The 137,890-nt window shown below is 55.5% G+C and overlaps 6 protein-coding genes across 10 annotated transcripts in view; 2 read left to right on the top strand and 4 right to left on the bottom strand.

Annotated features, from left to right (window-relative positions):
• CIMIP4 (ciliary microtubule inner protein 4) overlaps positions 1-11,980 on the bottom strand; it is a 15,013-nt gene extending 3,033 nt beyond the window's left edge. The window contains exons 1-3 of the mRNA XM_065888135.1: positions 11,959-11,980; positions 7,030-7,478; positions 5,060-5,204 (exon numbers count right to left, since the gene is read on the bottom strand). Coding sequence (XP_065744207.1) covers positions 5,060-5,204; positions 7,030-7,478; positions 11,959-11,980 — 616 coding nt within the window. The remainder of the gene's footprint in view (positions 1-5,059; positions 5,205-7,029; positions 7,479-11,958) is intronic.
• An 8,533-nt stretch (positions 11,981-20,513) lies between these two features.
• TST (thiosulfate sulfurtransferase) lies at positions 20,514-28,889 on the bottom strand. Of its 3 annotated transcripts, none has more exons than XM_065887809.1 (3): positions 28,560-28,889; positions 26,788-27,403; positions 20,514-20,983 (listed from the first exon to the last, which is right to left on the bottom strand). In XM_065887809.1, the coding sequence occupies exons 2-3, from the start codon at positions 27,380-27,382 to the stop codon at positions 20,685-20,687; spliced, it is 894 nt and encodes a 297-aa protein (XP_065743881.1). In that variant the 5' UTR covers positions 27,383-27,403; positions 28,560-28,889; the 3' UTR covers positions 20,514-20,684. The 3 variants fall into 3 exon arrangements, with proteins under 3 accessions (XP_065743881.1, XP_065743879.1, XP_065743880.1); XM_065887807.1 differs by lacking the exon at positions 28,560-28,889 and adding an exon at positions 28,059-28,416; XM_065887808.1 differs by lacking the exon at positions 28,560-28,889 and having other exon boundaries at positions 26,788-28,082.
• Positions 28,357-35,741, top strand: MPST (mercaptopyruvate sulfurtransferase). Of its 2 annotated transcripts, none has more exons than XM_065887806.1 (3): positions 28,357-28,438; positions 32,319-32,940; positions 35,163-35,741. In XM_065887806.1, the coding sequence occupies exons 2-3, from the start codon at positions 32,346-32,348 to the stop codon at positions 35,459-35,461; spliced, it is 894 nt and encodes a 297-aa protein (XP_065743878.1). In that variant the 5' UTR covers positions 28,357-28,438; positions 32,319-32,345; the 3' UTR covers positions 35,462-35,741. The 2 variants fall into 2 exon arrangements, with proteins under 2 accessions (XP_065743878.1, XP_065743877.1); XM_065887805.1 differs by lacking the exon at positions 28,357-28,438 and adding an exon at positions 28,441-28,534.
• Positions 35,742-49,490: 13,749 nt separating this feature from the next.
• KCTD17 (potassium channel tetramerization domain containing 17) lies at positions 49,491-60,250 on the top strand. Of its 2 annotated transcripts, none has more exons than XM_065887216.1 (6): positions 49,491-49,667; positions 50,858-50,966; positions 53,286-53,377; positions 54,324-54,419; positions 56,175-56,300; positions 59,384-60,250. In XM_065887216.1, the coding sequence occupies exons 1-6, from the start codon at positions 49,494-49,496 to the stop codon at positions 59,411-59,413; spliced, it is 627 nt and encodes a 208-aa protein (XP_065743288.1). In that variant the 5' UTR covers positions 49,491-49,493; the 3' UTR covers positions 59,414-60,250. The 2 variants fall into 2 exon arrangements, with proteins under 2 accessions (XP_065743288.1, XP_065743287.1); XM_065887215.1 differs by lacking the exon at positions 59,384-60,250 and adding an exon at positions 58,364-58,408 and having other exon boundaries at positions 49,494-49,667.
• Positions 60,251-63,531: 3,281 nt separating this feature from the next.
• Positions 63,532-94,591, bottom strand: TMPRSS6 (transmembrane serine protease 6). The gene is made up of 17 exons (XM_065887253.1): positions 94,396-94,591; positions 89,182-89,315; positions 87,905-87,972; positions 87,159-87,343; positions 86,871-86,912; positions 83,810-84,014; positions 80,880-81,016; positions 79,434-79,546; positions 79,048-79,157; positions 70,634-70,779; positions 70,176-70,274; positions 69,102-69,215; positions 68,083-68,199; positions 67,620-67,788; positions 66,002-66,273; positions 64,184-64,320; positions 63,532-63,690 (listed from the first exon to the last, which is right to left on the bottom strand). The coding sequence occupies exons 1-17, from the start codon at positions 94,589-94,591 to the stop codon at positions 63,532-63,534; spliced, it is 2,403 nt and encodes an 800-aa protein (XP_065743325.1).
• Positions 94,592-115,307: 20,716 nt separating this feature from the next.
• IL2RB (interleukin 2 receptor subunit beta) lies at positions 115,308-128,599 on the bottom strand. Its single transcript, XM_065888318.1, has 9 exons — positions 128,515-128,599; positions 127,961-128,075; positions 127,031-127,109; positions 124,312-124,417; positions 122,710-122,858; positions 121,173-121,338; positions 120,485-120,605; positions 118,995-119,079; positions 115,308-116,066 (listed from the first exon to the last, which is right to left on the bottom strand). Exons 1-9 carry the CDS (start codon positions 128,597-128,599, stop codon positions 115,308-115,310), a joined length of 1,665 nt encoding a protein of 554 aa, XP_065744390.1.
• Positions 128,600-137,890: the final 9,291 nt, after the last annotated feature.

Raw genomic sequence — 137,890 nt, 5'->3', positions numbered from 1 at the left:
AGGAAAAGTAAGGACAAAAATTGGATTGGGGAAAAAGGGAAGCTCACTCAAATCCAAAACAAGGGAAGGAGAAAGAAAGCAGCATAGAAAAAATAGGACAAATGGAAGATACAAAATAAGATCATAAAAATAAATCCGAATATATCGGTAATTAAAATAAATATAAATGGAGTAGGCCAACTGATTAAAAAACAGATGCTCAGGCCACAGAAAATATTTTCCAGATATATATTAGTTAAAGCATATTTAAAGCAAAAGGACACAAAGAGGATAAACATGGAAATACAGAAAAAGATTAATACCACAAAAATACAAATCAAAGCAATCTGGTCATACTATACTAATATTGGACAAAATAGACTGTAAAGCAAAAGCACTATAAGAAATAAAAGCAGGGCTTCCCTGGTGGCGCAGTGGTTGAGAGTCCGCCTGCCGATGCAGGGGACGCGGGTTCGTGCCCCGGTCCGGGACGATCCCACATGCCGCGGAGCGGCTGGACCCGTGAGCCATGGCCGCTGAGCCTGCGCGTCCGGAGCCTGTGCTCCGCAACGGGAGAGGCCACAACAGTGAGAGGCCCGCGTACCGCAGAGAAAAAAAAAAAAAAAGGTGGGGAAAAGCCTCCTGGTGGGCTTCCCTGGTGGGGCAGTGGTTAAGAACCCGCCTGACAATGCAGGGGACACGGGTTCGATCCCTGGTCCGGAAAGATCCCACATGCCACGGAGTAACTAAGCCCGTGCGCCACAACTACTGAGCTTGGGCTCTAGAGCCCACGAGCCACAGCTACTGAAGCCACCGGCCTACAGCCTGTGCTCTGCAACAAAGACCCAACACACACCAAAATAAATAAAAGTATTTTTTAAAAAAACGCCTCCTGGTAATAATGTGAACTCTGGCCCCAGGCTGCCAGAGTTCAAATCCCAATCCCAACCCTGACTATCCCTAGCTGTGTGCCCTTAAGCAAGTTACTTAACCTTTCCATGCCTCATTTTTTCTTTCTTTAAAAAAAAAGGGGGGGGGGGAATTATAGCACTATAGCATTCACTGTATAAGATTCTTGTGAGAATTAAAATGTACATGAAGTACTTAGAGCAGGGCTTGGTGAATGTTACACGCGACCCATAAATGTAGCCATTATTATTATTTAAAAATAGTTCCAAAGAATCTACAAACAAATTATCGGAAGTAATAGGTGAGCTGAGTCAGGCTTCTGGATATAAGACTAAAGAACAAAACTTAAAATTGCCTCCATGTATACGAGCAGCAAAGTTAGAAAATGTGATTTTTAAAAAGTTACTAGGGGGAAGGGTAAGCTGCGACAAAGTGAGAGAGTGGCATGGACATATATCCACTACCAAACGGAAAATCGATAGCTAGTGGGAAGCAGCCGCATAGCACAGGGAGATCAGCTCCAGGTGCTTTGTGACCACCTGGAGGGGTGGGATAGGGAGGGTGGGAGGGAGGGAGACGCAAGAGGGAAGAGATATGGGAACATATGTATATGTATAACTGATTCACTTTGCTATAAAGCAGAAACTAACACACCATTGTAAAGCAATTATACCCCAATAAAGATGTTAAAAAAAAGATACTATTTGCAATAAGCAGCAAAAAAATAGATAAATAAGAGATTCTTCAAAACAGGTCTAACAAAAAGCTGCGTAATCTTTGTAAAAAAAATGACAAAATGTTATTGACGGATATTGAAGGAAGATTGAAATTAACGGAGTTGTAGACCATACTCATGGATTGGAAAATTCATTATCATAAAGCTGACAACTGTCCCTAAATTGAGCTGCAGGTTCAATGTTCTTCCGATCAAAATACCAACAGGGTTTTTCATGGAAATTGACAAGCTGATTCTAGAATTTATATGGAAGAGTGAAGAACCTAGCATAGCTAAGACATTAGCTGCTTCTGCTGCTGGTGATGGAGTGGGGACAGCCCAACCAGATATCAGACTACTTATAATACCTTGATAATTAAAAGTGTAATATTAAACCAGTGGGCAGAACAGAGAGCCTGGAAACTGATCCATGCACACAGGGAAACTTGATGGATACCAGCGGTACCACTGCAGGTCACTGGGGTGGGGGGAAAGATGAGATTATTCAATAGAAGGTACTGAGACAATTGCTAATCCACATAAAGGAGGAATTAACAGTGAATCTCTGCTTCACACTGAGAAGAGAAATCAACTCCAGATGGATTAAAGACTTAAATGTGAAAAGCAAAACTAAATATTTTAGAAGACGATGTAAAAGATTATCTTTATGACTCAGCATGGCATAGGAGTTCTTCAACCCACTCCTCCTGGAACCTTCTCTATCTCAGTAAATAACAATTTCATCTTTTCAGTTGTTCAGGTCAAAAACCTTGACATCTGGGCTTCCCTGGTGGCACAGTGGTTAAGAATTCGCCCACCAACGCAGGGGACACAGGCTCGAGCCCTGGTCTGGGAAGATCCCACGTGCCGCGGAGCAACTAAGCCTGTGCGCCACAACTACTGAGCCTGCGCTCTAGAGCCCACGAGCCACAACTACTGAGCCCGCGTGCGGCAACTACTGAAGCCCGCGTGCCTAGAGCTTATGCTCCACAACGAGAAGCCCACGCACCACAACGAAGAGTAGCCCCCGATCGCCGCAACTAGAGAAAGCCTGTGCGCAGCAACGAAGACCCAACGCAGCCAAAAAAATAAATAATTTAATTTATGAAAAACAAAAGAAAAACCTTGACATCAACCTTGATTCCTCTCTCACACACCCCAAATCCATTGACTAGCACATTCTGTTTGCTCTGCCTTACACACATAGCCAGACTCCTCCTGCATCAGGTCACCTTCACCATTATCTCCCTGTGCCGCCATACTGGGAGTATCCACTAGAGTCATGCAATGCACCAGCCCTGCTCTCGAGACCAAGCCTCCATCATTAACCCCACCTGGATTTTTGCAGTCACCTCCTCACTGGTTTCCCTGTTTCTGCCCAGCTCCCTTACTTTTCTTCTCAGCATAGCAAAAGTAGTGATCCTTCAACCTAAGTCAAACAGTGCCCTTCCCGTGGCCTTCCGCACCTAGCCCGTTTCCTCTCTGATTTCTTCTCCCTCGTCTAGCCACTGCTGTACCTCCCCAACCTGGAGCAGCAAATGCCAAGATCTGGGCGGCTGGAAACAGAGGGGGACACATGGGTGAGGCACACTGACAGTTGGCTGCAGAGAGCAACGCCCTAATTTGTAGCACTTGCCAATTTGTGGAGTGTCAATGCAGTTGACCCTTGAACAACATGGGTTTGAACTGCTCGGGTCCACCTATGTGTGTATTTTTTTTCAATAAATATAGTACCTGTATGTTCCTTTTATAGATCTTTAAAAATTAACTAGGCATGGGGAAAGTTTGTGTTTGGTAGGAAGTCACAATACATGGGATCAAAAGAACTAGGGTTTGAGTCCTGATTCTATCCAAACTATCTCAGCTTCCTGGCCTTGGGTGAGTCATTTATCAGTTCTTTTGTTTTGGGGTCAGAGATAGCAGTACTTGGATTTTTGACTGTGGGGTGGTATAGGCGGGGATAGTTGGCACCCCTGACTCCCCCGTTGTTCAAAGGTCAATTGCACGACCACGGCTAATTTTAAGATCGCTCGTGATGCCAACAGTTCAGTAAAATTTAACAATCGACTCTTAGAAGCTGGAGCAAGCTGGTTTGCACTGGTTCCAAGGGTTTGCCCCCTTGACACAGTTGTGTTTCTCAGGCTGGGTGAGGGGTACACAGACGCTTTTTATATCATTCTTTTAAGTGTATGTAAACATCACCGTATAAGGGCCTACGTAAGAACTACTGAGTGATCATTGTTAAAGACAAGTGGAAGGCCGATTCCTGAGGCCCAGAACAGGACAATCTGAGCTGTATTCTCTCTCCTCTCCCCAAGCACCACCCCTTCTTCAAGCTCAAAGAAAAACCCAGAAAGGCTTCCAGTGGCTGTCTGGTTCCTCGGGTGATGGGGATCTGAGCCAGGTAGGAGGTTTACCAGGCCCTGGGGACACTGGAGAAGGCATGGCGTAAGGATGGAGGAAAGAAGGGGGCCAGAAAGACTTGACCTTTTGCAGTGAGGTCAAACTAGAACGTGGGGCCGGAGAGAAGCCACCACTTGCCGACCAAGGACCGGCATCCGAGCAATCGGTTAAACGCTTGGGAGCGGGGTCCTAGCTCCGGAGGTGACCCAGTGCCGGAAGAAGACTCTGGGACTCAGGAGGCAGAAGAAAAACCTGGATTTGAGTTTCACATCCACCTCCTACTACTCCGGGCAAATTGTTTCCCATCTGCCTGTGACATGGAGCTAGGAGCACTCCCCGGACAAACAGGACCGAGGGGGACCCAGAGGACACATTGCGGATGTCCGGGCCTCCGACCCACACTTTGGCCCAGAGGTGCCACCAGTGGGATCCGAGAAAGAAAAGCGCTGGCCTGTCAGCTAGTAATCACTCACTGTGGGAATTCCCGGGCGATCCAGTGGAATTCCATTGCAGGGGCCACAGGTTTGATTCCAAGCCTCAAGGCTCAGCCAAAAAATGAAAAAAAAGAGGACTCACTGGGGGCTGCAGGCCAAGCTCCTCCATAGAATCCTGCCATGTTATTAGCCCCATTGTACCAAGAAGATTGGCTGAGGCTCAGAGGTTAAGGATCCTGCCCGAGGCCACACCCATCGGCTGAGCTGACCTTTGAACACAGGAAGCCTGGTACTGTCCCTGTAACCAAAGGTGGCCAGACCAGGGGTGCCCCGGCCTCCTCTTGGCAGATTAAGACACCAGAGGTACAGGGAGAGTAAGGGCTGACTGCCAACTGGGAGGGACCATCTGTACAGTGAGGACAGACTCGCCAGGGTACTGGGCATTCCCAGCACTCGGCATAGAGCCTGGCACAGAGGAGGCCCGTGGTGGCCGTGAAATGAGTGTCCCTGGAGATGTATCCTGGGGTCTTAGATTCCTTTGGGGGTCCAAGTCCTCCCTTGCCCAGTGCCTTGGGGACTATGGGTGTTCACAGCCCCCACCCTTGCCCTTCAGCCTGACCTTGAAACAAGTTTGACCGCATGTTGTAGCCCAGATCATAGTAGCCTGAAAAGGCGGTGGTGATTTCAGTGGGACTCTGGATCCTGCTGGGCCGTGAGCTTGCCCTTTTCTGGCCCTCCAAGGCTTCACCAATGGCCCTTTGAGCCTGAGTAGGGAGGGAGGGAGGGAGGGAGGAGAGACAAGGGGTAGAGAAGCAGCGTCAAGTCCCCTATCTCCCCTCTAACTTCTCCTGCCTCTGACCCTGCCTCCACCACCCTCACCCCACCCTTAGCCTGCAGCCTTCAACCCACTCCCAGGCCTGGGAGCTGGCATAGCTGAAGTCCCTCCACACTCCCACACCACCCCACCTCCCACATGGGCCTCGGGCATCAAGCATGAGAATGATCATGAAAGCTTCTCCCTACATTGGGTACCTACTATAGAACATCACCAGGGGACATCTTTATAAATTAGGAAAACTGTGCCTCAGGGCAGGGACTTGCCCATCACATAGCTGGTGAACGAAGCCCTGGCTTGCCTACTACAAAGGAAGCACCACACAAGTCAACTCTAGGTGGCTCCTTATATTTCACCAGGGGCAGCTCCTTCCTTGTACCAATGGGGAAACTAAGGCCCGGAGTGGTTGAGCTCAGGCCTAAGAGTCATTAAACCTGGGTTTGGGTCCCAACTCTGCTATATACCAGCTGCTGATTTGGGCAAGTCTTTGCTCCCCTCTGGGCCTCAGTTCCCCTCCTCATAAAATGAGGGTGGGGGCAGAACTGGGTGGCCTTTGAAGTAGCTTCCAGTTCTGATATTTGCTGGCCTGATGACACTTGTGATCTGGGTCACAGCTGGATTAAAAAAAACAAAACAGGTCTCTTGATTTAAGCCCAGGACCACGATGGCCAAAGAGAGAAATGTTACCTTCCCAAAGCCAGGAGGTGCAGTGAGAGATCGTGACCATACAGCCAACCTCAAGTTGGGACAAGATCCTCCAAGTGGGGCAGGGAATTTAGGATTGTGACCTCCCAGACTAGCAGGTTGTGGGGTGTGGGGCGGTACCCCCACCTTAAGATGACAAATTGAAAAGGGGCCCCGCCCATAGCCTTTGTGACCCTGGCTCTCCTGCTTGCTCTGTGTGACCCTGGGCAGATCGTATCACCCCTCTGAGCCTCAGATTCACCATCTGTTAAAAAAGGAAGCAATGACTCCTGCCTGGCCTGCTGCTCAATAGTCACCATGAGGGTTGAGACGGTGGCTTTGAAAATACAACTTGAAATGCCAGAGCAGGTGACCATTTGACCAGAAATGGCAGATAAGTTTCATCTCAACTTTCAGTGGATCAGCATTGAGTTCCTAGAATGATGTACCAAGTAGGAAAAAGTGCCAGAATCGATTAGTGATGTCTGCCATGAATGCGGGCTAGGAGAGTTATGGAATGCATGCTGTGTATTTGCCAGCCTGATCTAGTCTAACTGCCTCACTTTACAGATGTAGAGACTAGAGCTCAGAGAGGAGAAGTAACTTATCCAAAGTCTTTCAGTGTTCTGGGGCAGAGCCAGGATTCAAACCCAAGTCTTCTGATTTCCAATCAATCCTGTCCCCTTTAGGAGACTTGAGCTAAAAGCATCTATTTCAAACACAAGACTTCTAACTGCAAAGTCATATGGGCCAAGGCTCCAGAATCTGCTAGCCAGTTTGGATCCTGTTTAAGTTTGGTTAATTTACTTAAGCCTGTTAAGCCTTGGGCTTCTAATCCATAAAATGAGGATAATTATAGCACCTCCCTCACTGGGAAGATTGAACGGTTAGATGCGAAGACTAAACAGTGCACAGGATCTGGCACAGGGCACGTGCTCAGTAAACACTACTTTCTGATGATATTATTACAGGGACTCAGTACTCAAGAGCAGCTTCCTTAGGGGTCCTCATTGTCAGTCTCCATGCATGACCCTCCTGCCGCCCTTAGCCTCCTGTGCCCATTCTGACACCTGCTCTTCGGAGATCAGCTGGTCCACCACGTTGCTCCCAAACTTGTGACGAATGTTGTTGGGAATACTGCTGCTACTCTGGCCCTGTGCCCCCAAGTTGGGGTCTTCCAGCCCCTGGCACGGCTGAGCCCCCTCTCGGAAGGAGGCCCTCCTCTCCTTCAAGGAGGGTCTGTAGCTCTCCTTCTTCAGGGACCCCGGCTGTGAGTCCCTCTGGGGAGAGTCCTGGCTGACAGCCTTCAGGGGTGGAGGCCGGATCTCCTCCAGGGAGGCCTGCCCGAGGGAGCTGCCTCGGGGGCTGTGTCCTTGGTGCATGGATGGCTGTGGGGAGACTGGGAGCTGGTACTCGCCCTTGGAGGTATCCAGTGGGCTACGGGCAGTTCTCCAGGGGTCCGTGTCCTGCTGGCCTTTCTTGCTGTTGTTCAGATGGGCCCTGGTCAAAGTGGTTGTACCTAAAAAGGGAAGAGAGAGGGAAGGAAGGAGAGGAGACAGACAGATGTAGAGAGTGGAGGGCAGGAAGGAAGACGGTGATGGGGGTGGGGGTGGGGGGAACAGACAGACACGGAGCCGCAGAGATCCAGAGCAGGAAAAAAGACAGGGACGGAAAGAAGTCATGGGAGCCAGAAGCATGGGTGAGAAATCAGGAGAGAGACCAAGGGAGAGGGTAGTTCAGCCTGCCAAGCCTCCCGCTGGACAGGGCAGCCCTCATTGTTTCTGACAATAGGGACTGCAGCCCAAGCCTGACCAGCCTTGAGGCTAGCTGTGTGACCTTCAGCAAGGGCTGTGACCTCTCTGTGCTTTAGTGAACCTGGCTCCATTTGGGTAGTTCCCTTCCCCACCTTGAACCCCTCCAGCAATCCAGTCAGGAAAACCAGCAGCTGTGGAAGCTGGCAGAGGGCATCCCTCAGCTTGATCAAGTCACACGGCTGGAAAAGTACTAGAGCTGGATTGAGCCAGCCTTTGCTCCCCATTTAGAGCTGCTCCCCAGCCCCACTTCCCTCCTCTGTTCTCCAGCTAATGGAGCGGTGTTGTCCCAGCTGCTTCCGGGCTCTCCCATCTCAACAGCTCCCCTCCCCTCCCCCCACCCCACTCCTGCCTTGACTCCCAGTTCCGAGGATCTCCCGTTCCCAGCTTACAGGTCTTCTCCTCATTCTCTTCCCCCATCCCTGGCTCCAGCCAAACAGACCACCACTTCTTCCCCACCACACCCTGTGACGTCCAACCTCCCAGCGTCTGCTCAGGCTAGTTCGCTGCCCGGAAGGCCAGACCCTCATTTTCCCTAAGTCAAAATCCTACTGCTTGGGCTTCCCTGGTGGCGCAGTGGTTGAGAGTCCGCCTGCCGATGCAGGGGACGCGGGTTCGTGCCCCGGTCCGGGAAGATCCCACATGCCGCGGAGCGGCTGGTCCTGTGAGCCATGGCCGCTGAGCCTGCGCGTCCAGAGCCTGTGCTCCGCAACAGGAGAGGCCACAGCAGTGAGAGGCCCGCGTACCGCAAAAAAAAAAAAAAAAAAAAAAAATCCTACTGCTTCCTTCCAATGCAGCCCCACCAGGAAGTCCTCCCTGACACCCACCCCAAGCTGCCAGGGCCATCGCCTCCTCTCAGCGCCACAACTCTGTCCCCAGCACGCTCTACAGGTCTGTCTGGATTTTCCCCTTCTCCAACCTTGTGAGCTACAAACCCTCTCATTTCTCTCCTCCATGCGGGAGGGGAGTCACTGAGGCAGGTCCACAGGTGAGTCAGTCCTGAGCCTCCCTCAGCATCCCCCAGAGCCCTGTGTACCAGAGATGTTGGTGACACCCATCAGTGAGCGAGTGAGTGAATAGATGGCTGCGGGGGTGTCAGACCCAGGGTCACCCTGCACCCCATCAGTTCTAAAATGTCCTTCCCTCTCATGTTAGCATCGCTGACATCAGGCTGTGTCTGGCAACCAATGGGCCCTGGTCTAACCAGCGATGTTTTCTTTCTTAGTGACAGGTAAGTAACAGTGCGTCTTACAACCCACTGGATGGAGACTTAAAATACACGTTTTGAATAATGTTTTACACATTATAATACCCAAGTAATATGTAAACTCTTTCTTACTGGGCAAAATCTAGAAAACGAGTCAGTCCCCACCCTCTCCCCACTTCCAGCTATGCCCACAATCCTCAATCCCAGGTTATAGCTGTAAGCTTCTTTGAAGAGCTTCCCTCCCAGACGTTCTAGGTGGGTCCTAGCGCTTTTGAAAGATGCATAGTTTGGCTTCACTTTGGTTTATAAATGCGATCAGATTCCATGTATTGCTTTGTAACTTGCTGTTTAAAAATTTAACACTGTGCCTTGGGGATCTCTTCTTGGCCACAAACACACACCTAACTTTCCTTTCAGACCGTGCAGGCTTTAGCGGCTGCCCTGCCGGTGGATGTCCAGGTTTCTTTTTCAGAGAAAGCTGCTGGAAATGGCAGGTTTTGCCGGCCACAGAGGTTTTTATTTCAAGCCCCCCTTGCCCACCCGTGGGGGCTGCAGACCCTTCCCCAGGGCAGTAGAGACAGAGAAAGCTGAGGTCCAGGCCTGCCCGCTTCCTCCTCGCCCTTCTCCTCCCCACCATCCTCACCCCACGGAGCTGAAGTGGGAGGATCCTCTTCTTGACCTTTAGTCATCGACACAAAAGAGGAAAAACCTGTTCCCCAGAAACCAGACTGCCTACCCTCCCTCCCGTCCTGGGTTCTGCCCCAACAAGCAGATAGCCGAGCAAAGGGGCGCTTCTGGGGACAACTAAGGCTTCCAGGACGGGGACAGCGACCCTTCTCAAAAGAATGGAGGCAGAGAGCATTAAGAGCACTCAGCTCCAGCCTGATCAACCACGGCCCTCCCTGTGCTCGTGGGGAGACTGAAGCCCAGCGCAAGGCTGGGCTCCTGAGCCCATAGGTCTCAGGGCTCAGGACTCCAGGATCCGTGCTCCCATTTCTCCCAGGCTGTGCTCCTGCCCGCCTCTAGACACAGTGTATATAAATTGTCTGCTCACCCTCCACCTGCCCTTTGGGCTTATGAGCGCTCTAATGGCCAGGACCTTGTCTCGTGTCCCCTGGCTCAGAGAGCCAATACCTTCACCAATTCAGCCATCAGGCGAGCGCCTACCGTGTGTCAGTGCTGTGCTAGGCACTGGGGCCCCAACAGTGAGCTAACTGGGTCAACCCCCCCCCCTTGGGCTTAAATGTTTGTGGAATGAATGAATGAATGTCTGTAGCTGGCATTCCAGGAATCTCAGTGCAATCCCACGCTTCCTCCACTCCCTCCCCCTGTACAATGGTCAGAGTTCATCCTACTTTACTTGCTGTTGTGAGGATCAAGCGATCAGTCATCAGAGTTCTCCAAGCTGCGTCATTTATCAGAATCCCCTTCAGGCACTCTTTAGAAATACAGATTCCTGGGCCCCTCGTAGAGCTGCTTCATCAGAATCTTCTTGGGAGAGGCTGGGATCTGAGTGTTTAACTAGGCCTCCAGGTCATTCAGGTCTTTGGAGAGAGCTTCCAGCAGGAGCCTTGCCCCAGCGTCCCTGGATGCGCCTCTCTCCACATCCCACCCGCCAGCCCCAGCCGCCAGCCCCTCACCCGTGGGGACCTTTCTCAGAGCTGACCTGACCCAGTCATTCCTACATGGAAACCCTTCCCCTCATCCTCAGGGCAGAGGCCCTGCCCTTGGGATTGGTCCCAGGACCCCAGCCCAGCCTCCTTGCCCACCTCCCTTCTCCAGCCTTCAAGCCATATTGAATTTCATTCAGCTTCACCAAGTCACCAGCCCACTCTAACTTCCAGACCTTTGCCTGCACTATTCCCCAGGCCTGGGACACGCTTTTCTCCCCTCCTTGGGCCACACCACTCCCTGCTTTTGGCTCACTCAGGACCTACATGGACCTTCCACTCACAGAGACCAGGCCCCTGCTGTGTTCTCCCATATCCTGCCTTTCTGGTGCACAAAGGGTTGCTGCTTTGCCCCTGAGCCTTGAGAGTGAAGCCAAGCAGGACCCTGTAGGGCCCTCCTGGGCACAAAAGCCTTTCCGGGTTCCCCATTTCTTATTTGCAAGTTAAAGGCTTCAGCCTCCCTAGACCTTCCCTGAGTTCCGAGGGGAGATTCAAACAGCTGCTACTCAGGGAGAGGAAGGGATTCGGAAACAAAGGAGGAACCATCAAGAAACAGTAGTGCAGGGGATTCCCTGGCGGTCCAGTGGTTAGGACTCTGCACCCTTGCACGGGTTCAATCCCTGGTCTGGGAAATAAGATCTCACAAGCCACGTGGTGCGGCCAAAAAAAAGAAAAGAGCAATAGTGCAGTGATTAAAGCAGGGTCCTGGTTCCTCCTCAAGGGATGTACATAACAATATCTTCCGGTTCTTCTTCAGGAACTAAGGTGCCCACGCAGGTGGAGGATGGTAACTTCAGGCCAAGCACAAGACTCCTGGAGCACCGCCCTGCTACCTCACCACCAGCCAATCAGAAAGAAGGCACACACCCTGCAGCCCTCACCCTAAATGTTGCCTATAAAAACTTCTCCCTGAAAACCATCAATGAATTTGGGGGTTTTGAACATGAGCCACCCATTCTCCTTGCCTGGCCCTGCAATAAAACTTTCTCTGCTCCAAACTCCGATGTTTCGGTTTGTATGGCCTCACTGTGCCTCGGGCACATGAACTTGTGTTCGGTTACAAGAGGGGACACTGCGGTGGGGTAATAATCCCCAGGCCTGGCAGATGGGAGAGGCTCAGCAATACTCCGTGCCCTCCCTTTTCCTTCTCTCTTCGAACAGAAGCCCTGAGGAAGTTAGGGCCACATAGTGGGTCCGGAGGCCAAAGCAAGACTGAGGGAGAGAGGGAGGGGGTTAGTCTCTGCTGCCCCCAGGGGGTCCCTCCGGAAGTCCTGCATGTGCATTCAGCATGTCCCTGGTCCCCCGTCCTACCTGCTTGGTGGTCCAGCTCCATCAGCTCTTGCTCTGTGACAGGTAATGCCAAGCTTAGTTCTGCAGACAAAGAAATACACACAGTCATCTCAGATGACAGAGAGGGCTGAACGGGACGGTCTGTGACCGTCTGCCCAGCCCCTGACCAGAGGTCCCTCCGTGCTGCTTCCAGTACTCTCAGTCACCCAGGAGCCCCCACCCCATCCATCCACCACCCCTGGCAATGGGCCTGCTTCCTTGACCCTTGCAGGCTGTGCTGTCTGTGGAAAGCCCTGGTCACCCCCATCACATGTGCCTTAAAGGCCCTTCTCAAACAGACTGGGGGCCTGGGACTCCCCTTCTTCCTTTGCAATCTTTTTCTTCTATAATATTTTCTTCCCCATCTGTACCACCCAACACTCCCCTAGGAGCCCCCAGCAGACCCCTTGCTGGGAGGGGCATTGCCCCAAGTCCACCATCCTGGTGACTGTTTGCCTCTCTGCAAATAGGATTTTGCCCGTTCTTTTACCAGCTGGTCATTCAAGGAAAGGAACCAGCTTGGCCAAGGTGGAGGAGAGCCAAGAGCAGGAACGGACTCTGGGATGATCTCAGCCTTTCCTCCAAAGAACAGGCCTTTGGGTCAAATTAGAGTGTTAGCATCTTCAGAAGCCTCTGGAGCTTTCAAGTTTGGGTTCCTTTTTCCTAGGTCATCTTTTTCTTATTCATATTCTCTTATTTCATTGCATGTGTTTTTTTAAAGGCTTCTGTGAATTTTGTAATTCAACTAGGGTAAGACAATTTATTGTATAATTGGATAAGGAAAGCATAGAAGCAGCAAGTCAGAGCTGGAAGGGATCTTTGAGATTAGCTGATCCAGTCCCTTCGTTTTATTTATTGATTTTTATAAATTTATTTATCTATTTTATTTTTGGCTGCGTTGGGTCTTTGTTGCTGTGCAAGGGCTTTCTCTAGTTGCGGCGAGCGGGGGCTGCTCTTCATTGCAGTGTGTGGGCTTCTCATTGCAGTGGCTTCTCTTGTCGCAGAGCAAGGGCTCTAGGCACACGGGCTTCAGTAGTTGTGGTGTGGGGTCTCAGTAGTTGTGGCGCGGGGTCTCAGTAGTTGTGGCGCATGGGCTTAGTTGCTCCGCAGCATGTGTGATCTTCCTGGACCAGGGCTCGAACCCGTGTCCCCTGCATTGGCAGGAGGATCCTTAACCACTGCGCCACCAGGGAAGCCCCAGTCCCTTCATTTTACAGGTAAAGAAACTGAGGTCCCAGGGAGAAGGAGTGACTTGTCTGAGGTCACCCAGCAAGTTGGTCTGCTGGTAAATTCAGAGCAGGTTAAGAATCAGATGAATTTTGTAAAATCACCAGGCAAAACACCCTATTAATTCTGACTTGTTTGGTGGTTGTGCCGCTTCTGATATGACTTTTCACGATCCTTATCCTCCTGGTATTCATACACTATGTTCCCCGCCTAACAATTGAGTGTGGGCCGGACCTAGTGACTTGCTTCTGATCAAAAGAATATGACAAAAGTGAGAGGATGTCACATCCAGGATTAGGTTAGTGACTTCTGTCTTGTTCACACTCTTCCTCTGGTCTCCTTGCCTTGTTCGCTCTGATGGAAACAGTACCATGTTTTGAGCTGCCCTACAAAGAGACTCATGTGGAAAGAACTGAGGGTGGCCTTTGGCCAAAGCTAGTAAGGAACAGAGACCCTTATTCCAATAGTCCTCAAAGAACTGAATGAGGGACTTCCCTGGTGGCGCAGTGGTTAAGAATCTGCCTGCCAATGCAGGGGACACGGGTTCGAGCCCTGGTCCGGGAAGATCCCACATCCCATGGAGCAACTAAGCCCCTGCGCCACAACGGCTGAGCCTGAACTCTGCAGCCCGCGAGCCACAACTACCGAAGCCCAGGCACCTAGAGCCCGTGCTCCGCAACAAGAGAAGCCACCGCAATGAGAAGCCTGCACACTGTAACAAAGAGTAACCCCTGCTGGATGCAACTAGAGAAAACCCGCACGCAGCAACGGAGACCCAATGCAGCCAATAAATAAATAAATAAAAATTAAAAAAAAAAGAACTGAATGAATCCTACCACCTGAATGGTTCCTCCCCAGTTGAACCTTGATGTGAGAATACAGCCCACCTGACACATTAATTGTAGCCTATGGTAGACCCTGAGCCAGAGGACCTAGTCAAGCCACACCCAGGATTCTGATCCATAGAAACCGCAAGATAATAAATTTGTATTTTTTTAAGCATTTAAGCCACTTAAATGGTGGCATTTAAGCCACCATTTTAAGCCACTAAGCTTCGTGGTGATTTTTTAAATGCAGCAATAGATAATACGTATTTTGGTGCCAAGAGTGGGATGCTGCTGTAACAAACACCTAAAAATGTGGGAGTGGCTTTGGAACCAAGCAGTCAGTGGAGCCTGGAAGGATTTTGAGCAACATGATAGAAAGATCCCAAGTTGCCTTAAACAGAGGATGCTGCCAGTACAGGCACAAAAGGAAGTGAGGAAGATGTTCTTAGATCCTGGAGGAGGACTGGTCCCTGTTACGTAGTGGCAGAAACATGGTGACTCTGTCATCAGCAGTTATGTGGAAAGCAGAATAAGTGACTAATGAACTGGGTGATCCAGTGAAGATTTCCAAGCAAAGTATTGAAGGTGCCTCCTGGTTTCTTCTTGATGCTTGTAGTGAAATGTGAGAAGAGAGAGAGAAATTTGAAGGAAGGACTGTTAAATAAAAATGAGGCAGGACTTAGTCATTCTGGAAATTCTCATCCTCTCCAGATGTCAAAAGATGCTAAAATTAAGAAATAGCTTCAGAGGACTGTTGGTAAAATGTAGCCAAGGCTGTGACTGTTTGTTATATCCTTAGAAAGATGAAAGATCAGAGTATTATTCAGTCCCACAAAAGGCCCTTTAAAGAGATAAGGACGTTTCTCACAAATCCTCTTAATGGAATAGGGCCTCTCAGAAGTTTAAGGATGCTCTCCGTCAACAGAAGCCCCAGTGGAAAAGAATGTGACTTTTGGCTAATGGAGAGAATCCCTATAAGTTTCACAGCTTTTGAGAAAAGTATATTGGTGAAAATACTGACAGCACGGAGTGAAAGGGACAGAGAGAGTACAAAAGGAAAAGAGATCAGTGAACTCCCACATTCTACTGGCAGAAAACAGTCTGAGAAAACTACTCAGCCGCAAACATGTGCTCCCTTAAAAAAAAAAAAAAAGAAAGAAAAAAAAAAGATATTGTATCAAGTAAAAGCAAGAGTCCATACATATGGCAGAGCAGAGAGCCATGGACAATTATCTCCAAACCTTGAAACCAAATCAAGGAAAGTCCAACATTTGCCTGACTGGATTTCAGAATTGCTATGGACCAGTGGATACCTCATGTCTGAATTTTCCTCGTTTTTGAACAGGAATATCTATAGCTCTTATCCTATATCTGCCACACCATTGTACGTTGGGTGCGTTCAGGCAGATAGCTTAGTTTCACAGATCTACTGATAGAGAAGAATGACACGCAAGGAGCCTCATCCACACCTGGACCCGATTTCTAGGGCCAGATTCTAAAATTGAAGCTGTTGCTGTAATCGGATGAGACTTTTGGAGCTCTTGGGAGGGGATGAATGTATTTTGCATGTGGAAGGGATATTTAGCATCAGAGGCTAGAGGGTGGACTGAGGTGGGCAGTAACATGGCTCCCAGTGACCCTTAATTCCTCAGTATTTACACACTTGTGTAATTCCATCACTTTGAGTATGGGCTGAACCTACTGTCTTGCTTCTAACCAGTAGAATATGGTGAAAATGATGGGAGGCCACTTCCAAGATGAGGTTATAAGATTGTGACTTCTGTCTTGTTCGCACTCTCTCTGGCTCTTCTCGGCTCTTCTTGCACTGATGGAAGCAGTTTCTTAGTTGTGAGCCGCCTTCTGGAGAGGCCCACGTGGCAAGGAATTGAGGGCCTCTTGCCACCAACTCGAGAGGAACTGAGACCCTCAGTTCAACAATCTGAGGAAGTAATCCTGGCCATGGAGAGGGCCCTTCTCTAGTTGAGCTTTGAGATGAGACCGAAGCCCTGGCCAATATTTTGATCACAGGCTGTGAGAGACCCTGAGACAGATGGCCCATCGAAGCTAGACCTGTATTCCTGACCCACAGAAACTATGAGATAATGAATGTTTTCTTAAGTCACTAAGTTTGGGGTGACTTGTTATACAGCAGGAGATGACAAATACAGCTCATGTATTAAGTATTCTCACATCTAGTAGATTAGTCTCTCTTCACAAGGACTCAGTGAGGTGTTTGGAGAAAGTATTAACTCACCCTCTTTCGCAGTTGGAGAAAATGAGGCTCAGAAGAGAAACAGGACCTCACCCAGGTGGTGCTGAAACCAAGCCCCACTTCTATCTCCTTCAAGTTCTCTTTCTGCTCCTGTCCCCATTCCCCATCCCCAGCCACCCACCTGATGTGTCCACAGGAGCTGCCCATCTGCCCCAATAGCACCCTCAGTCCAGAGTGGCCCGGACTGGCTTGAACAGAAGTGTAGACTCACGTCAGTTTCTGATTTGGAGAGAAAATCCCAAGAGACGTCGGGTCAAGGAGGGAGGGAAAGTAGATCCTGTTACGGTCTGAGCATTCCACTCACAAGCAACTCTGAATAGAGAGAAGGAAGATGAAGCCCCATGTCCTGGCAGACCCCTGGCCCACCTCGAGGTCCCTGCCTCACCTCTCCACTCTCTCTCGTAATGTCAGAAAACGGTGAACCACCCTGGTGTGTGCGGAAGCCCAGGAGTGCAGATCTGCACAGCACAACTGCTGCTGGAGACCAGTGGATGGATGCTGGGGGGCAGCCCCCCACGTGCACTGGAGTTGCCACGGCAATCACTGTACACAGGGCTCTGTTACCTCAGCGGAATGATAGGCCCACCCTGGGGAACAGAGGCCAGGGAGAGCCAGTACTAAGAGGGCAGTACTAAGAGCCAGTACTAAGAGGGCAGCCAGTACACAGGGGGCTTCAGGTGTTGTTTACTCTCTCATGCCCTAAAAATGTCCCCTGAGTATGCACCACAGGCCGGGTTCCGTGCCTGGCAGAGAGGGCTCAGATGCCATCAAGTGTGAAGGATGTTCTTGGGATTACAAAGCATTAAGTAGAGGGATTGATTAGTCATTTCTGTGAAACGCCCAGCACACTCCCTGGCACAGGGTGAGGTGTCACCTGTAATTCTCAGCCAACCCCATAAGTGATTCAACAGCAAGTCCTGCAAAATACACCAAACTCAGACCCCTTTACCCACCTCCACATCCCCCCGGCCCCTGGTAGAAGCCAGCACCACCCCTTGCCTGGGTTACCAGATTTGCCTCCTCCCTGGTCTCCTTCTTTTGCTCCTGTGCCCTGCATTGATTATCTACTGCTCCATAACAGCATTACCACAGGCTCAACAGCCTAACATACTTTATCACAGTTTCTGTGAGTCAGGGTCTGGGCATGGCTTAACTGGATTCTCTGCTTTGGAGCCTCAGAAGGCTGCAGTCAAGGTGTTGGCTGGGGCTGTGCTCTCCTCTGAGGCTCGACTGGGGAAGGATCTGCTTCCAAGACCATGAGGTTGTTGGCAGGACACAGTTACTCATGGTTTGTTGGGCCGAGGGGCTCAGCCAGAGGTCATCCTCGGTTCCTTGCTATGTGGGTCTCCAACACGTCACTCACTTCATCCAAGCCAGCAAAGGAAAATGCCCAGCACAAGATGGGCATTATAATCTCACGTACTGTAATCACAGAAGTTCAACTCTTATAGACTAAACGTTTGTGTCCCCGCTAAATTCATATGCTGCAGCCCTAACTCCCAATGTGATGGTATTTGGACGTAGGGTCTTTGGGAAGTAATTAGGTTTGGATGAGGTCATGAGGGGTCCCCACGATGGAATTGCTGTCCTTAGAAGAAGTGCAAGAGGGACCAGAGCACTGCTCTCCCCCTCTTCCCCTCTCTCTCTCCAACATGTGAGGACACAATCAATGAGAAGCCAGGAAGAGAGTTTTCACCAGGAACCAAATCCACTGGCACCTTGATTTTGGACTTCTAGCCTCCAGAACTGTGAGAAATAAACCTCTGTGGTTTAAGCCAGCCAGTCCTGTTATAGCAGCTCAAGATAAGACAGCATCCCACACCATTGCTATATTTTGTTGGTTAAAAGCAAGTTGCGGTTTCCACCCACACTCAAGGGAGGGGATTGCACAGGGGGTGGATGTCAGGAGGCAGAGATTATGAGGACAACCCTAGAGTCTATCCACCAAGTCTCTTTCCCACCTCAGCAGCCAAGTGATCTTGTTAGAACTTATTTGGATCACGTCACCCCTCTAATCAAAACCTTCCAGTAGCTTCCCACCTCAACCAGAGGAAAACCTGTCGTCCTTCCATTGATTTGCAAGGCCCTACCATAGATGTCCACCCCTTTCTCTGACCTCATCTCCTCCACCTTTCCTGATCACTCCCTTGGCCCCAGCCATGCTGGTCTCCTCTGTTTCTTGAACACACCAAGCCCAGTCCTGCCTCAGGGTCTTTGCACTGGCCATTCGCTTTGCTTCAACTTTCTTTCCCTAGATATCTATGTGGCTTACTTTTCCAACCTCCTTTGGGACTCTGCTCACCTTCCCAGACCACCCTTTTAAAAAAAAAAATCGTAACCCACCCCACACTCCCCATTCCCTTTATTACTCTTTTTTCCCACAGCACTTGTGTCACCATCTCATACCATATATATATATATATATATATATATATATATATATATGTACATTTGTTCTTTCCCCCAGGTAGGATGTGAAGCACACATGAGGAGGGAGATTGTGTTCACTGCCATGTCACCAGCACCTGGACCAGTGCCCACCTCACAGTAGGTGCTCAGTAAACATGTTGATGGAATGAGCTCTGGGACTGGAGAAGGAGGAAGGGGTGGGGGGAGAGTCTTCATCCCCTGAGATTGGCTCTTTGGCCCCCAAAGGCTCCAATAACGGACCTAAAGCTGGTAGGAGAAGGATGGCATGGAGGCAAGAGGGTTCCAGACTGCCCTAGCCCTCTTCCACTGCAGACCCCATGGGCCCTCAGCCCCCTGCCACTAACCCAACACCCGCAGCAGTAACAGAGCACTTGATTGCCCCAACGCTGGGTTAGGGGCTGGGGTCCATCACTGACAACCTCGGTCCCTGGCCCTACTCCTCTTGTCCAAACTTAACCCAGGAAGACTGGACAGCTGAGATCAGAGAATCCCCATTAGGTGGGGCCTGGAATCATCTTGAAGCCCCAAAGGAGGGTTTAGACAGTCTGTTTCCGGGAAACTCCAAATGCAGTCACATAGGTCCCAGTCTACCAGGTTACTTGCTTCTCCTGTAGCTTCCTGATTCCCACTGCCAGAGCTCAAAGACCTTCTCCCAGGGGCTGATGCCGCTTCTCCAGCCCCTCCCCCCATCGCTCCCCGAAGGGTCTTATTCTGATCCAGGAAGGGCACCCAAGGTGGAGACCACCTTCCTTTGGCCTACTTCTTTTTTTTTTTTTTTTTTAATTTTATTGGCATAAGTTGATTTACAATGTTGTGTCTTTTTTTTTAATTGAATTTTTATTTTATTTTGGGGTATAGTTGATTTCCAATGTGTTAGTTTCAGGGGTACAGCAAAGTGATTCAGTTATACATATACATATATCCATTCTTTTTCAGATTCTTTTCCCATATAGGTTATTACAGAATGTTGAGTGGAGTTCCCTGTGCTGTACAGTAGGTCCTTGTCGATTATCTATTTTATATATAGTAGTGTGTATATGTTAATCCCAAACTCCTAAATTATCCCCCCGCCACCTTCCCCCTCTGGTAACCATAAATTTGTTTTCGAAGACTGTGAGTCTGTATCTGTTTTGTAAATAAGTTCATTTGTATCGTATTTTAGATCCCACATATAAGTGATATATGATATTTGTCTCTGTCTGACTTACTTCACTTAGTATGATAAACTCCAGGTCATCTATGTTGCTGCAAATGGCATTATTTCATGCTTTCTTATGGCTGAGTCAGATTCCATTGTATATATGTGCCACATCTTCTTTATCCATTCCTCTGTTGATGGACATTTAGGCTGCTTCCGTGTCCTGGCTCTTGTAAATAGTGCTGCAGTGAACACTGAGCTGCTTCTGAGCATCACCTCTTCTGAAAGGCCCCAGGGCCTGTGGGACACCTCTTTGAACACTCATTTCAGGTGAAGACCAGCTGTCTCCCCTCCCACCCCCTCCTCCTAGAGGGCTGGACCCACAGCAGGAAGGGATGGTGCACCGGCTAACCTAGGTTTCACTCTGTCTGGCTTCCTGGTACCCCTTCCAGGAAAGGTCCCAGCGTGATCCATCTGACAGGCGGCAACAGGCGGCTTCCTTTGCCAAAACTAAGTAATAAAGCAGTGTCCCCAGCGTGTGGGTGTGTGTGGAGGTTCCCTTCCTCGGTGGATTCTAAGGAATCTGAAGGAGAAGGAAACATGGGGTAAGGACGGAACCAAGGGAGAAACGGGCTCACACAGCTACTCGGAAAAGGCCAGTTTTATTCCAGTGTTGTTGGGAAAAGAAGCGCTCTACCCATTAACTCTAAAAACTTGTTCGTCTCCTTAGCCGATGAGGCATGGACCAGCTGCGGGCCATGCTGGGGTCACTCCACTGGCAGGAGTTGTGGGCGAGGGTAGGAGAGGCCACTGCTCACGCCTTCCCGCCTTTCCCCTGGGACACCCGGGTCTCCGGGGGGGCCCGGTGGAACCACTCGAACCAGGAGCCGTCATAGATGGCCACATCGGGCTTGCCGCAGAGGTAGGCGGCCAGGGCGATGTGGCAGGCAGTGACACCCTTTCGGCATGTGGCGATGATGGGCTTTGCGAGGTCCACCTTCTTGGCCTCGAACATGGCACGGAGCTCCTCCGGGCTCTTCTCGAAGCCATCCTCCATCAGGAAGTCCATGAAGGGCATGTTGACTGAGCCTTGGATGTGGCCTGAGTCCAGTCCTGGGCAGGGGCAGAGGACAAAGGGAAGGACAGGGTTAGGAGCGACACAGTGGATGGGGGTAAGTGGGGCCTGGAGGTCACAATCAACCGTGGCTATAAGGAGCGGGAGCTTTGCAAATAAAAATAACATCTTTGCCCTTCTCAGAGCTCAATTTATTCCAGCCCTACCTACATCCACTGCTCATGACACCACCCCCCCCACACCAAAATCTGCCTTGAAGCAGGAATGTCCTACCTGCTTGAGAGGACAGGGAGGAGTCCTGGCTCTACCATCTACTAACCTTTACCTTGGGCAAATTGCTTCACTTCTCTGAACCTCAGTTTTCTCATCTGTAAAATGGGCTCAGTGGTACGTACCTATCTCATAGGGTTGTGGAGAACAGCAAATGGGATGATGACTGCAAATGCTATGGGCTATTGCTGAGAACACGGTGGTGAAGGGGAGACACAGCCCAGGCTCTCAGGGAGGTTAGTCTAGCAAGGAAGATAGAGGTTAAACACATAACCACATAATTCACTAAATATAATGTCACGCCATTTTACAGATGAGTACACCGAGGCTTGGCAAAGTGAAAAGGCTAGCCTGAGGCCACACAGAGAGGTAAAGGCAGATCCAGGATTACACCGAGGCCCGTGGTTTTCCTGTCAAGCACACAGTGTGGAAAGAGCCTGTGACTTGGTTTTAGACGTAAGTTCAAATCCCAGCTCTGCCACTTACTGGCAAGGTGACCTCAAGCAAGTCACATAACCTCTCTGGGCCTCAGTATCCCCGTGGGTAAAGTGGGAATGAGTGTTTGCATGTGTAAGGGCTGTTGTATAGGGTAAAGCACTGACTTACTACAGCTGGCCGAGCCACCCTGATGCTGCTGCTTCTCTACCACTTCCCCACCTACGATGGGGTACAGGTGAGAATGGGGGCAGTGTGGTCCCTTCAGGACCTTCCTAGCAGCCCTGAGAGGCTTTGACGGAAGCAGAATGGGGGCGAGGATAGCTCCAGGGTCCATTCCAGAACCTTCTCTGCACCCAGGAAGGCCCCCTGCCAAATCTGCCTTCAGAATAGCCAGCATGTGGGGCAAATGGGGCCGGGCCATGGCCAGAGCTGGTGCCACGTGCAGACCCGAGGCCTAGGTCACTCCTTGTCCCCAAGCGCCCTACACCCTGGCAGACTGGGCACTGGGAGGGGGGCCCGAGGAAGGTTGGGGTGTCTCTTTGGGCTCCCCTTCCTCCAAAATTCCCCACTTAACCCAGACTGTGGGGCAGGGCAGGACCAGACTGGGCAGCAGTGGGAGGGAAAGGACCTGACCGGGGGTAATCAGGACACCAGCATGCAGCCAGGCATGTCCTGCACATCTGAGCCTCAGTTCCCCACCTTTGAAACGGGGAGATAACTCCACCTTCCTCACAGGCTTGTTGGGAAGTCAGCTTCTGCAGATGAAAACCCCTAATGACCGTGGGCACCCAGGAGGTGAGCAATCATGCCAGCAAAGTCCCATTCTCCTCACCCCGAGGCCAAAGGATTCAAAATTTGCTGGCACGAATCAAGCGCTCCTTTGATTGACTAGATGTCCTGACTTATAAATTCTTTTTTTAAAAGGATTTCCCTTTTTTTTTTTTTTTTAACTTTTTCCTTTTTTTTGCCTGCATTGGGTCTTTGTTGCTGTGCACGGGCTTTCTCTAGTTGCGGCAAGCGGGGCTGCTCTTCGTTGCGGTGCGCGGGCTTCTCATTGCAGTGGCTTCCCTTTGTTGCAGAGTATGGGCTCTAGGCGTGCGGGCTTCAGCATTTGTGGCACGCAGGCTCAGTAGTTGTGGCTCGCAGGCTCTAGAGCGCAGGCTCAGTAGTTGTGGCGCACGGGCTTAGTTGCTCCGCAGCATGTGGGATCTTCCTGGACCAGGGCTCGAACCCATGTCCCCTGCATTGGCAGGCGGATTCTTAACCACTGCGCCACCAGGGAAGTCCCCTGACTTATAAAATTATAGTGGTTTCTTCCTGTTGTGATTTCACTTTTTGCCTAGAAACTTTGATCTGAGATCAGATGTGTACTGACCCTACCAATGAAGGGCAATTGGTCTGTTGGCTTCAAAGGTGTTCTTTTCCAAGAAACCCAACTTTAAAATATTTCAAGGAGTTCCCTGGTGGCCTAGTGATTAGGATTCCATGCTTTCACTGCTGGGGCCCAGGTCAGCCCTTGGTTGGGGAACTGAAATCCCACCACAAAAAGAAAAAGTTTCAGTACCCAGGCCGTGGGCTGGATTTAAGTGCATTGAAGAGCACAAGTGCTTGTTGAGTCCTGAACGCTGTTTTGTTTCTTTCCACCCATCCCTGATGAAACAGCTTTATTGTTTTCTTCTAATTAATAAAAGGCACCACTCTGAGTAAAGAAGTTGGGGGCAGGGCGTTCTACAGACTCCAGCCCCTACACTGGGCCAGCATCAGGAGGTGGGAGCCTTCCCTTTCTGCCAGGGAAGGCTCAGGACCTGTCTGAGGAATTTAAATGAGCAGGAACTGGCCGCCTTCATGGGGGGAGGGCTGAGATGAACTTGGCCAGAGAACCTCGGAGAACAGCCAACGAGAGGAAGGGCGCTTGGCGCCCAGGGACAAGGGCTCCTGCTGCTGTTCCAAGTCCAGCTTCAGCTGCAGGCTGGTGGCTCTCCCTGGCCCCAGCAGGCGTGCCGCCAAGCTCAAAACCTCTGGCACCAGACAATGGGCTATCTCAAGAACTTTATCTTCCTCAATCCTCACTGAGCTGGGGAGAGAGATGAGCCTCCTGGCACGAATAGGGGGCCCAGGCCCAGAGAGGTGAGGTAACTTGCCCCATGACACACAGCACAGGTGTGATGTGCAGTCAGGTGTGCCCAACCCCAAAGCCTGAGCCTTCCTGGAAAGAGTGGCTGAAGCAGGGGAATGGCTGAGATGACCTCTCCTGATGCCTGCTCAGAGGTCTGGGACTTGATGTTCCAGCTTTGGGCAAGGAGATGCTAGTCTAGTTGGTGAATTAGCATCCCTCGGGTCACTGATAGGTATGGGTTTTCAAGGCCAGGAAAACCTGTGTAGCTCTTTCTTGCTTTCGTCCTAAAGACACTAAGGAACCCAGTGCAGGCAGCCCCAGTGGGCGGCCCCCAACCCTGGCGGCTGGGAGGCTGCTCAGCACTCCCCCTGACCCCCACCCCAGTCCCCATCCCCGGGAGGAGACACAGGCAGGAGCCATACAACCCCATGATGCAATGTGAAGCAACACCTGGAAGCTATGACCTTTCCCCGCCACCCTCCAACCCTATCCCCATGTTTGCTTACACAGCAGTGGCCTTGGGAAATAACACCACTTTGATCCTGCGACTGGGGTCAAGTCTTGGCCTCTGTGTCTGGATAGAGAAGTTTCTGCTCCCTTTCCCCACCTGCAAAGTGGGACCACTTTGAACCCCCGCCTGCCTCCCCTGTCAGGCTGCTGTAGGTACCCGGGGGCAGAATGTATATAAAGTGTCCTGCAAATAATAGTATGCATTAGGGGGTCAATACCCTTCCTCTTCACCCTCATGGACCCCCCCACCTGGGGTGGGCGGTGGGGAGGAAAAGAGAATAAGGTTTATAAAGACACTGAGCTGGATCAACTCCCACCTCTGTTCCCTCCCTTTCCCCAAGGCTCCTACAAGGTAAGTGGTGTCCCTTTCATTAGGAGGAGGGCTCAGAGGTGGAGGGAACTGCCCGAGGCCACACCAGGATGTAAACTCAGGTCTGTCTGACTCTCACCTTTTGCCCCTTACAAACAGGACTAAAGGCACTGGGGGCACAAAACTGAGGCCAGAGGGGAAATTACTCGCCTGAAAGCGGCAGGAAGTGGCTGTTGGGTTTCTAAGGCCCTGTTTCCAGCTCCTCTTGGGGGTCTTTCCTTCCAGGGACACCCACACTTCCCTGGATGTTACATCTGGACAGTTGAGCCCACGGGGTGCCTCTGTGATCCCACCACAAGCGGGGGACTGTGAACTCAGCAGAGCCTCACGTGCCGATATTCCCCAAATGTCTTGTACGGGAGGCTTTCCAAGCAGCCCGGCCTTTGCACAGGTCCTCATCCTTCTCAAAATACCTTTCCAGCCACTGCTGCATTTAATAAATACACAGCCAGGTGGGTAGGGCTGGCATTACTCTTTTCATTTTATAAGGGAACCCAAAGAGGCCAGCAGTTAACTGATTGAGGTCCCAGCACAAAGGAGGAGCAGGGCTTAAACTGGGGTCCATGCTCCCTGGTCTCCAGATGGGAACTGGAGGAGGGGGGAAGCGGGCCACGGAGAAGGGGAGGGACTTTAGAATTCAGGGCTTTCAGGAGGTCTTACCTGCAGCCGCAGGCTTTTCCCCTCTGAGCCTCAGTTTCCTCATCTCTAAAATGGGAGTAAGGAGATGGGATCTGGCGTCTCTAACCTCTCCCTTTACTTATTCTGTCTGCTTCAGAGCAAGATGGGGAGCAGCTAGAGAAACAATTCCACCTCTCCTCCCTCCAGCGGCAGCTTAAGTCCCAAGGAGTGAAGGTTCCTTGAACCAAGGCCAGGAGGAGGCTGCAGGAGCTCCGTGCCAGGAGTCTCTGGAAGGTGCTAAACAAACTTGAATCTTCAACTCCAGAACTTCAGAGAGCAAGCTGGGCAGGAAGAACACGGGGCTCGGAGAAAGCCACGATGGGGAGGGCAGAGCCCTGCTCTTTCCACTAACTACCCAAGTGGGCTTGACCTACTCCTTCCTTTGTGCACCACAGCCTCTCTTCTGACTGAAGCGGTGACCTTTCAGGCCCTCCAGCTCTAAGAGTGTTGGAAGCAGCTTTCACGGCGCTCTCTCCTCAGAGGCGCAGAAAGGAAGGGATTTTTCAACAAGTTAGTCCAAACGTTGCACAGCAGTTGGATTCCACAGAGGCGCCCTGACTGAGGACAGAGCCGCAGCCCCCTCCAGCCATCCTGAGGGCTCAGCCAGCCTGGGCCCCGAGAGGCCCTGAGAGCAGTGAGGTCCTGGCCACCAGAGGTGTCCAGGCAGGGGCTGGAGGGCGCCCAGAAGGGCTGATGGCAAGATTTCTGTGGTCCTCTCTGTTAGGAGTTTCTAGCTAGAACTCAGCATTTCCTCTCCTGAGACTCCCCCCACCTCCAGCAGTGTAGAACCCTCCCCACCCCCCCACACACCCTTTGTCCAAAGGAGAGAACTCATGAGCCATCTCCCTAAAGATGCCTAGCGGAAGGGCTCCCTGCTGGCCCTGGGAGGTGCGGAGTGGGCAGAATGATGGTGCATCCTGGTTTAGAGCACTGGTTTGAAACTAGGCAGCACTGGGTTCAAATCCTAACTCTGCCACTTAACTGAGCAAGTAACTTAAGGAAGGTCAGGGGGTCCAGGAGAGCTGGAGGGAGGGATGGGATGCTGGGGAAGAGCATTGTTCATGTCTCTAAGAATTTCTGAAGAACTAGAGAGGTCCTGAGGAAGCTTCTGTTCAGCGACGCATGCGTGGCTCACGGACACTTTTGGGCATGTGGTGGAGCTAGCGCCTGGGCGTGGATGTGGGTGGATATGTCATCAGTCACCTCTGCTGATGCCACTCCATACAGATGCTAGGTCGCGCCTTAGCATGTGGCTATGGGAACACATGCGTACGTCCTCATGCATCAGAGCTTGAAAAGCCTTTAGGTTGGGCTCTACCCTCTCATTTTACAGATGGAAAGACTGAGGCCCGCATGGGGGTACTGAGGGCAAAACCTGGAGAGGGTCTCAGACATCCTACTTCCCATCTCTCCATTGGGCATTGCTCCCCTGGGACCATCCCCACCACGGGGACACCTACCTACTGCATCTGGCTCCGGCTGCGTGCCCAGGTACCGCCCTTGGGCCCGTGAATCCACCAGCTGGAACCTCTTCGATTCGAGGTTCTCCAGCACCTGCTCGTAGGTCTTGAGCAGGGAGCGGTCCAGTGTGGCTTTGAAGACAGCTGGCTCTGGGCGTGAGGGCTCAGATGTCACCGGGTGGCCCTCCTTCAGCCAGTTCCGGAAGCCACCATTGAGCACGGATACGGTGCGGTGGCCAAACACGCGGAACATCCACCAGACCCGCGGCGCATAGAAGCTGCCCAAGTTGTCACCATCGTACACCACCACGTGCGTGTCGTTGCTGATGCCCAGGCTGCCCACGTAGTCGGCGAAGCCCGCCTTGCTGGGCAGCATCATCTCGTAGGGCGACGCTCTGTCCCGGCACTCCTCTATGTCAAAGAAGGAGGCGCCGGGCACATGGCGCTCTAGGTATTCCTTGCGGGCCTCGCGGGTGCCCGGCGAGTACCAGGAGGCGTCCAGCACTCGAAGGCCAGGGCCCAGCCTGCCAGCCCGGACGGACTCCGCCAGCCACTTGGTGGAGACCAGCGCCCGGTACAGCACCTGCTGAACCATGGTTTCAGCTCTCCGTATCACCTGGCGCGGGTGGGAACCAGGAAAGAGACCGGCAATGAGGACTGTGGGTTCAGTGGGGTGGGGCCTGGGAGGAGGAGCTTTTTGCCCACTGCACTCCCCCACGGGTGTCGTGTTTACAGCAATCAGGCAGTGGGGTTAGGTTTGCAGATTCCCGAAGGAAAGCCTGCTTCCGCCGCTCTCTGCTACCCCCTCCCGCGCAGAAGGGGCTGGGGCAAGCGGGCTCCAGATGGACGAGTTGGCGGGGAGGGTGTCTGGCCCCAGAAGCTACAATACTCGCCCTCAGGATCCTGCCAGAGAGTGCGGCGAAAAGATGTCCAAGATGGGGGAAGAAGGCATCTTGGGCTCAGAGCCCCCTTTCCTGGTAGGGTAGGGGAGTGGGCGCATGGGGAAGGGTTCGCACACGCCCTCGCCCTCGCCCCCGCCTCTCGTCTAGCAAACCTTCCTGCGGCCTCTCAGCAACCTGGGCTCGCCCGCCTCCTGAATGCCTGAATCCGGCCCGGTCCAGTGCCCTCTGCCCCAGTTGGGTCCAGGGTTCCCGGGGCACCCCGCCCCGCTCTCGCCACCGGGACCCTCCCCTGGATGGCAGGTGGTCCGGTCGGCGGCCCAATCCCGAGCGGCCCGGGCGCCTGCCTCCGCCCCACGCCGCCGCACTCACTCGCCCTTGCCGCCGCCCCGGCGCTCACCCCTGCGGGCTGGAGAAGTTGGCAGGTTCAAACCCTGAGCCCGCAACTCCCCGGCCGGCCCACACCATCGCGCCGCCGCCTGGGGGTGGATCGCGCGCCGCCCTCCCTGCCCCGCGCCCCCGACGCCGCGCCGCGCCCGCCCCCGGCCACCCCCCGGGCTCGTGCCGCCTCTCGGACCCCCGAGGATGCGCCGGGGGCGCCGGGCGGCGCGGGGGCGGTGCGGAGCGGGGCTGGGCGGCGCGGGCACCCCCCCCCCGCCACGGCCTGGCCAGTGGAAGGCGCCGGCAGCTGAGGGTTCCGAGTGGCCTCGGGGTGGGCTGTGCCGGAGTCTCCTCCCTTTGGCCGGCCGCAGGTTGGTGGCGGGAGCGGGGGACAGCTGAGAGCGCGGGGAGGGGGCGCTCTGCGCTGGGCCATGGCCGAACCCGGAAGCCGGGAGCCCGAGACTGGGGTAACTGCTGCGGCGCTGCGCTTGCCTTTCTTTAGGGGGAGGTCGATCGTCCGGGTGCGCGGCTCAGGGCTCCCCCGCGGGGCCTGAGCGGAGCAGGGGGCCGCAGTCTCGGAGGGAAGGCACGCCCCTGGCTTCACTCTAACGATGGCTGTCCGCGGCAGCTGGGGGCGGCCCGCAGGGTGGGGTCGGGGTGAGTGGCAGGGGGAGGGGGACGGGGGGGGGGGCGGGATCCCCTGGTGCTAGCGGAGAGGGTAGGAGGGAGGAGGACTAATAAAGCCTGACGGAGAAGCCAGGGAGGCCATCTGACCCAGAGGCTCCAGGAGGACAAACTGGCAAAGAACTTGCTAGAGTGAAATGGAGCTAACATTTGTCAGGGCCTGCTTGGTGAGGCACTTTACTGGGTACTCCCACGGGTGTCACTTACTTCCCACAACAACCCTGCGGAGTAGGCCAGAAACTTATTTAAAGACCAGAGAGAGAGGCCCAGCGAGTTGCCTAGCGGCCTGCGGTGGCAGTGAGGCCAGGCTGTTTGTTAAGCCCGATGGGAAACCCACCTGGCAGGGGCTACTTTTGTTTACCTTGCTCATCCCTGAAGCCACATACTTTTATTTTTTTATTTTTTATTTTTTTTAACATCTTTATTGGGGTATAATTGCTTTACAATGGTGTGTTAGTTTCTGCTTTATAACAAAGTGAATCAGCTATACATATACATATGTTCCCATATGTCTTCCCTCTTCCACATACTTTTAAAACACTGCTTTTGTCCTTAATTTAACCTATTTCATTGTGAATGTATATAATTTAATTTTTAACGGTGGCTGTGTTTAACAACCAGTTGGCCTAATTCCTGCAAATCTAACAACTGGTTCTTGGGAGCTGGCGGGGACACCACTGCCCCTACTCAGCTTTTACATATGCTGTTATACATGCCTGGAATGCTCTTCTCATCCCCCTTTAAAAAATTCTTTTTATTCTGAAACAATTATATTCTCACCGAAAGTTGCAAAAATTCATACTTTGATAAGCATTTACCCAGGGAGTCCTCTGAGCTTTGTGCTTTGCAGTCAAGGGAGAGAGGGTGCCAGGAAGGGCGAGACTGGGGAAGGCCTTGCAGAATGCCCAGTCTGACTGGAGCCCTCTTATTCCAGGGCCCACCCCAGATGGCAGCCTGGGACTCACCCTTCCCCTAGCACAGTTGTGTACACTCTGGAGACGGGCCTGGGGCTGTCCTGTTTGTCTTGGGGTCCTTGACTCCCGGAGAGGGCCAGGGGACCTGGTCCACACCCTTCAGTGACACACACAGCCTGCTCTTCCGGAACCTCCTCTACCTCCCACGGTCCTTTCTGAGAACTGCCAATCCAGCATAGGGGGCAGCGTGTGTGTGTGTGTGTGTGTGTGTGTGTGTGTGTGTGTGTGTGCGCGGCAGGATGAGCCACCTATGAAGTAACTTTGAAGAAATAATGGGATTTTTTTTTGCGGTACGCGGGCCTCTCACTGTTGTGGCCTCTCCCATTGCGGAGCACGGGCTCGGGACGTGCAGGCTTAGCGGCCATGGCTCACGGGCCCAGCTGCTCCACGGCATGTGGGATCTTCCCGGACCGGGGCACGAACCCGTGTCCCCTGCATCGGCAGGTGGACTCTCAACCACTGCGCCACCAGGGAAGCCCGAAGCTGTTTTTAATGATGATTAAAACCAGCCATGTGCAGGGCATTATGGTGGCGCCTCAACGTTCATTATTTAACCTCACTGTAAGAGGTGAAGGTTGGAAGCTCCACTCTAAGAAATGGAAATGGCGCAAGGACCCTCACATGCCCGCTTTCACACTCCTAGTTAAGCAGGGGAGTGGGTTTGCACTGATTTGGAGGGGCTCTGGCTCCAAAATCAGGGTTCTTTCCACTCTAAATGGATCCTTGGGGAAAACACCAAGGAGCCCCAAGAATGGGGAGGGGGCAGGGGCCGCTGTGGTTCACAATGGGGTCTTCAAGTAGGGGCCCGCTGTATCCCCCAAAATTATCTAGCTGCGGCGGAATCCACAGGCACTGCACTGGGATCGCTCCTTAGCCAAAGCCTCTTTGGCAGCCTCACCCTGAAGGTCAAACTGTGGTTTCCAGTTTGAGCACAGCAAATCAGTTTGGACTTCCCCTCCTCCCACCTTCCCCAGCCTTCCCACCCCAGGCTGAGCTAGCGGCCCCCCTGTGCTCCCACTGAATTCCAGAAATTCTGCAATTACGTTGTCTCTTGAGCAGGCCTGTGGCTGCCTTAACTCCCAGGGCCGGACAAAGTCAGGAGTTTCTTAGTGTCCAGCATAGGGCCTGGCCACGTGGAAAACATGGTTCCCAAAAGCCAGGCTGCAGCGAGACTGCAGGAGGGCGCTGGGCACCAGGTAATCCGCCGTGGACTCCTTAGGCCCTGGTCGTCATTGACCTGGGGCTGGGGAATAAGTCTAGCCTGAGAAGTTGCAACCTGGCTGCAAATCCTGAGGCTGCCCCTGACCAGCTCTGTGACCGAGGGCAAGGCATATCTCTAGCCACCAGTGGTCTTATTCAGAAACAGGCAACCCCACAGTCACTACTGAAGGCTGTGGTGCTCATTAGTATATGGCCCACAGGGGCACTCCACAACACGTTCCGTTCTCTACCCACCCCCTTCCCCTTGGCGCCAGGGCTGCCTGGTACGAATGCAAGGTTGCGCCCTGCACAGGGGGTGCATGGCTGGGGGGTGAGTGGAGCTGACCTGCAGCTCACACTCCACTCACCCAGCCCCACGCCCTGGTGAGGCTCTGCCTCTGCCTGGCTGAAGGGGCACCTTTCTCTACCCTGCCCAAAGGCACCTACTGGACAGGGCGGACGGTGGGCGGGGTGGGGGGGTGGGGGGAGGTGCTTGCCTAGGCGCTTTGCCCGTTTGGAGCATCTCTGGAGCATCTCTGCCCTGGAAGGCCGTGAGTTGACTTGTCATGGTGCGCTGGTGAACTGCTGTACACTGAGCTACTGGCCCGCAAGGGAGAGGAGGGGCCGGGAGGGAGTGAGGCCCTAAGTCACTATTTCCAGAGAGGAAACTCCAGGGGCAAAATCTGACCTTGCTGGACTGCCTGGTGTGAAGCCTGGCACCACCACTACTTCTTAGCTGTTGACCTTGGTCAAGTTAGTGCACTTCTGTGAACTTCAGTGTCCCCTCTGTGAAACAGTGAGGAGAAAAGCAACCTTCTTGAGGCTACCCATGCAGCAAATAATTGAGAGCCTCCCCTGTGTCCCGCAGTGGTGTAAGGTGTGAGAATTAAAGGGCACATAGGGAGGACTCAGTCAATTCCAGCTGCTATTCCTCTGAGGCCGCTTATATAAATGATTGATGAATGAGTGAATTCCACCAGGGAACTTGGTTGATTGCAAGCAAAGCTGAGCTACGTCTTAGGGAGGGACTTTGCCCCTACTTGCCTTAAAGTGCCAGTGGGGCCTTCCCCTGCTTGGGCCCTCTCCCTACCCACCCCGCAGCAAGCACCGGCGAGGGCCCCCGCCAAGGGGTCACGGTCATTCGGTCACTGCTCTGTGTATATATCCAAGGCTTGGCAGGAAAGCAGAGGGAAGGTCCCGGTGACCGACGTCTGCCTCTGGGTTCACCATCGCGGGTTTTCCGCATTCCCTGGACTCTGACCTCCCTGGGCTCCACCGCCCCTTCCGGCCCTGGCCGCAGCCCCGCCCCAGTCCCAACGACACAGGCGTTTCCCACCCCCGGCCCGGCCGGCCTCTTCCTCGATTCCCTCCTGACATCCTCCTTGTCGGCCAGGCCTGCAGCCCCAGTGTCGCCGCCGCCATGGCCTCGCAGCAGCTCTTCCGCGCGCTCGTGTCGGCGCAGTGGGTGGCCGAAGCGCTCCGGGCCCCGCGGGCCGGGCAGCCCCTGCAGCTGCTCGACGCCTCCTGGTACCTGCCCAAGCTGGGCCGCGACGCGCACCGCGAGTTCGAGGAGCGCCACATCCCGGGCTCCGCCTTCTTTGACATCGACCGGTGCAGCGACCGCACGTCGCCCTACGACCACATGCTGCCCGGGGCTGCGCACTTTGCCGAGTACGCGGGCCGCCTGGGCGTGAGCGCCTCTACCCACGTCGTGGTCTACGACGCCAGCGATCAGGGCCTCTACTCGGCGCCGCGTGTCTGGTGGATGTTCCGCGCCTTCGGCCACCGCACCGTGTCGGTTCTCGACGGCGGCCTCCGCAACTGGTTGCGCCAGGGCCTCCCGCTGAGCGCGGGCAAGAGCCGCCCGGAGCCCTCAGAGTTCCACGCGGTGCTGGACCCCGCCTACGTCAAGACGTACGAGGACATCAAGGAGAACCTCGAATCCCGGCGCTTCCAGGTGGTGGACGCCCGCGCCGCAGGCCGCTTCCGGGGCACCGAGCCCGAGCCCCGAGAAGGTAACCCCGATGTGCGAGGGGCCCGGGAGGTCCCTGGGGTGCGGGGTCAGGCGCACCTTGAGCACTGCCCTCGCCTCGCCCTTGCCTTTAAAGGCCACCGCGTGGGGCGGGGGCCGAGAATTGCTTTCTGGTCGCCTCACTGGCGTTATTCTAAAGTAAGGGCGATAATACTTGTCCCACCTCCACCCCAAACTAGTTGGGAACCCAGGGGGCCCGGTATAAGTGTGAGAACCCAAACAGCCCCACCCCAGTACTATGGATGTAGGGGTCACTGCCAACTAGGAGGGGTGGGCAGGCCCAGTTGAGGAAGAGCCCCAAAGAGAGGGGGCTTGATCAGGTGTAGGACCATCTCTGAGGAGGATGAAGCCGGGGAAGAGGAGTCTGGGGTGGAGAGTGAAAGGCCCTCAGAGGGACCAGAGTCTTGCAGAGGGCAGGATAGAGCGGCGCTAAGTAGAGAGAGAGGTAGCTGCCCCAGGTTGGAGCAGAAATGGCTGCCCGCCTGGGTTGGGGCAGGGCCTTCTGCCCATGGGCTGGGTTCCCCGGGCAAGGAGCAGAGGTGGGGAGGGGTCCCCACAACGCAGGTGGATCAGTGACCCCTTTGGTGTGAGCTTTTTAGATGGGTACTGTTATCATACCGAAGGGGAAATGGAACCTTAGAATGGCTGCCTTGCCCCAGATCTCAGGAAGCAGCCAGGCATTGGACTCCAGTACCTTTACCTGCAGTGAACAGCCAGTAATCCCCCAGCCGTTTGTCTCGTGTCCGCTTCGAGGCGGGTGCAAGGATCTTGCCATTTCCTCTGGGAAGCTCTCCCTGAAGGGCATCCCCCATTCCCCTGAATCAGGGTTGGATGGAGCTTCTGTTTTGTTTCTAGAGTAGCTTGGGTTCACCCTGTCCTAGCACCGTTTGGGGTGACCTGAGGGCCACCATGCTCCCAGCGCATCCTAAAGACTAACCCAGTAGCTGGACGGAGTCGATACCCCAGAGAGATCTGGTGAATTCACAAGGTCCCTGCTACACGGAACCCTGTAGAGCTGTTGACATAAGGTCAAACTGCAGGAAACTGCTCATAGCCAACCATTTTTTATTTTTTAACATCTTTATTGGAGCATAATTGCTTTACGGTGGTGTCTTAGTTTCTGCTTTATAACAAAGTGAATCAGCTATATGTATACATATATCCCCATATCTCTTCCCTCTTGCATCTCCCTCCCTCCCACCATCCCTATCCCACCCCTCCAGGCGGTCACAAAGCACCGAGCTGATCTCCCTGTGCTATGTCAGCCAACCATTTTTGAATCTACATCGGTGGCAGTTTAAGACGGTTCAGCCTAATGGGGATGCCGCCTTGAACCTGTGGGGCACTTCAGCTCAGCCCCCTGGGTGGGGGTGGGGCTGGGGGGGTGGAGCAACATAGGGCAGCGAACCAGAGCCAGACCTGGCTTCAGAACCCTGCCGCAGGTCGCACCGTCTGTGTGACGTCTGGCAGGTCACCTAATCTCGGAACTGCAGCTTCTGCATGTCAAAGTCAGGGTAGAACACAGAGCTTAAAGGATGCAGTGAGGGTCAAATGAGAGCAAGCGTAGTGTGTAAAGCACTTAGCTCCGTGTTTGCACACACAGGATGCACTCAAGAAACGGGAAGTGATAAAATTAACACGTGCTTCCCTGGCTGTGGCTCTTTACAGGGGTGCTTAATGCTTACCTCAAGCAAGCTTGCGCATTCGTAAAATGGGAGCTAACAGTAAACACCCAGCAGGCCTGTTGTCAGGGTGGCTGAGCTGATTTGTGTACAGGCTCCATCTAAATCAGTGGAGAATATCACCGTCCCCATCGTCCCCACTCCACAGCCTCAGACCTGGCCAAGCGCGCCTCTAATTTGCCACATCGGTCCGGCAGGGAGGTTCCCTTGCTTGGTGGGGTTCGAGGTATGGGGACAGCCCTCCTCTGACAGTAGCCACCCTGGGTTCAGAGCTGAGGCCTGGGTTCAAATTCCAGGCAGCAGTCTGCTAGATGCGTAACTTTGGACAGTTGCGAACTTCAGCATCTCCGCCTGTAGAACGGGGATTCCTGTAAACAGTGCCCGGGCTTCCTGGCTGTGAGGACTGTATGAGACGATGCTTGCAGAGGGTTTAGCGCGTGGCTCCATGGAAGGCTCTCAGTACTGCAGGGGCCATTCATACTGCCCTTGTATTTGTTCCCTGCATCTCGCTCTCCCGCTGCAGGCATCGAACCCGGCCACATCCCTGGCACTATCAACATCCCCTTCACAGAATTCATGACCAAGGAGGGCTTGGAGAAGAGCCCCGAGGAGATCCGCCGCCTCTTCCAGGACAAGAAGGTGGACCTGTCCCAGCCCCTGGTGGCCACGTGCGGCTCCGGCGTCACAGCCTGTCACGTGGCCCTGGGGGCCTACCTCTGCGGCAAGCCCGATGTGCCCCTCTATGACGGCTCCTGGGTGGAGTGGTACATGCGCGCCCAGCCCGAGGATGTCATCTCCGAGGGCCGGGGAAAGACCCACTGAGGCTTGGCGGGACACAGGAAGCTCGGGTGACACCCAGCCACCAGCAGTGCCCAGCCTGGTGGTTCTGACTCTGCTTTGACCAGTATAGGGTTTCTTCCTCCAACCCAGGTGGTGCATAGGGTGACATCCCAGAGGCCAGCAATTCCGCTGCCTCGTGGGCTCTCAGTGGAGGCAGCAGAGAAGGTGGTGACGGGAACAGGGGGAGGGGAGCTGCCCACGTGGTGCTGAGCTGGAGCCCCACCTCCCCTCTATTGAGGAAATAAAACAGTCAAGTGCTAAATCCTTCTAACTGAGGCTGCCTCAGCTTTCCTCGGCTCTTTGGCCAGTGGTTCCAACATGCCCAGCGAGGGAGCTTCGTGGAGCCAGAGGGTCTTGAGGACGCTGTCCCTGCCTTCTGAGCGGTGCTGGGGTCCCAGAGCCCTTCCAGTCCTGTGACTGAATGTCTCCCAGCGAACTGTCTTCTACTTCTATGGCTGGGGTCTCCCTTCTGGCTTCTGGGCTATTTAAGGTGCATCTGCTGTGCTCTGTCTGGAATCACACCCAAACACCCCCTGCAGGTAAGCCATACATCTCATTTCAAGACAGAGATGGTTCTAGAACTTAATGGGAAGCTATCCCACGCTGTGGAGTACTGTGTCAGCCCAGCCAGGATGTTCTGGAGAAGGGCAGAGTTTAGCCAAATCGGAGGAGAAGCAAGCTCTCGACTCTGAGAGTCACACTTGGAGGCTAAGCTCTGGGAGCTCCACGGGGGTGGGCATTCTGGGAGTTTGATCCTTTCTGCTCAAGGAGAACCCTTCCCCCAAGGCTTCCCCAGTAGGGGCTCTGTTCCCCCTCTGCGTTTGTCTTTGTGCAGAGGTAGACATGGGTGTCTGAGAAGGCCCCAGGCTCCCCCTGTCAGAACCTGGGTTCTGGGTTACCCCTCCCCATCTTCCAGCTCCCGGGGCCCCTCTTGGTAGCAAAGGGCCAGGTGTCAGCCAGCACTGGGGGGAACCCTAGAAGGAAAAAAAAAACCAGAGGGGGCAGTGACTTACCCAAGGTCACGTGATGGGTTCACAACAGAGCTGGAACCAGACCCAGATTTCTCAGAATTTACTCTTTCTCACCTACAGTCCCCAACACATTTCCTCTGAGGCTGAGTTGTGTCTCCCAAGACCACAGGATCTGTGGGGGACCAACATGACAGAATCCTGGTTTTCTGAATAAGAGGTCTAAAGCAGGCCCCACCTCTCTGAGCCTCAGCTTTCTTATCTATAAAATGGGAACAATACGTACTTCAGAAGAAGGGATTTCAGACAAGGACTTGGCCAAGAGCCCCGTGCTGAGTCCCATCTTTCCAGCTCAAGGTTTCTCAAACTCGGGATGACTGACATTTGGACTGGATCATTCTTTGTTGTTGTAGGTACTGTCCTGTGCATTGGAGGATGTTTAGTAGCGTTTCTGGCCTCTACCCACTAGATGCCAGCAGCACCAACCAGTTGTGAGGACCAAAAATGTCTCCAGATATGACCAGATATCCCCCGAGAGGCAAAAATCACCCCCCAGTTAAGCACCAGTGCTGTAGGAGCAGTGGCCACACTTGACCACAGCAGTCAGGACCACTGTAGACAGGGATCCCCACGTGGAGGGGACCCCTGTCTGCCCATCATAAACCCCTTCCCCTGGGGGCTGAATTTAACAGTTTAGAAACTTCCTTCCTTTCGCACTGGTTTCAGACAGACCTCATTTTCTCTGCTAGAAATGTCTGCCTCTTCAAGGAGCTTGGTTTGTCAGCAAACACATGTGAGGCTCTGATCTGGCTTCTGGCTCTGTTGCCCCATGCAAGGCTGCCTGACTTTGGACACATGGCTGAGCCTCTTTGAGCCTCAGTTTCTTCATCTTTAAAATGGGAGTAATCGTACCTTCCTTGAGCAATATGGGGGTTCAGTGAGAGAATCCATAGAAACTGTTTAGCTTGGTGGCAGGCACAGCGTCAATATCAAGTGTTCTTGTTATTTTTTAAAGGGCTTTTACTTATTCAGCATGTTCAGTGCCTCCTGTACCTCCAGCATTGTGGGGGCGGGGGGCAGTCGGAGGGCAGGGCGGGGAACGTGAGTATGAGAATTGTGTCCCTGCCCTGGAAAAGCCTCCCAGCCAGGAAGGAGAAACTGGCCTGTGGTATATTTTTAGAGAGAAATAGTGAAATGATCTCTTTTACAACAGACTCAGAGATGTTGAGTGATTTGCCTAAGGGCACACAGCTATTTTGAGAGAGGCGCCTAACTGGAGTTAGAATTCTCAGAGTAGGAGCCTCTCCAGTGGGTTAGGAAAACCTGAGTTGGTTTTCCCAATTTCAGGATCAAAGGGAGAAGGGAGTGGAACTCAGGGTTTGGAAACACACATGGCAAGCTCATGGAAGGTGGCCAAGTGTCACCCAGCCTCCACAAGGAGACACCTTGAGCTGAGTCATGAGATTTAAGCAAGGAGATTTGGTTAGGCTCCCACCCCGCTCCCCAGACCCACCATCCCTATCCCGCTAGCAAGGAACCCCGGCTGATCTGAGCTGGGGCTTTTTCCCCCTGGGAAGGTTCTCCATGGATCTGGACAGGTTCAGAAGCGGGAGAAGGGAGATGGAGACGTGCCTTTCTAGGTTTCTCGGAGCTGCGCTTGGTTTAACTTTGCAGGAGTTGGCTAGGAAAGACCCAGGGCCACCCTGAGCCCTGCCCTGCCTCCTGCATGTCTGAACTCCCAGAATAATTAATTAACCACTCCCTGCAGAGTCCAGGCCTCTGCCAGCACCTGTCCCACCCGGCCCACGTGTTCCAGGCAGGAACTTGCAACATCGGACAACGGGGATGATGAAATTTTTGTCTACTTGGCAAATATTTGCTGATCACCCGCTCTGTGTCAGGAACAGCTGGAAGATTGCCAACCTTGTCTCACCAGCTGCACTGGATCGTGTCCACTCCCTGGCTCGTTGCCTCCAGGGATCATGGCCCGAAGAAGCCCCCACCCCACGCCGTGGGCTGAACGACAGAGCGATGCGCTTATTTGGTCCTGGCACTGCTCGAGGCCCCCTTCCGGGTCGGGGCCTCAGTCATCTCATCTGGAAAATGGGAGCAAACTGCCCTGTCACACCCAGGGTGGGTGTGATGTCAGATAAGGGAAAGCTCTAAGGCGTTTTCTATTGTAGGTCATCCCTACTGGAAATAACCCCAACTAGTCATTATATAAGCAGCATGGAGCTTATCCTTAACACATGGAGAATGAGTCATTCGGGAGAAGATGAAATTTTCAGGTTAACTGAAGCTTTATAATTTTAAGCACCCCCCAATTTAACAGAGGGTGGGGCACAGTGTACTGAGGTTACCCAAACTCTCTGTAGCTCTGTTTCATCACTTTATTGTGGCCGCAGTTTGCCCCTAAGCTAAATGGCCCCCATTGCTGTGACTTTCCAGTCCTCGAATCCTTGCAACTCCAAAGCATCCTTGCCAACTGTCCTTCCCAGTTACTATCTGTGTCCTGCAGAGTCTCCACCTGCTCCTAGGTGGGTCCACTCCCCCGGTATAATACCCCCTATTCTAAGCCTTAAACCACTGTGTTGAACCAGGGCTTCCAGCAGCCTGCTGGGCCCCTCACCCTGGTCCTCTATCCATGTCCCCTATCTCAGTGTGCATGGCCACCGCACAGGGGTCACCTGTGCCCAGACCCGGCAGCCAGTTCTCCGGATTTGGCCTTCCTTCCCCAGAGCCAATCAACACCCAGGCCCGTGATTTCCGCCTCTATTCCCACTGCCTTGGTCCGAGTCACCGCCACCCTGCCCCCCGGCCCCGTGCCCAAGACACATAGATGCAACCTGTCCAATTGTTAATTCCAGCACACACCCACAGGGACAGGCCCTGTACCAGGATCTGGGGCATGGAGGATAAAGACAGACTCTGAGAGGCGGAATTGTCCTAGTGGAGAGGGGCGGACAGACAGACCATGGCAGGTGTGGCGAGGGGTATCAGCGATGAAATGGAACAGGAGAGGGTGGAGCCGGTCGTTCTGGGTCTGAGAAGCAGCTCTGCATAGGCCAGTAGCCCCTTTCTGAATCCCCTGGACTGTTCCCCCTCGCTCCATGTAGAGAAGCAGCAAGGGATAGCATTTAAAGCACAGCCTCTGGAGGCATCTGGACCTCCAGCTCCCTGGCTGTGAGTGTGCTTTGATTTCCTCATCTGTAATGGAATAATCCAGTACCCACCTTACAGGATCAGATTCACACAAGCACCGAGAACAGAGCCTGAACAGTAAGCCCTATATACATGCATTATTCATTACTAAGATTCTGTCCTACTCAGGTCGCTCCTGCCTCCCTGTGCTGGCCTGGATGCCTTGAGAGTAACATATTTTATTCATGGTTCTCTTCCTGGCCCAGCACAGTGACAGGTCAGGGCTTCACAGATGTTTGACGTATACATATTCATTTATTTATATTTTGGCCTCACCGCGTGGCATGTGGGATCTTAGTTCCCTGTGCCCCCTGCAGTGGAAGCACAGAGTCTTAACCACTGGACCTCCAGGGAAGTCCCTGTTTTACATATACATAAATATCCCGGCCAGGCTAAGAAAGACCCTAATAATCCCTCTTTACCTAGCACTTTCCATGTCCAGGGAGGATGCTAAGTGTTTTGTACCCACTTAATCCAACAACCCTGAGAAACGGGTGTTATTATATCCCCTACTTTACAGGTAAGGAAGATGGTGGCTTAGAGAGGTCAGGTGACTCGCCTGAGGTCCCAGGAAGGGTAGGGCTGGGATTGGAATTCTGGATGGAATGATTTCATCATTGTGAGACAGAACTGGGGAGGGGGTCCTAGATGCGGGAGTGGGGGTTCTGTCTGGGTGGGGGGTTTCAGAAGCCCCGTGCAAGCGCACTCACACAGGCACACATGCTCACACCTCTGCTCACAGGTGAGGAATAATGGAACCAGAGCCTAACTGGCTTGCCAGGCTACATGTGCACTCTGATACGTTTCTCCAGGACTCGATAAAAGATGTACTTCCCTGGCAGTCCAGTGGTTAAGACTCCGTGCTCCCAATGCAGGGGGACCAGGTTCGATCCCTGGTCGGGGGACTAGATCCTGCATGCCACAACTAAGAGCCCTCGTGCCGCAAGTGAAGATCCCGCAGACCACAATGAAGATCTCACGTGCTGTAACTAAGACACGGCACAGCCAAATAACTCCAGTGGTTAAGACTCCACGCTCCCAATGCAGGGGGACCAGGTTCGATCCCTGGTCGGGGGACTAGATCCTGCATGCCACAACTAAGAGCCCTCGTGCCGCAACTAAATATCCCGCAGACCACAAAGAGGATCTCGCGTGCTGTAACTAAGACCCGGCACAGCCAAATAAATAATTTTTTTTTTAAAGATGTACTTCCTCTCTTTAAAGAACATAGTAGCAGTTGGCAGAGAAGAATGCAAGGATGGAGGCAATCACTGAGTGCTAAAAACCATGCACAATAATTAGGTGCAAGCATGTGATAAACTGCAGAATTTTGTGGCCCAGAATGAGGTGGGAGGGGCTTCCAGAAGTTCCTAGTGAGCTGGGTACCAGGGAGGCTTCTGGGAGCCAGTGCAATGGTGCAGCCCCCTAGGGAGGCTGGTTCCTGTCCACTCTTCATTCTCACCCTCTTCCCCTGTCAGCCTCCACTCCCTCTCACTCCTGCCTCTTGCAGCTTTTCCCCATTTCTGAACCATGAAAGGCTTGAAAAATCACATAGGTACTAAATGAAACTGCATATGCCTTTACCTTGTGAACCAGCCATCCCACTTCCAGGAATTTTCCCTGAAGATACACCTCCAACAATAGGAAAACACTTATGCATAATTGGGTTACTTGTTACAGCAGTACAGTATTTGTCATTGTAAAATATTGGAAACAACCTAAATATACGTGTATAGGAGAATGGTTAAATAAACTCTGGTACATCCACACAATGGAGAGCTGTACAGATGTGAGAAGAGTGAGGAAGATCTCTACAAAATGATGTGGCCTGATTTCTAGGCTGTATTGTTAAGTGCAAAACGGCAGTGGAAAAGATGCTACTTTCTGTGTAAGGAAGAAGGGGCAATAAGAAAATAGGCGTGTATCTGTAATTCCTGCAAAAAGAATACAGGAAGAATAAACCAGAAACTTTATTTAATGAACTGACTACCTGTGGGGATGGGTGGGAACAGTGTGGCACAGATGGGGGACACCTTCTACTTTTCTGTATATGATTTCTTGCTTTTTTTTTTTTTTTTTTTTTTTTTTTTTTTTTTTTTTGCTGTACGCGGGCCTCTCACCGCTGTGGCCTCTCCCGTTGCGGAGCACAGGCTCCGGACGCGCAGGTCAGCGGCCACGGCTCACGGGCCCAGCCGCTCCATGGCATGTGGGATCTTCCCGGACCGGGGCACGATCCTGCATCCCCTGCATCGGCAGGCGGACTCTCAACCACTGCGCCACCAGGGAAGCCCTTTTGCATTGTTTTGACCTTAAGAACTATGTTATGTCTTGCTCACTCAAAAATTTATTAGATTAACAAGTATGGGTGGAATAAAATGTTAATACCAATAGAACAAGTAAACCTACCTCTACTTCAAATGGATAATATAACCACACTGAACAGGGGAAGAGAACTAACCCAGTAACTCCCCCCACCCATCCAAGTAACTCTTGAACATGGCTTTTTTTTTTTTTTTCCGGCCGTGCCACACAGCTTGTGGGACCTTAGTTCCCCGACCAGGGATTGAACACGAGCCACTGCAGTGAAAGCACCGAAACCTAACCACTGGACCGTCACGGAATTCCCTGAATGTGGTATTTTGGCTATTTCGAATATATATATCCTCTCAGTCAAAAGACAGGAGAAAAAAAAAACCTGAAAATAAATATTGAACTCTTGTGAGTAAGTTTGTTTTTCACAGCGTTATGGGTTACCAGTTATGAAACTGTTACAACTGAGCAAATAAGTAAATGTATTGCAGGTACGGGGAACTGACATTTTCCGTATTGGAGAGAGGAAAACAAATGTGGAAAGGCTGAAGGCTAGAATGAAATCCGTGATGCCGGATTGGAATTGGAGATATCAGTGTGAACTCAGGATTTCCGAGATAGAGATACGAATAGATGTGTGTACACGCGTGCACGCATGCGCACATGTTTCCTAACTGGAACTATTCCATGAGAGGGCCTGGAAGCAAAGAGCCTAGCTAGTACTTACCTTGGCTCTAAATACTGTTAGCATCGAAAGGAACGGGAGGTGCTGGGGTGGGGAAAGTCCAATGTGAGCCTGGATCATTTTGCTGTGCCAGAAGCTAAGGAAGTTCTGGCACAGCAAAAGTGAAGGGCAGGTGTCAAAAGGATACAGAAAAGGGGGGAGGGGAAGTTATTGTTTAGTGCAGGGGTTGCCAACCCCTGGGCCGCAGTTAGGAACTGGGCGGCACAGCAGGAGGTGAGCGGTGGACGGGCCAGTGAAGCTTCATCTGCCTCTCCCCGTTGCTCCCCGTCGCTCAAGTCACCGCCTGAACCAACCCACCAACCCCACCCCACCCTGTCAGTGGCAAAATTGTCTTCCAGGAAACCAGTCCCTGGGGCCAAAAAGGTTGGGAACCACTAGTTTAATGGATACAGATTTAAGTTTTTCAAGATGAAAAGGGATGGTGGTGATGATATGGCTATAATGTGGATATACTTAATGCCACTGAACTATACCCTTCAAAATGGTGAAGATGGTACCAAGGAAAAACTCATCCTCTACCCTCTCAGGTTTGTGTTTTGGGGGCCAAGACAGAGAGAAGAGAAGAGAGTTTTAGTTGTTTTTTTGCTTTGTGGTTTGCAGGATCTTACTTCCCAGACCAGGGATTGAACCCAGGCCCTGGCAGTGATAGTGCCAAATCCTAACCTCTGGACCAGGGAATTCCTGAAAGAAGACAGATTTTAATCACAGACGTACATCTGGGAGTTCACAAAGAAGTATGACTCAAGGAGGGAATTTGGGGCTTAAATACTATTTTAGTAAGGGAAAGGGAAGGGAAAACAAATTACTTTTAGGAAAGATAAATGGGTCCTTAGTTTTGAGACAATGTCTGTTTAGGGGTGGTTTGGACTTGCAGTCTCCAAGGATAAGAGTCAATTTTCCCTGGTTGCTCCTGGAGAGGGGATTTACAACAAGTTCTTTTGAGATTTTGGGGAGTCTCTGCTTTTAGGCTGATAAAGTAGTTCAGGAAAAAAGCCTACTCTCAAATGCCTTCAGCTCAAAATAATTTTTCTGCCACAGTGGCATAATCTGGACCCCTTCAATGGTCAGTTTTATGTTAAGTGTATTTTACCACAATTTTTTAAAAAGGTGAAGCACTTTATTTAAGAAAGTATTTTTAAAAAAGGATACAGGGGCCAGCTTAGACGAGTTCCTATTGACCAACTCTTAGACTTTCAGCATCAAAATACAGAATAATAGTAACAGTGCTAGGGCCCCCAAGGACCCGGGCAGACTGGTGCGCCCCCTGCCGGTGAAGCCGAATCGCCGGCCACAGTCCCGCAGGGTCAAGACCGGCCGGGAGCCCACTGAGGCCCCGCCTGCTGGTGGAAGAGAGCAGCGCGCAGGCTGAGGGCATCCAGCCGGGCCCCGGGCTGGGAAAGCGGCACGTTCAAACCCAGCTGCACTTTTGTGCAAACTGGAGAAAGGCACACCTCCCTCCAGACCCTTGGCTGCCCTTCCGCGATGCGAATGGCGCCCCCTGGAGTCTGCAGACATTACAGGCCCACAGTAGGGGCTCTTCAAGGGGAGTAGGGTCCGCATCTTCATTTTGGAAACGCTAAAATCGAGCGCTTGGGGCAGGCTCTGTGAATATTTGTTGACAAATTAGAGGAAGTTCCAGGTAAATGCATTGTAGCATACTTGTTACCTTATAGGTATTCAAGTTTGTGGACCAATTATCTCTGAGCCCCGTCTGTAAAATGGGTATAATAATACCCATCTGGGCTGGAATACTTCTAGCCCAGGTGTGGCACATAGTAGGTGCTCAGTCATAATAGCTAACATTTACTGCATGTAATAACACTAAGAAGTATGAATAATGTTATGATGTAAATATTGCAAATGGTGTAAAGTGAGAGTTGAAGAGGTTACGTAACTAATTAGCGAGGTCTCACAGCCAGGGAACCATGGAGCAGAGATGCAAACTCTGGACCCCGGGCCTCTGAAAGCATGTTTGAGTACTTCTGGCTGGTCAGGACACACTCCCTATATGCTTGTTCTTCTGCTCAGGTGACCTGAAAAGGTGCTGACTCAGAAACAACAACCTCCACTCCAAGGTAAGAGGCAGAACTGTCAGCCAAGGCAGGGAAAGGAGTGGATTTGATGTAAAAGAAAAACCACACACAAAAAAGGAAGAGTTGAGACTAATCAGAATGTTCTGACATTCTGAACGTGGGGAAGAGGAGTACCGAATCCAAAAAACCCAGCAGGGACGAATGACATCTTAGTCGTGGAACTGACAGCAGATGTGAACAAAACCCTCAGATGTGGGGGACGCTGATTAGAAGATGAGAAGTTCAAAATAGGACACAGTGATGTGCTCAGGTGAGAACTTCAGCATGCATTTTCTGTTCCTTCAGCTCTATCTGGCAGTAGAGAGTTTCCCGGGTCCGTTTAGTTCTTGGGGGTTTAGCGTGAGGAAATGGCAGCCGCTCTGCTCTGGGAGCTGGGTCATTCGGGGTGGGCTTTCTCTCTGCCTCTCCCTCCGACCCCAGCAGGGAAGTGTTTGTTGGGTTGGTTCATCCCTGGCCAATGGGAAATGGATCTTAAGGGGCAGCCTTTGGCTCAGTCTCTGATCTTTGGCCCAAACGACCATAGACGGAGTGGCAGGATCGGCTTCACGAAAGCCAGGATTCACTGAGGCTTTGCCCCGACAGTGTGCTGAGTGCTCGTCATGTGGCTTCACGTGTTAGCTGATTGAATCCTCACAACAACTGCATGAGCCAGGTACTATTATTCCCAATTGAGATATGGGGAGCTGAGGTTCAGAGAGGTTAAGTAACTTTCCCAAGATCACCCAGCTAGCAAGCTTCAAAGCCTGGGCTGGCATCCTTACCTGGGAGCTTTGTGCCCCTTAATCACCTCTCTGTCCCGTCTCACTTTCAAGCCCTCTTCAGAGCCATGTTAAAAAAACACCCGAGAGCTGCTCTTCCCGGAAGGGGACAGCAGGGGGCAGTGCAACCAGCCGGCATTTGAAGTTCGGCTGTCCTCCAGGGTAACCAATATCCAGAGAAAGTCTCTAAGGGATGTTTGGTTTTATCCTCTAAATGGAGAATACATGCATAAAACTATGAAGAGTACCAGTCTGTGATTACAAGCAGAACAGTCTGGGATTCCACGTTTTGTCAAAACCTCTCAGACTCACCTCCCCCAAACCGAAGCCCCGTCTAGGGCAGGGACCGCCTCTGGCGCCTTCATCTCTGTGTTTCGATGTCTGTCATCTAGTCGGTGCTCAACAGACAGTCATGGCACTGAAAGATGATTGGTGGGAGGGAGGGTGTTTCTTCAGGTGGGAACAGTTCAGATGCTTACTGAGGGGACGCTGGTGTCTAGGGATAGCTGGGGGTTTCTGAGGAAGGAAGTGGGTAAGACTGGATCATCAAAAGCCTTTCCCTCCACTCTGGGACCAAAAGTGCTGGCCTAGCCTCCCCGACACTTTCAGGACCCCAGCCCACGATGGTGATGAGCCCTGGCACTGGGCTAAGCGGGTCTGCACTGGACCACCCATGTGAGTGCAGTTTCCCCATCTGTACCTGGCGAGGTTAAGAACGCCTGTGCAAGGGTGCATCGAGACTCCGTGTTGTCTTGGACTTCAGAGTCGATGAGACAGGCTCGGAGGCCGGCTCTGCCCTTGGTAGCCGTTCCCAGCATCACTTAGGGAGGCCCATGGTCTTGGAGCCTCAATCTCATCTTCCATAAGATGGAGGTGGGAATAGGATCAATTGCATGGGGCTGTTGTGAGAATTATGCACGGGCTTGGCCTGGTCCAGAGTAAACCCTCCATCGGTGACAGCTGCTGTTGCTGTTACAGAATGCCTGGGACACGGTCTCTGGCATGTTAGATGAGTAAAGGGTGGCTCCTGCTATCACCTGTCTCCCTGAGCACACCTGTTACATGGGGTGATGCGCTTAGAATAGCATCTGGCACATAGGAAGCACTGAAGCAGTGAAATAAAATACAGCGGAAGCCAGTGTGAAGGAAGAAGACCGATCCCTGTCCTAAAAACACTCCCAGCATTGGGGAGTTTTTGTTCCATTCGCCCCTCCTAAGGCAGGACCAGTGACACCTGTGATACAGCAGCCCAGGGATCGTGTCTGTCCTCAGAATGATCACTGTGCAGTGGGGGAAACACAAGAAAACAGGATATGAGCAGGGAGGAGGAGGGGGCTCTGGGCAGGTCACCCCCATTTCTCCCTCCCGGCCCCAGGTTCTTGCCCCAACCCGACTGTGCACCAACGCCAGATTAAACTTCCCCAAGTGCCACATGGATGACATGCCTCCCTAGCTTAAAAGCTCCATGCTGTCCAAGTGTGCTGCGTGGTCCCTGCTCCTCGCCAGGAGAGGCAGCCCCAGGGGGGCGAGGGCTGGCCCGAGAAACCTGGGGTCTGCTCCACATCCGCTGAGTAATGCCGTGCAAGTTTTCTACGCCTCCCGGCCCCGGCTTTGTCACATCTGCAGCAACAGGCTGGGTCAGGCAAGCCCTGGGCTCCCGCGGCTCCATGATGCTACACTTCCGCCTTCTCAACTTTCACTCCTCATATGAACTTGTTCATTCAAACCGGCCCCCTCTTGGTCTCTGGGGTATGGCTCTTGTTCCTTGCTCTCCAGACTTTGCCCCGTCCTCTTCATCCACTGGAGCCACCCCCCCCCCCCCCGAGAGGGCCTTCCTAGGTTCCTCCCCACCCTAGGCTGGGGACAGCCCCACCTGTCCTCTCCAGTCCATGCTGCTTTCCTGAGTATCACACCTGCAAGGACAGTTTTTGCTTGGCCCACAGGCACTGCAAATACAGGCTCCAAACCGACCTCCTCAACGCTGATCACTCCCCTTATCTGCCTCTCCCGCTTCAGGGAAACACTGTTGGTTCAAGCCAGAAGCCAGGGCTGTCCGTGTGGCCCCTCCTCCTTCCTCCTCCTCCCTCCTTCCCAGTCCCTTCAACCTTCACTTCCGCCTCCCAAGTATCCACTGAAGCCGCCCACTCCTGTCTGGCCCAGTTGACAGCACCTTGGGGCTTCCCCACTTCTCACCCAGGTGGCCTCGTGGCTGGTCTCTTGGGGCTTCGAACCATCCCCTCTGCAGCCCCCAGAGTGATCCAAGTTACATATCTGAGCGCATCACTCCTTGCCTGCACCCCTTAAGTGGAAAAGAAATATTCCCTGCTCTGGTTTTGTTTCAGCTGACGGTGCTTGAGGACTCACCCACCAAGTGCCAGGAGTCCTGCTGACCTTCCAAGACCAGTTCATATCCTATAACGCATTTCATTCATTCACTCATTCATTTATTCAGTATACTAAAAGCCACGGGCTATGCCAGGTGTTTTACCGACATAACTTAATCTCAACAATGTTCTCCAGTAGCAACTATTCTAATTCCCACTTTGCAAAAGAGAAAACCGAGGTCCAGGGAGGAAGTTGCTCAAGATCATACTTGGATTTGTGTTTAAGAGAACACGAGTCCCCAGGAGCAGAAGTCTAGCAGCTGTGACCCATTCCCTGCCGAGGGGAAAGGTTTACGGAGAAAGCAGAGCCCGAGGGGTAACGGAACCCGCCCCCCCAACCCCGCCACTGCCGTGCAGGACCAGGCTGCCCAGTGTGTGACACTGAGACCACTGAGGGGAGCCTCAGACCCTCCCCCCTTAATCCAGGACCAGGACCGAAATAGTGAGAAGGAAAGGAGGTTAAGGAGGACAGCGTCCCTTCAGCCCTTGTCCCTCCCTGGTCCCAAACCACATGAGGAGCTGCTCCCTTCCCACATCCTGCAGGGCCTGCAATAGCAGTCCCACCTCTGAGTTATCTGGCTCAGAAGGGCACCCACAGAACCAATCCCTCTTCCCCCTCCTGAGTTACAGATGGGTAAACTGAGACCTCTCCCAGCACTTCACCCTACAAAAGCCAGGATGAAAACCCAGTTCTCCAAACATTCATCCAGCACCCTCCTGACCCTTCCTCCCGAGAAATCTTTCCCAAGGAGCAGGAAAGGGGCCTTGGTGGTGGAAATGCACTTGGAACCCACCTGGGTTCATGCCAGCCTGCCACTCACCAGCTGTGTGAGTCCAGCAGGTCACTGCACTTCTGTGTCCTCATCTGTAAAGTGGATACAGTAACAGCGACCTCACAGTGCTAAGAGCACCAATGAATAATATTGGCTTGGCCAAACAGTTCGTTTGGGTTTTCCGTAAGATGTTACAGAAAAACCCGAACGAACTGTTTGGCCAACCCAATATAATAGATGCATAAAGCATCTGGAACATAGAAGGTGCTGAGCCAACTTTTAAGCCCGGCTGTGGGGTCCTGAAAGAATTTATGTGGCGAAAGAACCCAGCTCTCCTCACAGCCCCACCCCCAAAGGCAGAATGAAAGAATATTAGAAAACAGATACAGGTAAATGCTATAGGAATTTGGGGAGGGAGAAGTTCCTTTTCCTGTCAGCTGTTTGATAACCCAAACTGGACAAAGGGAAAACAATGTGGAGACCAAATGGGAGGATCGCTGGTTTGGGGTATCACTATTTTCCCAGTGACCTCGAACTTGACCTTCCCAAACACAGAGTAACTTGGCCAAAGAACTTCTTTACGAAACTCCCGTTTGTAGCCCTCCCAGGAAGGGCAGAGTAGGGCGGGGCTGGAGAAGGCGGGATAGAGGGCGTCGGCTGACCCTCACCCCTGGCCACACTCACGCGGGGCGGCACGGACTACAACTCCCGGCATGCCCGGCGCGCGGTACATGCCCGCCTCCAGCCGCCTTGCAGGCAGGATGCAGACGCTGGGAAGAGCGATGAGGATGGAGGCCCGCGAGGCAGCGCCGCCGGCGGGGGCGGGCGGCTGGAGCAAGTGGGTGAGGCTCAACGTGGGGGGCACGGTGTTCCTGACCACCCGGCAAACGCTGTGCCGCGAGCAGAAGTCCTTCCTCAGCCGCCTGTGCCAGGGGGAAGAGCTGCAGTCTGACCGGGTGAGGCCCGCGGGGTGGGCGGCGGTCGGGGATCCTTAGCTCGCCGGAATCTGGTTGTCCAGCCTGGCCCGCCCGCGGGGCTGGAAACCCGGCTGGGTTTATTTCCGAAGAGCTGGAGGCGGGAAGAATTGGCCGGAGGAGGGGAGAAGGAAATGGATCGGAGAGTGAGGGATGTGCCCATTGCCGTGGCAACAGGACAACGCCGGGCTGCGCCCATTTGGAGTTTTTGAGCGCTGATCTGGGCTCCCAAGCCAGGAGGCTGATGGATAGGGACTCTCCCCCTCCTCTGGGGCTGTGGGAAGAGACAGACACCTAGGGCATTCTCTTCTGCCCAAACTGGACTCCTGCACCACGGAAGGAGTTACTGAGTCCGCTTTTCCCCGCCTCCCCGCCCTTTGGGGTATATGGGTAGCCTTGGGGTACAGGGAGCTGGGTGGAGAAATCCCGGGGTGCCTTCTCAGCTGGGCTTCATCAGGTAGGAGCGCTGGCCTGGGGCACCATTTCTGGGTTCCCATCTCGGCTCTGCTGCAAACCTCCTGCATGACCTTGGGTCAAACCCTATCCTGCTCAGCCTCCTGTCTGTAACCCCAGAGGGCTGGCCTGGCGATGACCTCTAAGGCCCCCGCTCTGCTGTTTCCTGACCCTCTGATGCTGTGACCTTGGGCAAGTCCCCTCACCTGGTGATGTCTCCGTTTCCTCTCTGTAGAGTTTTACTGATGCCTGCTCTGCCTCCCTGCAGGCTGAGGGTATCCAATGAGATAGTGGCTCTTTTGGAAACTTGTAAACATCCCCAGAAAGCCAGGGGATCTGGTGGAGACAGTGTAGGGCTGGCTTCAGGGAATAACCTCTAAGAGGGACAATCCCTGAGCCCTATGCTGGGTCAGGTGCCACTCAGACCTCACTGGACGCTCACAATGCTCTCCAGTTATGGGGAAGAAGAGGGTGGCTCCGAGAGGCCAAATCACTGGCCCAAGGTCACACAGTCAGGAAAAGGCCGGGGCAGGATTTGAACCTGGGTGTATCCGACCCCAAAGCCTTTTTACTCCATCAGGACGCTCTGTTCTGGGGAAGAGCAGACACTCCGCCCCCTCCTGCCCTCCCTCTGATCCTTTACTGGGACTGAAGTGAGACGTCAGGCAGGGGAGCGGGGCTCACTCTTCTCTCACTGCCTGTGCCCCTCACCTTTGTAGGATGAGACCGGGGCCTACCTCATCGACCGTGACCCCACCTACTTCGGGCCCATCCTCAACTTCCTCCGGCATGGCAAGCTGGTGCTGGACAAGGACATGGCTGAGGAGGGTGAGTTGGTCCCGGGGAGGCCGGGGCCCATACCCTAGCCCTGCCCTCTGCAGTCTGCCGGGGCCTCCTGTGGAGGCGCAAAGCCATTTCGTCTGTCCTCGGGGGACATCTGCTTTCTTCCATGTTTCCTGCTTCTTCTCATTCCTGACAGGACTGACTCCCAAAGCCTGTGTCCAGGCCGAGCCTAGGGACTGTGCCAAGGTGACTGGCCCATGTTTCCACTGGGTGCTGCTGGGGAGGTGACAGAAACACGGAAGCAGAGGATAGAGGGAGCCAGTGAGGCTGGGCAGGGATGCCCTTTCCCCTGGCCTTCTGGGAAGCCAGTTGTGGGTGGAGATGGCCATGGGGAGAGGTGTGGCTCTCTTTGTCTGGGTGATGGGGTATCTCAGATGCGTGGTGAGGGCTCACGTGGGTCCGCAGGTGTGTCGAGTGGGTGACTCCTCGCCCAGATCCGGCAGCCCCTGCAGCACAGTTGCGGGTGAAGGCAGGGGTGGGCGGAGGCTGCTCTCCAGCAGGGCTTTGGTCCCTCCCAGGCCTGGCTGGCTGAGGCCCTGTAGATGCCCACTTCTGGGCCCAACAGACAGTGGGGAGAAAGACCGGATGCCTGCCTGGGAGAAAGGCTTGTTGGCAGAGCCCCTGCCGGGAGCCAGGGGTGCCAAGTCCACTTTTCCTTAGGGCACAGGGTGTGGCTCTGGGTCACCTGACCCAGCCAGGCCAGCTTGGACATGTCACTTCTCCTTTCTGAGTCTCCACTTGTGTATATAAAGGAGGGGCGGTGTTCTACATTAGGGACATGTTCTGGGAAAACCAGATGTCATGAGTCCCGGGGCTTGTACCCTGGAGGTGTCTAGCACAGCCCCTCCCTCCTCACTCGGGCCCACGGTCTTCCCTCCTGACCCCTGTGGGACACAGTGATCTAGAAGCCAGGTGGCTCCCCAGAAGGCCACAGCTTCAAAATCAGAGCCCGCTGTAGGCATCGGCTCTGCGGAGCCCTACAGCTTTCCCGGCAGCCCCTGGGGCAGCAGGTACCATGGGCGTGGCCTGGGCCCAGGAGTAGGTCCCATGGGGAGGGGAGGTAAACACTCCAGCGTCACGGCCAACACCTGTTTACAGGTTCTGGGTCTGTCAAGCCCTGGCACTCCCAGCACCTTTACACAGGGCTAGAGCCCCGATGCAAGGGCCCAGGGGATCCAGGAGGAAACTGACTAGTTGTGTGACACCTGGAAAGTCACTTATCCCTCTGTGCCTCCATGCCTGCGTCTGCGGAATGGGGTGACGATAGCACCCACCTTGCTGAGCTGCTGTGAGGATAAAAGGAGCTAAAGCAAGTGTGTCACTTAGCACAGTGCCAGGCACTGCGGACCCGTGACGCAGAGTTAGTTGTCTGTCCTCTGCAGGGCTCCACGGGGGGCATCCTGGCAGTAGCAGTCGCTCACTGTGTCCTCTGTATTAGGTGGGTGTGGGCGCCGGGGACATCAGACATGGGCCCTGTCCCCGGGGAGCCCAGAGTCCAGTCATGGAAAGGACAGGAAGTGTCTCTGCCCCGCAGGAGCTTAGGGGAGTCCTAAGGCCGAGGGTTGTCCCGTTCACTGGAGAGGGCACTCGCTCAGTCTCTAAGACTCTCAGTCTCCGTAACTGTATGGGGACAGTAGCGCCTGCTTCCTCCATGACCCTGGGGCTTGTGGTGAGCACAGGAGGGGCTTTGCAAACTGTGAAGTGTAGTGACTGGGGAGATGCACGTGCACAAAGGTTATGCATTTAGGACGCAGGGGAACTTGAGTGTGAATCCCAGCTCTGCCGAGCGCCAGGTGTGTGGCCTTGCACAGCTGCTGCTTTGCCTGGTCCTCGGTTTCCCCGTTTGTTCAGTGGGGGTGATGAAAGTACCTACTTCCTGTGCTGAGAATTAACTGCAGTGAAGAGTGTGACATACCTGGCACGGTGCCTGGCACTTAGCGTGTGCTTCGTAAATGGGAACGTGTAATCGGGAGCCACCCAAGCCCCTTCTCACTGTGGCATAGGGTCCAGTCCCAACGGGCCCACTGCCTCTGGATAGCCCCAGACTAGAGGGCTGCCAGCCATCCCTGGGCCACCGTGCTCGGCACAGCAGGGATACGGTGCCACTGAATGGCAGCCTCTCACCCCTACTACAGTGAGTGTGGGGCCCAAGGAAGGAAGTGTTCCCTCTTGTCTGACCCCAACTCAGAGGCTCATCACCTTTGTGTGACTGGAGCAGGGGGTGGAGGTGGAGGGGACAAGGTGAGAACGGGGCACGGGGGCAGTGGGAGTGACGGGGGCGGGGTGCTGCTCTGTCTGTGCCAGGGGTCCTGGAGGAAGCGGAGTTCTACAACATCGGCCCGCTGATCCGGATCATCAAAGACCGGATGGAGGAGAAGGATTATACCGTCACACAGGTCGGGGGGCTGCAGGGCAGGGGGTGGCGGGGACGGGGGAGGGGGGTCAGGAGGAAGGTTGGGAGAGGCAGAGCCAGTTTTCCTTGGGGAGGCCAAGCTCTCCTATAAGGGGAGGAGTGGTTGTCCAGCTCCCAAACTGTTCAGCAAAGCCCCAGACTGGGAGACGGACTTGGGGTTCTTTCCCTGCCTCGGCTCTGTTTGCTGTGTGACCTTGAGCCAATCACACCCCTCTCTGGACCTTGATTTCCTCTTGTGGAATATAGAGGTGCTGAGAACTGCCCACCCTTCCCTTCCTCCCAGGCAAAATGGGGTCACTGTGGAGGTACAGGGGGCCCTGTGGGAGGCAATGTGGGATTATTACATCGTCCACTTCATGGGCTCAGGTGGTCCCCTGGAGGTCACGGCACAAGCTTCTGGAGCTGGAGTTTCTGAGCTTGGACCCTAGGCCTAAGTGGCCAGGCTGTAGGAGGAGCTGGAGAGATTCTCTGCCCACCTTGGGGGAGACGTGGAGGGTGGGAAATGGGTAGTGAGGCACCGTCTCCCAGCCCCAGGAGATTGAAGAGAGGGTGCCCCGCGTCCCCTGGAGGACCCGCCTCAGTTAGTGCCCCAGGATGTCCCCTAAGCCCCTCCTCCTTTCCCACTTGTATCACCTGTGTTCCAATTCTGGCTCTGCTACTCTCTAGCTGGGTGACCTTGGGCAAGTAACTGACCCTCTCTGAACTTCCATGAACATCCCATAACTCCTAGGGTTTTTGGAGGGATTAAGTGAGAACATGCACGTCGAGTGCCTGGCACATAGTAGGTACTCAGAACATGGTTCCCATCTCCCCTCCCCCACTTCTGTCCTTCTTAGGGGTAGATGGTGGGGGGAGGACAGGTGCTCTTCCCGCCCCCGGGGTGCCTGGCACTCCCACAGGTGCCCTCCACGTCCCCCCTCTGCCTGCAGGTCCCACCCAAGCACGTGTACCGCGTGCTGCAGTGCCAGGAGGAGGAGCTCACGCAGATGGTCTCCACCATGTCCGACGGCTGGCGCTTCGAGCAGGTGGGCTGGGCCACACCCCCAGGCAAAGCAAGTCCCTCCCTTCCCGCAGCCCCAGCCTTGGGGTGCCCAATTCAGCCCTCACCCGGGGTCTTAAGACAGACTAAACAAGATTAAGAAAGGCCACACTTGGCAGCAGACTGACCAGGAAGGGGAGAGGAGGGAAGCCCCGGTGGCCGCAGGGCAGCTCCCGGGAATCATCTTTAATGGGAGTCCTCCCAGCAACCAGGTAGCGGTCTACACCGTAGTGTGTGAGTCTCTGGCCCCCAAGCGACAGCTCTGGTGCGAGGAGACAAGATCCACATAGGAGAGCGGAGGTCCCCTTGGGGCCCCACCTTGTGTAACAATTCCATAGGCATAGATTCCAGGTCCCCGCAAGGGACGTGCCCAGTTCCAAGCGTTGCCACATTCAGGGCAGCCCAGAGCAGCAGCTTCCCATGAGGTATTTATGGTGACCTGTACTTCCTCCCAGTACCTATGCAGTTTACCAGCAGGAGAGATTTTTATCATAAACGGTGTTGCCCTAGTAATGCAGCTGACGTCACACCTCTCTGAGGTTTCCAGAGGATCAGAGCCAACAAGTTAACCCAAGGTCAAATTTGCCCTTAGAGAAGGGGAAGGGGTGGGTTACCCTTTATCCTTACAAGCTCCCTTGCACCTGGAGGTTGAAGAAGGCCAGGCTTCCCAGGATGGCCGGGCAGGATGGAGGAACTAGTCCAGTCCAGGAGCCGGAAGCCTGGATTCATATCTAGACCTCGCCACTGACATGCTGTGTGAACTTGAGCAAGGCGTATCTCTCTGGGCCTCAGTTTCCTAATCTGTGACATGGACCAGTAGTACTTCCTTTGCAGGAATGTTGAAAGACCTCCATAGAAAGACCATGGATAAAGTCCCTAGCCCAGAGTAGGCCTCTAAACATTGGAGCTAGCTAGCACCCTGTGAATTATTAGAAGCATTTAAGTCCATAGGACCCCTGAGAGGACTCGGGGTCCCAGATTCAAATCCTGAATTTGAATCCACATTCACATTCAGATTCTTCCTGGCTGTGGGACTTCACCACCTCTCCAAACCTCATCTGCCGAAGGGGCTGATTTTTCCTCTCTGCAGGATGAGGGCTCCTGGGGGCCGAATGAGACCCATCACGTGCAGGGCCTTTATCAGTCAGAAGGGGCCCTGCAGGTGTGGTTATTTTAGGGACCCCAGAACAAAGGTGGGGCCACTCTTGAAAGCCTAAGGGAGTCTTTGGCAAGTGCATGGGCTCTCAAAGGCTGAGCGGGCGTGTCAGGGACCGCTGGCGTAAGGAACGGGTGACCTGTTCTACCTCTCCTTCCAACAGTGAACAGAATATTCTATGGAGCTCCACCAGGTCATGCCAACCCCATCCTGCAGCCTGGTTCTGGGGCTGCCTCAGCCACATCTGGGACAGAGGGAGACAGCCTGCCCATTACAGGCCTCTGCCTGCTTTTAGGACGTTGCCTGCTAGATATGGGGGAGGAACAGCAGTGATAACCCTTCTCCGCTAAGGATCAGGTCCAGCCAAGCCATGTCGGGGGGCTGGCCCTGGAAATAGCCCAGAGCCATAGGCGGGGGTGGAGGGGGAGAGGACTCTGACTCTGCACCAGAAGTGTCCTCTGGAAACCCAGGGATGGCCCTGAATGGAACAGCAAGGTCAGGGCACAGTTGACAAGTGCCGGTGTCCGCCCACCCCGTCCCCTCAACCCCATCCTATCATTTTCTCCCCATGCTCCGCCCCTCCAGCTGGTGAGCATCGGCTCCTCCTACAACTATGGCAGCGAGGACCAGGCAGAGTTCCTGTGCGTGGTGTCCAAGGAGCTCTACAGCTCCCCGCACGGACTGAGCTCCGAGTCCAGCCGCAAAACCAAGGTGAGCCCTCTGCCCCAGCCCCTGCCCTGCCCCGACCTCGGCCTCCCTGCCTTTCCTCCCTCCCCTCGCCGCCCTCCACCTAGCCATCCGAGCTTCTTTTTCCCTCCCGCTGCACACGCCTGACCCCCTGCTCACAGCCGATGCCATCCATCCCATGCCACCCACCGTCCTGCCTGCTCACGCCAGTTACCCAGGCCCAGACTTGGGGGACAACGAGATGAGATTATCCCCAGGGCACGGCGAGGGTGGACTTAGGTGCCACTTGGATGGTGGTCGCATGGTGGCCACGGGGCAGCGTAGCACAAGGGGGAGTGCACTGGGCTAGGGGTCTGGGCGTGGTGTGAGCGCTCTGCGTGACCTTGGAAAAGTCCCGCCCCCTCTGGGCACCTTGGTTGTGTTCTCAGAGGAGTGAGAGGGGTGGACCACCGGCTTGCAACTTCTGGGATCCAAAGGGCCAATTTATTTCCCAGGGGCCTGGGCTGGGGCAGGGAAGCCGAATCCGTTAATCCTGCCCCTCCCGCAGGCTCCCTCCCAGGACTCAGCAGCAGACGGGTCTGGAGCCCTTGGGGTCCGGCCCTGTGTTTCCACCCTGGCCTGTGAGGCAGCGTCAGCTGGCTGGGGGGGAGGGGGCTAATCGGAGGTCCCGCCACCCTGGACGCAGAGCTGATCGGAAGCCTGAGGGGCCTTTGGTAGGACCAGTGGGGCAGGCAGCTAGGCAGGCTGGGAAGAAGGGAGACCGTTCCTTCTAGGAGCCTGTCCCTATGTGCTGGAGACTTAGGAACTCCGCTTCCCGTCTGGCCGTCTGCCTCCCTGGGCTGTGACTTCCCCTGCCCACCCCAGCCCCATGGGGGCCAGCGGCCGGCACGGCCTTGCAAGGGTGCAAGGTGAGCTGGCTGCTCCCGCGTCTCTGGGAGAGACCTCAGGACCTGGGGTGCGAGAGCCTGGTGCTGACATCTCAGATCTGCCTGGGCCTCCCCTGGCCTCGTTTCTGCTCTGGGTCGGTCCTCCTAAAACGAGGCCTTCCCAGGCAGCCCTCAAGGCTGCCCTGGCCACACACCCACCCCCTTCCTCTGACACCCCCCCCCCCCCCCGCCGCCTTGCTCCACGTCCCAGCAGCCAGGCCCATCCGTGAGCATCTTCAGCAGGACCCCACCCCCTGCCGGTTCCCCCAGGCCCCCTCGCAGGCTTCCCCGGGGATCCGACAAGATGCCCCGGCTTCTGTGGCTGTAGCACTCCCCTCCCCGGGAGGTGCCCCTCGCCCGTCCCCTTCACGCTGAGATGGGGGCCTGCGGGGACAGCCACCAGCGGGCCCCGGCCCCCTCGTTAGCTCTGCGCTCTTTCTTCCCTGGGTCTGCCGGCTGGTCCACAGCGCGCCGAGGAGCAGCTGGAGGAGCGGCAGCGGCAGGAGGTGGAGGTGGCACAGGTGCAGGTGGAGGTGGAGGCAGATACGCAGCAGAAAGGTGCAGCCAACCCCCGAGGAGAACGATCGCTAACAAAGGCCGTGCCTCCCGCCGGCTCCCCGCTGGAGCCCGCTGCGGAGCCTGGGGTCCCGGGACGGCCGGGGGGCGGGCCCTCCAGGGTTAGCTCAGCCACGTGCCTGGTGCCTCACCTGCATAACCATCCCTTCTCTCACTTTCTCTTTGCAGCCCAGTCATCTCAGGATCCCGCTAACCTTTCCTCCCTCTCACCACCGCCTCCTCCTCCTCCGCTTCCCGCCGGAGGTCCTGCCTCATCTCCATCCACCTCTTCTTCCTCCTGGATCTCATCTGCACCCTGCCTCTTCCCTCTCTGCCCCTGTCCGGGTTTTCTCTCTGCCTGCTCACACCTCCATCCCGGGGCTGCTGTGGTCCCAGCCTCCTGTGCCCTCCACCCAGGTGCCCCGGCACCGCATCCCAGAGCATCCCGCCTGCCGCCTCCCGCACCCCTTCTGGCACCTCCCGCCTCTGGGCCCGGGGCAGAGGGGCACAGCTGCATCTCCTTGGTGCCCGCCGACCCCGCCGGGCACATCTGAGGCCGGGCCACCCTGCTGCAGCGCCTCACCTCCTCACGTTTCCTCCTTGCAGGTTCCCGTCTGCGCCCCCTCAGACCTGAGGCTGCGCTTGCGGTGAGGGCTTCTCCTGGGCCCCTCGCCCGCCCCCAGAGCTGCCACGCCTGGTTTGTAGCTTGGCAGAGCTGGAGGCAGGGGCGGAAGCCAGGAGGGTGCTCATCTCTTGTTTTTTTGGACTTGAGCCGAACTTCCGGCTGATTTGCTCCCCTCCCCCAAGTCTCTCAGCCTATCTTGGCCTTGGGGATGAGGCTCTGAGATGAGACAAAAGGGGGAGGAAATTCTTTCCCACCTGCCCAGCAGCATCAGAGCCACACTGGGAAGGAGGGAAGGGAAACAGAAGCCAGGTGCCCTGACCTCATCCCTGCACACGCGGGAGCTTCTGCATCACAGCCTCGAGGCACTGGGTTCCCTATTTCTGCGGGGGTGGGAAGGACAGGCCACACTTGGATTCCCTCGGCCTAGGAGGAGTCAGCCGGAGCTGGCTGAGGATTGGGCTGTGGCAGAAAAAGCCCTGGCCAGGTGCCCACAAGCCCCCACTCAGTCTTATCTGCCTGCTGTCTGACCTTGGGCAAGTCACTGTCCTTCTCTGGGCCACAGTTGCCTCAAAAATGGGGACAGACAGCTGCTCTCTGTGACCTTCTGCCTGAGACAGTGGTGACCAGCCTCTGGGCCTCGACCCCCTGGCCAGAGCCTTGGCAGAATGTGGCCTCCTAGGCAGCCATCCCCCGGCCCAAGGTGGGGCATGGGGCCCCTGGATGGGCGAGCTGGGTCCTCTCCCCGCTTCCCCTCCTGCTCAGCTCTGAATACACTTTTTCTGGGCCTCAGCCCCCCTCCTTCCTCCCAGAAAGGACCTCGTGACTCACCTGACTCTTTCTCTCTCCCTCTCTCCCCACCCCTCCCTCCCTCCATTCCAATCTCCTCTCTGCCCTGCTCCTGGCCCTGCACTACCCCTTCCTCACCGGCCTCACCCTCTCATCCTCCTCCCGGTGTTCTGACCACTCCCCACCCCGTCTCCCTGCCCCCTCTTATTTTCTAGCTGTTACAAGCCAGAGGCACCCGGATGTGAGGCCCCAGATCGCCTCCAGGGACTTGGGGTTCCGTTCTGAAATCCTTTATTTTTGTACCGCGGGGTGGGCCCCCAGCCTGAGGCGGAGGAAGAGCTCTCCCCGCTGTCACCTCTGTCTACACCTGCGGGGCTGTGATTTACCCCTGCCTCCGGGGGCCGGGTGGGGGCCCACTGGGACCTCGCAAGGCCTGATGTGGGCCCTGGGACCCCTGGACAGAGCCGCCTGCCGGTGGTCAAAGTGTGGCACTGTCCAGCTGTGTCTTCCAGGCCCCTACGTCCCCTCCCTCAGGTCCCCCAGCTGCATGGCAGATGCCCTCCCCCCGCAGCCCAGTCACATCACCTCCTTTAGTCTCCCTGTCTGTCACATGGGTTCACTTCCTGCCCTACCTACCTCAGGTTTGCTGTGATTTTACCGAGAGGAGCAAAGGTCCCCGAAAGCCCTCAGGGAGGGCACAAGGCGCAGACTCGGACCTGCCTGACCCAGGATGGAGATTGAGGGACTGGTGGGCGATGAAGGGCGTGGCATTAGCGCTGTTGAAGGAGGGGATGGGTGACTCGGCCTTCACCTTGCCCGCTCCCCGTGCCCCTGCTGTCTGTACTGCTGGTCGCACAGTGCCCTGGCCAGGAGGAAGGGAGGCATTGGTTCAGCAGGGGCAGCGGGGCCACTCAGGAGCTGGTGACAAGGGAAAGGGGGACACTCCCCCCTCTGCCCAAGGGAGAGTCTGGGGTGGCAGGGGCTGAGCAAGGTGCCCCTCCCGCGTTTATGGCCTCCCCGGCTGGATACTTGCTTCCCAGCGGTGTCCAACACCACCGTGTAATAAAACCTGAAGAAGCAGCCAGCCCGGCTGTCTCCCTCTCTTTCTCTGGGCCACGTTTGGGGACAGGGGCTAAACTTAAGGTGGTGTAGACAACCCAAGGTAATGGGGCTTTTTCATAAAGCCGAGGGACCCCGCCCTGTTGTCACTCTCCCGTGTGTGCTGGGGGTATGCGCATCACGGTTGCATCCTCTGTCCCGTGGCCGGACACCGAGGGTACCAGCTCTGCCTTGCTGGGTGAACTTTGGAAAGTACCTTCCCCTCTCTGGGCCTCAGTTTCCTCAACAGTAAAGTGACGGGGTGGACCAGGTGACTTCTGAGGCCCCGCCCCCTGGAGTCACGCAGGTCTCTTCTGGCCTCCAGGCAGACCTAGATTAGCTGGGGTGCTGAGGGGTAGGGAATTGGGCCTCTGGGAATCAGGATACCAGGTCCTCCCAAGCCTGGCTCCCTACGTCCCAATTCCCAGTCTCACCTCGCCATTCAGGTAAGGTGCTCTCCTTTCTGGCTTCACCCTGCCACCTCAGCTCCCTCCTAAGCTAGCAGGACGTCCCCTCTGCTTCCCGCTGTGATAGCTTCTGGTCACCTCCACCCTCTGCCCCCAGTCCTAGGAAATACAACCCCCAGTCTCCCCTCCATCTTCTCTCAGAGTCTGACGGGACCCCCACCCCGCCTGGCCAGTTCCTTCACCTCCCGGGTCCTACTGAGTGTCTGCCTGGCTCCCCAGCCCCGCCCCCCAGCAGTTCAGCTCTGCCGGGGGACATCTCTGCAAAGCAGTGCTCCCCTTGACCGAAGCCTCCCCAGCCCGCTCAGCAGGCTGGGGGGACCTCACCACTCTCCCTGGGGCCACTCGGCTCTCTGAAGTTGACCTCGCTTTTTGTGTCCAGCTTTGCTTGCAAAAGAGTCACCAGGAGCCTTGTTAAAAGGACAGATTACCCCCTACCCCCTAATTCCTACTAATTAAGGCTGGGGTGAGGCCATGAATTTGCACTTTAGCAAAGCACCCTCCAGCAGTGTTCTGCTCCCCCTCTGAGATCCCTGAGAGGCCACCCGGGGTAGTCCTGCCCTCACCCCAAAGGTGTCCCCCCCATAGCGTCTGCGCCATCTCCACAGGCAGGACCCAGCGGGTGGAGGGCTCTCCACACGTGGATGTGATGGCCGTTCCCTGTCTACCTTTGAAAACCCTCTCGACACTAGGCCCCCTCCAAGGCTCCCCCGCTTCCTTCTCCTCCCAGCTAGGCTCCAAGAAAGACTTGTCCGCCCTTGACACCCCGCTTCCTCACCTCCACCAGGGCCCGGCCCTGTAGGCCTCCCTGACCACTCCCACGCAGGCCACAGCCCTGGCTGCTAAGACTCCATCCCCCTCAGTTGCCCTCAGCCTCCTACTCCGGACCCGCACGTCTGCAGTCTGTGTCTCCCCCACCTCCTCCGTCTTCCCCGGACCACCTTCCTTGCAGGGCAGCTCTAAAATCCCTCCTCCAAACCTCTCTCAAGCTCCGCCTGCCTCCTGGACATCTCCCTCCCAGAAGCATCCCAAGTTCATGACACCTTCCCAGAGCTTTTCTCTCCCCAGGTGCCCTGGGTGGGAGTGGTCCTGGGTGACTCCTCCCTCACGTCACCCCATCGACTGGGGCACCTGGAGGACAGTAAGGGTCCTTCAACCCTATGTCCATCCCCCTTGCCCTGCTCGGTCCAGGCCCCATCCTCTTCTCCCTGGAATTCCGCAGTGGCCTCCTTACCAGCCTCACTGCCTCCCACTTCCTCCAGACTGGTGCCGGTGGTGGTTCTAAACTGGGAATCCATACTGTGTCAGTCACTTCCCTGCTCTAGAGCCTTCCACGGCTCCCCAGAGCGCCCAGGGTCAATTCATAGCTCTACTCCAAGCTCTTTGCCATCTAATCTCAGTTTGCCCCTCCCCATGCATTCCTTTTGAGCCCTACCGCCCACCCCACCACCAACCCTGCCAACCTCTGTTCCAACTAAAAACAACTTACTGTTCCCTAACAGGCCACTGACTTTGGGGACTGTTGCCTTCGCACATGCTGTTCCCCTGCCTGGAATGCTCTTCCCCACCTTGGCCACGTTTGAACCCCAAGTCTCCTCCAGGCAGCCTTCCCGAGTTGCAGGCTACCCCAAAGCCCCTTCGCCCTGGATCAGCATCCCCACCCCTCCCCAGATGAGGAGCCAAGTTCTGTGCAGCTCTGTGACCCCAGTGCGGCCCTTGGCACGTGGTAGGAGCCTGTGAGCTGCTCAGTGAATAAATGACTCAGAATGCAGAGGCAGTGCCGTGCCAGAGGGGAAGTGGTAGCCTGGGAATCAGGAGATGGGGCTTCCGCTCCAGGCTCCACTCCTGACCCCTCCCTGGTGCGATCATGAGACTCTCTGCCCCTCAGCTTCCTTCCAAGCTTCCAGAAGGAGCGCATCACTTGTCCCAGCCCTCACTCTGACCTGAGGGGCACCAAACCATTGCCTTCCTGGGGTTGCTCCCAGGACCTAGGCAGCTGCCCTGGAGGCCACCGCTGCCCCCACTGACCGCCCCCACCCCTTAGTCTCCTGGACGCTTAGCCAACAGGCTGAGCAGATAACAGGGGCTGCTCAGTCAAAGGCATGAGATTGGTGCCCGGGGCCCCATTCAATCCCCAGAACAGGACCTCGGGTCAGACAGCTTTATTCCACAGGGCAGCTGAGCTCACCTCCAGGTGAGCGTGGGCAGTGAAGGCCCGAGGAACAGGTAGGCGTGGGAGGACCCTGGACCTGGGGCTCCCCACCCTTTGGCCTGCAGTGGCGGCTGGCCCACTTGGCTGTCTCTAGGGCTCTGAGGGCCCTTCCTGCGGGAGCACCTTCCTCCCCCACCCCTCAAGTTAGGCCAAGGGCTTCAAAGGCTGGAATCTGCTGTCTGGAGAGGATGCTGGCCCAGCAGCCTCTGCGCTGGGGCGGGAGCAGGCGGGGGGCCCGGCAGCCACATGACTGCTGCTCGACCCTTGCCCACCAAAGTCAGCAGCGGAGGAAGGGGAAGGAGGAGAGAGAATCAGGAGGGGACAGGTTGGATGTGAACCCCCCCCCAGCCGGGCCTGGTGACCATCCCAGGCCCTCAGGGGAAGTCTCGACCACCAGCTGATGGCCCTTCTCCCTCCTTGTGTCCTCACTGGGGCAGATGTCAGGCAACAGGTTGCGGGAGAGGAGAGACACCACCTCCTGTCCCCACGGGGCCCTGCCACCGGCAGAATACTTGCTCCCCTGCCTGGTGGGCGCCCTGGGCTCTCTGAGTCCAAGAGGTGGGGGCCCTTGCTCTGCGGGGGCAGCTTCTCAAGTCAGCACCTGCTGGATCCAGCCAATCACACCTGTGATGCGGGTGTAGACGCCAAAGTAGTTGGGCCGACCACAGCCCAGACCCCAGCTGACCAGCCCCGCCAGGAACCAGCGGCCACTGGGCTCCTTGCACACCAGCGGGCCGCCCGAGTCACCCTGTAAGAGGGGAAGAGACAGGGCCAAGTCAGGGTAGAGACATCCCCTTCCAGGCAAGGGTCCCGACTGCTGGGGGTGTTCTGAGTGACACGTCCCCTTTGGAAGCCTCTGATAGACGGAGGCGGCCCAAACCAGCTCGGCCTGGTCTCCAGCCGGGCCTGGCTTTCGCGGAAGCGTGGGATGTGTGTCCCCACGCCCTGCCCAGCCCCGCCTGCCTTCTGTGGGCTCTAGTCCTCTCTGCTGCCTCACTTGGGCAAAGCGCCTCGCGGAGGGCAAGGAGCAGAGCTGGGCTTGGGCCTCAGCCCTGCCCCCCTGGGGTCTCTTCTGATCTGGGGCCTGCAACCTGGAGCAAGTCTCTCAACCTCCCAAGCCTCAGTTTCCTCATCCATAAAGTGGGGACAGCCAAGCCCACCTTGCCGTGAGGCTGCAGCAGGCCCTGGGTGACATGAGCAGCGCCCTCTCTCCCCGATCTGGCCCATCCCGCAGGAGTCACCTGGCAGGCATCCTTCTTGCCCCTGCGGTAGCCGGCGCACAGCATGCGGGGGGTCACCTGGTAGCGGTAGGCCTCACTGCACAAGTCCTGCGGGATCAGCTGCACGTCCACCTTCTGCAGGCCGTTGCTGGTGGGGCCTGCCCGGCGGGGTCGGGGGCAGAGGCGAGAAGATCTGAGGTGCCCGGGGCCCCCACTCTTCCCGTGGCTCTTCCTCTTGCATCTCAGGAGCCCCCTTCCTCGCTCCTGCTCTGCCAACCCTCCCATCCCCGCCCTCCACGTCTCCATCACTCTGTTCTGGCTCCTCCTCCGAGAAGCTCATGGTGACAGACCCCACCCCGACCCTGCCCAGGGCCTATCTGGACTAGGGTCCTCCTTAGGTCCTCCCCCCGCCACCCCTCCTGCTTGAGGCTTCTTGGCTGCCTCCCCTCCGCTCTGTGACAGCCCTGGGAGATTTTTCCAGAACACACATCTCACCCCTTCACTCCCCCCTAAAACTCGTCAGCGTCTCCCCACTGTCCAGCCAGCGCTTCTCCCGAGGAGCTTCAATCAACACTGTGCCTAGTTCCACCCGGAGATCCGGTCTGTTCGGCTGGGCTGGGCCCAGACATCTGTGCTTTTTCTCAAAGCCCTGATGCTTCGAGCAGGTCAGGAGGAGGACTCCTGGCTCCGGATCCGCACCCAGATCCACCGGCTCCCCTCTGGTGCTGGGTGTTCTCAGGGCTCCCTGGGTTGCCACCTGTGCTCTCGTCAGAAATGCCTTTCCCCTTCGCTGGGACACTGCTGACCTATCCTCCAAGCCCGAGCTCAGCCCACCCTTCCTCTGGGCTGCCACTGCCCCCCGTACCTCCCCATCCGTGTCAGCTCCCCAAAGCATGTTTCCTGTTTGTCTTTATATTTCCTTTGTCCAACTCGATGCCCGGCATATAGCAGGTGCTCATAAATGTGTCATTGAATGAATGAATGAGGAAGTGGACCAATCCTTGTTTTATACTATTCTCTGTCATCCTCTTGGACATGTCACTTTTCACCTGAGCCTCAGTTTCTCCGTCTTTAAATTATCCCTCAGTCCTGCCCACCTCCAGATTGTAAAGCACAGTACACATTTTTAAAGCCACCACCGCGAAGGGTGCAGGGCGTGGCTGTAGTTATGTACAGAACTGAGGGCTGGCCTCTAGGGATGGCCAGCTCCGGTCAGTGTAGGAGGGAAGGGGGGAAACTCATGTTTCTGAGAGGCAGCATCCAAACAGCAGGGGCTCTGGGGTCAGATAGTCCTGGGTTCTAGTCTCTGCTCCAACCCTCTCTGGCTGTGTGACTTTGAGTCACAGCTAAATGTCTCTGAGCCTCCGTTTCCCCGTCCTTAAGATGGGGTCCGTGATAACCAATAGCTAGGGTTATTGGATGGATTAGATGAAATCATGTTCCCCTAAAATCTAACCTCCATGTGGTAAGTGTTAATAATTAAGAGCCTCCCCCCAACACAGACACATACCCCGCCACCCGCCGCTGTCCAAGGAGCAGAGGGTTGGAGCTTGCCCACGGGCTGTGGGGTCCCTGGCCTGCCCCATCACTCCACACTTATCCCCTAGGATATCCTTCCATGACCTTGGTTCTCCTTAAATGCCCTTCTGGCAGGAAGGGAAGGGGAGAGGCCCACGGCCATAGTTAAAGGTTTTTTTTCCGTGAAATCCAGCCCAATTTAATCCCAGGACTAGCGGGCCTCTGGAGGGGAGCCCCAGGGCCCCCTGCCACTTCACCTCCAGGCTCAGAAGCTGCATGAGGGGGACCCATCCCATCTCCCCTGCCCGCAGTCCAGCTCACCACCCTCGCGCAGGGCACCCCAGCCCGTGATCCAGCAGTGCAGGCCCGGCTCGAAGAAGTGGGAGCGCGCGGGCAGGCAGACGGGGTGCACGGAGGCCGAGCGCACCACGGGGTGGTCGAGCTGCAGCAGGGCCACGTCATAGTCGTGGCTGTCCTCCTCATGGTACGGGTGCAGAAGCAGGCGGCTCACCTTGAAGGACACCTCACCCGGCCAGCGAGCGCTCTGCCACACTTTGCCCAGGAACACGGTCCACAGCGCCGGGGACGCCATGCTGAGGGCAGCGAGGGGGACTCGCTCAGCGGCCGCCTCCCCGATCCCATCCCAGATCCCTAGGGTAGCCAGCTTCCCCCCCGGGACACCAGCCTCCGACCCATCCCCGCCCTGCTCTGGAAGGCCAGGCAGCTGGTGGTACGGTGTTCAGTGTTGGCCCTGGAGCCCTCCTGCCTGGGTTCCAGCTCCAGCGTCATCCCTCCCGAGGTGTGTGTGCACCTCTCTAGGCCTCAGTCACCCCATCTGCAAAATGGGAATAGTATCATCTACTCATATGTTCCTGGGGGGATTCAATAAGACCGTGTATGTAAACAAACTAGCACAGTGCCAAGCATTGGCAGATCATTCTCTCCTTTTTTTCTGTGCACTTTATAGATGGGGCAGCTGGGAACGCCCTGAAACTCGCTGGTCCTCAGGAAGAGGGGGAGGGAGTTGGGTGTGGAGGAATTGGCAGAGACTGGGCTGTGCAGACCCCTGGAGGCCGGGTCAGCATCCAGGTCTTTCTCTACCTTGTGGGCAGTGGGGAGCCAGGGATGAAGTGAAAGAAGCTGGGTAGTCAGACCGCACCCAGAAGGGCACCCGGGCACCTGGGCAGAGGATGCAAAAGGGAACTGGGCTCTGGGCTGCCGGGGTGACCCAGGGGTAATGGTGGCAGCGTGGACAGGCAGTGGCTGAAGATTCTCCAGACCACTGAGAGGGCTTGCTGCCTCGCTGAGTGAGGGGAGGGGGTGCCCTGGTGGCTCCAGGCCTTTGGCAAGGACTGTGTAGACCCAGGACAGAGGAGAAGGTGTGGGGACAGAGTCCAGAACTGGCCGTGCTGGGGGGGGGGTCTGGGACACCAGACATCAGGCTAGGGGTGGAGAGTGGGTGCTGTCAGCCCACCACGGAGATAAGGAAGATGTCTGTAGGGCAGGGTGAGACGTCCCTTCTTGTGGGTTTCTCTGCCCCAGGTCACAGACAGGCATGCCTGGAGGAGGGGGTTTATGGCCTATGACCAGGTCAGGCAGTGCTGTTTTCTGCTGTCCCCCAGTGTCTAGCACAGCCCCTGGCACATAGTAGGAGCACAACGAACGTAGTTGAATGGATGAATGAGTAAATAAATGCATCACTGACCCAGCTGAAAGCAAGATACCAAAAGTAGAGCACAGAGAGGTCAAGCAGCCTCTCCAGGGGCACAGAGCGTGCCCGCGGTGGAGCCAGGGCTGAACCCAAGTGTCGGAACAGCCAGTCTGAGGGGCTTCCCACCGCCCTCCCCTCTGTCTGCTTAGGTTTCAGACACACCGTCCCCCGTCACAGCCTTCCCTACCCCACGTCTCGCGGCCCACGTCCCCGCGCCGCCCCCCTCACCTGTCCTCCTGGAAGCAGTGGGCAGCTGTGATGACCCAGCGGTCAGCGATGAGGGCCCCCCCACAGATGTGTCGGCCCCGAACCTGGAGGCTGGCCTGCCAGGGCCACTCGCCCTCCGAGGACTCGACCCCGCCCACGATGCGGCCCGAGGGGCCCTGGAGGCCACAGTCTAGGGGTGGAGGAGGGGGCAGGGATGGACAGAGGGCGAGCGGCCGCAGAGAAACAGACACAGAGAAAAAGAGAAGGGGGAGGCATGAAGGGCGAGCAGAGGAACGACACGAAGGGGACAGGGAAAGAGAATGAAGGGGCGAGGGAGGGAGAGAGGCGGGCAGGACCCACACCAGGGGGCAGAGGCGGGGTAGAAAGAGACTGATGGACAGACGATGAGCTCTCCCTCCAGCTCCGCAGGGGGGGTACCTCCCTCGCTCCCACGCTGGTGGAGGGGCATGCCCCCAGGGCTCACCGCAGTACTGCTCGTCCGAGCCGTCCTTGCAGTCGGGGTGCCCGTCGCACTGCGGGTTGGGCTTCTTCACACAACTGCGGTCCTCACACTGGAAAGTGAAGGTCCCGCAAGGCACCCCTGGAATAGAGGGGGTGGGGGCAGGGCTTAGAGGGTGGGTCCCTGAGCCCAAAGGAGCCTCCAAAACAAGGCCAGGGAAGACAGAGCCTGGAAGAGGCCAGGAGGCGACCGGGGAGGGGTCTCTTGACCCCACTAAAGGGTTCCCTGAGGCTTCTTTAAGGTCCCCTAAAGGCCATGTCCCCTCCGCACCCCTCGCCCCCCACGCTGGTCTGTTAAGAGAAGGCAGTGTCTCCCCTCTCAGACCTGGGCTCCTGACCGTAAGATTATGCCTCCCTCCAGGTATGGTACCTGAGGGCAGACCCGTGCCTCCACTTTCAGCCCAGTGAGGCTCCCAAGAGCGTGGGTCTGCCTCTCCCATCAGACTGAGCTCCCCTCCCAGCCTGGCAGCCCTCCGGGCCCTGCCCCACCCAGCCACACAGCTGCACCTCGCCGCCTTCACCGTGAACAGCTTCCGCCTCCACAGTTTTCGCCTGCTCTCCTTTCCTTCGCTACTTAAATTTTACCTCCCTTCAAGGACCAATGGACAAACCCGTAGTCAGAGAGATCCATGGATGCATGGATGGAGGATGGAACAATGGACATACACAGAGGCAGTTGGGTAAACCAGTAAGTGAGTAGATTGATGGCTTAGCGGATAGGGAGATAGGTGGTTGGACAGGCCGATGGATGGATGAGTGAGTGAGTGGATGTATGAATCAATGGACAGACAAGATGGTTGGGGAGACCAGAAGATGGATGGATGGATGGATGGACGGACATATAGGCATACTTATAAATGGGTTGGGAAGCATTTGGACAAGAGGGCAGAAAGCTTTGCGGAAGAAGCATGCAGAAGGGCTGGGCTATCTGGCCGAGCCCGTTCTTCGGATCGCCTCTAGATACCTGGTCGTACCCCGCCCTACCTTCCTGGCACAGCTCTTCATCACTCCCATTGAGACAGTCAGGCTGCCGGTCACAGACCCTGGACAGTGAGATGCATGTGCTGTCCTCTTGGCACTGGAATGTGGCTCTGCAAACTGTATGAGGACACAGGGAGGGGACAGGTGGGAGGAAGCCAGAGGCACCGGGCTGGGACTTGGCACTGCCTGTGACTGTGCATTGTACCGCACGTCATGACCACAGATCTCTTTCTCAGCTACTTTACGCCTGAGTGTCACAGCAACCCTGTGAGATACTCCATTTCATCGGTGGAAACAGAAATGAAGTGACTTTTCCAAGGTCACCTGGCTGAACCGGAACTCGATGCCAGATGTTCTGGTTCCAAATAGGAGGCACCTTCACGAGCAGGATAAGAGGATCGGCGCAGAGGCAGGCACACCTCCCTTCCCTCCTGCTTCTCTCCCCACGTATGTAAAACTTTGATGGGATGCAGGTGGTCTGGGGAGATCAGACTGGAACAGGCTGTACTGATGGTGACTCTGGGAGCCAGAAGCCAGGATTCAGAGGCAGAGGTATTGATCCAAGGGAGCCCTGGCCCGGGGGCCATCAGGGCCCTGAGCCCCTTCTGCCAGGGCTGGGCAGTGGTGAGCACAACCTCAGGAAGAGTTGGCAGCTCCAGTCTGAACCCCTGCGGTGGAGGACCCCACTCGGAGGAGGCAGATAAAGGATCCTCTCCTTGGCCAACCTGGGTCTGCTGGGCTCTTCTTGATAGCCTTCCCCCTTCCGGTCCTACCCTCCCTCATCTGCTCTGTTCCTTCTTGGATGGCTGTCCTGGCAGAAGGCTGGTGGGGATGGCCTGGTGGGGAGAAGCGCTGAGCTGGGAGTCAGGACACCTGGGTCCCAGCTTGTCCCTGTCACTGCCCCACTGGGTGGCCCTCAGTCTGTGCTTCCACCGTGCCATCTCAGCACCGCGAGGGAGCCATACTTCCTGGCTGCTTCTAATGGGAGCTGCCTGTGTGGGGCGGGTTTCAAAAGGGTGGGCTCAGCCCAGCACAGAGGTGAGGAGAGAGGAGCGACGGGGTGGGCGGGCAGCTCACCACAGTTTCTCTCATCCAGGCCGTTGGGGCAGTCTTTGATCCCGTCGCAGGCAGGCACACAGAGTCCATTCACAGAGCAGAGGAACTCTCCGGGGCAGGCTGGACAGGGAAGGAGCCATTAGGACACGCGTCAGCATGAAAACACGTGCAGACACGAGGCACCCGTGTGCTCATGTGTGTACCCACACGCCTGTGTACACGGTCCGTGTGGACATACATGTCCGGGCACATGCACACAGCACACACTCGGGTAGGTATGAGTGTCTATACCTCATGAACACGTATGACTGCCTTGCACACGTAAGCACACACAAAGCTGCATATGTTCGTGCACACACACACACACACACACTCCTTTTGACCAGCCTCTTGGCGCTTCCAGGGACAGCTCAGAGGCAGAGAGAAGCTGCGGGCGCTTAGGGGGTCCCCGCCCCAATCCCCAGCCTGCCCACACTCACGATCTGACTGGTTGTACAAGCCGTAGTGCACCTGCACGCCGGGCCCGGTGAGGGAGATCTGGGACGTGAAGTTGATGGTGATGCCAGCAGTGGCCACCACAGGGATCCTCTCGGCGTAGGGCTGCAGGGTGCGCAGGCCACACAGCCTGGGGGTGACCAGAGACAGACTCAGGGCCACACGGTCTGGTCCAAGGCAAGGGACAGCCTGGGTCCCCGTGTACAGACAGGGCAAGGACAGGGCAGTCGGAAAGGAAGGGGGAGCCACAACCCCAGCCCACCCCCACCTCCTCTGTCTTGATTTCTCCCTTGGGTGGCCACTCACCCCCAGAGTCATCTAGAAAGCAGCCTGGCTATGTCACTCCCCTGCTCAAAAACCTTCAATGGCTCCCCATTGCCTGCAGGATAAAAGTTAACGTCTGGACTCTAGTTCCAGTCACCTAGGAGCTGTAAGAGTCTAGCGAGTCAGAGTCCCTCTCTGAGCCTCACTCTCCTCCCTTGTAAAACAAGGGAAATTATCATGTCTGTTGACCTGACATCTGACAAAAGTCTCCAATGTGTCAGTGGAAGCAACAGTCCTTGACTGGTCTACTCTCCATAGACTGGAAGGGATGTTCCTCCTGGGCTCGGTGTGGAGTGAGAAGGCAGCCTCGCTCCCCATTCAGGCCGTTCCCTCCCACTGAGAAGCCTCCACAGCCCTGGTGGCTTCCCTGTGACCCTCTGGGCATGAGGGAGGCGCCAGTCCCGCTCCCACGATCAGCAGTGCCATGCTGATGGGCAGCACCTTCTCTGTGAGTGGCCACACTCGGGTGGGACCACCCCCCAGCTGTGGGAGCACACTCACATCCCTGTCGGACACCCCCGTCCCCATCGATCACGCTCTCGTTCCCACAGAGCAGGTGGAATTCCCCGCAGGGAGCAGGTAAGAATCCTCCCGACTCCAGGGTGAGGGGCACGGCGCTCATCCCACACGGTGCCTGGTCACACCTGGCCTTACAGAGCAAGAGGCCATGCTTTCATGGAGCGGGCGCAGCCACGCCCCCCAAGCAGCGGGACCCTCCTCAGAGAGCAGCCTGGGGTTCCCTGCCTTTCCAGGCGGGACACCCCCAACAGAACAGATGGGTTGGCCCCATCAACTCCTAGGAATGCCCCCCACAGGGAAGGGAGTATCCTCACAGAGCAGACAGGAATGCCTTTACAGGTGAGGGAAACACCCAGAACACGGGTGGAAAGGTCTGCAGACAGAGGTGAAAATGCCCCCAGCCGAAAAGGTAGGAGGAAGTCAAGAGAGCAAGTGGGAGTGCCCCAAAGCATGATGGGAACATCCCACAGCAGATGCAGCAGCCCACAGAGCCAGAGGCCAGAGGCTTCCTCAGAACTTCCAGAACACGGCAAGCATTTAATAGTTCAGTAATAGTTGGAGGTCCCGTTGCATGGGGATTTTGAGGTTCTCACAGCAACTCCACCCTGTGAGGAGGGATTGTTCTCATCCCGGTCTCCAGATAAGGCTCAGGAAGGGAAGTGCTGAGGTGGACGAGAAGCCAGCCTCCTCGGGACCCAGGAGGCCCCACCCAGCCTGCACTGTGGGGAGGTGCACCCTGACCGTCACTGCCACATGAGCTCTAGGGGCTGAGCCCTCACGTTCCCCATGACTCCCCTCAGACCTGGCCTAAGGTTTAGTTTCCCCATATACTGTTTGCCTGCAGTGATATTCTTGCCCCCATACCAATAAAGAGTTCTCAAAGTATGGTCTGGGGACCACTTGGGGTCCAGAGTAAAAATTATTTTTATAATAATTCTCAGGTATCATTTGCCTTTTTCACTCTCTTCTCACACAAGGTAGAGTGGAATTTTCCAGAGCCTATGTGATTGATGTGTAACCCATTGAATGCGGAAGCAGGTGTGGGGATTCATTTGTGGTCTACTAATCCAATTATTAAAGAAAGTTGCAAAACTGTAAAACGGTGATATTATTCCTCGCCAAATGTTTTTATTTTGGGAAATATAATTAATTTTTCATAAAATATGTCCTTTATGTTAAAATGTAATGGGTTTCTTATTATTTTAAATGAACTGATAAATATTTTAAAATGTTCTCGGTTTTCATTTCTAATACTGTAAATATAGGTTAAAAATATAGTTTTTATACAAGGCATAAAACTCTCTGGGGTGCTCCATAATTAAAGAGTATAGAGGGGTTCTGAGATGGAAAATTTTGAGAACCACTGCTCTGCAGCCCAGGGGGACCAGAGCGGGATGAGGTGCCACCAGGGGGCGCTCCTGAACAAGCCTCGTCCTTATCCTTTTAAAACTAAGGAAGCAAGGGGGCGTTGTGGTTTGTTTTTAAAGTAGATAAACAAATGCTATCATGGATTACTATCCCCAGAGAATTGCCCTGGAGAGTGGACAGGGGATCTGGGGGCTGGGAAATACCAGGCAGGGGGAAATGAGGAACCAGGTGCATTCCCGAATAAGGTTCAGGGGCCTGGGGCACCGTCCCCAGACAGTCACGGGAGACTGTGGAGAGACAGGGAAGGAACCGGAGCCGGGTTGGAGGGCAGTGGAATGTTTCAGTTTATAAGAATTTGAGGGCTGCGTGGTCACCTCAAGCCTTGGCCAGAGGCTCTAAGACACCAGCGTCAGCCAATAGGACATTTCTCTACTGGCATCCAAGAGAGGATTCCAGGATCAGCCTGGTACTCAGGAGCTGCTCAGCCTGGGCAGCATTCAGTTCTCACCCTGGAGGCCTGGGGCAGACAGGAGGTGGCAGAATTTCTGGGGCGAGGCTCTTCATTAGCAGGAGCCAGAAAAGAGGCTGTAATCTGGCGACTCAGGCTGAATCACTCGGCCCGAGGGTGATCTACTTAGCCTGTGCAGTATTAAAAACTGCTTTTCAAATGCAGTTGCCAGCTAATTTCACATAACATCTTAGATTCCTGCTTCTGAAAAATAAGCCCTAGAAACACTGGCTGGAAGTGATCGGAGGCTGCCCGAATTAGGCAGGGCACGTGTGGCCCAGCTAACCAGGTTCCTCCCGCCCTCCCTCTCCCCCACACAGCCTGCCTCAAGGAACTACGCACGCACTGGCCTGGCCCCTTTGCACGTCATCATTTCTGGTTCTTGCCGAAGTGCCTTCTGCGTGAGGGTTTGCGTCCTCTGGCTCTCCAATCCCTCCCCATCCACCAAATGCTGCCGCCTCCCCCTCAAACCCTGTCCAAGGCGCACCAGAAGTCTGAAAGCTGTGGAGTCCACATCTCTTCTCAGCTACAAAGTGCTGGGGGTCTGAAAGCACATTTTTGCACCGGGGCTGCCTTGCGCTTTCTCACTTTTCTGGATTTGGAGCATTTTCCTTCTTGCCTCACCTAGACAGTAAGCAGGGATCCGGTCAACCTTGCATGTCAGCAACTCTACACAGGGAGGAGTTCAAGAAAGATTGGATGGTAGATGGATGGATGGATGGACAGAAGGAAGGAAGGGTGGGTTGGTGTATTGATGGATGGGTAAATGGATGGAAGGAAGAAAGAATTGGTGGATGGATGGACGGATGGATGGATGGATGGATGGAAGGAAGGAAGGATGGAAGGATGGATGGAAGGATAGATGGATGGATACACACATACATGCATTCCCTTCCCTAAAGACAGGTTAAATGGGAAAGACAGTCAGCAAAGACAAGCACTAAAAAAAGGGAGGACACCAGTCTCACTTGGTGGCCAGAGCGGTGGACCTGAAGCTGCAGAGCTGAGGCTGAGGCTGGGCTCTGCCACGTGAACCAGCTGTGTGACCTTGGGCATCTGGCTTAACCTCAGCAAGCTCCCATTTTCAAGTCTGTAAGATGGGGTGATAGCTCCCTTGTAGGGTGTTTTATGGCATGCGTGAGAAATGGTTTCTTTGAAAACCAGCTGCTATCGTCGGGCTGTGAGCTCACCAAGGGCAGCAGCTGGAGCTCCTTCTTCCTCATCGCCAGCACCCGGCAGTGCCCGAGGAGGCTCTGTGGCCGCCCAGGGGATCAAAGGAGCAGAAGGGCCGCCCCATAGCCAGGCCGGGCCTGAGGGGCTCCAGCAGGCCTGAGGAGCCAGGGGCTCTGCCTGTCCCCATCGGTGAAGTGGAAATGGTAGCCGGATTTCACGAGGTCAGCTCCCTGCCCCGCCCCCAGGCCACTCAAAGGGCCTGAGGCCTCTGCTGGGGAGAAACTGGGTAGAAAACAGGGAGGTAGGGGGAAGGCAGAAAGGGCTCAGGGGAGTGAGGTGACAGTGCCCAAGGATGCCCCGCCCGTGGGGGAACCCGCCCCAGCCTCTCCTCATCGCTGTGCTGGCACCTGAGGGGTGAGACACCCTCTCCCCACACCCACCCTCTGTCGCTCCTTGTCAGTGGCCATGCTGGGCCCCAGGACGTGCCTCCCCCTCCCTACAAATCCTGTGCCTCGAAATCTACACCCTTCCCCGGACCTCTTGTGTCTTTACCACCCACACAAGCAGATTTTCCAACAAATGCTTATTCAGAGAATTTCCCAGCAACTACATAGGCTGCTGGTTATCAAAAAAGATCAGAACTAGAGGAAATGGTTTGTCCGGTGCTTACAGTCTGGAGGTACACCTCTGCCTTCCCTTCCACCCTCAGACACGGGCAGGAGCCTGGGGGCAGGGGGTCACGAGTCTCCACCGCGGGACCCCGGACCCTTAACGAAGGTCTGAGAAGTCAGGGATGGGACTTCCCAGGCTGCTCTCGGAGCCGACGAGAGGAGAGCCCCAGAAGCTGTCCGTCCCCTCAGCGGGATGCCAGTGCGTTAGTCGGGATGGCTCGGCCAAGGGAGGGAACAGCTGGCACAGCTGCTCGGAGGCTCTGCAGGAAGATTCCGCTTGAGTGTGAGCGCACAGATGAGCACGCATACGTGCATGGATGTGCGCACACAGGCCCGCACGCCGCCGCACACGCTCTGGATCACGCTGCCTAGCTCAACTCCGGTTTCTCTAGTTACGAGCTGGGTGACTTTGTGTGAATGTCTTTGCCTCTCTGTGCCTCAGTCCCTCATTGGTCTATGAAGGAGGCAGTGCGGGGCCTGCTTCCTCACCAGGTTGCTGAGGGTGACGGAAACGGCACCTGAGCTCTGGGCCTGCCTGGTGCAGAGCCCAGAGCCGGTTACGAACTCATGGCCAGTGCCTTCTGGAGCTCCTGCCCATCCCGGCCTGCAGGAGCCGGCGTCCTCCACCCACGATCACACTTACTCCTCCCTGGATGGGGACCTGCTGCTTGCCCACTTTTCAGATGAGTTACCTGAGGCTGGGAGGGGTGAGTCCTTGCTGAATGGAAGGAGAGGAGCCAGGGTTTGAACACTGCTGTGTCTCATTTCAACAGCTAAGCTCTTTCCACCTCTCCAGCCCAACTTGGAATGACGTTTCATTAGGAGCTAATAAACACAACTTATTGGAAGACATCTTTCTGATGGGTAAATAATAAAAAGTTGGGGCCCTGGACCCTGGGCAGGCTTAACCCCCTTGTTTTACAGATGAGGAAGGGGGTGTACCCAGAGTTACATACAGAAACCAGGTAACCAGACTACCCCAAGCACATCTTCAACCCCCCCAGCAGGTGGGGGAGGCTTGGGAAGAGAGAGGAGGGGGTGGGAGTGCCAGGTCTTGTCAAGCCTCACCCTCCCACCCCACCCACAACCCAGCTGCACCCTGGTCCCTCGCCACCACTTCAAAAGTGCAAAAAGACAAGGACAAGAAGCCAAGTCTTTAGTCCTCCCTAGACCTCAGTTTTCCCACCTGTACAATGGGTGAGGGTAGGGCTCGATGGTCAGCCCAGCCCACTTTCTATAGCTCAACGGTGCTTTGAGACAGTGGGGAGGGTGAGACCCCTCCAACCCCGACAGACTCTGTCACAGTGCCTGAAATTTCACCATTGCACTATCATTCCTTCTGATGAAGACTCTCCCCATCTGTGGTCCACACTTGAAACGCAAGGGTAGCTCATGAAGTCCCAGCACCCAGTGCCCACACCTTTGCCTGACCCTCCTGGCTACGTCAGGGAGGCAGGAAGAAGGCCCTGCAGGGGGAGCACGTTATGGACCACCGTGTGTCCTGCTGTTCATGGCTAGTGGTGGGCACGGGAGAGAGGCCCTGACTGCGGACCCACCTGGGTACCACTTAATCCCACTGAGCCTCGATTCCCTTCTCTGGGAAATGGAATGATGATGCCTCTGACATCACAGGCTGTCGGGCCATGAACTGATGCCCTGTGCTAAGCACCAAGCAGGTGGAATGGGGCGCCTGGTGCCAGGGCCTGTCTCCCGGCTAATGGAAGAGCCATGGCGCTGGGGGCTAAGTGTGGGAGCATCAGACCCAGGCCCTTCTCGCCCCTTCCTAGCCCCTCGCCGAGATATCAGATTCAGCTCTGGGGTTGAGAGGGTGGCGGGAAAAAACGTTATCATCACGTGAAGAACACTCTCAGGGTCACTCTGGGCTCCTGACACTGGGGGGTGGGCCCAGCCATCCTCAGTCTGGGAAGCCCCCAGGCAGGTGGGGAGGGGCCCTGAGGGAGCACCACAGAGGATCAAGGGCGCCAAGCCCAGAAATGCCACCCACATGCTGGGACCCGTGGGACAAGATGCCTTCTGCTCTCCAAAAAGCACTGGGCCGGAGTCACACCACCTGACATCATCCCCAAACAGCACAGGCCTGAACTCACACCCTTGGCATGTCTTCTTTTTCCTTTTAATCATGGTCCCTGATAAATTGCAAAATCCCTGGAAAGGATGATGACGAGTCAACGAGCATCCCTGTCCCCTTTTGTCTGGCAGATGCTTCTCAAAAGGATCAACCGATAAGCAAAATACAAGCGTTGGACTTCCCTGGTGGCGCAGCGGTTAAGAATCCGCCTGCCAGTGCAGGGGACACGGGTTCAAGCCCTGCTCCGGGAAGATCCCACATGCCACGGAGCAACTAAGCCCGTGCGCCACAACTACTGAGCCCGAGTGCCACAACTACTGAAGCCTGCGCACCTAGAGTCCATGCTCCGCAACAAGAGAAGCCACCCAATGAGACGCCTGCGCACTGCAACGAAGAGTAGCCCCCGCTCGCTGCAACTACAGAAAAGCCCGCGTGCAGCAACGAAGACCCAACGCAGCCAAAAATAAATAAATAAATTTATATATTAAAAAAAAAAATACAAGCATTGGTGAATGTGGACACCAACCCCAGAATCCAAGAATTCCAAAGTCCTAGAACTTTCCAATTTTAGTGTACTGGAATCTTGGATACTCAAAATCTGTGAAACCAAGAAATCAAGAACCTTGCATATTAGAATCCCAGCCTCCGTTAGACCCCTAGGAGCTCAGGGTTGGAAGGCGAGCAGAGGCCCAATCTGCTATTAGATGGAGAATCTTCTCTTCAGTATCTCTGGACCGCAGGTGGGGAGGGGTCTCCCCAGATCTGCAAGGCTACTTTGAGATCCCTTCTCTCTCCCCAAGCCTCTGTCCCCCCTGCAAAAATGGAGCCATGGGAGGGTGTCCTTCTGCTTTCCCTCCATGCCCCCAACTCCCCTCCCGCCCCGTTATCCCCTGTGCCTGACCCATCCTCCCTGCCTCTAAGGGACGCTCCCGCACAGCATTCAGACACAGAGCCCCTCCCATTGTAAATATCCCCTCCCTTGAATGCCCTAGTTCTCTCCTTCACTCCCCAGACCAGGGAAAGCGCGTCTGCACTGCCTCCACTCCCTGCTTCCCTTGCAGCTCTCAGGACCAACAGTGGCCCACAGGGTGCCAGCCGCAGTGGGCATTTCCCAGCCTTCATCCGACTGATCAAACTGCAGCACGCCGACCAGAGGATGGCCTGGCCACGCTGTGTCCTGCCCACCTCCCCAAGGGACTCAATTCTTCCTCAGGAACTTTGTCACCGGGGGGCCAAGGGCAGGACAGAGAGCAAGGGCTGGCGCCCCACAGGGGGCACGGGTGACTCAGGGTGGCCCTGGGAAGCGGTCGGGTTAGCAAAAGCAGCACGGGCGCTGGCTCTGCAGCTTCACAGCCGGGAAGCCGCTTGAATGTGGCCAACAGCAGGGAGCGGGATAAGGCAAGAGGTGTCTCCATTTGCACTTGTGTGGGTTTAGGGAAAGGCACCCTAGCACTGCTGAGTCCTGTAGCTCTGCATCATCTCACTTAAGGATTTGGGGCGACAGCACCCAAGGAAATGAAACCATTTCACTCTAACTAGGACCAACATCCAAGGTGGCTGACGACAAATGTGTGTCTGAGACTTCTGGGTGGCAGGAGGGGAGGCTGAGGCCTGGGTTGGGGGCCGGGACAGGGCAGGGACTGGATCAAGGGTGAGGCAACGGGCATGATGCCCCTCTGAGGTCCCAGACCTGGGCTCCCGAGGGGGGTTACCTGCAGGGACAGGAAGGGGGTTCCGGGCGGGTACCTCCGGTTCTGGATGGTCCACTGGCCTTGGGTGCACGGCATGTCGTATTTCTGCCTCCGCAGAGTGTACGCATCAAACCAGAGGGCCAAGCCGTAGTCCAGGGAGGGCACCTGGGACAGAGGAGCCAGTCACCAGGCGGCCACCTCCCAGGACAACAAAGCGGGGAAGGGGCCTGCCAACACAGAGTGCCGGCTGGGGCTGAGGTCTGTCAGTCACTCAGCAAACAGGCGTCGCCATGGCAACAGAGCCATCCCACCCGCCCTGGAAGGATTGGTACCCAGAGCTCAGCCTGTGGGTGCTTCAGCAGAGGCGGGACAGTGCTCCCCCCCCAGCTGGGGTCCCCGGAGGTCTATAGGGTGCTCTGGGAAGAGGGTAGGTGGGCTCACCGTGAGGTGCCAGGAGCAGTGGGTGCTGGGTGAGTAGTAGCTGGGGAAGTACGGCGTGCTGAGGACGCCCTGCAGCTCCAGCCGGCCTTCCAGGGTCAGATTCACCTCACAGGCTTGGCCCGGAGAACAGAAGTTACACAGGGTGCCTTGGACCCACCCCGCTGCACCTGCCAGCAGGCGGGGGGCAGCTGAAACCCATGCCCCCTACTGCCACTAAACAGTACAGCCTGATGACTGAGTGTGAATGTGTGACCTTGGGCCTCAGTTTCCTCATCTGTGAAACAGGGACAATGACAGTACATACCTCATAGGGCAGTTGAGTGGATTAAACAGACGTGGTATGTAGTAAGTGCTCAATAAATGTTCGCTGCTGACATCAGCTGTGCAACCCTTCACGGTTTACTGAATGTGCTCACTGCTGCGCCAGCCTCACAGTTACGGGGGCTGGGGAGGGAGAATCGCTCCACTTTTCAAAGATGAGGTTTGGGGAAGAGGAGCCACTTGGCTGACGTCACACAGTGAGAGGGCGAGGCATGGGCAGCAGGTGTGTTCCCAGCTAGCACAACACCTTCCATGGAAGTCAGGGGCCCTAAAGCCCCCATTCCCTCCCCGTAGAGCTATGTCAGAGACGTCCATGAGAGTGGGCAGCAATGGCACCTCTTTAGCTCCAGGGACTCCCAGGGGTCACCTGTGGACCTGGGCCACCAGCAGGAGACCAGTGGGGTGGACACCAGGGGACGGAGGGGAAAGTCGGTGGGAAGAGGCAGACTGACGGCAGAGGCGGGGAGAGGCTCTTTGTGTAGTTCCTGTTTGCAACCCTCCCTTCCACTGAGCCCAGGACAGCCCAGGACAGCCAGCCATCAGGTGTGAAGGGTGGGACGTGCTCTTCCTGAGAAAGGGGGTGGAGGAGGGGGAATCTGAAGCAGGAGGAGAGTGGGGGAGTCTCAGTGGGGCAGCCTGGGGGACCCTTTCCCAAGGAATGCTGTGAATCGCCCTCCCCTGAGCCATCTCCAGGGACGACTGTGTGGTTGGCCTTTGGTGTGAGAGGGTTGTCTGGTGGACCCCACGCTCCAGGCTCAGCCAGGGCGGGTGCAGAGGGAAGAGGGGGCAGGGGAGGACAGAGAGAGGAGGGCAGACAGACAGTAACCTCAGGAAAGAAAGAGTCAGAAAGAGGGCAGGAGAGAGAATGAGGGGGAGATGAGGGAGGGCGGGAGAGAGGGGCAGGGGAGGGGGTGAGGGAGAAGGTGGGGGAAATGGAGCGAGAATAGAGAGAGATAAAGTGGGTCCAGGGGTGGGGGTGAGGTTGGAGAGCAGAGGCACTTCCAGAACCTTCCCTCCCCCATCCCATCCCCAACCAGAGCAAAGAAGGTGAAGGCAAGCCCGAGGAGCACCCCTGGCTTCTGCCACTGTGCCCCTCCCATCCCCTAGGGACCCCTGACCCCTCACCCTGGAAGGCCACGGGCTGCACGGAGAGCACGAAGGGGTCATAGTAGCTGTGCAGGCCCTTCTTCCAGACCACCGCCATGATGGCGCCCGATGCCAGGACCTCCACCACGGGCTCCTGGCGACTGCAGCCATAGACCCTGGTGGGACAGAGAAAGGCGGCGACAGGGGAGGCAGGGTCTGAGACGGGCATCAGGGAGGGCAGCGGGTTTCCGGGAGGAGCAGAGGAGGAGGGATTGGCAGCCTATATATCTGGGTCTTCGGCTAGTCTGCTGTGTGGCCTCAGGCAGGTAGGTGTCTGACCGTCTCTGGCCCAGGGGGCTGACTGGAGGCCCTGTAAGGGTCAGGCCAGCTCCTCACGGGAGAGAAGCCAAAAGGTTACCCAGACTTCTGGAGCTTACAATTCGACTGTGATGGCTCATTCCAGGCCCATAGCACCCCTCCACCCCCTCAGAATCCCTGTGACCCCTGAGTGCCCAGTAGGCAGACCAGACTGGCACTATACCCGCTGGCTGGCCACACCTGACCCCTGGCCCTGTTCTGGGCTGGAACAGAGAGAAGACAGATGTGCGGTCTGGTGATCCCTTGAGCACCCCAGGATTCTACCCAGAGCCTGCCATGGGGGAGGCACAGAGGAAATAGCAGTATCTTAGAATTCTAGACTCTTAGAGGAATGTCAGCCCTGAAAAGGCTTTTCAGAGATTGTCAAGGTCAACCGCTTGGTTGCCAGGTGGGGAAACCCAGGCTCACGAACGTGCCAAGGCCCCACCCTGGGTCCACAGCAGAGACAGACCCACGCTAGGCACTGCCTGTGACGGCGTCTGGCGCCCCTGCCGTGTCCATGCCCATGGTCGGCCCATCTCAGGTGGAGTGCTCCCGGCTTCCCTCTCCCTCACTCTTTGCCAACATCTGCCAAACTTCCCCTTGCCTCCGACAGAATTCTCTGGAGCCCTTGCTAATCGGTAGACCAATGCCCAGAAAGCTAATAACCCTGCTTCCCCCGGAGGGGGCACGCCAGCATCCAGCTGCGGGGTACTGCCTGGCCGGCGCCGGCCCTGGAGCTCTGGCCTTGACCGATGGGAGTGGGCGGCCACGTGGGGGGCTGCAGGCACCCAGGGAAGTGCGAGAAATCCAAGCACAGCCTCAAAAACACCACCCACAGCAGCCCTGGCAACACTGGCCACTGTGGAGGGAAGACCCAGGAGGGTCCTGGTGCCCCAGGGTCCTGGGAAGGGGCATTTCCCCTGGCCTCCGCCTGCCCAGGCACTGGTCCCCACTCCGCTGGCTTGATCTCACTGCGGGGGTCGGGGGGAGGGGTCCACCCTGTGGTACCAGGCCCTCCCCGCCTCCACTGCTCCTCCCCTCCAGGAGGTGGGAGGTAAGATATTTGGATTAAGGGGGACCTGAGGTCGCCTTTAACGGTTTCTTTTAATATTGGGGATTTCTTTTATTTACTTAGCAGCTGAGCCCTTGTTGTAACTAAAACGAGGTGAAAGTTGGTGGAGGCCCCACCAGCTCCCCCCGCCCTCCAACCCCGCCCCCGCGTCTTCCCATTACCACCAAAGTCCCCCCTTCATGGTCTGGGGTGCAAGTCTGAGGACCTCCCCAGTCTTGTCTGACCCATCATTTTACACCTTCTCCAAGCGTCTGAGACGGAGTGAGCCACTTGGTGCCACCATGAGTAGGAACAGAGCTGAGCCGGCAGTCAGGTCCCCTCTGCAACAGCAGGCTGCAGGCGGGCACTTGGAGAAGCCCCAGGGAAAGCGCTGAAGCGTTCCCACCCTCATCAGTCCTGGAAATGAGCTGTGTCTGGCTTCTCTGGGCTCCCCAGAGCCCTCCAGGAACCCAGCCCACGCACACGCCAGATTGCGGTCAGCAGGTGTCAGGGCTGTGGGGGGGCGGGGGGAGGGCTGCAGATGAGAGCCAGCCTCAGACCCTGGAGAGCCAGAGAGGCCCCGGGGGAGGGGGCCGGGGAGAACCTTCACCCAGCTCGCCCTTCAGGACTGCCCTTGATCTTGAACATGCAGGTCCCACCCCCATCCCGAAAGCTGGAAGCTGGGCACCTGAGAAAGACAGAGGAGGCAGCAGCCGGGTGCCCCAGGGTGTCCCCTGACCTCCTACAGACCTACTCCCCTCTCCCACCCAGTGGGGGGGGTGATCAGGCTCCTGGAGGCCAAGGCCATTTCCAGCCCCTTCCTGGTCTCCCCACAGCCCACCACCTGCCCGCCTTTTGCATTCCATGTCATATCCTAAAGCCCTTCTCCTCTGCTCAAGAACTTTCTGTTAGTTCCTCACTTAGCAAGTATTAAAGTTCAGATAGCTCCTGGCATTCCATGCCCTTCGTTACTCAGCCCCAACTCGACTATACATAATGATAGTAGTAATGGATAGCTACTGGATGTTTAATGGATACATTTAATGTATGGTAATAATGGACAGCATCGCTATGTGTGAGGAGCCTGGCCCAGCAGGTCTGATTTAAATCCTCACAATAGCCCTGCAAGGTAGGCATGGCTGTGCACCCATTTTACAGGTGAGGAAACTGAGGCGCAGAGAGGCAAAGTAACTTGGCTTAGAGCACACTGCTAGAAAGCAGTAGAGTATGGTTGGAAGTCTGGGGCTGCCAGACTCTGGAGCATTCTAACAAGATCACGTCGCCTCCCAGAGCTGACTTTAGGGGTCATCTAGTACACCTGTTTTGTTACAAATGGGGAAACTGAGGCTGGGGGAGGGGAAGGGGATTGCTCACAGCACACAGCCTTTTCCAGTCTCCTCTCACCATCTCCCTCTGGGCTGGCCTCACTGTCTCCCGGATACCAAATACCAGGGCCTGGGGTCACACAGCCCCTTGTCTCAGAACACTGGGTGTGGCTTTGACCCCACACCATCACCCCCTTCCCAACCTTCCCCCCACTGCCCTCCCAGGGACTCACGAGGTGAGAAGCCTCCTCTCGAGGGGCCCAGCCACATCATACATGGCCAGCCGGTCCCGGCAGTCAGCCAGCATCCACTCCAGCCGGAGCTTGAGCATGAGATCCTCGGGGCCCTGCAGGTGCCACAGGCAGCTGGAGGCCAGGGGGTCGGGACCCTTCAGCCGGAGGACCTGGCCCTGGCCCACGTAGCTGTAGCGGTAGCAGCCTGGAGTGGGGAGAGGGACAGGCCCCCTGACCCCTGTTAGCTGGGAGGAGAGACCCGCAGTGGGCCCAGCCCTGTCAGGTCCTCACCCAAGCAGGGGTGGGGCGGGGAGAGTAGCTGGATGGGGGTCAGCCCAGATATGCTATATCCCAGCTTTCTGTTTCCCTACTGCTCCATCCCCAGCCTCCTCAACCATGCACTCATTCATTGGTTCATTCATTCGTTCCCTTAGCACTCACTGAGCTCTCCATGCCAGGCGAGTGCCAGAGAAAGGTCCCGTCACTTTCCGGGAGCAAGGAGAGCAGCAGGGAAAGATGCAGGCACTGGGCGGAATAGCTCAGAAGTGAGGGCTCCCAGGGAAGTCCTGGGAGGTCACAGAGTAAGGAAAGGGCTGCAGGCCGGCGCGGACAGGGGACTTTGAGTCAGGAGGGCAAGTGGGAGGAGGCAGGCAGGACCCAGATCACGCCCAGGAGAGAAGCCTTTTCCTCCTGCGGCCGTGGGAGCCATGGAAGGTTAGGCAGGGCTGGGACACGGTCGGGCTTGGATCACAGACTCCCCTGGCTACTGGGAGCAAAGCTGAGGAGGCCGGGAGGCCAGTGGGATGGCCGAGCAATAAAGGGAGCGGGATGAGGGCTTCGTTTCAGGTGGAGAGAAGGGAGTGTGTTCCAGTGGGGCTGGGAGGCAGCCCGGGTAGAGGAAGTGAGCGCAAGCTAGTATGCTGCCATAAGTATGTCGTTTAAACGTCATCGTGAGCCTGTGAAGCAGGGAGGATGGGTGCTCTGCCCGGAAGCAGTAAGGATTCGGGAGTAAGCCCCGGATGCGGGAGGCAGCCTGGTGTGCGGGGAGTCCAGACGCCGCGTGGTCGTCCCGGCACCACCTCCTATCAGCTGCGTGCCTCTGGGCCAGTCACTCAGCCACCCTGAGTTCTGTCAAGTGGACAAAGTACTAACCCCTGTCCCACCTCCTTCTCTGTGTGGTTCTGAGGACCAGGAAGGGAATGGAGGTGAGCGAACAGGCTTTGCTCTGATGCTGCTGCCTCTTGCTCAGCGCCCTCTTCCCTGGCCATCCTGACTCCAGCTGGGGAGCCGACCTCCCCAGGGAGAGAGCTCTGACACCTGCAAGGGGAAGGGTCAGGACCCCTGGGGAAAGGTACCTGGCTGTTCCTAGGCGTTTATATTCTTTAAATCTTGCTCCAAGGTGATGCTTTGCTTTTGCCATTTTAATAATTACTTTTTTTGTGAAGCAAATTAAGTAGAGAGGGATGTGCTGGTCTCTGTTGATAATCAGAAACATCTTTGGGGAGGCTGGGCGAAAGTAAATGAAACGGCCTTCTGTGTTCTCCTCACCTGGCCCCTTCCCCGCTGGACCTGACAGATTCCTACCTACCCCCCAATCCTGAGTCTGTTGCCCCCTCCTCCATGAAGCCTTCCAGGAGCCCCCGGTCAGGAGCAACTCCTTCCTCCCTCTAGAAGCACATCCCTTCCTCTGCTTTGGCTCACAGCCCCTGTGCGTCTCCCTCATGGGGCTCAGAGCTCCTCCGAGGGCAGGGGTGAGGACACGGTCAGCTGGTGTCTTCAGAGCAGGCATGGGGCCTGGCATGGATAAACTGCCCCAAAAGCCCGTTTAAAGGACTTGAATTGTCATCCTCGCCCCATTAGGCATTGCGCTCCAGGAGGGCAGGGGCTCTGGACATGCACTGAACTAAATAAGGATCATGATAAAGCAGCTGCCAGAAACCTGGGGACACGTGGACACCCGGCACAGCCAAGGGCAATGGAAAGGCCCATTCCAGACCAAGGGTCAGAGCAACATGGGCACCAATGCAGTGTTAGATGATAGACAGATGACAGATAAGCACAAGATCTGTTTCTCGTGCTCTCCTTTGGACACAAGGAGGGAACATCTTCATCAGTGAGTTAAATAAATCTCTGACACGTGCTCATATCTTTGTATGAGAATATCATGATTTCCAGTGTTTGAAAATCGTCCTTTGACTCCACCACCTCCATTCACCGAGGAAATAAGCATGTGACCAGCCACATGGGAGGAGAGGAAGGTCAGAAAAGGTATAACCAGGATTTCAACTCTGCCTCCCTAGGTAGTCTAGGAAGAATCTGGGAATTTTGGAACTCATGCTCAGAGCCACAGGGTACAGTAGCCTAGGTGATGCACTGCACAAGTGCAGGAGTCTCCAGTCACACAGACCGTAATGTGGGCAGTGCCCCCTGGCGTTGTGCAGCATGGTGGCCCTGCTGGTGCTTTGCTTCCCGGGGTTCAGTGGGAAGACTGGAGCCCCTTGGAGAAAAGCAAGGTGACTCTAGCAATAGGGCATGGGGGTGGGGTGGGAGGAGAGGGCAGATTAGCCTGGCTGGCTGAGAAAGGGAAGGAAAAGTTGGAGGGAGTATCCTTGAATGTGACAGAAATATCTCCCAAAGACCCAGTTTTAAAGCCAAAGTGATTGATATACCTCGAATTGGCAAGATTATTTTCTACCATCAGTGGAAATGGTAGATTGTGGGCAAATGGAATTCCATGATAGAAAAGTAGGGTCACATTGATGTGCAAATAAATCTGCTACTCGCTCACCCCCCCACACACACGCAACACACACACACTTTTGTACAAGAGACACACACACACACACACGTGTTCACATGTGCACAACACCTCCTCCCCTCCCCCCCACAAGCCCCCAGTCTCGCTCAGGACCCATCACTGAGGCCACCGTGGTGCCCCCTGGGTAACCCCAGACCATGCCTCCTGCACCCATAGAAGCCATGTGGACCCCTGACACTCAACCAAACCAAGGAAAACACCAACTCAAAAGGAAAGTGGGGAGGAAAAACCAAAGTCGCGTACCCAGTGTGGAATTCAGTGCAACTATGTCTTTCACGCTGGCTTCTGTTAAAAGGAAACAAACAAATAAACAGATCAAAAATAAATAAATAAAATGAAATACAAAATAAAAATAGAAGAGACTATCACAGCCAGCCTGTCTGACTGCCCACCCTCCCCCATGCCCCCGCCCCTCAGTCCTGGCTCCTGGCCACTCAGTGGGGGGGCCCATCCCCGAGAGCATCCCAGCCCTGGCAGCAGCCTTCCCAGGCCTTGCCAGACCGTCCCACGTTCCCTGTCCCCAGTACTGACCCAGGATCACCAGGCCCTCGGGGTCCACCTCATACTCGGCCCTGTAGGGAACAGGGGCCGAGCTGTTGGCCGTGGACAGCAGCTCCTCCACCAGCAGGGCCCGCACCACCTCGGGGCTCAGCATCGGCCGGCGGTGCTCGGGGATTTGGAGGATGAACCAGAAGAAGCAGGTGAGCGGTCCCTCCCTGATGTGGCAGCAGTGAGAGGGGCTGGGGGCGGAGCCTGGACTTTGGGCCCCGCCCAGCACCCTGCTCCTGATGGGAGCTGGGGGAGGACACCAACTGCGGCTCATGCGCATTGAGCGCTTACTACTTGTCCGGGTCTGCTCTCCACTATCACTTGGAAGTCTCCTAACAACCTCTGAGGGAGGGGCTCTCAACAGCCCCATTTCACAGATGAGAAAACTGAGGCACGAGAGGTTAGGTTGTGTGCCACGGACCCTGTCATAAGTGAATGGGACAGCTGCCTACCACTCCTCCATGTCCTCACCTGATACCCATCAGGCCGTTGCTAAGGGCGCCACGGCCACTGTCTAGGGTAATCCCTACCACACCATTGTGCCTATTCTCCAGATGAGAAGCCAAGCTGGGTGAAGGGAGGTCACATGCGGGAAGCCAAGTTTCCTCTCCGTGCCTCAGTTTCCCCATTTTAAAACATGAAGCCACTGCCTCAGAAGCCTACAGTGTCTTTCATTCTTTGAGTCTAAAGTTCTAGCAGGGGCCGGTCGTGGGGCCCGGGCGACTCACCCAAAGGAGTAGACGGAGCTAGAGTTGTAGTAAGTACCCAGGCAGGTGCTGGCAATGAGCTCCTTGAGCTAAAAGGAGGGGAAAAAAGCAGAGCCCCCTGGTGACCCTCTGTAGAAACCCCCTCCTGCCCTGAGATGCCCTTTGCCCCTCCCAGCAGCCCTGCTTGACAGAGGAGCCTATGGGGTAGAGAGGCTTGCCCATGGTCACACGGTGGGCAGTGGCCATGCCAAGAAACAAACCTCATTCCATCTTTTTACCCCTCCCCCTACACCCGGGCACTGCCCCTGACACCTCCACGTCTACCAGCTCTGACCTCAGTCAGACCACCAGTGGCCTCTCCCCCTCATCAAAAGTCACTCCTCGACTCTGAGAAGCCCCACTAGGCTCCCGAGTCCCCTCCTCAGCCCCAGCCGCCAGCCACGGGAGCTGAGCTGGCTGGTCTTCGCACGTGTTCAGTGGCAGTGCCACTGGCAGGGTGGAATGGCAGGACTGTGGGTTCTTAAAGCACTCTGAACGGCGTAGAGGTAACGTCCACACTCTCCTCTCTCATTTCAACCCCACGACAACCCTACAGACAGACACTGTTGTTATCACTCCACTTTACACGAAAGGAAAGAGAGCCTTGGGTGGGTCTCCCAGAAGCGGGTCCTGAGGCAGGCGGTTTATTTGGAGGTGATTCCAAGGAACACCAGTGGGGAAGACAGATGGGCAGGGAGGGAAGGTGCCGGCCAGAGCTGTGGCAACTGAGGTGCCATCCAACGGGGACCTCTGAGAGACTGCGGGGGCATCTTCAGAACTGCTCCCACCAAGGGCCAAGGGAGCCGGGGTATTTATCCACCTTCTCCATCTCTCACGTCTGAGGGCTACTGCTGGGAATAACTCCTCAGCACTTCCGGCCCGCCCTTCAGGGTGCTGTCCTGCGACCTAAGAGTGGCAGGTGCTGGCCATGGGAGACCATCCCCAGTGAAGTAAGCCATTGCCCGGCAAGAGAGGGTGTGTGAGTGGGTCCGGGCAGCATCCCTGCACTGCCCTAATTTCCTAAGGTCATGCTTCTACTAAGTGGCACAATCAGGATTTAGTCCTAGTGCATTTGACCCCAGAGCCCGCTACCTTTCCCACTGCCCTACACCACCTCGTTTCCATTGTGCCTGGAACGGGGCTCTGATCCCAGTGAGTGTGTTGGGTGGACTAACCCACTGGCTTGACGTGATCAGGCCCCTCCCCTCTCCCTTCTTGTCCCCACCATCCTTCCCTCCCATCCCCGCAATCCTTCCTACCATCATCTGAGCTTTGGTGGTTTCACTGCGGAAGGCACTGGACTCCCGGCGGGCGAGGTCCTGGGAGAAGTGACGATTGAGCACACGGAGGCTGCCTGAGTACACCTGGCTGACCGTCATCTCCGCCTTGTGCCCTACCCAGGAAGAAAGCAGCAAAGTTAACCAAGGGAACAGATGGGGACGGCTCCTGTGTCCCCCACACCTTCTTCTGCCACCCTGAGCCCCCAGCTCAGCCACCAGCATCCTGGGCCTCCAAGGCACCACCACCGTCATCATCATCTTTGTCATTGTCATTCAGAGTTTGTGTAGTGACAAACGGGTCCCACAATGCCAGGGAGGAGAGAGGCCAACTGATGAATGGTGTCCCAGAGGCTCCCAGGCAGAAGCTGACATGGTGATCAGTCCAGGACATAGATGCCAAGAAACCCACATGGGCCCAGCAGGTCAAGTCCTTGGTTTAGCACCTCTGTGTTGTCCAGTGGGTTGTCCAGGTGGCACCTACTATGTGGGGTACACTAATAAACCAAGACAGACGGGTCTCCCTGTGTGGAGCTGACAGTAGTGGGTAAGGCAGATGTTCCCCCAGTAACCATACAACCTGTGGGATTCATATGCCAGCAGCGTCTTGAAGAGGCACAAGTTGCTATTGAGGGGGGGACATGGCAAAGAAAACCTGGGCCAGGGTGACCCTCCATCTGAGCTGGGAGGAGTGGAGAGTAAACTGGGAAGAGGGGAAAGAGGGAAGTACCTTCAGGGCAGCAGGAATAGCACGTGCAAAGGCCCTGCGACAGAGGGATCATGGCAAGGACCAGGGCCAAAAGCCTGTTTGGCTGGAGCAGTCAGATAGGGGGAGGCATAATAAGAGATTGAGACATCAGCAGGGCAAGACTTTGGTCTTTCCCTAATGAGCAAGGGAAACCACGAAAGGTTTAAAATCAGGGATGACGTCATCAGATTTCCGTTTTGCAAAGATTGTTTTGGCTGATGTGAAGACAATAGATCCACGGCCCAGGGTTTATACCCCTATTCAGTCATTTATTCATTCATTCAATAAATATTTATTGAGAACCTGCTATGTTTAGGGACTGGTCTAGAGCACTTGGGAATATACCAGCATAACAATGAACAAAATAATCAAGAAAAAACAAACCTGTCCTTCAGAGATTGTAGTCTAACAAGAAAGACAGACTATAAACAACAAACATAGGACATAACACGTTAGAGATGTAAGTGGTGTGGAAATCAAGGGCTGGTGTGGGCTGCAACTTGGAGGCCAGAGAAGAGGGAGATGGTATCAGCCATGTGGATGTTAATCTATGGGACGAGCATTTCAGGCAGCAGACCGGCAAGTGCAAAGGCCCTGAGGCAGGAGCTTGTCTGGATGTTTGAGGAACAGCAAGAAGTGAGCTAGGGGAGAGCAGGAGGAGATGACATGGGGGAGGGGGAGGTCATGTAGGGCCTTGCAACCCTGGAAGGACTTTGATTTTTGCTCTGAGTGAGACAGGAGCCCTGGGAGGCTCTAAGCAGAGACGTTAGATGATTTGATTTGCTTTGTAAAAATATCCCTCTGCCTTTGTGTTGAGAACAGGCTCTAAGGAGGCAAAGGCAGAAGCAGAGAGAACTACAGGAGGCTCCTGCAGCCGTCAAGTGAGAGTGGTCCGGGGGAGACTGGACCAGGCTGTGCAGTGAAGAGGGAGAGAAGTGATTGGAGTCAGGGTATGTTTTGGGGTTAGAGAGGACCAGGTTTGCTGGTGGCAAATTGGGGCTGGGGAGTAAAAGAAAGAGAGCAGTTAGGGGAGCAACGGGAAGGATGGAATGGCCACCATCTGGGATGTTCTCTCCATTTTTTTTTCAATTTTAAAGGATTTTCTTAGGCCACTATTTTTATTTATTTATTTATTTATTTATTTATTTTTTGCGGTACGCGTGCCTCTCACTGCTGTGGCCTCTCCCGTTGCGGAGCACAGGCTCCAGACGTGCAGGCCCAGTAGCCATGGCTCACGGGCCCAGCCGCTCCGCAGCACGTGGGATCTTCCTGGACCGGGGCATGAACTTGCGTCCCCTTTATCGGTGGGCGGACTCTCAACCACTGCGCCACCAGGGAAGCCCTCTTAGGTCACTATTGATGATACCCTAAAGTTATATACCATTTTCTCAACATCTCGAACTTCCAAAAATCTCATATATAAACACACATTGCCTCTGAAACATGGAAAATCAATAGTTCAATATCATTTTATATTAACAACTGGTAAACATCAATTAAAAATGAAAGCCCCGGGGCTTCCCTGGTGGCGCAGTGGTTGAGAGTATGCCTGCCGATGCAGGGGACACGGGTTCGTGCCCCGGTCCGGGAAGATCCCACATGCCGTGGAGCGGCTGGGCCCGTGAGCCATGGCCACTGAGCCTGTGCGTCCGGAGACTGTGCTCCGCAACGGGAGAGGCCACAGCAGTGAGAGGCCCGCGTACCGCAAAAAAAAAAAAAAAATATATATATATATATATATATATGTATGAAAGCCCGTTTAAAATATACTCAAAAGGTAGACTGACAATTCACAAGAGAGTTAACTGTGAGTGGGGTCTGAGATGCACTCAGACATCCTGGAGGAGGGGCAGGCCCCGGTGATACAGTGGCGCTCAAGGGAGAGGCCCAGACTGGAAATGAAAATTTGGGAATCTTCAGGGCATAAGGGAATGTCGGGGTTGCGGGGGGAGCAGAGAGGAGGAGGAGGAGAAGTCACCATGAGCTGAGGGAAAAGGAAGTGTGGGCGCCCTGGAAGCCAAGTAAGGATAACGTGTCAAGGAGGAGGCAGGGAGGCGCCCGGTCACGTGCTGCCAATGGGACAAACTGACCGCCGGATTCTGCAACGTGAGGACTGGTGACCCTGACCAGCACTGTTGGAGTTTCGGGGGTGAGGGGCAGGGAGTCAGGTCGGAAAGGGTGCCCGAAAGAGGCGTGGAACGGGAGGCCGAAGCGTTTTCAAACAACAGGGATTTGCTGCAAAGGGGAGCAGAGAAGTGGCTGTGTGTGTGTGTGTGTGTGTGTGTGTGCGGGCACGAGAGGGATTCGGTACAGGAGCAATGAGAAGCGCTGTACAGTGATGGATGATGCCACCGGAGGAGAGAGGGGACATGGCTGGAGCCTGGCCACCACGAGGACAAAGGGAGTGGGATCTGGGCCGGGAGGACAGCTGACTTTAGATGGGGCAGGGCTGGTTCACACGTGGGGATGGGCGGAGCACAGAGCACGTGGGTACAGCTGGGAGGGCATCTATGGGGCTTCCCTTCGGAGTGGTTCCGTTTTCTCATTGAAGCAGGGGGCAAAGCGGGTGGGGGGTGAGGGAGGTTTGAGAATAAAGCATAAAACTGTGGCCCAGGAGAGCAGGAGAAGGAGAAGACCAGGGAAATACAGCTGGGCAGCATGAAGGGCCCCACTACTGGGCTCCAAGTGGACCAGCCCAGGGCCCACCGGCCTTGGGAAGCCGGCCCCCACCCTCTCCTCTCCTGGGCCACTTTCTGGGTCAGGCTGCCACTTAACCAGTCATTCGCTCCTTCAGGCTTATCCTGTTCCAGTGCAATAGGCCTCTTGTCCAGCTCCCCTTCCAGACCAGACACGGCGTGTCTCTGACTCATCTCCTCGTCCAGTGCCCGGTACCCAGAGCACAGCCTGGCCCAGTGCGGGAGGAATCGTTCACATATCTCCGAAAGTGCCTCCTCTGTCCTCATCCCTCTGGGGAAGGGGTTGGCCTCCCTCAGTAGAGGCTTTGGGGCACTCACCCCCTGGGTCCTCAGCCCCACGGAGCACCCGCCCCCAGCGGGGTGATTCACTCTAGGAGTGTAATCAGGAGAAATCAGACTCTGAGAAGAAAGACAATTGGCAGGTGAGTTCCTGGCCCTCCAGCCTGACTCTCTATGGTTTCCCCTTAAGACTAATTATCGCACAGCCTAAGGAGGCCTCGGCAGCCCCGTGTTATCTGGGGCGCCGGCTTCCTGCCGGTGGTGAAATGAACACAGCTTCCACTCCCGGCCTTCGTTGCTCGGCTCTGAACAGAATCACAATCCATCCGGCATCACGGCAGGTGGGTCCTCATCAGACCCAGGCTTCCTAACAGCTTCAACCCGGGGGTTCCAGAATACCCCCCCACCTCGACCCCCTTTAGAGCTGGGCCGAGGCTGATCTCCCCAGTGGCTGCTCCAAAATGGGTCCCCATTCCTTTCAGTGGACCTGAAATTCCACCAGGAGATGCAGTCAGTAAGAAAATGATCTAACTTTTGCAGAGTGCTTAATGGGAGGTCTCTGATCACTTGGGCAAGGTGGGCTGTCCCTGCTAGGGTTCCACCGGGGCCCCCTCTGCTTTCTCTGTCCTAGCACATGCCAAGCTTTATGGTGAGAACAGAACTATCTCTACAGCCTGGCACAGAGCTGGCATATAGGAGGTCCTCAGTACTGAATGAATGAATAGAAGGATGGACGAATGGACCCAGAGCATGGGCCAGTTTCTCCCGGGGTTCCAGGGGACTGACTGAGAGGGCTGTGATACCAGAGAGGGAGGGGCCAAAATTCAGGACATGGGAGATGCCTGAGCTACCTGCTCTGGGCATTCTTGCCCTCCCCCGACCCGCACCCACATTCCCTCTGGGTTGAATTCCACATGTGCCCATGCTGGGGTATAAAGCCATCTACGTGCATGGACACCCCCCTGGACACCTGAGTTCTGTGCCCCCCTCCCCTTCGTTCCCACTCATGCTGGGCCCTGGAGACCCCAAGATGATAGAGCTGTGGTCCCCACCCTAGAAGAGCTCCCAGATCGGGCTCCAGTGAGCAGACGCACTCATTGGTGCCAGGCACCACCAGCACCGCTGGGCCTCCTCCAGCTGAGCCAGGTGGCTCCAAGCCCCAGGGGCAACCCAGGAGGGCTGCAGGCAAGGGGAGGCAATGTTTACACCCCTTCAGCTTGTCACTTTACAAGAACTGGGCACTGGGAGAGCACTCCTTCCGCAGCTGCTGAGAACTGCGGGCACTAGGCCCCAGCACGGAACTTGCACTCCCATCTCATGGGACAGGAACGGAGACTCAGAGAGAAGCGCGTGTCCAAGGTCGCACAGTGGTTTCTAGGCATTGCTGAGCCTGGAATCCTGATCTGTCCTGCTGTGCCCCCTCGACCACCCCAAGTCCTCCCCAGGTACCTCTCCCAAGGGCCCCGCAGTTACCTAGGAGATACCAGAGCAGGACCCCGACTGATGCCAACACAACCAGGGCCAGCCACAGGGGAGCCAGGCGGAGGTAGTCGCGGACTTTTCTCTTGGAGTCCTCGGGGGCCTTAAACATCCCCTCCGGCTCTGCCTCTTCTCCATCACCTCCATCGCCCTGCCCGCCAGCCGCTTGGGGGGCCTTGGCCATGGGCATCCTGGCAAGGAAACAGACCAGGGTAGGAAAAAGCCTGGCATTTGCAAGGGAATCTTTACTGAACACCAACCTTGCACAGAAGTAAGACGGCATCCCTGCCTTTTGGGGGAGGAGGAGAATAACGCCAGCTAGCAGTCATTGAAAGTGAGCACTGAGCCAGCTCACAGAGGAGCGAAGCACGTCTCAGAGCAACTCGCCCAGGTGACCAGCTGGACCTGGTCTGGCTCCAGAATCCCTACCTTTGCATCTGCGGTCAGAGGAGAGATGGAGGTTTCACTGCCTGAGCCCCACCCCCCAAGGTACCCGCAGATGGAACTGGGGTACATGCATGGAGTACAAGTTTCTGTAAACCAGGTCCTCTTGCCCTCAGCTTCCCTCCCATTCGGGGGATGTTTTTTCCTTCCTCCTGTTTCTCAATAGCAAAGCTTCTACAACATCGATTCAATCCATTCACTTCACCCTCCCCCAGAAGCCCTGAGCCGGCTCGGTGCCGAGCCAGGGACCGCCTTCCAAGGAGCGCCGCCCCTCTTTTCTCCCCACTGCCCCAAAGTCTCTTAGGGGCAGAGGAAGGAGAAGGAGACAAAAACTAATATTCATTTAGTGTTTGTGCAAGACATTTTACGGATATCACCCCATTTAATCCTCTGGTCACCAGGATGGGGGGACCATGGTCCCCATGCTCTTCCTCAGCCCAGTCTGTGTAGACACTTTACATATATTGTCTTGCTTAACCTCCAAAAGCCTTTCAAGGTTCTGCACCCATAGGACAGATGAGGAAACTAAGACCCGGAATGTTTTAGCAGTAACTCAGTCCAGGGGTTTCCTAGCCTCATTTTCCCAATGTGATTTGAATGTCTGGCATTGACAACCAGCCCATTTTGCAGATGGAAAAACTGAAGCCCAGAGAGGCTAAGCCACTCGCCAAAGATCACACAGCAGGTAAGTGGGGGTCGAGCCCAGGTGTCTGACTCCCTGCTCTTTCCACTACTCTGGGCTACTTCCTGTAAATGAGCTGTTAATTAACAAATCATGATGAAATAATACCTGAAGGCCACCCTGGTCAGTGCCCCAGACCTGTGGCTGTGTCTCTAGACCCCCAGGCAAACTTCTGAGTGCTATTTGCCTTCTCTGGCAGGTTTTCCCACAGTCCAGAGAAGGTCCTTCACTTGCCCACCCACCAGCAGAGCAAGTAGGAAATTAGCCTCCTCTTACCACATCCCAAAAGGCCACTGCGGCTTTAAAATACATCCCCAGGTGTGCGTGGGTGGGTGGGCGGGGTGTCCTTTGCTTTGGGTCTTGGATTTTCACACAGAGGGATTCTGAAAACAGAGATCTTTTGTGATGCTCAAAGGTTCTCAGTCAAGGATCTCTGGCTCCAGCCACAGGGATCTCCTGAGTGGCCCCCATGGATGCAAGGAAGGGAGGTGACCGCAGGTGATTCTCACCTGGGTATAGGACTCCCCTCCACCCCAACCAGAGGACATCTGGACATCTGTATCAGGCCCTGCTGGCTTTCACGGGGCCAGGGCCACGGATGGGAAAGGTCCTGCATTGGGTGGGGCAGCCCCTCCATCCCCGCCCACTGCCCGGAGTGTCCAGGGCACCCCTGGTGAAACTGGCTGTCCCCCGTGAGCTGAGTGGGTGGCTAGAGCCGGGAGAGCCCAGTGACGGGCCGGCTTCTGCCCTCTCTCAGCCCCAGGTCCACTCCCTCTGCCAGAGAGGCACATCCCCATTTTACTCCGAGTCTGGATCACCAAGGAGATACTGGGGACTCCGGGAGCACAGAGGTGATCACAGCTGACATTTATTTGAATTGTTTCCCGTGCTTTATACGCACTGTCTCATGTAAGCCTTCCACAGACCTGGAGGGGGGGCGGATAGGTTCTCTCATTATCCCCATTTTACAGATGAGAAAGTTGAGGCTCAGAGAGATTGAGCAACTTGGCCGAGATCCCACAGTTGGTTGGTAGCAGAGCCAGGCTGCAAACGCAAGCGGTTTGTCTCCAGGATAACGCCTTGACCACTCTGCTCTACTGCCCCACGGGGTACGAGGGGAAACTGAGGCTCAGAGAAGGTCATAGGTCCATTAGAGGAGGCACTTAGGGGAGCAGTCCCAGGTAGGATGCTCAGTACGCCTCACCCTTCCTCTCCCCATTCCCCAAGCCAGGCTTTCACTCCGTGGATTTTGCCTCCCTCATAAATGGCTCTCACATCCATCTGGGAGAACTCTGAGTATCACAGAAGATCCCATTTTGAGAAAACCCAAGATTAGACACAGCCCAAATTGGTGGGGGGGGCCATACACCAGGGGTTCCCATTGCCTCCCACCTGGACTCCTGGGGCAGCCTCCCAACTGCTTTCCTGCCTCGCAGCTCCTCCTCCAGCCCCTCCTCCACATTGTCAGGAGAGAGCTCTCCCTGCCCACCTCCAGCCATTCACCTGCTCAGAATCCCCTCAAGGTTCCCAGCCACCTCCAAACCCCTCACCGTGGCACCCAAGACCCTCCATGGCCAGGCTGCTGCCCTCGTCCCTGGAGCCCTACCTTCCGTCACGCACGTCACCCTGCAGGTCCACAAGATGCTCCTTTGTACAGACACACCCTCTGCCTAAAGGATGTGGGACCCTTAAAGGCCAGCTCCAAGGCCACCTGCCCAGCAGCGATGGGCTCTGGGCCCTGGAGAGTAAGCCACCTCCTCCCCTAGGCAACCCTTGGTCAGATCAACAATCTGACTGGCTTTTGGCTTCGTTTCTCTCCCCCACAAAAAAGGCGGGCCTGTGTCTTATTCACCTCTGGATCCCCATAGAACCCAGCACAGGGTCTGCCACCTGAACAAATCCTCCGGGAAAGGGTGGATGAGTAGAAAGCAACCTTTAAAAACTGAATTAAAATTGAAAAAAATATAATTAGAAGATATAAAAAAGAAAGAATGGGTGAGTAGAGCCCCCAGGGCTCCAGACTCCCAGTGCAGTGCTCTCTCCTACATCTTACTGCCTTAGGGGCAAGGGCATGGAAGACGGTGCTGGTCTCTGGGGTCCTAGATTCCGTCCCCAGACCCCTCCATATTTATTGAGCACCTGCTTGGGGCCAGGCTCTGTGCTGGGCACAGGGGTCACACTGGTGAATATAAGAGACCTCGTTCCCATCCTCTTGGGGCTGACAGCCCAGCAGGAAGTGGACAGTTGTGACAACTGACAGCTGTGAAGATGACCCCAAGCGCCTGTCTTTTATTCTTATTATATAATGGTTCCCCCATTGTTCTGAGGATCTAGTCACCAGAAGAGTCTGTGCCTCTACCTTCCAACTAACCCCAGAACCCAACCTCTTCTTGACACCTCAGTGGCTCCCACCATCATCCAGGTCGCCGTGACTCCTACACTAGCCAGTGGTCCGGCCACCCTCACTAGCCAATTCCCACATGACCACCAGAGGGGTCTTTACCACGTGCCCTGCTCACAAGCCCCACCTAGAACAGAGCCCAAAGCCCTCGTCACAGCCCACCAGAGTCTCCGTGATATGGCGCTTGTGCGCCTTTCTGTCCTCTCCCTCCTTCTACTGTAGCCACACCCAGCTCCTGACCTTCAACAGATGGAGTACAGGTCTCCTCAGGGCCTTAGCACTTGCTGTTCCCTCTGCCAGAAATGCTTTTCCTTCAGTCTTGCCTCATGACCTGCTCCTTTACCTCCTTCAAGTCTTTGCTCAAATGTTACCTCTTCAGTGAGACCTGCCCTGACCACTGCCCTCTCTCTGCTACATTTTTCTTTATCGCTCTTTTCAAGACTAACACGGCAGGATATGCTTCTGTGTCCTTGGTCTGTGTCCTCCCAGGCTGGAATCTGCACCAGAGCAGGGGCTTTACTCTGTTTGCCCTGTGTGCCCTGCGCTGAGAGCAGAGAGCGGTTCCTTCCTGCTGGGCCAGGGTGCTGGGTGCGCGTGTGGCCTGGCCAACTTCTTCTGCCTCCTTCTCCCCTTTCCCGCTCTTCCCTTGCTGCACCCCAGCGACATTGGACTTCTCGGTGATTGATTCTAAAAATAAAGATGGTAGAAACCTTTAACAGATCTAGGGTTCTTAGCCTGCGCTGGGTGAAGAGCATCCCACGATTGTTTCTTGAACCCTGAAAGTTCTTGCTTACCACCCGCTTTCTTCCTTCTGCCTGGGCTGCCCACCTCCTGACCTGGCCCCTTCACACCTCAGCTCAGCTCTCACCTCCTCCTGGCAGCCCTCCCAGAGTGCCTCTGGAGGGGTGGCTGCTTCTCTGAAGCATCCTGGGCCACCCCCATCAATGCACAGCTCATCTTGGGGGTATTCTTTCTGTCCCCCGTGTCCCCCTGAAGGTGAGTGCCTGGAGGGAGGGACTGGGCGTACCCCCAATTTCCACAGGGGCCTGAGGCTTCTCGCCTGATCCAAGAACCTGGACCCCAGCCTGGCATCTGCTCCTCAGCCCCTCCTGCCCTTCTGACCATTGGCGGGTCCTCGGTCTGCCCACAGGAGGCTGAGCTCACTGGGGCAGAGCCGTTCCTCCTCCCGCGTGCCAGCCTGTGCTGGCTGTCGCCACAGCTGAATTCCATTTCAACCTCCAGCAGCCTTGCTGTCTCTACTTAATGGCTGGGGAAACTGAGGTACAGAGAGAGAAAAGGACGGACTCGAGGTCACTCGGCCAGGGTAGAGCAGAGCAGAGTGAGGTAGAGCTGGGATCCTTATCTAGGACCTACCGGGGAGGCCATTCGGGCCATGAGCTGCTCTGACGCTGAGTACCCAGGCGTGGGGGGAATGGGTGAAAGTCCCTTCCCTACACAAACTCATAAACTCACACACAGATGAAAACACGCTGAAGTACACGCGCAGCTATCTGTGACATACAAACTGCTAGATGCACGCTTGCTCACACACACACACGCGCACACACACGCGTACACACACACACACGGCCACATTCAACTCTGAGCCTGCCCCCTGTATAGTGCAGTGTCGGGGGGCTCTGGGCCTGTCTCCCATACCGGAAAGCCCAGGTGGGGTACCTGCGTACGAAGGGGGCAGCTTGTCCAGCCCAGAATCAGGGTGGGGTGCTCAGACTGGCAGACCAGGCCTCTCCCCTGCCCCGTCCCTGCCCCAGAGTCCACCAGCTCCAGCTGAGCCCCAGGCGTCCCAGCCCCCGGAACCTGCAGCCCCTCCACTGCCCCGCGCCTGTCCATACACCTGGCCTCCGACCCCAGCTCTGTGGACCCCTCGCCTTCTGCTCGCTGGGTCACTCTCTGGCCCGTGAGGCCCGGCAGACCAGGCCTCGGAGCAGGGCAGTTGGCTTAAGCCCCAGGGAGCCAGGCCTGGCTCTCCGGGTAGACGCTGTCACCGGGTCATTCATAGATCCTGGTCCCCTGGCCTGGAGGTCCCCGCTTACCTTTGGGAGTGGCAGGTGGGTGCCGGGCCTGCCGCACGCAGACCTCAGAGCCTCTGTTTGTCCAGACCAAGGTCTCCCCACCCCCTACCCAGCCAGCCTGGGCTGGATCAATGGCCCACAGCCATGGCCGGGGTATCTGGCCCTTGTCCCCTGTGGCCTGTGGCCCCAGGCTCCACGGGCCTCCTGTTGGGCTGGGGACAGCACTGTGACTGGGCACGTAAACAGGCCGGAGGCAGGAGGCAGGCAGTACCCCGCCCCGCCTCGCCCCGCCCCGTGGGCACCCTGGAGGCTGGCGGGCAGGTGCAGGAGATCTGAGCTCTCCCCCGAGGCCTGTTGCCTGGTGACATTCCTGCCTGGTTACAGCTCCTGGTCCCCTAGAGCATGAGGTGGGGTGACCAAGGACTGGGGGCTGTGCGGGGGCCCGTGCAGGGTGGGCAGGGGCTCACGCGGGTCTCCTTACCTGGACAGGTGAGACCAGAGGAGCCAGTGGCTCCGAGAGAGACAAGGAGGCTGGGCCCCTGTGCTCTGGGGACGGGAGGGGAGAAAAATGGAGTTGGGGTGGCGTTGGTGCTATTTTCTGTTTAGCTGGAAATTAGTTGAATTTCTACCTGATTCTGGAGAGCTGTGCTGTCCATTTTGGTGGCCTCTGGCCACATGCAGCTCTTGAGCCCCTGGGATGCGGCCAGTCTGAACTGAGACGTGCCACACGGGCAAGATATATACCAGGTTTCGAAAACTGAGTGCAAAGAATGTAATATAAGCTCAAGGAGCATTTCTTACGTTGATCACATGTTGAAATGATAACACGTTAGCTGTATAGGGCTAATAAAATATATTATTGAAATTCATTTCATCGGCTTATTTTTATGCTTTTTAATGTGACTACAAGAACATTGGATACTTCAATAAAGTTTTTAAAAATATCACATTTGACCAAAACAGAACACTGGGATCACACGTGTGGTATGGAACGGAGCTGCAGCAGAGATGGTGGGTTTAGACGTGACCGTGCTCCAAAGCACGTGTTGAGAACCAGGGTTTTCTGGGTGTGTACAGACTGATGGCCACCTCCAGGCAGGGGAATGGCTGGGCTCAGGCTCAGGCAGGGGGCACACTGAGGGGCTGGGTGGGGAACACCTTAGAGATTCTGGGGAGGGAACACCTTCCCTCTCTTCTCCTACCCCTCAGCCCTGCCCAGGGCCTAACCCTGGCCTGAGGTCACGGACCCCAGCCTTGCCCCCGCCCTGGACAATTTTCCCTACTCCCTCCAGTCTCCCTTCCTCTCAGGCCCTGGCCCCGCCCCACTGCAAACGTTCCAAGGGACGGGTGCTTAGGATGGGAGCAAGGAGCATTGGGGGGCAGGTAGAGACACCCACAAGCCTTGCCTCTGTCCCCTTCCAAAGCGGCCCAGGCCCCCGGACCAGGCAGGCTGGTAGCTGGACAGTCTTTGAAAAGCAGAAGATCTTGTGCAATCACGTCCTCTGTACTTACCTGCCGCCAAGCCATCGATTGGCCACAGCCTGGGGGGGGAGGGCTGGCATGGGGGGGGGGCAGCAAAGGGTTAAGGGAGGCATTTGAAAGCAGGGGCAAGGGTGCCAACTCCCCAGTTGCTCAGAGAGCCGTGGGTGGAGACTGTCACTGAGACAGGCTGCCCTCTGTCAATGGGGCAACCATATGGCCTGGAGACTGTTGTCCCTGAGGCAGCGGGACACGGTCACAAACAGGGGATGAAGGCCTTTCTGCTCCCTGGGAATCTGCATTTCACACTAACACTGGGTCCTCTTGGTCTGCAGGGACAGAGGAACCACCTGGAGGCCTGGCCGGTGAGGCTTGGAGGCCACGGGGTGCAGCAGGCTGACCCAGCAGGACAGGGAGAGACAGGCTTAAGCATGTACAGGGCGACAAGGGTCCAACTGGGGGCTGGAGAGCAGAGGACCTGGCCTGAATCTCAGTTCTTCCACCTGCTGTGACCTGGCAAGACACATCCCCTCCCCAAGCTGCCGTCTTGTCACCTGTGGAACCGGGATGATAAAGCTGGGATGTGAATGGCAGACGCTGTGCCTGGCGTGCGGGAGGCCCTTAAAAAACATTAGCTGCCTTTCTTTCAATCCAGGTTTAAGGTAGAGTCAGGGGCAGGGGCAGGCAGCTACACCCTCCCTCACCCTCCAGGTCCTGGCTGATGCTGTGACGAGGGCTCCCTATGGGCCAGGCATTGTGCCCAGCACTTCTTGCATTATATCATTTACTTCTCACAACCATCCTTTTGTCGATACCATTTTTAGCCCCAATTTGCAGAAACTGAGGAGGCCCTGGTGAAATTTGAACCCACGACTCCTGGTTTATTAATCACTCAAATGTATTAAGCACTTACAAAGTGTCAGGCTGTGCTGGGTACTGGGGGCAGGGACATGAATGAGACACGTCTGACATCTGCTCAACAGAGCTGGACGTTATGTAAAAGTCCTTGGTTGGAAAAGAAGACAGTTGGATGTTAGCATCCCCCTTCATAAGACATTCTGAAGATGAGTTGACACTCCAAGAGGGAGGCCAGGGGGTGGCAAGTCACAACCCTGACCTCAGCCCTGGGTGCCTCCCAGCAGGATAGCTGCCGCCCAGAGGGATGTGCGTTGCCTGCCTTCCTGGTAGTCCAGAGAAGATGCTTGTGATGTGTTGACCTCCCCCCCCACAATTCATATATGGAAGCCCCAGTACCTCTGGATATAACCTTATTTACAAATAGGGTTGTCACAGATGTAATTAGTTAAGATGAGGTCACACTGGAGAAGGGTGGGTCCCTAATGCAATATGATTCGTGCCCTTATGAAAAGGGGAAATTTGGAGACAGACGCAGACACACAGAGAATTCCACGTGAACATGAGGGCAGAGATCAGGATGATGCTTCTACTGGCCAAGGCGAGCCAAAGATCGCTAGCAAGCCAGCGGAAAGTAGGGAGGAGCCGTGGAATGGGTTCTTCCTCACAGCCCCCAGAAAGAACCAACCCTGCGAACTGCCCTGAACTCGGACTTCTCATCTCCAGAACCGTGAGACTTTACATTGCCAGTGTTTAAGCTGCTCAGGTTTGGGAACTTCCTGGCGGTCCAGTGGTTAGGATTCCGTGCTTCCATTGCCGGGGGGCATGGGTTCGATACCTGGTTGGGGAACTAAGATCCCGCATGCCACGAGGCCAAAAAACCTGCCTGGTTTGGGTGTTTTGTTACACAGCCCAGGCAAACTAACACAAGGTGCTGGGCCAATACCACAGCACCTCTGTGCTGTGTGAACACACCAAGTGCTCACAGCTGGCCACCAAAGAGGCTGAAGAGACAAACATCTGAATTTTTAGCGCTGTCTCGAGCTCAGTCATGGTGGAGGAGGCTGGGGAAGCTGACCTTGTCTGAACTCAGGAAAGCCCCGCAGAGAGAACTCCAACAGCCCAGATGCAGCTCGTGTCACAGCGTGTCTCTGAAATTATCTCCCCCTGCTCTCTCCACCCCTAGACTGTGAGGCCCGTGAAGACAAAGAGTTTGTCTGTCTGGTCCCCTGCTGGATCCCAGCCTAGAACACTGCCTAGCACACAGGACAAACAAACATTTGTTGAGTGAACAAATAACAGTTCCTGTCTACTCCACTGATAACACAGTATTTTGAGCTCTGGGCCCCCAGTTGGGCCCTTCACAGTGATGCCTCAGGTTCAGGCTTGGGAGTGGGACTATGTGTCTCCACTCAGCAGAAGAAGAGACCAAAGTTCTGAGAGGAGAGGTTGGCTTGCCCCAGGGTGCACCGCCCAGGGCGGGTGGAGCTGGTCTTCTTGATGGGAAGTGTATCGGTTTCCTAGGCTGCCTTAACAAATTACCGTAAACTGGGTGGTCTGAAACAAAAGGAATCTCTTCTCTCACAATTCAGGAGGGGAGGCCAAAATCAAATGTCTGTCCATTCTCTCTCTGAAGGAAGAAAGAATCCTCCCTTGCCTCTTCCTAGCTTCTGGTTGTTGCCAGCAATCCTTGGCGTCCCTTGGCTTGGAGAAGCATCCTTCCAATCTCTGCCTTTATTGTCATGTGGCCGCTTTCCTGTGTGTCTGTGTCTCTGGGTCCAAATTTCCCTCTTCAGATATGGACTCCAGTCATAGAGGATTTAGGGCCCCCTCTAATCCAGGATGACCTCATCTTCACTGGCTTACGTCTGCAAAGACCGTGTGTCCAAACAAGGTCATGTTCACAGGTTCCCGGTGGACATGGGTTCTGGGGACACTGTTCAATCCAGCTCAGGGGTGAGGGTACTGTTCCAGGGGGATCAGGCTGGGGGACAGCGGGAGAGCTCGCCTTCTGGTCCAGCCCTGGAGAAGGTTCTCAGCCAGCTGAGACTCCTCTGAAACCCTCTGAGGAAGCACAGGGCTCACAGCCCTGGGGCTGCGGTGAGGGGTGCGGGGCGGGCTCGGGGTGCCCCTGCCAGACGCCGTCTAGACAGTGTCTGGGAAAACGAAGCTCTTCTAGGCCCCAACGCGGAGTAGTTGTTTCCTAGGACTGTCCTAACACGGTACCATCAACGGGGTGGCTGAAAACAACAGAAATTCATTCTCTCACGGTGCTGGAGGCTGCAAGTCCATCAAGGTGCTGGCAGGAACACGCTCTCTCCCAAGGCTCTAAGGGAGGACCCTTCCTGCCTCTTCCAGCTGTGGTGGCTGCTGGCCTCCTTGCTGTTGCTTTGGGTTGTGGCCACGTAACTTCAACCTCTGCCTCCTTTACTGCATGGGTTTCTCCCTGTGTGTCTTTCTCAGTGTCTCTTCTCTTCCTGCAAGGACACCGGTCATATTGGATCAGGGCACACGCTAGTGACCTCATCTAGTCACAAAGATGCTTATATCCAAATACGGTCACATCCAGAGCTACTGGGGCTTGGGATTCCCACATATCTTTTGGGGGACACAGTTCAGCCTGTTACAGACAGGATGAGAGGGTGGGAGCCAGCTGCTTAGTGACAATGCTGTGGGCTGCTGTTCCAAAGGTCCGAGTCACCCTGAGTCCTCAAGTCACTTCCGAAGCCTATTCTCTCTCTACACCTGAGCTCCTACCCTCCTCACCCTTCTACACAGACACAGGTGCGACCTCTGGAGACTCCGTGTGGCCGGGAGGAAAGGAAACCCCATGAACTGTACCCACCTTGCCCATTGTCTTCACCAAGCCTTCAGAGCCCGCCCTGGCCGGTCCCTCCAGGGACACTCTGTCACTTCTGTCCACTCGCTTCCTCCTTCTTTAAACAGGTGTCAAGCACCTACACGGTACCGGCCTGTGTGGACCCCAAGGCCATGGAACCAAGCAAGGCTCAGTGTCTGCCCTTGAGGGATGCAGCCCAGCCCGGGGGACACAGACAGTGGGACGCACGGCAAACACTCTGTCATCACAGCAGCAGATGGAGGACAGGGTCCTCGGTAGACTTAGCTGCCCTTCAGAGGCAGCTCCTTAGTGCTTCAAGGAAGGAAAATCCACCAGGATGGGCTACCATCGATTCAAATGGGAGACCTCTCAGGAGTCACCGCCTCGGTGGCCTGAGTTCCCTCACCTGCAGAAGGATTCAAGGTCCTAAGGGCCTCCGGGACCCTCACAGAGGCTAAGACTCTGTGACTTTATACTGCTGCTAACCAGACACAGGGCTGGCCTTGTCCCCTAATAAGAAAAATGGTCCCATTTTACGGGTGAGAAAGGGGCTCAGAAAGCAATTGTCATTTGCTCTTGGTCACACAGCCAGGACCCCCCGCCTTCAGAACCCTCTGACGTCATCCCCTCTGGGTGTGTGTCCCTCCCTCCTTGCCACCCCTCCCCTCCTGGCCCGCCCAGCCCTCCTGGGCCCTGGCCTCTGGGCTCTGTCTGCTGGGGGAGAACTCACAGGCCCCTGGCCTGCCCTCTCGCTGCTTTCCCAGCGGGCAGTCAGGGAGGTGGCTTCTGATCAGGGGTTTGAGGTTTGAGAGGCGCTGCCTCAAGCCAGGCCGCTGGGGACCGAGAATGGAAACTCTTCATGTGTCATTCAGCCTGGCCTCCTCCGCCGTGGGGTCCCCGCGGGAGGGGTTCCAGGCAGGAGGTTGTGGGGAATTACCCAAGGTCATGTGGCAAGGCTGCGGCAGGGGTGGGGCTGGAACCCAAATCACCAGGTCCCCAGTCCTGTGCTCCTTCCTGCATTCTGTCCAAAACTAAGAGTTTAAAAATAAAGTCGAAGGGCTGTATCATTACTGAACCTGCATGTCCTTAGGTGGAGAATTAACAAAAAGTTCCAAGACACACAGAATTCCAATTATATATATATATAATATATGTATATATAATTCTCTATATATTTCTATGTATATACTTTTCTGTGTGTGTGTGTATATATATATATATATATATATATATATATATATATATATTTTTTTTTTTTTTTTTTTTGCCTCAAATGTTGTTGCAGCCGGAGCTCCTCCCTACAAGCAGTTGAGTTTGAGGGTCCGGACCTTGCTCTCCAAGGAGCCCCTTTCCTGCTTCAGAGGCAGCCCCAGCACTGGCTCCGGCCTTGGGTGGTGCCTCTCTTCTCCTGATACTCTGTGTCATCAGGGCAGCTGTTCGTGCTGGTGGGGCTGTGTGAGGTCCTAATGCCTGTGGGCTCTGTCCCTTGAGCCATCCACGTTGGTTTCTGATTTCTATGCAAGTCCAAGGTCTTGGAACCTCTAGGTAACTGCCCCTCCCTCCCTTCCTTTCTTCTTGCCTCCCTCCCCTCACCCCTTCACAGTCTACACGTTCACTCAAGGAACATCCTGTGGCAGGTGCTGGGATGCGTGACGGATGGGACTTTGAGGATCAGGGCCGGCAAAGGCGCACAGAGCAGCTCAGAGCACAGGGGCGGGAGGATGGAGTGCCCAGCCCAGTCGAGGTCAGAGGGAAGCGACCTTTTGCAATAAATCCCAGAGGATGGCTTTCCTTTCTTCCTCCTACGCAGACACGTTTTGCTTAGCCTGCTTGTGTTTCAAAGTTTTCTTTAAGTTAGTTATCGATATTTAAAAATCAGGACACTACACATAAAAAGCTGAATTTTCAGCTTCCCTTAAATGTTTCGAAGATCTGATCGACGTCCCAACGTGGCAGCCACCAGCGGTGGCTGCCCTGAGCGATTTCATTGCGACACAGACCCCACCACTCTCAACTGTCTCCACTGTATGGGTTAAAAACACAGGTACTGAGGTCAGCAGCCTGGGTTCAAGTCCTGACTCTGACTCTTATTATAAGACACATGACCTTGAGTTACAAGTTATTGGACCTTATTGTGCCTCTGCTTCCTCATACATAAAATGAGACAATAACCATAAGTGGCGTGAAAATTGAAAGAGATAACTTACGTGGGGATCTTAGAACAGTGCCTGCACCTACTAAGTGCTCACTGCACTTTGCTGGCATCATCTGCTATACTGTTGCTATTGTCTGCCCCCCTCTCCTTCTCACATCAGCGTCAGCATCTGAGTTGGGATCCTAGAGGTAATGGGTTTCATTGTTAGTTTCATATTTGCATAAATCGCAAGCAACAGACTTCATTTGCTGACTTAGCTCCTGGCTGACTGCTGCATCTGGCGCTCTCCTGCACCTACTTTTACAAGAGTCACTGGACCCTTTGCCAGGGGCACCCTCTCAAACACTGGGGTTGACCAACACCAAGCCCTGACCCAAGCAATCCCAGCTCCCTCCAATCCAAATGTCTGCTTTGAACAATGCCGTGCACACAGCAGGAGCTCAATGAGTTTATCAGAATGAATGAGGCATGGGTTGCCTGCTGCAGAGTGGGCTACCAATCATGTCACATGAGGTTTATCTAATTAGTAACTCCCCCAGGCATTTAAAATTTAGGTGGGGATCGCGGAGGAAAATTGCAATGGCAGATTTTCTGGGTCATCTTAGCCGAGTGGGTGGGGACACCATCCCAATCCTTCCAGAGACCACAGAACAGACTGGTTCAGCCAGAAGGAAGCTTCAAGGTAAGACAGCTTCCCCTCGCCCACACCTTTCACCCCAATTTACAGACGAAGAGACTGAGCCTCAAAGGGGACAAGTGGCTCAGAGTTGGAACAAGTGGGACAGCCTGAGTGCCCTTGGCCCCGGACTAGGCTGGTGGCAGCTCACATGGATGGATTTGAGAGGCAGGCAGAAGACGCAGTAGCTTTCTTTCCGCCTTTCTCACACCTCCTGGAATCCCCCTGTCAGAGATTCATCCCTTGGGGCATTTGAGTACCCATAGGGAGGGTCACAATTTAAACCATTATCCCCTGAGACCTACGCAGGTGCTTGGGGAGAGATAGACACTGCAGTGGCATCCAGCTCAGCCCCGCCCCAGACAGCATCACCAAGGCAGCAGAGAACATCTGAGAGGCTGCCCAGCAAGCCAGCTGCCTTCACACCTGCGGCCCTTGGGTTTCCCCTGGTCACAGCCCTGTCCCTGTCCCATCTGCCCTGAAGCCAGCTCGTCTCTTCTAAGTACTTTATAGCCACTCACTTCTTTAATCCTCACAATAGTCCTGGTACTCCTCCCTTTTTACAGATGAGAAAACTGAGGCACAGAGAAGTTTAGGCACTTGTCCAAGGTCACAGCTGGTAGGTGGCAGAAACAGGATTTAATCCAGGCCACTAGGTCTAGAGTTAGTGCTTTAACCATCGCCCCAGTTGTCCCAAAGGGGCTGCAGGGGCCTCAGGGCAGGCAGGACGGTGTTTCTTCCACTGCTGCATCCCTGGCAACTGGCACCATGCCCTGCACATAATAAGCTCTCAGTAAACGCACAGTGAGTGAATGAATGAATCTCAGAACAATTCCTCCCTCTTCCAAGAGCCAACCTCGGCCAACATCAGAAATCCCCCCTTATCTGAGGTTTCAGTTACCTGCGGTCAACCTCAGTCCGAAAACATGAAACGGGAAATACCAGAAATAAACAATTCCTAAATTTCAAACTGTGCTCTGCCCCACCCAGGCTGTGTATTATTCCTTTGTCCAGCATATCCTGCCTGTTAGTCACTTCGTAGCCACCTTGGTTATCAGATGGACTGACGTGGTATCTCAGAGCTGTGGTCAAGTAACCCTTACATTACTTAGTAATGGCCCCAAAACTCAAGACTAGTGACGCTGGCAGTTCAAATATTCTCTTACTGTGCCTCATTTATAAATTAAAATCTACCATAGATATGTAGGTATAGGAGAAAAGCATAGTATGTATGGGATTCAGTACTATTCTCGGTTGCAGGCATCCATTAGGGGTCTGGACTGTGTTCCTCTCGGATAAGCAGAGACTACTACTATGTGTGTATCTGAAACTAGTGGAATGCGGCTGAGCCCCTCTTGCTAAAGCCCCATACAACGTTCCACCCTCCATGCCCGAGTTAGGAGACTCCAGAGCCTTCCCAGGTCGGGCATTTTCAATAGAGGCTCTGATTGACCGCCTTCCACAGCGGGAGGCTGTGACTGTCAGTTGACTTATCTGTGTCCTCCGTGGTCATGCCCTCCCCCACAGGGCTGGGGCCTCTTTGCAGACCAGACAGCAGGCCAGCCTCCTCTCTGTGGCCAGGGCTTGGCGTGTAGCCAGGTGCACAGAGGAATGGAAGATGATGCCTCTCCCGCCAGCTCCTCCCTCCCCTCTGCATCCTGACTTCCTGGAATTGTAGACTGGGTACCTTTTATCCCCACAAGCAACACTCCCCCCACTCAGCACTTCCGGCCTTGCTTTCTCACAGCTTTGTCCGACGCCCTCCCTCCTGGGCGCTGCGATGGGACGTGTGTCATACCTGCGGTGGTGGAAAATGTCTCAGAGCCAGCCGAGGGGATGTCCCGGGGCTGTCTCAGGGGCCAACTCCAGGCTGCCGATGCTGAGCTCAAGCTGAATCAACACTCCAACCCCCCCTCCCTGCCCCCAAAGACAGTGGCCATGAGACAGCAAGATGTAGGGGTGAGACCCCAAGTTTCTAGTCATCCCTCCACCCACACTTACTGAGCGGCCTGGTAGAGGGCGCCATCCTCTCAGGGCTGCCTGTCCGGATCTGTGACGCAGAACCCAGAAGTTTGGTCATTCCTGCCTTGCCAGGTCTCTGAGAGGTTGTATGAGATCCTTGAACGACCACACTTTACAGCAGTAAAGAGCTTGCCCGTGTGAGTGCTAAAGACTGCCTGGGTTCAAATCCTTGCTCCACTGTGTTCCATCTGTGTGGCCTCGGGCAAGTCATTAACCACTCTGTGCCTTAGTCTTCTCATCTGTAAAATGGGTAAGAAGAGTCCCTCCCTCGTGGCATTGTTGTAAGGATCAAGTGAGTTGATAATACAATGCATTTAAAGCAGAGCCTGACACCTGCTAAGTGCTCAAACGCCCCTCTTGAAGAGACGCTGTAGGATGGAGAACATTCTACTGTGGCCCTCACAGGTCCTCGTCCCCATAGCTGTCCCTACCCCACTGCCTGTTGATAAAATCCAAATTGCCAAACGGTGGCTGCTGATCTGTGAGAACTATTTCTCTCTCTTCCAAGAACCATCCTCAAACAATTATTTCCAATACAAGCTGACCTCTGGCTGCCCCTTACTACAGCCCTGCACAAAATTTTGTCTTCCTTCCCCAAGTTAGAAGCTCCTTCAGAGTCTCCTCACGTCTGGTATTCCCAAATAAAGCTTGTGCTAATGGGACTCTGGCTGATTTTCTTCCAGAACCATTATCATCACCCCTGTATCCCCAGAATCTAGCTAGCACAGGATCTGGCCCATAGCACAAAAGATGGTTCGAAAAGAGCGGTCTCAGGAGGAGACAATAGAAGGAAGCAATTAACCCTAATTGGAATGAATTAGAGGGCCTCCGACAAGTGGGGATGCTTGAAGGTCTTGAGGGATGTGTAGGAGTCCGGGAGTGGATTGTTTGGACGGCGGGACTGTTTCAAACCCAGGGACCAGCATGTGCCCAAGCAAATGAGTCAGTTGCGGTCCCTGCTCTCGTGCCCACCCCCCGCAGGCCCAGCCTCCCACTCTTGAAGTGAAATATATGTAGTCCCAGCCACAAGCCACATTCCGTGTGGCACCTGAAACCACAGACTATCGGGGCTAGGAGAGCACTTAGAAATCACCCAGTCTGACTACCCCATTCACTGATGGAGCGACTGAGGCATGAAAGCAGATGAGACCTGCCTGAGGTCCCCGCGGCATTGACTATTACATTAAGGAGGTCGGCCAGGGTCCTGAGGGTTTAGGGAGTCACTGGGGGTTTCCCTGGGGATTTAGGCAAGGGTGTGGCATGGCCAGATGTGACCATATCTTGAATCCTGGATCCGCCAACAATCAGCTGCATTTCTTAGCTTCCCTGAGCCTCAGTTTCCTAATGTGCAAGATGGGGAGTATGACACCTGCCTCACAAGGTCCCTGTCAGGCGATGAAATGATGCTTGAAAAGTGTCTGGCCCCGTGTCTGGAACATAAATATTAGCCTTCTTCCCACTTTTAAAATGTGCTTCTTGATGATTTTTGAAATTGTCCTCGTTGTCCCCAATAATTAGGAGGACAGTGGTAAGTTATTCATCCTAGCTATGAACCGGTTCACCGTAATTTGCTTGGTAACTGCAGACATTGAAAGTTGCTTAGAGTGGGAATTGAGAGGTAGGAGGACAGCAGAGATAGTGGGGGATTGAGGAAGTGAAGGAACAAATACAGCTCAAGAAATTGGAGACCTGAGGGGCTGGAAGGCCCTCCCACCTCTCCTCCCTTTTCTTTTATACCCCAATCTGCCCTGGCTGCCCCCTGCTTCCTGCTCTGCATCTGACAGCTCTCCAAGGCCCTAGGCTGCCTGGTCCCCAGCTGGTGCCACTCCTCTCTCCTGGAATCTGACCCAGGCAAGCCTGTCTCTCCTTCATCCCTTCCACCCCTGCCAGCTGCTCCCTCCTTGCTCCATCTCCCAAGGCCTATACTCTAATCCACACTGGACATTCACACTGTGGCTTCTAGCCCATCAGTCCATCTCCACTTGGTGTAAGGCGGTCCCTTATGCCACACACTACCAGCTCAGGTCTCCCATCAGACACAGTAAGGACAGCTGGGTTCCCTGGGTGTACTTGCTCATAGGGCCCTCTCAACTTTCCAGTCTCCACCATAACAGCCTCAATTTTCCCTGCCTAGAAAATCGGAGTCAGGAACAATAGTTTCTTATCTTATGTATTTATTTATTTATTTTTGGCTGTGTTGGGTCGTCGTTTCTGTGCGAGGTCTTTCTCTAGTTGCGGCGAGCAGGGGTCACTCTTCATCGCTGTACACGGGCCTCTCACTGTCGCAGCCTCTCTTGTTGCGGAGCACAGGCTCCAGACGCACAGGCTCAGTAGTTGTGGCACACAGGCCTAGTTGCTCCGCGGCATGTGGGAATCTTCCCAGACCAGGGCTCGAACCCGTGTCCCCTGCATTGGCAGGTGGACTCTCAACCACTGCACCACCAGAGAAGCCCAGGAACGATAGTTTCTGTTGTGGAAGGAACCTGAGGGATTATCTGGCCTAGACATGTCACCAGGTACCAGCTATGATCAATCCGGCCTGCCTACAGAATCTAAGGCTGCATCCAAGCTCCAGAGAAAGGAGGAGTATGGTCAATTAGCAATGTCTGCCAGGCACCACTGCAATTGATTAGCAATGTCTGCCATGAGTGCAGCTTTATGAATGCCAGATCTGAATGCTATTCATGATCTGGTCCAACTTTTCAGAGTCAAGGATACTTGAGATAGATAGATGTAAAATCAAGAGCAATATTTTCCCATGAGACCATATCAGATGGTGCCTGGACACCGAATAAGATAAATCTGACTCCTTTTAGTGAAAAAGATATTTCCCTTACAATCCTTCTGCATTTTCTCAAGGAAGAAGTCTCTGGTTCTGGCATGTCTTCATCAGCTTCCCAACACTTGCTTATCTCCCCTTTAAACTAAGAGATAGAGCAGATTTCCAGCAGGCAATAAATTGAAACATTTTGTTTTATTGTACTTACGTTGTACCATTACCTTTTATTTATAGTGAATATCAGTTTTCCCATTTACAGAACCAATATAAAACTTTTTCTTTAAATAAAAGTATTAAACAAAAAGTGAATTGATTTAAAGAAAAATATTAAGTAAACAATAACAAAGATGGTACACAGAGATCATTAAAATATATATATATATATACATACACACACACACACACACACACACACACACACACAGGATCAACGCCTGAGAAATGTAACCCTCCCAAGAATTCTGCAAAGTGGAAATTCACTTGCAGAGAGATTTCCTGGTTTGCCGGAGGACACACAGCAAAGCTGTGGGCACTGAGCTTGGGTCTGATGCTCTCCTCAGGACTGAAGAGACTTACGGCCCAGAACACACAGCACCATATGGCAGGAGGTGGGAAGTGCGATGGCCCGGTTATTAAGCTATTCCATGGTAAGGATCCAAGGCTCAGACAACCTCAGGAAAAGGGAGTTTATTTTGGGCATAGAAGAAACAGGAATCCTGAGTGAAATGCAGTAACCCCCTGGGGAGCAGCAGTATTAGTCATAGGAGCCCAGGCCCCTCTGCTAACTCCTCTCTAGCCTTTTGGGGCTCTTCTCCACATGCACCTGCTCCTTGGGGCCACCCTCCTGCCCTGTATTCAAATGCCCAAGACTGAGAGAAACCTGATTGGCCAGTTCAGGCCCGGCCTCCCTGATTGGACACAGCTTCTGTTCTAAGTCATCTCATAGGCTGCTGATGAACCTATGGGTGGGCTTGTGTCAGGTGCCCAATCAGCTGCAAGCATGGCCTATAAATGCAGGCACTGTGTTTTCACACCTTGGGGGTAGCTGGGACCTGCTGGGGTCCCTGCCTTCCGAAGAACTCCAGTGAAGAAGGGAGGTTGTGATAGGCATCACAGGTGTGATCAGTGCCAGGGACAGAGGGAAGAGAAGTGGACGGGCGGTGGGGAGCACCGAGAAGGAAGGGGTTAGCTGTGTGTGGCGGGGGCGACTGCCACGTGAGGGGATGAGCCTCTCACTGAAGCGGGCATGCTGGAATCTAATGGGCCTGGATCGCCGCTTCTCCAAATCTTGACCTCAGAAATGTCAAGGCGCCAGGGGTGCTCCTGTGAGGTGGATGGTACCCCCTGCATGAAGGCAGCTGGGCACAGGGAGCCCAGGCAAGATGATGCCAGATAGTTCATCAGTTCACCCAGGGAATATGATGGAGTGCCAAGTGCACTGTGCCAAGTGTAGTGAGTGGAGCTGCCATCTGGAGGCGGTGTGCCAGCCCCTGAGCCGCAGAAAAGACCAGTGGAGGCTGGAGCGGGAGGGGCCCAAGGGAGGGCTCCCTGTGACAGCATCAGGACCTGCCACTAGGAGGGGTTTACTTTCCAGCAGCCGGCTACGCGAAGCCATTGTGGAAAGATCCAGCCGGTGTCCGCTTTGCCGGGGCGTTTGTGTCCGTACTTGGGCCACAGCGTTAAGGATGCTGTAGCCAAGCATTCAAAGGTCACAAGAGATCCCAAATGGGAAGTGACAGGGCCACTTTCTTCAGCCACCCTGTGACCCTGAGAGTCTGTCCCTCCAGCACCGAATCTCAAAGTTTGCGCACATTGAAGGAGGTGGTGTTTCCCTCCCAGGGAAGCAGAACTGACACTTGAAGGCTAAAGGGAGCTTGTCACCTTGATGAGGGAGGCGAGGGCACCCCAGGCACAGGGAAGAGCATGTGTAAAGGTGTGGGGGAATAGGGGAGCTCCAAGTGGCTCCAAGTGGGAGGCTACCAGAAGGGAATGTCCCAACACGACGCTGGAGAGGCAAGGGGAGGGCCGAGAAGTGGTGCTGAGGGCAGTGGGGAGCCACGGCAGGGTTTTAAACCCGGAGCAGCACAGCCCTCTTTGTGTTCTGGAAAGAGCACTCTGGTTGTCCTGCGGTGGGTGGGTGCGAGGGGGTGTGACTGGGGCAGGAAGCCCTGTGAGGAGGGCAGGGTGAAGGCCCGTGGAGAACCCCAAATTCTCCCTGAAGAGGAGTTGCCGGGCTGGAGAGGAGGGACGCTTCAGAGGCAAAACCCGCAGGACTCCACGACTGATGCGGGAGTGTGGAGTCAAAGTGCCTCTCCCCCCGAAGTTCTTGGCTTGGGTCGTAGGACCGGGGAGCAGCAAATGAGGTGTGGAAGTGAACAGCCGAGGGTGCAGGGCTGGGTGAGGGCCCTCTGGCCAGAGATGACCGGGGGCAGCCGGACACCGAGTGTCAGCAGTGGACAAGCCTCACAGACAGAGAGTCCTCAGCTGGGCCTGGTGCAAGAGCGGAAGGCCACCTGCCTCCCAGTCCTGGCCGTCTGTCTACACTGTGTGAGCCGGGTCCTGATCCTGGAGCTCTTGGAGGGACAGGTAGGCATCGGTGTTCAGGGTCAGGCGGGAGGTGGGGGCCCGGACTTGGCCTTGCCCAGGAGAGCTGGCCCAGGGGAAGCCGGCCCCCTCCCTCGGGCTGGGGACAGGCACCTCCTCTCCTGCTTCTCCCAGCGCATGCTCCGGGGGTGACTGCAAACCCACCGGGTCAGGGGCTTCCGGGGTGGGAGGCGCCAGGGGCTGGGGGGCCCAGTCTCCAGGGACTCCCTCCTGCGGGGTGGGGGGCAGCCTCTCTTCACCAGCCCCAATGCCCCCCAGGGCAGTGTTCGGGGGGCCTGGGCCACCGAGGAGACTGGGGGAGAAGAGCAGCAGGTCGTCCCCAGAGGGGAAGGTGCAGTAGGCGTCTTCCTCCCCTGGCGGGGGTGGCAGGGGTGGGAGGAGAGCCCCCTCTGGCACCCTGGGCCCACCCTCATCGGGCTCCTCCATGAAGGGGTCGTAGGCGAAGTACACCTGGCAGGCCTCGATCTCCAGCGCGTCTGGGAGGTGGAAGAAGAAGTAGCCCTGGTTGGTGAAGCAGCTGGTCACCGAGTGGCCGCTGGTCTCGGTTGAGGATGACGAGCCCTTGTCCTGCTGCTGCAGGAGGAGCAGCTGCGTGGCCTTGGCGTCCCTGTCCAGCACCTCCAGTGGGGAGATCTCGGGCACTGGGCCGCTGGGGCTGAAGGAGGACGAGGGGAAGGGAGAGGAGAGCCACTTCTGCAAGGAGAAAGAGCAGAGGGAGGGTGAGTGGCCACCTCTTCCGGACTCAGCAGCATCCCCTATCTCATCCTCCTTCAGCAGTCCGCGCAGGGCTGCCTCCTCCGGGAAGCCCTCCTTGGCTGTAGCCCCCACTTCCCAAACACAAACACACACACACACAAACCCCGCCCACTGGTTTGGGGAACCCTCTGCATCAGCCCAGTGGGTGTGGCTGTTTCCCAGCCCCAGCACAGGCCTTCCCGGCTCTCTGTAGGTGCCCAGGGGATGTCTTGGTTCAATGTGTGACTGTTTATCGAGCAGCTCCTGTGAGACTGGTGCCGCTCTTGGTCCCGGGAACGTAGCAATGGGTAGAATCCTCAGAGTGTCTGGTGGGGACCAGTGTGAGTGTGTAAACCAACCAACCACTGCTGAGGCAGAAAGGGTCGCGAAAGCACATCACGGTCACCATACAGATGCCCAGAGAGGGCCTGTGCCCTGGCCCTGATCACACAGCCAGCAGGTGGGAGAGCTGGGTCCCAGGTTCCCCACTCACACTGCCATGGAACCATCTCCAGTGGGGAGCTAATTGTCCCCCAGTTGACCACTCCCCCCTGGTGCCCTGCAGCCCTCCACCCCCCACGCCCTCCATCCACAGAGAGAGGAAAGCACCCATCAGAGCACTTCTCAGTTGCTCTGGAGTCCACAGAGGCCTGGCAAGGAACAGGGAGACCCGGCTTCCAGCCCTGGCGCTGGCACTCTCTAGCTGTGTGACCCTGGGCAGGTCACTGCACCTCTCTGAGCCTCAATTCCACAACATTTAGCTGCCCCTTTCCTGACTTCCTCACTATGGGCCAGCAGAGAGATGTCAAAGAAGACAATGAAGGTGGAAACACCTGGCACAGGTAAAACGCAGACGACCCAGCAGAAGTGTAGGGGAGTGTTCACCCCTCAGGGCAGGATGATGGGGCCTCAAGAGGGTGCACTTGAGAACCCCCAACAGCCTTCTGTCCCGGGAGCCCTCTGCAGCTGGACTGTGGTCCCCCCAGCACAGGGACCAGGCCTGATGGGACCAGGCCCCCAGCACAGGGCCTAGGGGCCCAGTTGATGTTCTACAGATGAATTAATGGACCAGAAGAGAAACATCCTGCTTCTCCATCCCCGGGTGAGTTCCCGGGGCTGAGCCACTCGACAAAATCTACCCCCCTCCCCCAAACCAGGAGTTCATGTTACAGAGAAAAGGCCGAGAGAGAGGGACAGCGAGGACAAACTAAGGATGGAGGAATAGCAGGCTGGAGAGGCAGGGCAAGAGCCAGGTCAGGTGTGGCTCCAACACTAGGAGAAGCCGCGGAGGCAGGGCCAGGCAGCAGTGCTGAGCAGTGGCCAGAAGAAGCGGGCAGGCCTGGGGCCGGCACTGGTGTGCTGGGCCTCGCTGGGCCGCCCTCAGAGGTGTGCGTGGTCAGGCACTTCCTGGGCCTAGGCCTCCACCACAATGCCCTGAAGCGCAGGTGGGCGGGGGGCACAGGAAGAAACTCATCCCCCTTCACATACACTGGCACACGCACTCCCAGGTCCCACAGGCAGGGCAGTGGGCCTTGCGGTCGTGGAGCCAGGGGTTCTGGGGCGGAGAGAGAGACAGCAGCTGGCCTGTCACCCACATACAAAGGAGGGGGTGGGGTCCCTCTTGGCCAGCGCCCAGTCACGTCATGCGTCCCCAGGGCCTCCTCGGGATACCCCCTCCACACAGCAGGACTGGGCCAGGCATCTAGACCTGGGGATGACCTCGTGGGAAGATGGAGTGGCTTGCAACTCTCTAGAAAGGACCCCAGTCCCACGACAGAATGTCCTAAGCCCATAGAATGAGAAGGACTTCAAGGCAGAAGAGGTCTGAGGATGCATCTAGTCCTGCCTCCAGCCGGATGACTTGAATACCTCTGTTGATGGGGAGCTCACTACATTTAGGGCTGAAGGAGGAATTTTAAGGAGATACATTCCCCCACATTAAGAGTGCTGTAGGTAAGCTACCCCCAGTCATGGGAGTTTTCCGAAGAATTCCAGAAGGGGCTCTGATCAGCCCTGATAGAGAACACCAAAGCCGACTCCTGACAGCTCTGGTCCAGCATGGCTTTCCAGCCCCTCAACTTTCCTCCTGGCTTCTCTCCGCCCCCACCTCACCCCTCCTCCACCAACACCAATCCAGGGAGCCTAGAGTGGGGGTGGGGTGGTAGAAGCAGCCCACCACATCCCCCTACCCCCTTGAAACTTCCTTCCTGAAGCATGTGTGGGCTGAGGGAGGGGAGACGACCAAACTTTAAATGGCGCTGAGTGTTCTGACATGTGGGCGTGCACTTTTAAAATGAATCTGTGTTTTGTAACTAGAAATGCCTAGAGGCCTTGCTAACGTCTGTGATAAGTCACGGAGCCGGGCCAGGGAGTTTCTGCAAGAGTAGGGAAAGCACTAGCCCCACGGAGCAGGTCTGCACAGGGAGCGGGGTGGAGAGGAATTGCACCTGGCAGATCCTGCTCCATCAGCAACCTGGCGCCAGTCATTCTGCCTAGAGCTTCGTGAGCACTTGCTGTGTGCCAGGCAATGTCCTTGGGACCATACACATAGTAACATTATCCCCCCACCACCCATCAGTTTACAGGTGAGGAAACTGAGACACCGAGAGGTTCTAGAACTTGCCCAAGGCCACACAGCCAGGAAGTGGTGGAGCCAGGGTTAGAGCCCAGGCAGTCTGGCTCAGACGGGAGCTGCCATTCAGCCTGAGAACACTGGGGAAAGGGGCCCGTGCCCACACGCGAGGCAGCTCACTTTACATTTCTTCTTCCAAAAAGGGCAAAAACCCGCTGTTCCTGCACCTCCTCCCCACCCATTCCACACCCCCGCCCACCCTCTGGCCAGCCCGTGCCACCTGCCTACTCTACCCTCCACCTCCAGACGCCTACCTGGAAATCTCCTCCATGCTCGGAGCTCAGCTGGGAAAAGAACTCCGAGGGGTCTGGGATGTGACACTTCAGAACCTTCTTCAGCCTGGACAGGGGAGAGGAAGGGAGGGAAGGAGGGTGAGAAGGGAAGGGGACCGCAGTGTCCTGCCATCAGCCCCGCAGCTCTGAGGGCAGGGCGCACAGCTGTTCATTTATTTCGTCGGTATTGATCGTGTGCCCAGTAAGGGAACGTATTGTGCTGGGCACTGGGGACACAAGAATAGCCAACAGAGAAGGTCCCTGCTCTTAAGGAACTGACATTCTAATGGGGGGGCCAGACAGTGAAGCAAGTGTGCAAGTTTACCGTTCATTGTAACATGGAGACAGAGGGCAGGTTGCCATGCAAGAGAAGGATGTGAGGGTGGGGGACCATGCAAGCCAGAGCGGTAGGGGACAAAGAAGACTGGAGCAGAGTGAACAAAGAGGAGGGAGGTAGGAGAGAGGCCAGATGGTGGGCCACCTAGTCAAGGCTGCCATGGACGGTGGTTCAAGCTGTGCACTGCCCAAGGGCACCTGGGGATTTTTGGGGGGTGGGGGGAGCAGTGGTGAATGGAGACTGAATTCCAGCCCATGCTCTGCTTGCCAAGCTGAGTGCCCCAGTATCTGTGTGTATCTGCCTCCAGTCGTATGCCACAGCCTCAAAACCCCAGAAAACCTGGCTGCCACCCAGAGGTCCAGGCTCGGGTCCCAAACTCCTTTCTGGTCTCTGGCCACACCCACCTCCCTGCCTTTTCAGTTCCTGGAATGCTCCCGCCTTGTTCCCACCCAGGATCTTTGCACAAGCTACTTCCTCCTCCTGAGATGTGTTCCCCGACCCTTCCCTGCCTGGTTCACTTCTCCTCCAGATTTCAGTGGAATCATTACTTCCTCAGGGAAGCACCCCCCCAACCCCCGGCCACCCCTTAGCTGAGGTTCCTTTCCCTGTTGTCTGCTCCCAGTACCTATGGTACCTTCCTTCCTTCACCAGCCTAATCACGTGTGTTGTTATAAAAGTGCATGATTAAGATGTATCTGCCATCCCCCATGGGACTGTGGGTCCATGAAGATGGGACGACATGCCTGTGGTTGCCCTTGCGTTCCCAGCACTCAGCACCGTACCCAGACCAGAGCTAGGACTCAGTAAATAAAGGAATAAACAAATGAGTGCCCAGATGCATGAGGACCGCCCCCAACACACAGGCAGCTGGAACGTGCACACACACATGCTCAAGCCCTGGGTATGATGCTCTGGGCAGGGCTCCCACGGGGCTCTCCCTGCCCCACTCCCCTCGGGCTGGTTCCATGGGCTTCCATCTTTGGCAGAAATGCCAGGTGTTAGGCGGGGGGGGCTCTTGGGAGGGCAGAGGGGGCACTGGAGAGTGAGAGCAGGGGGTTCAGCCCAGAGCCTGACCTGGCGGGGAGGGGGTCGTGTCAGACAGGAGGATGAAAGACAGGGAAGGGAACGCTCTTACCACAGCCCGTTGTACCGAAAGCTGGTCAGCAAGTAAACCAAGAGGACGAAACCAAAAGTACAGCAGAGGCCCAACACGATGTGGCCCATCGAAGGAAGGGGCACGGTCTTCTTCCTGGTTGCTGCCGGAGGGGCGGGGGGGGGGGAGGAGGAGAAGGGGAGGGGTTAGAGAAGTGCCGCCACCCACCCTGGCTCAATCCAGCATCCCCCGCCCATGACCTGGTGCTGAGGGACAGGCCGACCTCTGACCCAAGGCCTTTACAGGGTCCCAGCTGGTCCAGCAGAGCTGCTGTGTGCCCAGCCAACATGGGGCATCACGGCCGACATGATTCATCACAGCATCCCTGCCTCGGTACCATGGTACCCACTTTACAGATGAGGAAACAAGCTAACAGGTGAAAACAACCCACCCCTGACCTCGGCAGAAACCAAGAGTTTGAAGTTTCAGGGTGGAGAGAGTGGAAGGAGCCTCACCCGCCTCCCCACTAACTCACGAGGCCAGTGGCAAGTCCCACCCGCTCACTGATCCCCTGTTCCCATCTGTAAAACACGCCCATGTTGCCCACCCTGTGGGTCACATCAAGTGAGCTAATGATGGCCAAAGGGCTCTATACCTACACCCCAAGCCTCCCACACCAGCCACTGCCTCCCGCCAGAGCTGCATCCCCACCCCAGCTCCCCTTCAGTACCTGCAGGCCTCGTCCTGAAGACCAGAGGCTGGCTCCAGGGGCTCCAGGCCTCGTGGTTGCCTAGCTGGGGCCTGGCCCGCACCTGAAGCTCATACAGCGTGTCTGGAGCCAGCGTCTCCAGGGAGATCCATTGCTGGTTCTGCCTGAGGGTCAGCAGCGGGGTGTCCTGGGGCATAAACAGGGCTGTCAGACCAGAGGGGTCCCCACTGCCCACCTCACCTCCTGTGGCAGGGCTGGCCGAGACGCCGAGCAGAACAGCACCTTCCTCTCTTCCCTCCAGCCACCTGCCCTCCACTGTCCCCTCATCCTACAGAAAGGCTGCCTGACTACCCAGTTGCTGGGCCCCAAAACTCCAGGGTCATCCTAAACGCCTCCCACATCCAAAGCCATCTGCCAATCAGCTGGTTCCAAGTCCAGAGCCTGGTTCCACCTCTGGAAACTATTTCTGCACCCTTCCGCCTTCTCTCCACTCCTTTCTCCTCCAGGTCTGAGCTCCCACCACCTCTGGGCACCATACAAGGTCGCCCTGCTTCCCCTCCACCCCCCCCCACCCCCCACCCCACCCCACCCCACCCCACCCCACCCCCGTGCTCTGCTATAGTCTATTCTCCACTCAACCAGAAAGAGGGATTTCCCAAACACTTCTCCCACCTCTGCATCACCCTTTTTGCTTTTCTTCCGGTGCCCTAGACACACAGGCCATGTCTTGCCCTTGCAACGGCTCTTTCTTCTGCTTGGAAGACCCTCCCCAGATCCTCAAAAGGTCAGCTCCTGCTTGAGCCCCAGATCTCAGAAAGGCCTTCCCTGGTCACCTGAATCTGAAGTAGCCTGGCCCAGCCCTTCTCAGCCGTGTTATCACATTTAATTTTCATGATAGTATGTATTGACATCCCGTCGTCTCCTGTTTCTGGGCACCAGCTGTCTGCCCCCATCCCCCATGTGAGTTCCCTGAGAGCAGAGGCAGCTCATCAGGCCTGCCCTCCACTCTCTCCCCGCATCTAGCACGTAGTAGGTACTCTGTGAATGTTTGTTGAGTGAGTGAGTGAGCGAATAAAGGAATGGATAAATGAATGAGTAAGCGACCAACCGCTGTGGACTTGTTTTTTTTGTTTGTTTGTTTGTTTTTGGCAGCACCCCTTGGCATGTGGGACCTTATTTCCCTGACCAGGGATCGAACCCACGCCCCCTACAAGGGAAGGGCGTAGTCTTAACCACTGGACCGTCAGGAAGTCCCAACTCCCGTGGACTTGGACCACGCTGGATTTGAAGAGGGAAGGGTGGCTGCTCAGGGCCTCTGAAATCTCCAGAGAGGGCAGTCGCCTGCCTCTTGGCTTTGTAAGTCTTGCCTGGAATCCACCACCAGCTGGACCCCTGGGGTGTCAGGGGACACACGGAGGGAGGGGGAAGCAGGGCAGGCAGTACAGAGGAGCGGCAGGGGTTGCTTAGGGGCTGCTGTGGCTTTGCTGAGATGAAGGATGGACAGGGTGACGAGGACAGGAAGGAATCAGGGCAGGTCGGGATGGAGCTAGGTACTCACCTCCCAGCTGTGGCCCGGGGACCTTGTCCGGGCCTCAAACTCCACATTGCTTTGAATGTAGTGGGAGAACTGGGAGACATTCCAGGTTATGTTGCATCTGCGGGTCTCTATGTGGACGACTTGGAGGGAGTGGGGGGGCATCAGACGAACTGGAGACGGGAAGAGAAAAAAGGAGAGAGAAAAAGCTTGGGGGACACTGGAGGCTGATGCTGAGATGAGAAGCCGTGCCGGGCTCCCACGTCCACCTTTGTACGTGCTTCTCCCTCCCTGCGTTCCCTTTCCCCAGAGACTGGCAGGTCCCTGCTCACATAGCACATATTCAGAGAAGCCTTCCCCAACCACCCACCACTCTCTGTGCCCCTCGCCTGTTTCATTTCTCTTCCTAGCACTTATCAACACCCAACGTATTAAATATCTACTTCTGGTCCTTTATTCATTTTCTGTCTCCCCCACCAGACTCTGAGCTCATTGATGGCAACGACTTGATTCTTTCGGGTGTCCTTGGTGCCTGGAACATTACCTGGCACATGGTAGGCTCTTGATTAAATACCTGCTGAATCAAGGCAGCCTTCCTCTGCACTCAGAATTGATCAGAGAGTTTTACCTGGATCATCTCATTTATTTTATTTAATTCTATCTCATCAACCTTATATGATTGTAAGATTGTATGATTCTGAAGTTCAATTGTTCTAAATTTTTATGCTTCTGAGACTCTGTAGAACCACACAAATAGTAATAAGCAAATGTTTACTGAGCACGTGCTAAGTAGTTTCTGTGTCTTGGCTTATAGACTCCTTACAGCAACCACTGGCAGCAGGTAATTGGTTATCCCCACTTTACAGATGAGGAAACTGAGGCTCAGACATGTTAAATGATCTGCCAGTCAGATTACACTCAATTAAGGCAGGGCTGCATGTAGAACCCTGGATCTCACCCTCTGCCCCCGTCTCTTCCCTAGAGATGACCTCCAAGTTCGGGAAGGGAGGGGGGTGAGAGCTGGGGGTGGGGCAGAGCACTGAGTCGTTCAACAAACCTTCCCAGAGCACTGCCCAGATCGAGCCTGATGTTGACTATTCAGAATGGAGACACAGGGATGGCAGAGGCTCTACCCTCAGGGAAGTTCACAGCCCAGTGAGGGAGACAGACCCATAATCAGGCAGCAAAGACCCAGGACAGAAACACCCTGAAAGAGGTGGGGGAGTCTGGGAAGGACTCCTGGAGGAGGTGACTCTTCACTGAGCCTTGAAGGGTGAGTGGGAATTTTCCGGGTGGGAAGAGCCTTCCAAGCAGTGGGGCCGGCGCATGCAAGGACTCAGAGGCATGGATGGGCAAGTTGAATCTGGGGAGCTGGGCTTTGGCGTGGCAGGAATATAGGCCACGAGAGGAGGCGTGCTGGAGAGGGAAGCCAGGCCAAGTGGCCTTGAACACCAGGGTAGCAGCCCGGGACTTCATGCCAAGTTCAGCGAGCAGTGGGTTGGTCAGATGTGGGCATGGAAGCTGATGGGGAGAGACTGGAGCAGGGTGGCCCCAGAGGGGGAGACAGGGAGGGAGGTGCCCACCCCTCCAACCCCCTCCCAGCCCCACCCTGGAGTCCTCTCTCACTGTTGTCAAAGGGCTTGAAATTCTGGGTCATCATCCTCCTCCACCTCTCCCCTTCGCGGCACATCACGGTCAAGTTGATGACGTCAACTATGGTCAGTTTCTGAGACTGCAAGGGAAGGAGGCCAGGGATGTAGCTGCCAGCAGCTGGTGCGGGGAGGGGGAGGCTGCTGGGATGAGGACGGGGGAAGACAGGAGGGGAGACCGCGACTGCGACAAACAGGACCCCCTCCGCCTGAGGCAGGGCTCAGCAAGCTTTCTGAAAAGGGTCAGTTAGTTAATATTTTTGACTTTGCAGGTCATGTGGTCTCTGTCACAACTATTCAACTTTGCCGTTGTCGTGTGAAAACAGCCGTGAAAAAACATGACAGCAAATGTGCTTGGCTGTGTGCCAATAAAATTTTATTTATAAAAACAGGCAGCAGGCTGGTTTTGGCCCACGGGCCATAGTAATTTGTCAATCCCTGATCCAAGTGAAGTGAGCTGCCTTGGGAGGGAGGGAGTTCCCCATCACAAGAGGTGTGCAAGCAGGATGAGCCCCCAAGAAGGTGCAGGTCCGGACCTATCCTTGTATTATAGCTCTGAGTGTGAAAGCTTCCTCTCCGCATCTCTCTCCAGCCCCGCACCTTCACTTTTCTGGAAGGAAATGGCCAGGAACCGAGCATCTCCTGTGGGCAGGCCCTGTTCAGGTACCTTAGGCACTTCTCTGGCTGAAGCTCACAGCTGTCCATCCACACATTGCAGGTAAGAAACCTGAGGCTGGGACTGGTTAAGGACCTTGCCCCAAATCACACAACCGGTCAGCAGGGGAGCCTGGATGCAAACTCAGGCCTCTGCGTCCAGAGCCCCACAGAGACTGTAGCCCTGGCCAAGTGAACAGCTTACGGCGGCCTCCTCCCTGTGCGGAGGGCAGCTCTGCAGCCCTGCAGGAGGAGGGTCTGGTGCAGGCTCTGTTAGCATCTGCATTCCCGGGGTCCGGGATGGTGTTTTCAGGCCCAGGACCCCGGGCACAGCCCCTCTGACCTGCCGCAGGGCCCACTGTGAGCAAACCTTGAACTTGATCATCAGAGTTCCTGGAGCGGAGAACAATTGCTTCGTCTCCACCCCGAGGAGCCGTCTACCAGCTGCTGTGGGGGCCAGATGCTCCCAGATAATAATAGTATCATCACATTATTACAGGAAGTCCCCTACATATGAACGAGTTCCGTTCCGAGAGCACGTCCGTAAGTCCAATTTGTTCGTTAAGTCCAACAAAGTTAGCCTAGGTACCCAACTAACACAATCGGCTACATACCACTGCTTCTACACTTGCTTCCACCAGGCATCCCGGGCTGGAAAGAAAGATACTGTACTACCGTACTCTATACAGTACTGTCCAGTGAAGTGTATAAAGCACAACCACTTGTAGAGGAAGCACGCACGTGACGATGGACGCCAGACACGTGAACTAACTTACACGACTGGACACGCAAACGCACATACGCACCTTTGAAAGTTGGCAGCTTGAAGGTTCGTATGTAGGGGACTTACTGTGTTACTATTAATGTCATTGTCGTTGTTGCAAAGATGCCAATAACACATTCTGCTGAGTACTGACCCTGTGCCAGGCATTCTGCTAAGCCCCTCACGTATATTATCTCATTTAATTCTCTCAGTACCCAATGAGGCGGGCACAATTACTATTCTCATCCTACAGGTGAGGAGACTGAAGCACAGAGAGGCCGAGGGACTTGCCTAAGGCCACACAGCTAGATGGGGCCAGGATCTGCAGAGCTGCAGGGGACGGGCACAGCAATCTGGTTCGAGGGGCTCTGCCTTTATCAGCTACGCTGTGTCATGTGAGCTCATCTCCACGTCCCCCTGCTCCTGGAGAATGTGTAGAACCTGATAAGGGTTGGAAAATGTGGTCTGGGCATCCCTGGTGCCCACCGCTGCCAAGAAGGGTTTGCCAGACAATAATTTGATGCACACGGCCTCCTGCTCTTTGAGAGGCAGCCTAGTGCAAGGTTGAAAGACCCAGGCTGGGGGTCTCACAGATCTGGGTTCAATCCCAGCTCTGCCTCTCCCTGGCTATGTGACTTGGGCAGGGACCTCCCCTCTCTGAGCCTCAGTTTCCTCATTGGTAAGAAGGGGACAGTGCTGGTACCCACGCACAGTCGTAAGGATCCCCTGGCAATCGGGTCAAGTGCATGTTCTGTTCTGGGTGGCATTCGCTTGATTCTCAGAACAACCCTACAGGGTAAGGATCGTTATTATCCCCCTTTACAGAAGGGGTAACTGGGACTCAGAAGATGCTCAACGTCACCCAGCTGGTATACGATGGAGCCAGGGCTGGAACCCGGACCGTCCAGCTGCGCGATCCACACTGTCAACCCCACCCCGCCCTGTACTTGCCCAGACCTCGGGAGGAGTCGGATATGGAGGTTATTATGACTAGTAGGTGCTCTCCCCACTTGATAAAGAACACAGGGGTGTCACGGCCCCCACAGAGCATGGGGGACACAGCAGGAGCAGAGGCAGAGTGGCCGATGCCTCACGTACCTCAGATCCCTCGACCCCCAGGTCAGGCCTCTGCTCTCCTTGGATGCCACCTCCCCCCTTCTGCCTCCTCAGCCCCAGAAGCCTGCTCTGTCACAGCCCCCGGCCACTGGGCTTGCTGGGCCCCAGCTCCTCCCCCGGAAGGATGCCCCTCTGGCCTCTCCCCTCAGCTATGGCTACTCACATCTGGGGGTCCTAGGATGAGGTTACATGCCCAGGATCCCGGCTTCACTGGGAGCAGCTCACAGGATTCGTTCCACTGCCTTTCAAGACAAAAGAACCCTCTTAGAAGAAAAAGACGGACCCCCCCCCTCCCAGAGCTGGCCCTTGGGAGAGTCCCCATGCAGCGTTGCTGGTCTGTGCCCGGGCTCTATGCCAACCCCCACGTGCCCACCTCCCTTCGTGAGCATCTTTTCCTGCCTCTTCATCCCAGCCAGGCCTCACGGCGGCTAAAGCGATCTAGAAACAAACCAGTTCAGGACACACAGCCTTCCCCGCCTAAAGCCCTCCAAAGTCTCCCCATAGGGTTCAGGGTGAAGATGATCCTTGATGGGGCCTTCAGAGCCCCTTGGAATCACCATCCACCTGGGAGCCAAGGTCAAACCCCAAAGCCACCTCTGCTGGCTGCCACCAGGGTGTTTGGATCGCGGTGACACTTCACCACCTCCTTCCCAGTCTCCAGTCTTCCCCAGCCACTCCCCAGTTCCCTGTCCCCACAGCTGCCCTAGGCATCTGTCAAAATCCCAGGTTACTCAAAAAGTTTGGGGATCCCCCTTCTGCCCGCTTTGCCTCTAACACTGAGTCCAGCCTCGGCATAGCAGGTGAGCAGCCCAATGTCCCCAGACTACCTTGTCTGGCTCATGCCCAGCCCCTCCACTGCAGCCTGGACTGCATGCCCCACTGCCACTCAGGGTCCAGGAGTCTAAATATCCGACCCCCAAGTTCTTCCAGACTTCTGTGACACCAAGAGTCTGTGGGTCCTATTATTCCAAGATTCTCAAAGTGCAGAGTTCTTGGGGTCTGAGAGCTAGGATTTCAATAGTCTAAAAGTCAGTGACTATCAGGTCTCACCTCCCTGAGATTCTGTACATTTGTCTGTCGACCCCACACACACCTTTTATCCGGCTGGGCATGGATGTGGCACGTCGTGACCTGCAGTCCCCCATCCCGGCTCCAGGCACAGGAGATATTGGCTCTCGAGTTGTAGAAGCACGTGAGCTTGGAAGCATCTGCTGGTAAGATGAGGCGTGCGTGGCTGGCTGCAGGGTGCCCATGGCCCTCTGGGGTTCGCCCGCCACTCCTGTACCTACCAGGTGAGGAAGTAGTCAATCCTGGTAGGCAGAGAAGGGGTTCGTGAATCCATCTGAGAGAGGACAAAACTGAGCCCCATAGCCTGCAGTGACCCCCAGACAGGTCGAGGCAGGGCAGGGACAAGAAGACGGTGTCTTCCTGCGGCTTGGAGGGGCACATGGGTGCGGTGCGGGCAGGTGGAGGGCTGAGGGAGAAGGCGGACACCTGGTCTCTGGTCCCACTGCCCCCCTCCCCCCCGCCTCCTGCTCCAGCGGATGGAGCTTCTACCAAGAAGCAGGGGTCCTGGAAGAAGTTCTAGAAGGGCCTTGGCCTCCTCCCAGAGGGAAAACACAGCAGTCCAGATGCCAGGGTCCTCACCGTTCACCGATGTAGATGCCCGAGGGATGGCCAGGGGCCAGAGGACAAGGAGGCACAGACACCAGGACAGAGCAGGAGCCGCCATCACAGCCACGGGTGGGAGCTGGGGAAGGGAGCCCTGGATGGAGGAAGCAGGGGAGAGAGCACGAGTGAGCACCCAGCCACGTCCTCCCCTGCCCAAGAGACCGGCTGGGCCCTGTCCTCTCAAGGTGCACCCCTCTGCTCCCCACCATGCCAGCCTCAGGGCCTTCGTATCTGTTGATCCCTCTATCCCACACATGTTCTTTCCTCCCCTTTTGAGATTCTGGGACCCATGTTGTCATTGCTGAAAGGACTCTCAGAGCAGGCCCAAGCCCTTGTTCAAAAGCTGGGGACACTGAGGCCCAGAAAGAGGAAAGATTTGCTTACGTCCACATAGGGAGGCCAGCTCAGAGCTGGAATTAGAACCCACCTCCTCTCTACCCGGCTGCTCCCTTAACCACACCAAAACTATTTGTCAAGAGGTTTCTCTATGCTGGGCTCTATTTTGAACTCTTTAATTGCGGCAATAAGAGCATCTACTGGAGATACACTCATTATCCCCATTTTCAGATGAGAAACTGAGGCACAGAGAGGTGAAGCAGATTACCCAAGGTCACACAGCAGATAAGAGGCAGCTGTGGAATCTGAGCCAGGGTAGACTGCCTGGAGCCCAATAAACGTGTGCTGACTACCTCACAACAATACCTCACAGCAATACTCGTGGAGGGAGTGGGGTGGCGGGTAGGGGCTGAACACCCACCCTGTGCCAGGCGCTTCCCGTACACCAGCTTATCTAATCTGCCCAGCAACAGGGGGTGGGTGCGTGCATCGTCCCCTTACACAGATGAGGAGACCAAGGCTCCAAGCCATTAACCAGCCCAAGGTCACATCGCAGAAGAGGCAGAGCTTGGATTCCGTCCCCGCGCTCCACCCCAAAGTCCATTCCCTCACATGGTTCTGCCCTGCCCAGACCGTGTCCCAGGCGCTGGCCCCAGAGGTAAGGCCCACAATATCCATCCACACCCTGGGGAGTCAGGGACCGGCAGGGGCATGGCCGACCAGTGGGCATCTGGCCTGTGTGTGGAAAGGAGCCCAGAGAAGTACCCGGGGGCACCTCCTTGCCCGTCCCACTATCCCCACAGGGCAACACTCCCGGAGCGGACCTGGTTGCCTCTTTCTTTGGACCCTCCAACCCCCTATAGCAAAGGTCGCAGGGTTGGGTCCCCGTAGGGCACAGATCCCAGGCAAGGGGCTCCGGCAAGATCCCTGTGCCCCTCACTCATCGATCATGGCCCTGGGGAAGGGCCCTGGGGATCCCCTGGAGGGTGTCACCTGGGGCCGGACCCTCGCCAGCAGGGCCAGCCAGGACCAGGACAGGATCTGGCACAGAGCCTCAGGGTGAGAGGAGAAGGGTGGAGGCAAAGGTATGCAGGATCACAGGAAGGTCAGGGCCAAACCACAGCCCCAGCCAAAGCGAGCTGGGCAGAAGTGGCATCATCTAGAATGAGCTCCCCTCCACCTATAGCCGAAAGGGTGCAGCAGTGAACCCCAAGAGGGCAAAGCGCAAGGAGGATGCAGGGGGCAGGGTGAGGAGGGCTTCTAGCAGTCCCCAAGGCTGACCCTCCTGCAGAGGAGGAAACCGAGTCTCAGGTAGCTTAAGGAACCTGCTCAAGGTCACAGAGCAAGGAAGAGGCCCAGCCTCAGGGAGGGCAAGTGGGACCTCTGAGTCCCCAGTGCCTTCCGTCCTGGATTCTCACGCACACCCACGCACGTGTGCCCTGCCCTTCGTGACTGCAAAGCCGATCACACTTACTGACTCATTAGGCCCCCAGCGCAGCCCTGAGAGTGTGTGTTGTCATCCTTATTCGATAGACACCGAGACTAATGCTCAGAGTTGCCCAAGGGATGGGAGTCAAACCCAGGTCATCTGATGTCAAGTTAGAAGAAGAGGATGACAATGGTGATGACGGTGGTGATGGTGACGGTAATGACACGGCGGTGACGGTGATAATGACGATGGTGGCGATAATGACTAATACTCAGCCCTCACGCCGCCCGGCGCTGCCATTAGCACCTCGCAGATATTAACTCATTTAAAGTTCACAGCAACCCCATGAGTAGGTACCATTATGACTCCTTTTATCAGATGAGAAGACTGAGGTACTCGTTAAGCCTCTTGGGGTAAAGCTGGGATTTGAACTCAGTCAGTTGCTGTCTGAGGCTCTGCCAGGGCGGACATCATGGGATGTAGGGCACAGGGCGGCTGGGGGAGGACATGAAGCACAAGCTCGGTAGCCGGAGACACGTCCCACCTGACCTCTGACCTTGATGGACCCCGTCTCCCCTCATCCTCTCTGGCCAAACCCCCCACCACAGGGCTCCCTCTTGCTGTTTAAGTCTGGGGGCGCCTCCCCAGCTGGGCGTGGGATGCTGGCTGTGGGGGAAGCAGGGGGACGCTTGGGGATGGCTCCGCCTCTCAGGTGTTCCAAACACAGTTAAGGGTGGGAGGTCTCGGCCCCCAGGAGTGGAGGGAGAGCCTGACCCGCAGGGAGCCCCAGAGATGGAGTCCCATCCCCTCCAGAAGCACCTGGAGAGCCTACTGTCCTGACCGGTCACACAGCCAAGTCAGGGACAAAGCTGAACTTGAACCCGGGGGTCCGGCCTCCAGCCCAGGGCTCCCAGAAACCTCGCAGCACACTCACTTCATAGCCAGGTCTCAGAGGCGTCCCTCTCTTTTCCCCTCGCCCCACAGCCTCCTAAGGTATCCTTTACACAGGGACACCTCCCCGGTGTAGGCCGCACCTCTCCCACCCACATCCCACACCGCCTCTGGGCACCCAGCATATCTGAGTCTCAGCTGGCCTTGCCCCTCCCAGGACTCCCACCTCCTTCCCCACCCCTCTGGGTTGGGGGGCCCAGCACAGGGCCTGGGGAAGCCCCTCATCCCAAAGTAGCCCCCGGCCTCCCATGGGGAGAGCTGGGAGGGAGGGAAAGCCTAGGACCAGGGACCAGCTTTTCTTCAAGCCTGAGCCATGAGAGCAGGGCCTGCCTTGTCACTGGGGGATTCTAAGGTAAGGTTGGGGGTGAGGGCTGGCAGATGGGAGTTCAGGCAGAAACTTCTGGAGGATCTGAGTCAGAGCTGAAAGTCAGCCCCATGACCTTCACCTCCAGCCCCCTGGCTGGTGGCAGGGGCCAGGAGGGAGCCCCGGGTGCCTGGGGACTGGGCAGGGGCAGGGTAAGGGCAAGATGAGACTTTACCTAGCTGGGACATGGGGCTGCGGCGTGCTGTCTCTGCTTCTCTCCACTGCTGGGACTGTAGCCATCTCCCCAGGGCCCAGCTCCGGCTCCCTCGGCCCAGGTAGTAGACGGCTGATGGGGCCAGCCACCAAAGACTAAAACCCCAAGGCCAGCCCACTTCCTGTGCAGAGGATGGAGAGGGCAAGGCCTGGGGTGGGGAGGCGGGGGAGATCTGGCTGGTTAGAAAGCCTGAAACTCCTGTAGCACCAGGGGCCAGATAAAGATCTCCCTCCTCCGCTGGGGGCGGTGAGGGAATGGGGGGGGGTCGGGGGGGCACCCTGCGTATTGCAGCAGGAGGCGTGAGTGTACACCCTCACACACATGCTGTCTCTCACTCTCAGATAGATGCCTTGCTGCATACAGGAGCCCTTGGGGCAAGGCCCCTTCTTTTCCCTCCCACCCCATCTCACAGGCCACCTCAAGCCTCTGACACCTTCATCCAGTCACACACAGTAACACCCAGACCTCACTCAAACATGTCCCTTTAGGTGTACCCCAGCCATGGGATAAGACACCCCAACTTGCTGAGACTTCCCTTTTCACCCAGCCTTCCAGGAAGCCCCTTACTCAGTTTAGCATTCAGAGGCGACTATTTTGGGAGGCTTTGCAAACAATTTGATGGCTACTTATTGAACCTTCTAGAACCTTCCTCTTCTTCTCAAGTCATGGTTTATAATCCCTTTTTCCTCCTTTTTGGGGAGGAGGGATCAGTTCAGGGCTTTTTTTTTTTTTTTTTTTTTAATGATGAAAAGTGACAGACCCCTCTTTGGAAAGGTGCATGTCTATCTATGTGCAGTGTCACAGGCCCAGGGATCCCGTGAAGTTCCATCCAGTTTCAGAAGAGGCAGCTCTGCTGTCTCCTGATTTTAAACTCTGCCTCCGGGGGTTTTCCTGTGAGCTGCTGCCTCTCTCAGAAAAGGGAATGGGGAGAGCAGGAGGGAGAGTAGAAAGAACAGCTCTGCCGAAGTTTCTGTCTGCAGAGAAGTGAGAAAACAGCATTGAAGACCCTGGGGAGAGAATCAGGCTGACTCCCTTCCAAGCGGGAAGCAGGACCCGATTTGAGGCTGCTTGGAAGCTGAGTGACCTGCTTCCCTGTGTTTCAATGTCCACACCTGTAGAATGAGGGGTAACAGTTCCTGCAGGGGTGTCAGGAGAACCAAACAGCAGGAGAGCGTAAAGCACCTCACCTGGTGACCACGCGTCGTAGGCTCGCAATAAGCCCACTTCTCCTCTCCCCTAGAGCAAGGCTTTCTGGCTGCAGGAGAGGGTAATATACAGAAGCACCACGGAGATGAGAATAATAGCCGAGATTTATTAAGCCTAGAATAGTTCTGGAAGCTCCTCAAGAAATGGGGAATGCCGGTTCTCCCAGGGAGGAAAGCCAGGTAAGGAGGGGGCAGGAAGGCCGTTTCTCGCTGTAGACACTTTTATACCACGTGCATGTATTTCCCACCCCCAAATTCATGAATTCAGTTAAAACTTTAAAAAATGCATGTAAAGAAAAAATCCAAGAAAGACAAATAGACAAATATCATGTGATATCACTTATATGTGGAATCTAAAATATGGTACAAATGAACCTATCTGCAGAACAGAAACAGACCCACAGGCACAGAGAACAGACTTGTGGTTGCCAAGGGGGAGGGGGAAGGGGAAGGGATGGACTGGGAGTCTGGGGTCAGTAGATGCAAAAGCTATTACATACAGAACGGATAAACAACAAAGTCCTACTGTATAGCACAGGGAACTATATCCAATATCCCAGGATAAACCATAATGGAAAACAATATAAAAAAGAATGTATGTATGTGTATAACTGAGTCACTTTGCTGTACAGCAGAAATTAACACAACATGTAAACCAACTACACTTCAGTAAAAAATAAAAAGAGGGCTTCCCTGGTGGCGCAGTGGTTGAGAGTCCGCCTGCCGATGCAGGGGACGCGGGTTCGTGCCCCGGTCCGGGAAGATCTCACATGCCGCGGAGCGGCTGGGTCCGTGAGCCATGGCCGCTGAGCCTGCGCGTCCGGAGCCTGTGCTCCGCAACGGGAGAGGCCACAACAGTGAGAGGCCCGCGTACCGCAAAAAAAAAAAAAAAATTTTTTTAATTTTAAAAATTAAAAAAATAAATAAAAAGAAAAATCCACCCCCAGGTGAAGGCAGAAATGCGCCCAGCTTGTAACAGTTTTGTCCGTGGGGATGGCCTTGGTCTGCCCTGCATGTACTGCCCAAGGCTCCTCATCCTCCATCCCTCTGTCCCTCTGTCCTTCTCTCCTTCATCCTGTAAACATTTACTGAGCACCCAGGATGCCCAGTGGCCAAGCCAGGCACGGAAGAGCCTGAGGTGACTGACGCCAGCCCTGCTTCTATGAGCAGCACGCAGGAAGGCTGGGGTAGGAACAGGGGAGGCGGCTCTAAGCAGCCACGTGCCCTGGGCGTCGGGGTACAGCAAGTGTAGCTATGAATGGGGCAGCCCCCAGACTCAGAATCTTCTAACTCAGGCCCCGGGGGCTCTGCTTTTGCCCAAGGACCCAGGCTAGGATGCCTCAGGTGGAGAGGCAGGTGGTGGGCTACGGAGAGCCGGGAAAAGTTCAACATTGCACACGCTTTGCATCCCCGCCCCCCCCGCGAAACCTCATAGCTGTGGAGCATGGGGTGGGGGGTTGCAGCATGCAGACAGTGTGGGAATGTATCCCCTGACCTCACTGTGCCCCTCCAGCCTGGGCATCAGCTAGACTCTGTATGCCAGCCTCCCTGCAGTTAGATGCGGCCGTGTAAGATGTGGGTGCAAGTGATTTAGTTTACTTTCAGGCCTAGAAAACCTCATTTTGGTCCTCTTCGGTGTTGCTCCCTCCATCCCTCCATCCCTCCCCCTCTCCTCCCCTCCCCCTATCCTGCAAGAACCCACTGGAGGGAGTGAAGCCCTGCGGGACGGGGTGGGGGGAGCCACCTGAAGGACAGACCTTCACCCCCTACTCCCCAGACAATCCACATCGGACAGTCACATGAGCAAGAAGTACACCTTTATTGTGTTGGACCTCTGCGATTTGGAGGCTCTTGTTTCAGCAGCTAGCGGGCTTTACCCTGACTAATAGGGAAAGTGCCCACAGGTACCTGAGCTGGACGTTAAAGCCAGGTGAGGGGGTTGGGAAGGGCAGGCCAGGGAGAGGCCCCAGGGCTTGGGTGGGGAACAAGCTGACAGAGACAACCAAATGCGTTATTCAGTCCCCACCCCAGTCCCAGCCTCCACTGTCCCCCCAGCCAGGTCCACGGTGACCCCCTTACTGGCCTCCCGGTTCCCCCTGCTGACCCCTCCAGTCTGTTCCCCGCTCAGCAGTGAGACCAATCTTTCCCAAGCTCAGATCAGCTCATTTCACTGCACCGCTCCCTTTACAACCTTCCAGTAGCTTCCAGTGCGTTTAGAATAAAATCCAGACTCTTAATCTTGGCCTCGAAATCCCAAACAAGCTGGCCCTGCGCTCATCTCTGAACTTCCCTCCAGCTCTGGCATGACTGCCGCTCAGCAAGCACGCCAAGCTCCCCAAATCTACCCACCATGTACACCCTGATACCCACCTAGCTCCTCCCCTGCTCTCTACAGTGTTAGCGTCTTCCTCCCCATTTTACAGGCAAGGATACTGAGGCTCCTGGGTCACCCAACCAGAATGCGGCAGAGCCAGGACTAGAACCAGCCAGGATTAGAATGGAGGACATCAGATTCTTTCTGAGGTGACCTGAAGAGGAATCCAGAAACTTCTCCGATGGCAGGGGACCGACAGAGCCCACTCAGGCCTGCCCAGACCTTTGTCTCCAGAGTTCTGGGGGGTTGGACCCAGCCTCCTCCAGCAGGCCCCCTCCCCTCCCAGCACCCAAACCACCAAGCACATGAACCCCTCGTTCCTGTAACTGCCTGTCCAGCGCCCTCCACACTGTGTCCTCTGTGTCCCATTGTGAACCAACTTCCTGCACCCTCAGCTTTTGTGGACTAGCCCCGACCCCTGCCCAGAGACCCCACTTTCACAGAAGCCACGGGGCAAGTGCATGCGGGCTCTTTTGGCTCCTGTGTCCCCTCCTGACCATGACATTTCCTCCTGCCCATCGCGGGGCTGCCATTTTTGGGGGGATCAAGCCAGGCTGCGAGACCCCACGCCCTCCTCAGCCCTGACATCTACCAAAAGCCCCCTCCCCCTCCTCTGCGCTCCAACTCCTGGGAGACTTCAGGACTCCTGCAAAATCTTCTCCCCAGGGACCCTCTGTCCGACTCCGTATCTCAGCCCAGGCCCAGGCCCACCCTGGGACCCTGTCATCACTCTGACTTGTGCCAACCCAGACCCCCGAACTACCACCTCATCTCCCTTGCTGCCGCCACCCCTCCCACTCTTCAACAGTGTCCCAGTTAGAATTGAGTCCAGCTGCGAACTGAAGAGGATAACAGTGCCCTAAAGTAAGAGAGGAGTAGTTTCTCTCTCACATAAAAGCCGTCCAGAGGCAGGCCATCCACAGCTGCTGGAAGGGCTCTGTGCTGTCATCAGGATCCTGAGCTGACTCTGTCTGGCTACCGGGGCATCCTCAATACCTTTCTCCTACCTCGTGGACCAAGGGAGCGGCTCAAGCTCCATCCATCACATGTGCATTCCTGCAGCTGGAAGATGGAGGAAGGAGCAAAAAAGGGCATCCTCTACCTGTTAGGACCCTTCCCCAGAGTTGCCCTGGACACTTCTAACTTACATCCCATTGGCTATAACTGAGTCACATGACAAACCCAGCTACAAAGGAGGCTTTGAAATGTGCCTGGAGGGTACACAGGCTGGGGAGAACAGGTTCGGAGGGACCGTTAGCTCTCTCTTCTGTGACTGTCCTCTACCATCATGAAGACCTCCAGTATCTCCGGGTCACCCACCCCAGCGCCGGCCCTCCTCCCTGCCTTGTTCAGCCCTGACAGCACAGTTGTGTGTCTGGTGGACCCTCCCACTTCCACTCTCAAGTCCCTGAGCCCCAGCCCTCGCGGGGCCAAAAGTCAGCAGGTGGCTGTGTCCTCAGCTGGAGAAATTCCTACACCACAGAGCCAGGCTTCACTGGTAACCAGATATGGGACCTAGTCCCTGGTCAGGAGGCAATGCCGTGGATGATTTTGCATCCAGCCCTCAGCCTGGTCCCCCCCACCCCACACACTGTGGGGAGCCCCTCACATCAGATGGGAAGCACAAGGTAGGTCAGAACTGCAGTGATCAGAGCAGGACAGGAGGAGGAAGAGCAGTTTGCTGGCTGACTGCGCCCAGGGCTCTCCTCCCACCCAACCCCCCGCAGACCATCTCTTTTCCCTGGGACACGCCACCCACCAGTCCCCGGAGCCAGAATGTGACCCTCCTCCGTGGCTCCTTCCCCCCTCTCACCCCCCACTGCCAAGCTATCACCCTCGCTGTCTCTGCTTTGCCAGCGTCACCTGCTTGCCGGCCTCCCAGACTCCAGACCTGAATACCCGTGTTCATCCGTGTTCCTCCATGAGTGGCCTGGTTCACTGGCCACTCCAACACCAGTGCCTCAAGTAACTCATGTCTCATGTAAACCACGACCTTCACATAGAAAGTCATTCCCCGTTCTGGTTCCTCACCAACACGGCTCCAGGGAACCAGCTGTCCTGCTTTGCCGCAGCGGTTTCCAGGACACGGGACTCTCAGTGCTAAAATTGGGACAAAGTGGGTCACCCCATTCCCACCCCACTCTTCTGGACTATCTCAACTCCCGGATTCAAAACCAGCCCTTCCCGGATCCCCCACCCCAGCCAGGTCGGATTCGACGCACACGACAGTTACCTCATCTCATGTCACGACCTTCTGTTCATGTGTCTACACTGGAAGTTCCCTGAGAACAGGAACCATATCTGATGCATCCAGATTGCCCCAGAGCCTAGAAAATGACCTGACATACAGAGGTGTCAAGATGCAAAGGAGGAAGTATAAAAGGAAAAGAACCAAGGTTTCTAAATCTCTAGTGGCCTAAAGGATCCAGAAACAGCAAGTTAGAAACAACCCGGGGAATAATATTTGAAGTTTCAAAAG

Source organism: Phocoena phocoena, chromosome 11 (genome assembly GCF_963924675.1).
Source record: "Phocoena phocoena chromosome 11, mPhoPho1.1, whole genome shotgun sequence".
Classification (NCBI taxonomy): Eukaryota; Metazoa; Chordata; class Mammalia; order Artiodactyla; family Phocoenidae; genus Phocoena; species Phocoena phocoena.
Note: the sequence above shows the minus strand (reverse complement) of the source record. Positions and strands in the feature narration are given on the sequence as shown.

What these genes read in the sequence shown, in the direction of transcription:
- KCTD17 (XM_065887215.1), top strand. Translation starts at nt 49,494, where the DNA reads ATGAGGATGGAGGCCCGCGAGGCAGCGCCGCCGGCGGGGGCGGGCGGC. An exon ending in CAAGGACATGGCTGAGGAGG is followed by an intron (nt 50,967 to 53,285) that starts GTGAGTTGGTCC and finishes TGTCTGTGCCAG; the next exon opens with GGGTCCTGGAGGAAGCGGAG. An exon ending in ACGGCTGGCGCTTCGAGCAG is followed by an intron (nt 54,420 to 56,174) that starts GTGGGCTGGGCC and finishes CCGCCCCTCCAG; the next exon opens with CTGGTGAGCATCGGCTCCTC.
- TST (XM_065887809.1), bottom strand. Translation starts at nt 27,382, where the DNA reads ATGGTTCAGCAGGTGCTGTACCGGGCGCTGGTCTCCACCAAGTGGCTG. An exon ending in GCCGGAGCCAGATGCAGTAG is followed by an intron (nt 20,984 to 26,787) that starts GTAGGTGTCCCC and finishes GCCCCTGCCCAG; the next exon opens with GACTGGACTCAGGCCACATC.
- TMPRSS6 (XM_065887253.1), bottom strand. Translation starts at nt 94,591, where the DNA reads ATGCCCATGGCCAAGGCCCCCCAAGCGGCTGGCGGGCAGGGCGATGGA. An exon ending in AGCTCCGTCTACTCCTTTGG is followed by an intron (nt 87,344 to 87,904) that starts GTGAGTCGCCCG and finishes CTGCCACATCAG; the next exon opens with GGAGGGACCGCTCACCTGCT. An exon ending in GCAGCCCGTGGCCTTCCAGG is followed by an intron (nt 79,547 to 80,879) that starts GTGAGGGGTCAG and finishes CTCCGGGCCAAG; the next exon opens with CCTGTGAGGTGAATCTGACC.
- IL2RB (XM_065888318.1), bottom strand. Translation starts at nt 128,599, where the DNA reads ATGGCGGCTCCTGCTCTGTCCTGGTGTCTGTGCCTCCTTGTCCTCTGG. An exon ending in TCATCCTAGGACCCCCAGAT is followed by an intron (nt 124,418 to 127,030) that starts GTGAGTAGCCAT and finishes CTTCCCTTGCAG; the next exon opens with TCTCAGAAACTGACCATAGT. An exon ending in CCCCGGGCCACAGCTGGGAG is followed by an intron (nt 121,339 to 122,709) that starts GTGAGTACCTAG and finishes TTTATGCCCCAG; the next exon opens with GACACCCCGCTGCTGACCCT.
- MPST (XM_065887805.1), top strand. Translation starts at nt 28,499, where the DNA reads ATGGCCGAACCCGGAAGCCGGGAGCCCGAGACTGGG. An exon ending in GCCGGGAGCCCGAGACTGGG is followed by an intron (nt 28,535 to 32,318) that starts GTAACTGCTGCG and finishes CTTGTCGGCCAG; the next exon opens with GCCTGCAGCCCCAGTGTCGC. An exon ending in CGAGCCCGAGCCCCGAGAAG is followed by an intron (nt 32,941 to 35,162) that starts GTAACCCCGATG and finishes CTCCCGCTGCAG; the next exon opens with GCATCGAACCCGGCCACATC.